Source organism: Jaculus jaculus, chromosome 15 (assembly GCF_020740685.1).
Source record: "Jaculus jaculus isolate mJacJac1 chromosome 15, mJacJac1.mat.Y.cur, whole genome shotgun sequence".
NCBI classification, from domain to species: Eukaryota; Metazoa; Chordata; class Mammalia; order Rodentia; family Dipodidae; genus Jaculus; species Jaculus jaculus.
Genome location: NC_059116.1, coordinates 74,727,229 through 74,844,287, shown reverse-complemented (window position 1 = coordinate 74,844,287; position 117,059 = coordinate 74,727,229). Strand labels below are relative to the sequence as shown.

At 46.9% G+C, this 117,059-nt stretch overlaps 2 protein-coding genes across 2 annotated transcripts; both read right to left on the bottom strand.

Annotated features, from left to right (window-relative positions):
- Positions 1 to 5,806: 5,806 nt before the first annotated feature.
- Positions 5,807 to 44,174, bottom strand: Il15ra (interleukin 15 receptor subunit alpha). Its single transcript, XM_045134768.1, has 7 exons — positions 44,090 to 44,174; positions 28,693 to 28,887; positions 21,214 to 21,312; positions 17,861 to 18,043; positions 17,326 to 17,358; positions 10,468 to 10,546; positions 5,807 to 6,517 (listed from the first exon to the last, which is right to left on the bottom strand). Exons 1-7 carry the CDS (start codon positions 44,172 to 44,174, stop codon positions 6,406 to 6,408), a joined length of 786 nt encoding a protein of 261 aa, XP_044990703.1. The 3' UTR covers positions 5,807 to 6,405.
- A 14,907-nt stretch (positions 44,175 to 59,081) lies between these two features.
- On the bottom strand, positions 59,082 to 109,815 carry Il2ra (interleukin 2 receptor subunit alpha). The gene is made up of 8 exons (XM_045134767.1): positions 109,709 to 109,815; positions 73,502 to 73,681; positions 71,233 to 71,340; positions 67,132 to 67,368; positions 65,380 to 65,451; positions 64,757 to 64,828; positions 64,307 to 64,373; positions 59,082 to 59,165 (listed from the first exon to the last, which is right to left on the bottom strand). Exons 1-8 carry the CDS (start codon positions 109,776 to 109,778, stop codon positions 59,141 to 59,143), a joined length of 831 nt encoding a protein of 276 aa, XP_044990702.1. The 5' UTR covers positions 109,779 to 109,815; the 3' UTR covers positions 59,082 to 59,140.
- Positions 109,816 to 117,059: the final 7,244 nt, after the last annotated feature.

Below are 117,059 nucleotides of genomic sequence, written 5' to 3'. Positions count from 1 at the left end.
GAAGGACCCCCAGGGCTTGTCGGCTATCTAGACCACACACGTGATGGGCTCTGGTTCAGTCTCAGCAAGGTGAGTGAGTGAGGAAGACACTTGACATTGACATCTGGCCTCCACTTGCACATGCATTCACACATGTGCCCACACATACAAGCTTGCATATACACACCTCAAACATGCAAAAAAAAATGAGCATATGCATAGAAAAGGTGTTTCAGGAAGAGAAAATAGAAAACGGATTAGGAAGTGACTCGGGAGTTTCTTGGTTGGAATGGCTTACCAGGTGCTTGCCGCAGAGTGGTGCAAGCAGACCTCCACGAGCTACTGCCAGACAGGCGCGGAAGCCACTCCACTGTGGAAGCGGGAGAAGGTAACGAAATGCTCAGAGAACCAAAGACAGATCCAGAAGGTCCCAGAAAGAAAAAAATCAGAAGCATCCATAATGAGGATGTCTCCGGATTCTGCAACAGAACTGTAGCGCAGAGCCACAGAATTCTAAGACTACTGAGGTGTCGAGAGAAGGGGCACCCCCCCCCATGCCTACTATGCAGCCTTCCAGACATACCGGAGGGTGTACATAATTTGATGAAGGTAGGAACAAACCAAGAGTGGGCAGGGTGCCCCTCTCCTCCGGGAAACAGACCTGGTCATAGAGGCGCAGGAACCGTTATCCCTTGTGAGGAGAGCTCTAGGTGCAGCCTCTTGAAGAAGATGGACTTTCAGAAGACCGACCAGACATTCCTGAACACAATGATAGAGACTGCAGGAATGTTTAGGCTGGAGTCACTGGCAAGTGTAGAAAAGTGATCAAATGGAAATTGTTTTTCTTTATTTTAAACGTTTATATATTTGCAACCAGAGAAAAAGAGTTAAGAGTTCATGGGCACACCAGGGCCTCCTGCCCCTGCAAACGAACTCCAGGTGCATGCCCCACTTTGTGCATCTGGCTTTTTACATTGGTACTGGGGGATCAAACCCAGGCTGGCAGGATTTGCAAGCAAGTACCTTTAACCACTGAGCATTCTCCCCAGCCCTGGAAATGGTCTTTAAATTGTTTCAGAAAGACCTGGTATCAGTGTATGACAATCAGCCACTCAAGGCAGAAAGTGCCCTGAATCCAAGGAAAGAGGCAAACAGATCCAGCATCACCCACGGGGTAGTTTTTCAGAGGCTTGTTTTGGGCAGCAGCAAGACAGGTGGCCATCTGGTCAGGGCAGAGGTGGATCTATGTGTTAGCACTAGACAAAGGTGGCTGGTGACCAGCTGGAAAGCACCTGGCATTTCTCAAAAATGACTAATGTTCAAGCATAAGCTAAGAAGCACAAGTGTGTGGCTGGGCAGCACACTTGGATCTCTTTACAGCTTGCTTGGTCCTACAGGGTTTGGGATGCATGCCAGGGATACCTGATGGGCAAAACAGTTACAACCAAGAAGGCTGTAGTTAAGCTAGGGCTCTACTGCAATTACTGTTGCTTTGGGAAACAGCAGAACATGCAGGAGAGAAGTGAACATGGTTTACTGCACAGCTCAGCTGCGCATACCAGTATTCCTGTAAGTTTTTCTCTCTCTGTATGTCTGTGTGCATCAGGGACTCATGTAGCCCAGGCTGTCTTTAAACTCTATGTAGCTGAGACTGGCTTTCCAACTCCCGATCCTGCCTCTATGTCCCAAGTGCTAGGATTATAGGTGTGTGCCACCATGCCCAGCAGTGTTTCTGTGGTCCTCATAGTGTCCGCACGTGTCTAAGAGGACTGCCGTGAGCTCATGGCCACCCTGAGACTAGAGAGTGAATTCCAGGTGAGCCTGGGCTAGAGTGGGACCCTACCTCAAACAACCAAAAATTAAGAAAATAAAAATCAAGTAACAAACACACCTGTTGGAAGGGTCTGTGAGGCATTTCCAGCAAAGATGGATGTAGAGGGAAAGCCCTTCCCCCAGAGTGGGCAGCCCTCCAACACAACACTGCCTTTTGCCTGGCTGCCTATACTATTTGCTGGCACATATATCTATCCTGCTGCTACCATCCATCGTGGACATGGGAACCCGGCTTCATCAGCTTCCTAAACACTAAAAACGCGGCCTCCATGCACATTGGGACCGCCTTGTGGACTGAGCAGTACTGGGATCTCAGCTTCTCCAGTATGGAGACAGCTGTTGTTGGGCTGTCAGCCGTACCCTGTAAGATAATGCAGTAAATCTCCTTTGTAATTCATATTCATCCTATCTGTTCTGTTCCTCTAGAGAGTCCTGGCCAGTAGAGGTTAGGACAGGCAGAAACTGGTACCTGATTTTGGGGTAGATAGAAGAAATGGAATCATTAAGTGTGTCTTCCTCGGTAGACATTGTTCAGCCCTCTATTTCCTATACTGGTAAGAAGAGGACAGATGCTCCATTTCACAGGATCTACAGAACTGGGCCTGATCTCCATCTGGTATCTCACAGTCAAGCTTGCATGGATTCTCAAGTTCAATCCGAGGATGGTGGTATTTTCCACTACCACCATGTGAGAAGTTAGGACTTTTTTTTGGGGGGGGGGTGTTGTTGTTTTTCAAGGTAGGGGTTCACTCTAGCCCAGGTTGACCTGGAATTTACTGTGTAGTCTCAGAGTGGCTTTGAACTCATGATGATCCTCCTACCTCTGCCTCCCGAGTGCTGTAATTAAAGGTGTGAACCACCATGCCCGACTAGAATTAGACCTTTTAAAAAGTATATAATTGTCATTTTTAGCAAGCCAAGAGAGGGAGGAGGATGGGCACACGTAGGCCTCTTGACACTGTAAATGAACTCCAGGTGCATGCACCACTCTGTGCATCTGGTTTTTCATGGGTACTGGGAATTGAACCCTGGTTGTCAGCCTTGGCAAGCAAGCCCCTCTAGCTGATAAGCCATCTCCCCAGTCCCAAGAATTAGAGCTTTTTAAAAACAAATCATAGTTAAAGAAGAAGGAAATCACAGATCCCTTTTAGACGCTTCTAGCTGTGGAATTCTTCAAACCAAATTTTATTCCCAGTTGAAAAGTGTAACTTGTGATTATGAAAACCTACAGGTGAGGACTCACTTCTAGGTTCCCTGCCTCTGCGGACCCCAACTGTAACACCGACGAACACCTCCAGCCGGTGTGGCTCAGCTGATCCTGGACCACTCTGTTCTGGAGCACCCTGAGGACCCATCAGGAATTGTGAAGATTACATACTTGTTTTGTAGTTTGTACTTTTGGCTGTTTGCCCAAGGAGTGGAGAAACCATCCTTGAAAGAGAGCCACCTACATTTCACAGCAAAGATGTCTATCAGAGGGAACCGCTGGCCCTGTGGAGCCAGAGGCGGACGGGACCCCGCGGCCCCACTGATGTGCACACTTCCTGCAGAACACCTGGTTTTCCAGGCTGCTTACTCTTTCATTTATGTGATGGTCGAGCAGCCCTCTCAAGACCCTGCTAAAATGGTTTAAGCCTCCCACTCTCCTACCTTCTGACTTCTTGATTTATTTCATTTTATTACTTACTATCACACAGGATCTTCCTTTGTAGCAGGGCCATTACTTTTATTTTTGTTGCTAATCACAATAGGACCTTGCATTACTAATAGATTAGTTGCTTTTGTTAGGGAACGCATTAATACAGTACAGCTTATGGTTTTAAGATCACAGTATATACCGTTAGACTCCACTCACTAACTCAATTGGGATCCAAGATTGGCTCCTCATGGTACAAGGAGAGGGGGAATGAAGGACTCAGGAACGACTGGACACCATGACAGGCTTCAGAGTCCTCAGTAGGCCTAAGTTTCTGTTTCACGGCAAGGTCTAAGTTTTTATCTTCTGGTAAGGGTGGGTTTAACACTTACTGGAAACTGATTACGCCATACATTCCTGTAGTCATAGATAAGTTCAATTCCCTTAGCCCCAGCCCGCCAACTTTTAGCCCGCCGACTTTGCCCGCCAGTATCCTAAGCCAATCAGAAGAGTACAAGTGCAGTTGCTGTTTAAATCAACCAATCATGTACCTGTCCCCTTCTGCTACGTTCAAATCCCTACGAAACCCTTTCCTCCCACTACTCGGGGCTCTTGCATGGATCCACTGCATTGGTGAAGTCAAGAGACCGAGCTTAAGCCCGAAATAAAGCTCCTTGCCCTTGGATACATGTTTGAATCTCCTTGTTAGGCACTGGGGGTGCCGAGAACTGGGTGTAACAATAAGTAGAGCCTTTCACAACTCCTTTATCTTTCTTCCTATCATTTTCTAAGATGCACCAAATTCCTCACTGTTTAAAATTACTTTTCTGGCTGTAATTGTCACATGTGAATTGTGACCTACGGTTTTTGCAATAAACATTTTGTAGTTGTTTTCAATAAAAGCTGACACTCCAAGCAGTTCTGCACGGCTCTCACAGATTCCATACCCTGATGCGCAGCCCCGGTGCATCGGTTCGCTCCCAGGACTTTGTGAGTCAGTGGTAATTCTCGTGCGACACAGGACCGCACTACACAAGCACTGCAGCTGAAGTTCAAGTCCCTGCACTTGCTTAAAGCCTGCAGCAGTCACACACAAGTCTGTGATCCCTGCGTATCTATACAGTGAGAGGCAGAGCCAGGAGAATCTGGAAGCTTGCAGACTGGCCACACCGAAGGCCCTATTTTTGATCCCCAGCTCTGCAATGAAAAAATTAGATAAATAAAAATTAAAGCCAGGCGTGGTGGTACACACCTTTAATCCCAGCACTTGGGAGGCAGAGGTAGGAGGAGCACTGTGAGTTGGAGGCTACCCTGAGACTACAACGTGAATTCCAGTCAGCCTGGGCTAGAGTGAGACCTTCCTTTGAAAAACAACAACAATAAAAAACCATAATAATAAAATAAAATAAAAATAAATAAACTAAAATGAGCTGGGAGAGCCGGTGTGGAGGCACACACCTTTAATCCCAGCATTTGGGAGGCATAGGTGGGAGGATCACTGTGAGTTCGAGGCCACCCTGAGACTCCATAGTTAATTCCAGGTCAGCCTGGGCCAGAGTGAGACCCTACTTCAAAAAACCAAAAACAAAATAAAATGAGGTGGGATTTGGTCTGTGATTTTAGAAAAATAAGTGTTATAAACTGCAGGAGGGCAGAGATGGGGAGAGAAAACGTCAGTGAGCACTGGAGATACATGGGCTCAATCCAACTTGCCATCGTTTGAATTAGGTCATGTTGCTTCTCTGCCTGTGGAAATTCCATAATTCAGGAAATTCACTGGAAATTCCCTGAACTGTGCCTGGTGTAAGGTTTTTTTTTTAAATTTAATTTTATCTGAGAGAGATTGAGAGGGAGGGGGCACATACATCAGACCCTCAAGCCACTATAAACAAACTCCAGATGCATGCACTGCATTTGCATCTGGCTTATATGGGTACTTGGAATTGAACCTGGGTCTTAGGCTTTGCAGGTAAGCACCTTAACCACCAAGCCATCTTTCTAGCCCTAAGCAAGGTTCCCCCCTCCCCACCTGTTCTTTTTAGATAGAAAACCTGAGTTCAGAGCTGGGCATGGTGGCACATGTCTTTAATCCCAGCACTCAGGAGGCAGAGGTAGGAGGATTGCCAAGAGTTCCAGGCCACACTGAGACTACATAGTGAATTCCAGGACAATCTGAGCTAGAGTGAGACCCTACCTTGAAAAGAAAAAAAAAAAAAAAAGAAAGGCTGAGTTCAGTAATTTTACATATTGTGTCCTCACACTTATGTTGTCCCTTTGTCGAGCATTTCTCCTTGGGAATAATTTTAGTGTGTTTTTGGTATTGAAAATATATATTTCATTTTGTTTGTATAAGGCACTTTCAAAATACAAGTCACATACAATACATCGAGATAACAAACAGAGGACTATAAATACAAATGCGCATACACGTACAAGGTCACTGAGTTCAGGGGGTTTGCTGAGTCCTTAAAGCAGAAGGATTCATTGGCTCAATGTTTCTTCTGTTTTTCTCGGCTGTGCTTCCAGACAGACGCCAAGTTTGGAGGAGCTCAAGTGCTGGCGTCTTTCCTGTGGACTTCTTCCAGTCAGGGGGACCCTGAAATTAAGTGGGGGCCCCATGTTACTCTTCTCCATCAACTTCCAGTCAGGATGAGGGCCTGAGCCGGCGGGAAGATAAGCTGTTCTGAGTCAAGTCAGAGGCCTTAGTAGAAGCCATCCGCCTCCCCGAGAGAACGGGAATCTCTTGCACTTTAGCAAGCAAGCCTCTGCACTGGGTTCACCCAGGTAGGTGGTGCCCTCTCTGGGTGCTGGAGAGCTGATGTGCCCACACGGGAGGTTCCCAGGGACCTTTGGTTATCACGGAGGGCATTTCCCCCAGTGCCAAGCTCCTCGTGTCTCTTCCAGGTCCTCTTGAGCTATCCTTCACTCCACAGTTAGCCGGGCTGTTTTCCTGGGTTTCAGAGCTTGCGTGCATAGGTGCCCATGTCTTCCTCTCTGCCGCCTGTCCTTGCAGTCATTGGCATCGCTTCCGCGGCGTCCATCTCCAGGCCTCGTGACCGGGAGGTGCACCTGTGAAGCAGATCGTTCACAGGTTGTGAGAAGAAGGCAGGCTCGCCCTGCGGTCGGCATACTTCTTGTTGCATGCATGTGCCTGGCACTGGGTGAATTCCGTGTCAGACATCAACCCTGCCCCAGGAATCATAAGACAGTCAGCAATGACTGTCGCTCCGAGATTGGGGAAGCCTGGAATTCCCAGCTGTGCAGATGGTATTAAAATCCCATTTCACTATTTTCAATCTCACCATCCACCAAAGATTTACCAATGTTTCTGAAACAATTCATGACACCCCATGCTCAAGTCTCACCTGGCTAACCATCTGTTCAAAAGTGACCCAGATGGGGAAGAGGGGGAACAGAGAGTAACCAGGAGCTTGGCCAGTCCAGATTAGAGCATCATGATGAAAATGGCTGAATACCCACAGAGCTTTAACCACAGTTCTTAGAGCTCAGGGAGTTGGATCAGCAATTAAAGGTGCAGGCTAGCAAAACCAGCTGGCTTGGGTTCATCTCCTTGGCATCTAGCAAAAACAGATGCAAAGTGGGTACCCATCTGTGATCCCAGTGCACCTGTGACAGTGGCAGGTGGAGCCAGAAGAATTCAAAGAAGCTCGACAGACAGAGCCATTTGCAGCAGCAAGAGACCCTGTCTCCAGCTAGGAGAGGCGGCACGGGCCTTCAATCCAGCTCCGGAGGATGAGGTAGGAGGATCGCTGCGAGCTTGAAGCCTGGCTGGGCTACAGAGTGAGTTCCAGGTCAGCCCGGGCTAGAGTGAGACCCTAATGATAGAAGCGAGAGAGAATCCCTGTCTTCAAGAGTGTGGAGCAGGGCTGGAGAGATGGCTTAGCGGTTAAGCGCTGGCCTGTGAAGCCTAAGGACCCCGGTTCAAGGCTCAATTCTCCAGGACCCACGTTAGCCAGATGCACAAGGGGCGCATGTGTCTGGAGTTCGGTTGCACTGGCTGGAAGCCCTGGCATGCCCATTCTCTCTCTCTCTCTCTCTCTCTCTCTCTCTCTCTCCCTCTCCCTCTCCCTCTCCCTCTCCCTCTGTCATTCTCAAATAAATAAATAAAAGTAAACAAAAAAAAAGAGTGTGGAGCACAGACAACTTATGAAGTTCATGGTATGTATTATTACTTAATCTGGTACTAGTAGCTTCTGATGATTTATATGAAGTTTAGACTAATTTCATCTTGGCTTCATAGCAGCATATCATAGAAAGCTCATTTTTTTTTGTTCATTATTTATTTATTTATTTGAGAGCTACAGACACAGAGAGAAAGACAGATAGAGGGAGAGAGAGAATGGGCGCATCAGGGCCTCCAGCCACTGCAAATGAACTCCAGACGCGTGTGCCCCCCTTGTGCATCTGGCTAACGTGGGACCTGGGGAACCGAGCCTCGAACCGGGGTCCTTAGGCTTCACAGGCAAGCGCTTAACCACTAAGCCATTTCTCCAGCCCGAAAGCTCATTTTTTTAAGTGCTGGTGATAGAACTCCGGGCCTTGTGTATTCTTGGCAAGTACTTCCCTAGTGTAAGTCAGATGCTGTGTATATTGATATACTAGTTGATATTTTATGGGAATGAACTCTAAGAACACACTGTGGGAAAGAATGATGAGAAGGAAATATGGGAATGAGGGCTGGAGAATTGCTTAGTGGTTAAGGCATTTGCTTGCAAGGCCAAAGGACTCAGGTTCGATTCTTCAGGACCCATATTAGGCAGATGCACAAGGGGATGCATGAGTCTGGAGTTTGTTTGCAGTGGCTGGAGGCCCTGATGTGCCCATTCTCTCCCTCCCTCTTTCTCTGTCAAATAAATAAATAAATAAATAAATAAATAAATAAATAAATAAAGATAAAAAAGAAATATGGGAATGAACTATGAGAATATTTCTTATGGACCTTGCAAACAACTTTTCTGAGATTATTGCTGTGAGATGCTAACTTCCTTACTTATAACTTGCTCTAAAGTTAATCTTACAACTATGTCATCTAACTGCTTAAAGCAATGTGAGGAGGGAGGAAACTCTGCCTTGGTGTACCTTTGCTCAGAACAGCACAGGTGACAACATTGACAAGCAGTGTTTGGAGATGCTGACTGTCTTAAGCTACGCTCTTTGCCTGTTTCCTCAGTGACCTGACTGGACTCTCCACTCACAGCAAGACGTGCATAAGAAGTGCCGATCATGCTGTAACACCAGCACGCGGGAGGCAGAGGCAGGAGGGTCGCCATGACTTCAAGGCCACCCTGAGACTACAGAGTGAATTCCAGGTCAGCCTGGGCTAGAGTGAGACCCCACCTTGAAAAATAAAAAAAGAAGAAGTGCTGTTCATAGCATTGATGACAAGGTCAATAACTAAGGGCCCATTGATTCTGCTGAAGACTACAGGTGGATTATTAGAGTGTTGGTGTGTCCTGGATCAGCAGAGTCCAGCAGGTCACACCCCTAAATCCCTTCCTTCAACAAATGCTTCAGGATCATCCAGAGTTGAGAGTGCCTTACCCTTTGCTCACACAATGACCTACTTGTTCATGTATTACTGGTTTTTGATTGTTCAATAAAATAAGCCCCTGAGCACCTGTGTAAAAGAGCGGAGGCCACCCCACAGTGGCGTCAGGACAGTGGCGGCGGCAGGGGCTCCCGGGTTAAATGAAACTGCTCTTCAGTCTCCTTTCCCCTCAGGCTGCTGCTAGAGGCAGCCAGCCCACTCCTGGGCTGGGGGCTCAAGAGTTAGCTCGCCCACTTCTCAGGATCTACTCTTAGGAGCAGTTTGCCCACTTCTGCATAGGAAAATATCAAGAGTTAATCTTTTCTAAATTCACGGTTCTGCTCCTCCATCCCCCATACATTGGGCGATATTTTACGATTACTAACTGAAAATTTTGTTTCAAGAAATGTGATACCCATTTATTCAATAATGCTTAGGAGAGATCTAGAGAAACCATATCTATATGGAATTAATAAACATATTAATTGGTTACTAATTTGTAGCAGTACTAAATCCAAGGTAAGACTGGGCATGGTGGTGCATGCCTTTAATCCCAGTACTTGGGAAGCAGAGGTAGAAGGATGGCTGTGAGTTTGAACTCAGCTTGAAACTACATAACGAATTCCAGGTCAGCCTGGGCTAAAGCAAGACCCTGCCTTAAAAAAAAAAAAAAAAAAAGCCCAATTATTTAAAAATGACTACTGTACGCTGGGCATGGTGGGGCACGCTTTTAATTCCAGCACTTGGGAGGCACAGGTAGGAGGATCGCTGTGAGTTCAAGGCCATCCTGAGATTACATAGTGAATTCCAGGCCAGCCTCAGCTAGAGTGAGACCCTACCTCAAAAAACAACAACAAAATGACTGTAAAAATTGAAATGTCAGCAAGTGGGAGGAACTTGTCATAAAGGCTGAAATGCAGAATTTCAATTATTAGCAATACAGAATTGGGGCTAAGGAGATGGTTCAGCAGCTAAGGGCATTTGCTTGCCAAGTCTGCTGGCACAGGTTCAATTGCCCAGCTACCCAAACAGCCAGATAGGCATTTGCTTGCAGCAGCAAAAGACCTAGCTTGCATACAAAGATACAGAGACACATGTGCCCATAAACTAGTAAATTTTTAGCAATGAACTACAGAAGAAAGGCTGATGTGAGTGTGTATAAGACAGTGTATACCCATATGTGGTGAGTCTGCACAAGAGCTCCGCATGCGCAGTGTGGAAGGTGACGGGCTGGGCCCTGCAGGGGGGCCTGGTCTGAGGGGTGTGTGCAGAGTAAAGGCCTCTTGGGGGCTCAGTCTGGCCTGGCTCAGCTCGGCTCCTTCGCTTCTCTCACAGAGCTGCTACAAAAGGGGCCGAGTGTGGGAGCCTATAGCCAGGAAAGGAATCCTCCCTTTGATTCTAGAATCGTGGGATCAAGCCCATTTCTTGTAGGAAGGCAGAATCTAGTCCCGTGATTCTCCCCACCACTCACCTGGACTTCAAGTACCAGGCCAGGAAAGACACAGCACACATTCCACAAAGCACTGCGATGACAGATGTGGAAATGACAACTGGAAAAGAAAAGAATTAAGCTGGAACCCTGCCAACCGGAGACTCCTCCTAAGAAGTGGAGAATTCATGGTCATCCACATTCTTGCAGAGCACAGATACCTTTCTATCCAGCATGCCATTGCTGACATGTCTGGGGCCATGCGACTTGACCTAGTTCACACCTGGGCAGAAAGAATGCCCTCTTTCTGCTGAGAGCATTGGTGCCAGCCCCTCCTGGTGTTCTCACACGACCCACACGTCCTTGTCCTGGCTGAAGAGCCTGGGGTGCCATCTCTCCAGCCCCAAAGTATATTATATTATATTATATTATATTATATTATATTATATTATATTATATTATATTTAAGACAGAGGAAGGGAAAGAGGCAGAAAAAGTGATGGGAGAACGGGTGCACCAGGGCCTCCAGCCACTGCAAATGAACTCCAGATGCACGTACCACCATGTGCATCTGGATTACATGGGACTTGGAGAATTGAACCTGGATCTTTAGGCTTCACAGGCAAGTGTGTTAACCACTAAGCAACTTCTCTAGCCCACCGAAGTATATTCTTAATTAAATAAATAAAGAATAAACACAATAAGAATCATGCAGTGAGCTAGGTGTGATGTGCATCCCTTTAGTCCCAGTACTCCGGAGGTAGAGCTCAGAGAATTCTTGTGAGTTCAAGGCCACCCTAGTACTACAGAGGGAGTTCCAGGTCAGCCTGGGCTGGAGTGAGACCCTACCTCAAAAAAAAAAAAAAAAAAAAAAGGAAAGAAAAAAATGTAAACAACAGGCATTCATTAATGTATAAAGGTATCCATAATTACCTCAAATGATAAAATGTGGGTGAAGCCAGGTGTGATGGCACACTCCTGTAATCCCAGCATTTGGGAAGCTAAGGCAATTGGATAATGAGTTCAAGGCCAGACTGCGCTACATAAGACTGACTCAATAACAAAACAAAACAAAAAACTAACCAAACTAAAAGCTGGCTGAGGTGAGAATGAGTCCAAACTCACAAGTGTATGCACAGAAAAGTCTTGAATTTCATGCATGTTGAGTACAAAGAAAGTACTTGTGGGTCATAATCTTAAATATTTATTTTTGTCATCATATTTATTTATTTATTTATTATTTTTTGGTTTTTTGAGGTAGGGTTTCACTCTAGTCCAGGCTGACCTGAAATTTACTATGTAGTCTCAGGGTGGCCTCAAACTCACGGTGAGCCTCCTACCTCTGCCTCCTGAGTGCTGGTATTAAAGGTGTGTGCCACCACATCCAGCTCATGCCTTCCTTTTTATAACGGCACAGAATAAACAGCAAAATTATAGAAAACAACTTTCTAAAAATTGAAAAAACCCCTTTTTTTATTTAAGAGAGAGAAAGAGGGAGGAGGGACTGAGAGAGAGAATGGGCACGCCAGGTCCTCCAGCCTCTGCAAATGAACTCTAGATGCATGTGCTACCTTGGCATCTGGCTTATGTGGCTTCTGGAGAATTGAACCTGGGTCCTTTGGCTTTGCAGGCATGTGCCTCAATTGGTAAGCCAAGATATCTCCATCTCTCTAGCTTCTGAAAACAACTTTTTAGTAAGTGAAAATAAGCATAGCTAATTGTAGCAAAAGAAATAACAGAAACTAGGCGTGATGGCACATGCCTTTAATCCCAGCACTTGGGAGTTTGAGGCCATCCTGAGAGAGTACAGAGTGAATTCCATGTCAGCTCTGAACTAGAGCAAGACCCTACCTTGGGAAAAAAAAGAAAAAGAAATAATAGAAACCATGAAAAATTAGTTTTATTGTGTAGCAGAGTTCTCCAAATATTCTCTCCTGAACAAGACTGGGGAAACCTGGGATTCCCAGCTGTACACATGGTAAATATTAAAATCCCATTTCAAGCTGGGCGTGGTGGTGCACGCCTTTAATCCCAGCACTGGGGAGGCAGCGGTAGGAGGATCGCCGTGAGTTTGAGGCCATCCTGAGACTCCATAGTGAATTCCAGGTCAGCCTGAGCTAGAGTGAGACCCTACCTCATGAAAAAAAAAAAATCTTTCCTAAAGAGGGGCTCTGATTTAGGACATCAAGTCTTAGAGACCCGAAACTTAGACTCCCATTCTCCAAGATCATGTTAGTTAGAAACTGAATCATTTCTTGAGGGGAGGGCAAGAAGAAAGTTTGGTTTTGGATTAATCTTTCTTTGGTATGTTGTCTTGAACTCAGTTTCCAAAGTGGAGGAATGTGGTAGAAGAAATTGAACAAAGAAACCAGGCCCAGGTGGTACTCTAAAACACAGCTGCTATTTTTATTTTATTTTTTGCTTTTTCATGGTAGGGTCTCACCGTACTCAGGCTGACCTGGAATTCACTGTGCAGTCTCCGGGTGGCGCTGAACTCACAGCGATCCTCCTACCTCGGCCTCCCAAGTGGAGATTAAAAGCGTGCGCCGCCGCAGGGGGCCACAGTTTCTAGCGTACAAGTTTTGCCATGGAGACAGAGCGACCCCAACTCTCCTCCTGACCTATACAGTCGCACGTGTGTGATCTGGTCAGTGCAGTCCTAGACGCAAACACCCTGAACACACAGCTTTCTGTTCCATATTTGCATTTTCTTTTTTTGGTTTTTCCAAGGTAGGGTCTCACTGTAGGCCAGGCTGACCTGGAAGTTTCTATGTAGTCTCAGGGTGGCCTCGAACTCATGGTGATCCTCCTACCTCTGCCACCTGAGTGCTGGGATTAAAGGTGTGTGCCTCCACGCCTGGCAAACATTTGTATTTTCTTCTCACTAATTGGTTGCTAAGGGATTTTCTGTTTGTGTCCCAAAATGATGTGACCTTAGAAACTTGTAACCCACCAGTTATACAATGAGACTTCCTGCTGTACTGTCCACAAACCCAGAGCTGTGGGAGCTCAGGACTCAGGCTCTGGAAGTTACTCCCCAGAGTCCATGTTGCCATGAATAAATTTTCTGATTCTCTCTCTCTGGTGCCATCTCTGTGTGACCCAGTTTCCCGTCATAGTCTGGGCCCTAGCTGAGGTGAAAAGTCGCATGTTTTCATCACCCCAGGGGAAAGATGTTTTGAGTTCGCAGACTTAACACTATGAGTAGAAAAATGAAAGGAAAAATTTTAGCAGAGACATAGGCTATGGTAAGCTATAGGCTAGAAGGTTTGGCTGTGGGTACTGTAAGGAAAAAAATTTGAGGTGAGCTTGAAAGAAAGAAATTGCTAGAAATCTCATCGGCAAAGAGCAGACTTTATTCTAAGCACCGGGCCTGAGAGGCTGACGCTTCAGGTGCCAAAGGCACTATGATCCCGGAAGTAAGAGTGCACACTGGGTGGCCTTTGGCCGGGGTGGGGGGGTGGGGGGGTGTACTAGCTTTGGGATAATGGGGTGGGGACAGAGCGAGGAAGGGAGAAGTGAGGACGTGGGAACCGCCAGCTGTGTGAGCTGCAAGCTGCCTGAACAGTTAGCTTCATTTCCCAGGCTGGCAAGCCAGCACGTGGCTTCTTGTGGCCTACGATAGAAGGTCGGCTGGTTATCTCTGGGCAGACTGCGGCTCAGGTTTGTCTGCAAGTCTGTAACCTCTGGACAAATCCCCGGGCGTTTGTCCAGGGTCTGTTTGCTGGCTCAGCCATGTACTGTTTGTGGAGTGACTTACTGGAAAAGGTAAGCTGGTGTGATTGGCAGTTTTACTTTCACAATGCTGCTTTCTGTTTGGTTTCTTTTTCTGAATGAGAGTAAAGGCTGTAGAATCAAGTTCAGGAAAGGAGACTCCTAGGCCTATAATACAACATCATTTGTATTAGGTGATTTAACCATAGCCTCTTTAAATTAAATCCAAGCAAAGTTGGTCAAGAAATGGAAATCAGGGCTGGAGAGAGGGCCTAGTGGATGAAGCGCTTGCCCGCAAAGCCCCAGGACTCGAGCTCGGTGCCCCAGGACCGGGCGGCACATGTGCACATGGGTCTGGAGGTCCTGGTGTGCCCATATTCTCCCTCCCAATCTCTCTCAAATAAATAAATAATAATATAACATTTTAAGAAATAGAAACTGAAATCAGAATTCCTGAGACAAGGTAGGTAGGTGTGGTGGCCGGCATCTTTAATCCCAGCACCAACGAGGCTGAGACGGGAGGACTGCTGTGAGTTGGAGGCCAGGTTGGGCTACTGAGTGAGTTCCAGGTCAGCTGGGCCAAAGCATGACCCAGCCTAAAAGAAAAAGAAAGAAAGAAAAATAATTCCTGAGACAAGGAATTAAGAGGTCACCTATCAAATTTTTTTTTTTTTGCTTTCTGAAGGGAAAGGAAAGATCCACATTTGGTGGGATAGAGGAGAAGGGGGAGGAGGGAGATGAAATCAACGTTGATGGTGGTGCAGGGGCCACACAGGGCCAGGGACGCCCCCTCCCACTTCAGCCCACCACGTATGCTGGCTCTAAGATCAGGGCCAGCACTTGGGGATTATGAAAACCATGTGAGTGCAGGGCTGTGAGCCTCGGTCAGAGGAAGACAGGCTGAAGGAGGAGAATCCACCCACTGCTCCCAGCCTGAGATGGTTCTCTCTCCTACTGTACCAAGCACACAGTAAGGACGGAGCTCAGGGTGAGGGATGTAGCTCAGTGAGGGAGCAGTTGCCTAGCATATATGAGGTCCTTGGTTCCATCCTTGGCATAAAACTCCAAAACCAATAAGATAAAATAAAAAAATGTTAGAACATTGGTAATATCAATAGGATGGTTAACATCAGTTGATTTACTGAGCAATCACTGTGATGGAGCTGTGTTAATACTGTTTAATACTGTCCTAAGAGATGAGTACAACTGATTGTTTGTTCTTGCAGAAAAAAGCAACTCACATGTGACCAAGGACTCAGTGAGCATCTGCCATGTGGCACACCCATGGCAATTTGGTGGCTGGGATAAATGGTAGGTGACATACTTTGAAGACATTGTACCAAATGCTTTTAGAAAACTAGCATGGTTCTTGTTTCAACTTATGCCTTATTAGCAGATTAGAAAACCAAGATCCTGCTGGGCATGGTGGTGTACACCTTTAATCGAAGGTAGGAAGATAGTTGTGAATTCAAGCCCAGCCAGAGACCACATAGTGAATTCCAGGTCATCTTGGGCTAGAGTGAGACCCTACCTCAAGAAAACGAAACAACAGCAAAATCCAAGATCCCATTTTCATCTCTTTGCAGACAATTTGTCCTTTCTTGTAGTTAGTTGTTCATATGCCTATATTTAAGAAACAGTACTTCATGCATGGAAAGTGTCAAGGGTTTTTTTGGTGTGTGTGTGTGTGTGTGTGTGTGTGTGTGTGTGCACGTGTGCATGTGTGGAGGTCAGAGAACAACTTTGGGTGTGAGTCCCCCAGTTTCCACCTTGTTTGAAGCAGGGTCTCTCATTGTCACTAGTTCATTTGCTGCCCATAACCTTCTGGGATTCTCCAGTCTCAGCCTCCCATCTTGCCACAGGAGGACTGGGATTGTAGATGTGCATGATGGCATCCTGCTTTACGGGGGTTCTGGGGACCCTAACTCCTGTGTGGAGTTATCTACTGAGTCAGATCCTCCGCTCTAAAGTTTCTTTTAAAATCTTTGTATTTCCACAACTCCTTGCACAGATCTTTTTTTTAAATATTTTTTTAAATTATTATTATTTTTAAATATTTTTTGTTCATTTTTTTTATTTAGTTATTTGAGAGTGACAGACTTAGAGAGAAAGACAGATAGAGGGAGAGAGAGAGAATGGGCACGCCAGGGCTTCCAGCCACTGCAAACAAACTCTAGACATGTGCGCCTCCTTGTGCATCTGGCTAATGTGGGTCCTGGGGAATCAAGCCTTGAACCGGGTTCCTTAGGCTTCACAGGCAAGCGCTTAACCGCTAAGCCATCTCTCCAGCCCTGCAAACTCATTTCTATTTTCTTTCTTACATCATTTGCCCATTTTCTTTTTCTTTTTCTAAATTTATTTATTTTAAAAGAGAGAGAGAGAGAGAGAGAGAGAGAGAGAGAGAGAGAGAGAGAGGGAGGGAGAGAATGGGCATGCCAGGGCCTCTAGCCACTGCAAGTGAACTCCAGATGCATGTGTCCCCTTATGCATCTGGCTTACATGGGAATCTAACCTGAGTCCTTTGGCTTTTCAGACACCTTAACCACTAAGCCATCTCTCCAGCCCTGCTTGGCCATTTTCTTTCTTTCTCTTTTAACCTTAATAGTAACATATCTTTTCTATGTAGAAAGAGGCTTTTTGAATGGAGAAGTGTGGCCATCTGTCTGTCTGTCATGATGCCTATGAGAGGTCCCTGTGGAAGTGGCAGCAGCAGCTCCTGTGGAGCGTGACCTGCCCGGGAGTGGAGTCTTGTGCAGAACTGTGACCAGCAGAACCACAAATCCCTTTCTAGGGTGTATCAACCTACTGCGAGACTTAGCAGCTCCTGCTATTAAAATAAGTAGTTAGCCGGGAGTGGGGGTGCACACCTTTAATCCCAGCACTTGGGAGGCAGAAGTAGGAGTATTGCCGTGAGTTCAAGGCCACCCTGAGACTACATAGTGAATTCCAGGTCAGCCTGGGCTAGAGCGAGACTACATTGAAAAACAAAGCAAACATACAAACAAAAAAGTAGTCATGCCAAATGAAGAATGCCACAAATGAGGCATTTCATTTCTCTAGGTATGTGCTGGGGACATTTCTGAGAGGGAAAGGTTGCTACTGGTGATCATGCTAGAGTGGCCAGGCCAGGGCCACATGCTCTGTCTGCAGTCACCCTGGTCATAAAAAGCAAAGGGCAGCACTTACCAGTGGTCCTTCCGGAGCCGTGTGGATGAGCACCTGCCGAGGAGAGAGGACAGCTGATTCAGGCTGGCACCATAAGGATGCTCACCAGCTTCTCACAAACCTAGATAACGAACAGCTTGGCACCCATCTTAGAATCATAGAAGAGGCACAGCTGGCATAACCAAACTGGTCTTGGCAAACAGCAGGCATGGTTAAGTCGCTGAGGTGCTGGGCCACCGCTAAGAATCCACCACACCTCACAGAAGGTCCAGATTGCCCGTCGCGTCCCCACCCCGCAGAACATGACTCTACGGTGCCCAGAACTGCCACCACCCTCCCGTAGTGGGAGGGCACAGACCGTAGTCAGTCCTGGCCAAGCTGTTTTACATGGGAGAGGTGGGGTTGCCCTCCCAGCCAGCCCTGCTGGGGTGAGGCAGCTGGCACAAGGAGCACAGGGGTGATGCAGGGCCAGCTCGCAAGCCCCCCTTGAGACCGAGCGGCAGAGCTGGGTGGGGTCGCGCTGGACCTCAGCCGGCTCTCAGGAGCTCCAGCTAACCTGGCGCCTTGAGGGCCGGGGAGGCCGTGAGCTCCGGGCTCCGTGCTCTCGTCCGCGTTGGGGAGGACGGGTGACTGTTTACTCCTGTGACGGGTGACGGGGACGGTGTCAGCCGGGAGTCTGGTACAACAGCAGTCTCTGTGGCCACTGTGGGGTCTGGCCTGGGAGGTAACACTGCTGGCCCTGTAGGAACCCCAAAACGCAGACATGGAGACTCGTACCAGGGCATGGACACAGGGCCTGCGCTAGTGCGCTTGCGCTAGCCATCCTGCGCTTAGCAAACTGGCCCTTCTGTGGGTGGCACATGCCAACCACTGGACCATAGGACTTGGGAGAACATTAAAGAATATGGCTAGGGCTGGAGAGATGGCTTAGCGGTTAAGCGCTTCCTGTGAAGCCTAAGGACCCCGGTTCGAGGCTCGGTTCCCCAGGTCCCACGTTAGCCAGATGCACAAGGGGGCGCACGCGTCTGGAGCTCGTTTGCAGAGGCTGGAAGCCCTGGGGCGCCCATTCTCTCTCTCTCTCTCCCTCTATCTTTCTCTCTGTGTCTGTCGCTCTCAAATAAATAAATAAATAAATAATAAATAAATAAATAAATAAAAAGAATATGGCTAGTCATTGTACCGCATATGAAGAAAAACTGCGGCGGATCCAGCTGCTTTCCAACAACTTGGTTCCAAAATACGAGTGGGACTATCTGTGAAAGGCAGCTGGGCTGCGAGATTTCCTTTTCACGTTGTGTGTGTGTGTGTGTGTGTGTGTGTATTCATGCCTGGGCAGGTACATGTGAGAAAGTGTGAGCGTATGGACCCTGGGTGTGGTTCCTCAGGCACCATCCACCTTTTTTCGGAGACAGGGTTTCTCACTAGCCTGGAACTCACCAAGGAGGCTGGACTGGCTGGCCAGCCAACCCCAAGGATACCCCTGTCTCTCTGGCCCTAGTGCTGGGATTACAAGTATATGCCACCATGCCAGGGTTTTAAAAAATTTTTTTTGTTTATTTTTAAAAATTTATTTATTTGAGAGAGACAAAGGCAGATAGAGAGAGAATGGGCATGCCAGGACCTCCAGCCACTGCAAACAAACTCCAGACGTGTGCACCCCCTTGTGCATCTAACTAACGTGGGTCCTGGGGAATCGAGCCTCGAACCGGGTCCTTAGGCTTCACAGGCAAGTGCTTATCCGCTAAGCCATCTCTCCAGCCCCACTTTTTTGGAGAGGATTTCTCACTGTGCTTCTCAGGCCAGTTGTCGTTCTTTAGCGATTTCACTGTACACTGAGGTTGAGAACCAGCGTGGGAAGGCATGAGTGACTGAGCCAATCAGAGTGAGTGAAAATACAGCTGCCTCCCCTGGGGTAGAAGGAGGAGAGGAGGGACAAAGGGACAGAGGGAACCACAGACTGTGCTGTGGCACTGAAAAGCCAAGACTTAAATGTAGAATAAGTGTCATAGGATGGAGGCCACATTATCTCAAGGCATTAGGCATTTAAGATTTAAAATGTTCTATTTTGGTGTCTTGGGGCAGGGTCTCACTCTAGCCCAGGCTGACCTGGAACTCACTCTGTATTCTCAGGGTGGCCTCGAACTCACGGTGATCCTCCTACCTCTGCCTCCTGAGTGCTGGGATTAAAGGCATGCGCCACCACGCCCGGCAGATCCTAAAATGTTCTTAACACTGAAAATGTGCTGAAGACTTTGAGCTTGAAGATTACTTACCTTTTCATTGAAATGCAGAACTGAGCTGGGTGTGGTGGCACATGCTTAAAATCCCAGCACTCTGGAGGCTGAGGCAGGACAGCTTTAAGCTCAAGGCTAGCATGTGTTACATTGTGAGACCCAGTCTCAAAAAAGGAGTGAAGGGAGGGAGGAAGGGATGGAGGGAGCGAGGAAGAGCCGTGAATACTTCTGTACTATGGCATCAGTGTTAACTTGCCAGTGAGGAGGACTGAAGGAGACATCTCTGCCTGGGTCCCTCACATCGCTTCACATCTCACCGAGGACACGTGTACAGCTAGTGGCTTGGCACACAGAAAGCACTTCCCTCTGGAGCAAAGGGCAGGCATGTTTGCTGCCCACTACAGACCATGCACGTCTCCTGAGCGCCGTGAAGCCTGCGCGTGTGGCCAGGCTCATCCTGGTGCTCCGTGCGCCTGCGAGACCAGTGGTTCATGCAAGCATTCTCCTGCTGCGGTGCACCGTGTACAGCCAGCCCTCTGTCACCCTATCTCCCCCCCCCCCCCGAGTGTCACCACCCATGACACTGAGGGAGGACAACAAGCAACTGCCGTTAAATCTCAGACCCTTCCAGTTCTTGACAAGGAGAAGTATCTACAACTAAATATGGTCGGATAGAGTAATAGTGGATTCTAAACCATGTGCACATATGAAACCTGGACATCGAATAACTTTAACTTGAAAAATTAGGTCACTATACATTTAGTTTAATATATTCATTTATTTATTTGCAAGGAGAGAGAGAGAGAGAGAGAGAGAGAGAGAGAGAGAGAGAAAGGGCACGGGCACGCTAGAGCCTCTAATCTCTGCAAACAAACTCCAGATGCATGAGCCACTTTGTGCATCTGGGTTTATGTGGGGACTGGAGAAGAGAACTTCGGTTGTTAGGCTTTGCAGGCAAGCACCTTAACCACTGAGCCATCTCTCCAGCCCTACATTTACATTTAATATTTATTGGCATGTGTATGCACATCATGCATATTCATGTGGGGCACACATGTATGTATGTGTGTCTTCTTCACCAGCTCCCCACCTTATTTTTTCCACCTTGTTTCTTTCAGACAGGATCTCACTGAGCCTAGAGATCACAAATTCAACAAGCCTAAGGATCCACTTGTCTCTGCCTGCCATCGTTGGGATCGCAGGAGCACAGCACATGCCCAGTGTTTTATGTGCATGCTGGATACCAGAACTCTGCTTCTCATGCCTGCGTGGTGGCCATCACTTTTCTCACTGAGCCAGCTCCCAGCCCCCACTGCAAACTCTATCTTCACATTAATAAAAAGTTTTATTGGGCTGGAGAGATGGCTTAGCGGTTAAGCACTTGCCTGTGAAGCCTAAGGACCCTGGTTCAAGGCTCCATTCCCCAGGACCCACGTTAGCCAGATGCACAAGGGGGCGCACGCGTCTGGAGTTCATTTGCAGTGGCTGGAGACCCTGGTGCGCCCATTCTCTCTCTGTCTGCCTCTTTCTCCCTCTGTCTGTTGCTCTCAAATAAATAAATAAAAATAAACAAAATAAAAAAAATAAGTTTTATCACCACGGGTTGCAGTGCAGAAGATCATATGGGGGAAGGAGTCCTAAATGGTGGTCTTTAAAATTTTTCCAATATTCCTACCTTTTCCAGGAGGGGAGGAGCTCTGGGTCTGCGGGGTCACTCTTGTTGTCAGCCCTGTCAAAGGCGGCAGTGGTCTTTGATGAGCCAGAGAGGGGTCTCCTAGAGATAGGATAATCACATAACATTTATGATTCTGAGGGTGGACTCTGGGATGTTTTCAGAACCAGCTACAACTAAAAGCCATTAATACATATTTTTAAAACTTTTTTATTGACAACTTCCATAATTATAGACAATAAACCATCATAATTCCATTCTCCACTTTCCCCTTCACAAAACCACTATCCATCAAATCCCCTCCCCCTCTCAATTAGTCTCTGTTTTATTTTGATGTCATCATCTTTTTCTCATATTATGAGGGTCCTGTGTAGGTAGTACAAGGCATTGTAAGGTCTTGGATATCTAGGCCATTTTCTGTCTGGAAGAGTTGGAAGAGTGCATTGTAAACAGTCCTACCCTGCCTTTGGCTCTTACATCCTTTCTGCTATCTCTTCCACAATGGACCCTGAGCCTTGGAGGGTATAATAGAGGTGTTTCAGTGCAGAACACTCCTCTGCCACTTCTTGTCAACACCATGGTGCCTTTCGAGTCATCCCAGCGGTCACCACATCTGAAAACAGAAGCTTCTCTAACCAAAAGTGAGAGTGGCATTAATATATAGCTATGAACATTAAGAGAAGTGCTTACTGGGCAGTTTGGTGAGTGTAATCTATGCATTTAGCCAGACAGCAGCTGGCGCTACCCCCCTGGGGCTCATGACTCCCCTGTCATGGGTTTTCAGTATCAGGGATGCATTCTCTCCCGTGGAGCGGGCCTCCAGTCCAAGTAGAGGATGGATGGTTTCTCCCATAGCAGACATGCCACTATGGCACCTCTGGCTCATTTGGCCAGGCTGGCCAGGGGCTTGCAGTGCCCACTGTTTATCTCCACTGATGACTTCTGTCTCCCATAGAACGGCATGCAGTGTAGCTTCTTTCAGATTTCTGTCAGCTGTTCTACATGGAGGAGGCTTTCAGCTCAGCTCCAGCTTGAGTTCTCAATGACCTCGCAGCCCAAACATGTGAAGTCTTCAGCAATAGGGCCTTACCATCTATGCCTGCTTAACAATGGCCTGTAATGTTTTGTGGGCATCAGGGACCTCCATGGCCAAGAACTCACTGGAAGGTATCCCATCCCTGGCACTGAAATTTGTCTAGTAACTATGACTTCTGGGTGCGCCATTATCCAAAAATGTAGGTTTCCATATAGCTTATTCATACCATCTTAAATTTGATTAACCCTCCCCCATCCTTCTTTTGCTCACTCTCCTCTCCTGATTTCACTTAGGCTATTCCACCCCCAGTAATATGTTTATCTATTTACATATATACAATACCAGCATTTATTAGTCATTTATTTTCTTGATGATAGCCATTTTCACAGGAGTGAGATGGAATCTCAAAGCAGTTTTAACTTGCATTTCCCTGATGGCTAAGAATGTAGAACACTTTTTTTAGCCATGTATAGGCCATCTGCATTTCTTCCTTTGAGAACTCTCTGTTTAGTTCCATAGCCCATTTTTAAATTGGGTCATTCAATTTATTATTTAGCTTTTTGAGTTCTTTGTATATTCTGGATATTAATCCTCTGTCAGATGTATAGCCGGCAAAGATTTTTTTCTCCCATTTGGTAGGTTATCTCTTTGTTCTATTCACAGTGTCCTTTGCTGTACAAAAGCTTTAAAATTTCATGAGGTCCCAGTGGTTGATTAGTGGTTTTGTTTCCTTAGCAACTGGGGTTTTATTCAGAAAGTTGTTGCCTAGGCCAGTGTGTTGGAGTATTTCCCTTACTTTTGCCTCTAGCAGTTTCAGAGTTTCAGGTATGATATTAAGGTCTTTCACCCATTTGGATTTAATTTTTGTTCATGGAGACAGATAGGGATCTATTTTTATTTTTATTTTTATTTTTTTCTTGGTTTTTCAAGGTAGGGTTGCACTCTAGGTCAGGCTGACCTGGAATTCATTATGTAGTCTCAGGGTGGCCTGGAACTCATGGGGATCCTCCTACCTCTGCCTCCCGAGTGCTGGGATTAAAGCTGTGTGCCACCATGCCTGGCCCAGGGATCTATTTTCATCTATCTACATATAAATATCCAGCTTTCCCAGCACCATTTTTTAAAGAGGCCTTCTTTCCTCCAGTGAATAATTTTGGCCGTTTTTTGGCCACAAATCTGATGGCTGTAGCTTCCCAGACTTATATCTGGGTCCTCTAGTCTGTTTCATTGGTCCACAAGTCTGTTTATGTGCCCATACCATGCTGTTTTTGTTACTGTGGTTCTGTACTATATCTAAAAATCAAGTATGTTAATGCTACCAGCCTTATTTTTGTTGCTCAATATTGTTTTGGATTTTTTTTTTTTTGCTTCCAAATGAATTTTAGGATTGTTTTTCCATTTCTCTGATGAATGCCATTGGAATTTTGCTGGGGGTTGCATTAAATGTGTAGATTGCTTTTGGTAAGATTGACATTTTCACAATATTGGTTCTTCCGATCCAAGAACATGGGATGTCTTTCTATTTCATAGTGTCTTCTGAGTGTTTTAAAGTTTTCATTGTAGAGATCCATCATGTCCATGGGTAGGTTTTTTTTTTTTTTTCCAAAATACTTTATTTTACTTTTGAGGCATTTGTGACTGGGAGTGTTTTCCTGATTTCATCCTTGGCATGTTCATTGTTAATATATAGGAAGGCTACTGATTTCTGTGTGTTTATTATGTGTCCTGCAACATTGCTAAAAGTGTTTATCAGCTCTAATAGTTTGCTGGTAGAGTCTTTAGGGTACTTTATGTATAGAATCATATCATCTGCAAATAATGATAATTTGATCTTTTTCTTTCCAATTTCTATTCCTTTTATGTGTTTCTCTTGCCTTATTGCTACATCTAAGACTTCCAGTACTATATTAAGTAAAAGTGGGGACAGTGGAACCCTTGTCTTGTTCCTGATTTTAGTGAAAAAGCTTCAAGTTTTTCCCATTTAGCATTATGTTTGCTGTAGGCTTATCATAAAAAGCCTTTGTTATGTTGACATGTTCCTTCTTTTCCCAGTTTCTTTAGGACTTTTACCATGAAGGGATGTTAGGTTTTTGTCAAATGCCTATCTATTGAGATAATCATGTGATTTTTGTCCTCCAGTCCACTTAAATAGTGTATTACATTTGTCTATTTGCCTATGTTGAACCATCCCTGCATTTCAGGGATGAAGTGTACTTGGTTGGGGTGAATTGTCTTTTTGATATATTCTTGTATTTTGTTTGCCAATATTTTGTTCAGAATTTTTGCATCTATGTTCATGAGGGAGATTGGTCTGTAATTTTCTTTTTTGTCCTGTCTTTGTCTGGTTTTCGTATTGGGATGATGCTGGCTTTATAAAAGGAGTTTTGTAGAATTCCTTCCTTTTCTATCTTATGGAAAAGTTTGAGAAGCATTGGTGTTAATTTTTCTATGGAAGTCTGACAAACTTCACCAGTGAATCCATCTGGGCCTGGACTTTTTTAGTTGGGAGATTTTTTAAAAATATATTTTTTGTTTATTTATTTATTTGAGAGAGAGAGAGAGAGAGAGAGAGAGAGAGAGAGAGAGAGAGAGAGAGAGAGAGGATGAATATGGGCATGCTAGGGCCTCCAACCACTGCAAATGAACTTCAGATGCATGCACCACCTTGTGCATCTGGCTTACATGGGTCCTGGGGAATTGAGCCTCAAACCAGGGTCCTTAGGCTTCACAGGCAAGCGCTTAACCACTAAGCCATCTCTCCAGCCCTTTTTTAAAAATATATTTTTTTGTTTATTTTTATTTATTTATTTGAGAGAGAATTTTTTTATAACTACTTTGATCTCCATGTTTGTTATAGGTTTATTTAAGTGGTTTATCTCATCTTGATTTAATTTTGGTAGCTCATCTAAATCTAGGAAATCATCCATTTCTTTCAGGTTTTCATACTTAGTTGAGTATATATTCTTAAAGTATGTCCTTATGATTTTCTGAATTTCCTTGTGCTCTGTTGTAATGGTGCCATTTTCATCTCTAATCTTATTAATTTCTGTCATTTTTATGTTTCTTTTGGTCATATTTATAAGAGTTTATCCATCTTATTTATTCTTTCAAAGAACCAACTGTCTCATTGATTCTTTGTATTTTTTTGTTTCTATTTCATTAATTTCTGCCCTAATCTTTATTATTCCTTCCTATCTACTGATTTTTGGTTTGCCTTGTTCTTTTTCCAAGGCCTTCAGGTGAAACATTAAACTGATTACTTGTGACCTTTCTAATTTCTTTTTTTTTTTTTTTTTTTGAGGTAGGGTCTCACTCTGGCTCAGGCTGACCTGGAATTCACTATGTAGTCTCAGGGTGGCCTCGAACTCACGGCGATCCTCCTACCTCTGCCTCCCGAGTGCTGGGATTAAAGGTGTGTGCCACCACGCCCGGCTCTCTAATTTCTTAATATAGGCACTTAAAGCTATAAATTTCCCTCTTAGGAATGCCTTCATTGTGTCCCAAAGGTTTTGGTATGTTGTGTTCTCTTTACCATCTGCTTCTATGGATTTTTTTGATTTCCTGTTTGATTTCTTCAATGACCCATTTATCATTCAGTAGTGTACTGTTTAGTCTCCATGACTTTGTGTATGCTCTGTAAATTTTCTTATTACTGATTTGTAGTTGATCCCATTATGGTCAGTTAGAGTACAAGGAATTATTTCAATTTTTTGTAATTGTTAAGATTTTCTTTGTGTCCTAATATATGGTCTATTTTAGATAATTTCCCTGTGCTGCTGAGAAAAATGTGTATTCTGCAGAACAGAATGAATGTTCTGTTGAAAATTGTTTGGTCTATTTGTTCTATGACCTCATTTAATCCAGATGTCACTCCATTTATTTTTTGTAAGGATGACATCAATTGATGAGAGTGGGGTATTGAATCCACACACTACAAGTGTGCTTGTTATCTGTGACCTTAAGTCTAATAGTGCTTGCTTGATGAAATTGGTAGCCCTCATGTTAGGTGCATATATTTTTAGGATTGTAATGTCCTCCTGTTGGAGGGTTCCTTTAATCAGTATAAAATGACTTTCTTTATCTTTCTTAACTAATGTTGGTTTGAAGTCTACCCTGTCAGATATTAGGATAGTGACACCTGCTTATTTTCTAGGCCTATTTGCTTCAAATACTGTTATCCATCCTTTCACACTAAGATCGTGTTCATCTTTTATGGAATGTTGTGTTTCTTGGAGTCAACAAAGAGAAGGATCATGTTTCTGTGTCTTTTGGTTGGGGCATGGGGCTGATGATATTAAGAGTTATTATTGAAAGGTGTGTATTTGTTTTTGCTATTCTTGTTTTGTAGTTCTTCCTGTTTTTCCTTTACCCTTTTGTATTAACTATCATTTGAGTACAGTTTATTTATTTATTTTTTCTGTTTACTTATATGTGTGCTTTTCTTTCTCTTCAGCATGGAGGATCCTTTCAAGTATTTTCTGTAAAGCTGGTTTAGTTGCCATACATTCCTTTAGCCTGCTGCTGTTGTGGAATGTTCTTATTTCTCTGTCAATTAGGATGGATAGCTTTGCTGGATAAAGTCATCTTGGCTGGGCGGAGGGGGGGGTGTTTACATGAACATGGGCGAGGTGGGGGGGGGTTCTTAGCGGCCACATCAGGAGGAAAATGAGCCTCTCACAATTTTTTTTTCTCCTGGAATGACATCTATGATATCAACTCAATTTTATTATATAGGTTTTTCATGGGGAAAAAAGGTATCTCTCGATAACAGTTCATTTGTTTGGGGATAAAAATCAATGCACAAGCGGCTGGGAAAAACCATAAAGGGAGTTATTAGTGGTCAAATGGTCAGGGCCTGATTAAACGTAAAGGTTCCTCTGGTGTGTGGGCTCTGACATTCTGAGGCCAGATTCTTTCTTTCTGGTCCTTTTCCGAGAGCTGCTTTCTCTGTGGGTCCTGTGGAGTTGTGAGGACACGTTGCGGTCCGGGGTCCCAGCGGACTACCCCCTGCAGCGCGTTGGGAATGCTTGTCCCCCAGCTTGTGGCCTGCGTCCAGCCTGCAGCCTCGTGACGCAGGCGAAAGGAAGGCCGCAGTAGGTGCAGCGCCTGACTCCGCTTGCCCTCTGCGTCTGGGCACCCCTTGTGACACCGTGCACTGCGCTGCCCCGCCCCGCGCCGCCCTGCCCCGCTCGGCACTGCCCTGCCCTGCCCCCGCGCTGCCCTGCCCTGCCCCGCGCTGCCCTGCCCCGCGCTGCCCTGCCCTGCCCCGCGCTGCCCTGCCCCGCCCCGCGCTGCCCTGCCTGGCGCTGCCCTGCCCCGCCCCGCGCTGCCCTGCCCCGCCCCGCGCTGCCCTGCCCCGCCCCACGCTGCCCTGCCCCGCGCTGCCCCGCGCTGCCCTGCCCTGCCCTGCCCTGCCCCGCGCTGCCCCGCGCTGCCCCGCCCTGCGCTGCCCTGCCCTGCCCTGCCCCGCGCTGCCCCGCGCTGCCCCGCGCTGCCCTGCCCTGCGCTGTCCTGCCCTGCCCCGCTCAGCGCTGCCCTGCCCCGCCCCGCCCCGCCCAGGACGGACTGCGGCCCTCTGAACCCAGAAACCCAAATAAAGCTTGCCCCCCTTGTTTGCTGACAGTGAGGCAGGCGGTGGTGGAGTTTCCCAGGGGTGGAGAAGCCCCTCCCTCCCACCGCTGCCCACGCCGCCCGTGACCGGCGCTGGTCCCGCCCCGCGGGCTGCCGGCTCCCCTCCCCGCCTCTGCGCGGTTTCATCTCGAGGGTCAGGACGCGGCCCGGTGGGCGGAGCGGCGAATGCGGGGTGCGCGGGCGAGGTCCCCCCGCCGCCGGCCACGCCCGCGCCCGCGCGGTTCCAGGGCGCGCTCGCAGCTAGCGGAGGGCGGCCCCGCCCCGCCTTTGACCGGCGTCGGTGGCTTCTCGAACGGTGGCTCCTGTAGTCTCCACCTTCGCTCTCGAGCGGCGGGTGGCTGCTGACCCGCGGCTGAGACAGGGGTGCTGGGTTCCAGCAAGCAGAGCGGAGTTCCTTTGTTTCCCCGCGGCCCAGCCTGGCTCCTTTGAGAAATCCAAAATGCTCTGCGGCCAGTCCTCTTGCTGTTGTCACCCCAAAAGAAGCGTCACTGCTCTTAACAGTTGGCATTTACCAGAGTCCATTTAATCCTCCTACACCCGCAGTGTGGACGTCAGGCTCGTGACCAGCCAGAGCTCCCAGAGGCTTAGGGCTTCCAAGGCCCCAACACCAGCAAGTGGAGTAGGTAAGTGCAGCCAGGATTTGAACTGAGATTGTACGACGCCAGTGGCCAAGGCATTCCCGCCGCTCCGCGAGCTGCTGATGCCCCCCTGGCGCGTGACCCTCAACAGGAGTCCTGGGCTCGCCCAGCTCCCCTGCAGCTCTGCCCCGCTGGGCCTTCGAAGCCGGGTGGAGGGAGAGCGGGACCACTACTTACTGATGCACTTGAGATTGGGCGTCGTCCAGTGGGCCGTGTTCGTGGTCTTGTTAAGGACACACTGAGTCAGGCTGGATGTGCCGGCTTTCCTCTTGAAACCCAAATTACAAACATACCTCTCTCTGGAGTTCTCCTCGTAACTCTTGACCTGGATGTCTGCATAGTCAACAGATATGGGGGGTGGGCAAGTGGTACCTACAAAGTGAGTAACAGGAAAAAGGTGAGAACACGGGCATGTAAGATGACTTCCCAGGGAACTGGGGGGAAGGAGGACACAGCTTTACAGCCAGGGCCCAGCTTGTCTCAGTGATCACATGGGACCAACCTCAGGTTCCAAGCAGGTAGACAGTATTCAGGAAGGGAAGCCATCATCTCCAAGTCTTTCGGGAGCTTCCTTTCAAAGCCAGCCAGCCAGACACCTGGGAGTCACCCATTTTCCCAGCCCTTTTCACGCCAGACCAGGATGGTTTGGGAGTGCCACGCTGCTATTACCGACCCAAAACAGTAGTTCCCAGGTGGTTGTCCTGTGTGTCCCCTCCAACATGAACCTTTGATCTACTTCCACAAGGCCACCTGCATAATCATTAGACATGAATATTTGATAACTTCATGCTTGGATAAAAAACTGAAATTCCTAGGAAGTCTTCCAAGGTCCGAGAGACCCGTCCTGCCTGTCCCTCTAGCTCTCTTCCCTGACGACAAGGGACGTGGGTTTCCACCACCACGCAGGAGCCAGTCCTCCTCCCCCCCCCCTTGGCTTTTTACCTCTCACCAATCTGTTTTTTTTTTTTTTTGAGTTTTTGATTGTTTACTTAAGCCTTATCTAAATGTAACATAAAAATCAGAGCCAGACATGGTGGCACACACCTTTAATCCCAGCACTCAGGAGGCAGAGGGAGGAGGATTGCTGTGAGTTCGAGGCCACCCTGAGATTACATAGTGAATTCCAGGTCAGCCTGGACTAGAGTGAGACCCTACCACAAAAAACCAAAAAACAAATAAAATAAAATAAAATAAATAAAATCAGAAATATGAAATTAATATAACTGACCTTCTAAATATTAAAAGAAAAACGAGGGGCACTTAGGGGGACTGCTGACCCAGGGAAATGAGAAGACAGAAAATCAGAATCCAGACAGTTTATTTACAATTAACTGTAGGACAAAACAACCTGCAAAAACAGAACTTAACCCCCCCACCCAAAAACAAACCCCAAAAACCTTAGCTCTTGATTTCTGTGATCACTTGGGAACTTCCAGCTGTGGGTGAGTTTTTCCCTTGGCTGGCCTGGGTTGGCTTGGCCCAGGCTCAGGCTCAGGCCCAGGCCCAGGCCCAGCCGGGAGGGGCCCCTAACTGTTAGTCTCTACATGGGTTCTTTTTCATATATATATGTGTGTGTGTGTGTATGTGTGTGTATTTTAATTGACAACTTCTATACTTAAAGACAATAAACAATGATATTTCCCTCCCCTCCCTCACTTTCCCTTCATAACTCTGCTCTCCATCATATCCCCTCCCTCTCTCCATTAGTCTCTCTTCTAATTTCATGTTTGGTTGTTTTTGTTTTTGTTTTTCTTAGTAGGGCTTCATTCTAACCCAGGCTGACCTGGAATTCACTATGTAGTCTCAGGCTGGCCTCGAACTCACGGCAATCCTCCTGCCGCTGCCTCCTGAGTGCTGGGATTAAAGGTGTGTGTCACCACGCCTGGCTTTAAAAAAAATCTTATTTATTTGTTAATTTATTTTGCGTATATAGAGAGGGTAAGTATGATGCTCCAGGGCCTTCTGCCTCTGCATACGAACTCCAGGCACATGCGCCACTTTGTGCATCTAGCTTTACATGGGTCCTGGGGAATTAAGCCCAGGCCATCAGGCTTTGCAAGCAAATACTTTTTTTAGTTAGTTAGTTAGCAAAAAAATATTACATTTTATTTTTGCTATGGACATACAGTACATGAATTAAGAAATAAAATCAAGCTGGGTGTGGTGGTACACGCCTTTAATCCCAGCACTCCGGAGGCAGAGGTAGGAGGATTGCCGTGAGTTCGAGGCCAGCCTGAGACTACATAGTGAATTCCAGGTCAGCCTGGGTTAGAATGAAACCCTACTAAGAAAAACAAAAACAAAAACAAAACAAAACAACCAGAAATAAAATCATTTCGGGGCTTTGAAGTATTAATCACTTATGACCTACCATACCAGAATTAGTATATTCCTTGCAAAGCAGCCATGTTAGCAGTTCAGATTTGGTCTTTGCAAGCAAGCACTTTTAACCACTGAGTCATCTCCAGTCCATCCTTCTTTTTGCTAATCTATAGGAGCTAAGTGTTATTGATGCATAAAATAAACAACGTCCAGATTCTTCATTGCTGGACGCCCCATGGTGCTGAAATAGGATTAGAGATGTCTGATGTAATTACAACATGTGTGTGTGTGTGTGTGTGTGTATCTATACAGACATACCTCTTGTATGCGTGTGTTAGATACCTTTATTTTCTCTATAACGAAATATCATGACAAAAACAACTTAAGGAAGGAGTTGTTTTGGCTCGTGGTTTCAGAGGGCCTGGCTCGGGGCACTGAGCTCTGTTCTGGGCTCACGATGAGGCAGAGCATCATGCTGGAGAATGTGTGCAGAAGAGGGGGCTGTTTGCCTCAAGGCCAACAGAAAGCAGAGGGCAGCTCAAAGAGGAAGGGCTCCTGTAGTAGACAGATCCAACATTGCTGGAATGAACATCCAAACCAGACACAGTTTACTGGAGGAACAGGAGTTACTTCAAGTTTACAGATCCAGGGGAAGTCTCATCAGTGGCTGAAAAGGCTGCTTCCATTCTGCCAAGTAGAGAGAAAACCCACCAGCAGCCAGAAACACCCGACAGCAGCAAGCAGGACCCGGTCTGAACTCAAACCTCTACACACCTCTGGGCTGCAATGTAAATCCGCCCCCAGTGACTTCCGCCTGCTAGTGTCCTGGGGAATCTTTTCACCTGGGGTGACACAAACACGTCTTCTCCCCAGACAGGGCACAGACGATAGATCAAGTGATGATTGCATCAAAACCAGTTTGGAGAACCCATGAGTTTGCTGGGGTTACTTATAGCGCAGGGTGAGGGGTTGCTTTCAGAAGCACTAGGTGACTCAAAGACAACCACAGCACGAGAAGGCCCGTCCCGTCCCAGACGATGACCTGGCAGCTGCTTCCTCTCCAGGGCAGCTGCGGCACAGAAAACCCTCTCGGCACAGTGACGCCCGGAGGCTGCATCTCTGGAGCACACGGCAGCTCGTCCTACAGTCTCCGCTCTGAGCAGTTGTTTCCCCTTTATATAGCCTTAGGGCCGGGTCTTGCAACCCTTTCCCAGACTTGTGGACTTCTGAGTCTCTGGAATTTCTTTCCTCACCCTCCTCACCCCCAGGAAGGGATTTTTCAATTTCTAGCTAAGGTAACTTTGGGGAGTGGTTGTGTGACCTTTAAATGTCAGATCTCTCAGACTTGGCTCCCTAAACCCCAGAGCCTCCTTTGTCCTCCGTTGGGAGGAATGTGCTACACAGCACTCCACCCTCATCAACAGCCCCCCTCGGCTGTGGGCCCCGTGTGACACAGTACCAACATGCCAGGCAAGATGCGCCTGCTATTGCAATAGTGGTACAACTGTTGTGCGTACAGCCAACAACTTAAAAAATAATTTGATGATTTATTTGTTTACAAGAGAGAGAGAGGGACAGAGAGAGAGAGAAAGAGAGGGTGGGCACTCCAGGGCCTCCAGCCACTGCAAACGAACTCCAGACATATGTACCACCTTGTGCCTCTGGCTTTACATGGGTATCGGGGAATCAAACCCTAGTCCTTAGGCTTTGCAAGCAAGTACCTTGACCACTGATCCATCTCTCCGACAACTTTAAAAAAATTTTATTAACATTTTCTATGATTATAAAAAAATATCCCATGGTAATTCCCTCCCTCCCTCCCCACTTTCCCCTTTGAAATTCCATTCTCCATCATATTACCTCCCCATCTCAATCATTGTACTTACATATATACAATATCAACCTATTCCAACAACTTTTTGATTGGACTTAAGGCTCACTCCATAGGATGGAATTCATGTCTGGTACCATAAACCTGGTCAACAGCATGTAGCTGAGCAGATCATAGGCCTGAGTGGGGAGGCCGCTGCTTTTGTTTTGTTAGCTGGATGTGGTGGTCCTGTTGAACTGTTTGCTGAACATCGACGCTTGCACCCATAGACTCTTGCTACTGTTACTGATGCTGTCTGCCTTGGCCACGGAGGAGGATTTCTTACAGTTCACACTGGTTGCTGATGGAAAGACTCAACTGGACAAGTTCCTGAGATTGTCTGGTCGTGTGACACAGCGGCCCAGTGCTTTGACCTAGACGCACAATAGACACATCAGTCCCTCCAAGGCTCAAGGAGCATGCAGAAGAGAGGGCGGGAGGAACGTAAGAGCCGCAGGAAGGGTGGGGTGTGGTGCAGAAGACGCCTCTGGGTTGAAAGGGGTAGACAACCATTGCCAACCTTATCAAAAGCAGCTGGGCCAACTCACAAGAGAAGGCGTGGGGCGGGTCATCAGAGCCCACCGGAGAGTCAGGTGCCCCCTGTGCCAGCTGCATACAGTAAAGCACAGGGTCTTGAGGCCTCGGGGGAGATAGGGCATATAGAGAGTAAAAGATCTGGGAACAAAGAGCTCCACTGAGGTGGTGTCTCTGGAGTCGCCATGCTGTGAGAGTAAGCCCTCACCCCGCGGCTGAGAGAGCAGCGTCCCCGGGGCTAATCCTGATCTAGTGAGCCCCACTGGAGGGCTGCTTTGGGGTCTTATGCTCTGTAAGTAAGTTCTCAGCCGGAGCCTAAGGGAGGAGCATCCGCAGGGGTAATTCTGATGTAGTGACCCCCACTAAAGGGCTGCTCTGTGGTCTCACACTCCTGGACAGGGACAAGGAGCTTCTAGAGGTGGCCACAGGGAAGTGAGACTTTCCTGTGGTGTGGCTGCTCAGGGGTCCCCGTGATCTGTCAGTAAGTATGAAGGACTCAGGAACCACAGGGACGCCATGACAGGCTTCAGAGTCACCAGTAGGCCTAAGTTTCTGTTTCCCAGCAAGGTTTAAATAAGAATTTAACAGTTACTGAAAAAAGATCACAAATTGCTTATGCCATCCATTTCTATAGTCATAAGACAAATTGCTTAAGTTCCTCAAACACACATAGCCAATCACAATAAAGGTTACCTAATCTGCTTGAAATTCCCCTAGCCCCCTGCCCACCAGCTCTGCCCCCCAGCATCCTAAGCCTATCAGAAAAATACAAGTGCAGATACTACTTAAATCTACCAATCATGTGACCATTCCCCTACTTCTTTGTTCAAATCCCTATAAAAAACCTGCGCCCCGTGCTGCTCAGGGATCTTGTAGGGATCCACTGTGCTGGTGAAGTCAAGAGTCCCAAAATAAAGCTCCTTGCCTTTGCACACGTGTTTGGTTCTCCTTGGTGGTCACTGGGGATGCCAAGAACTGGACATAACAAAGTCCTCATCCCGAAGCTGAGGGAGGAGCATCAAGGAGTGATCTTGACACAGGACTCTCCATCAAAGTAGCCGCTTTGGGGGACCCACGTTCCTATAAGTAACCCCTCCTTAGGCTCTGTAAGTGACTCCCAGTAAACTTGTATTGGTTCACTGAACTGGTATTGGTGTAGTCGTTCTTTGGTCTGCCATCTGAGCCCTATTTGGGGTGAAGACGTGTGTTTGCGTCTCTTTCCCGTGACAAGCTGCAAACTCAATTTTCATAGACCGCCTAAGTTTATGGGGCCATACATTCAAACCGCCACAGCTCCCCAGGCCGTAACCCTGGTGACCTCCAACTCGGCTCCTCCTTCCTTCTACAGTGTCACCACCTCCTCTGGTGCTGCCGTGGGAACCGAGTCAGTGTGACCTAGGACTGTGGGGAAGACAGCTCATAGTCGGACATGCAGTCCATGTGAGGCAACCCTTTCTCCCTCGAGCTGCGGGTTTCAGAGCTCTTGTCCTCCTGTCCTGCCACCTCTTTCAGCTCCGTCCCTGGTGGCCAGGGCCCAGCGACAGCGACTCTACCTGCTCTGTGTTTGGCGCTGGCTGCAGCTCTGCTCTCCGGGCAGACACACCCTTGCCAAGCGGAGTCGCAGCTGGCCTGCCGCCTCTGTCGTCTCTGTCAGCACGTCTCAGTGTCAATACCAGCGAGGCGGGCTTGCCGGCCCGTCCCCAGCATCTGAACTGGCGGGTCTGAGGCACAGCCTGAGAATCAGCATTTCCAACTTCCAGATAATACTGACGCTGCACATCCTGGAGCTGCATTTTGAGATGCTGCCCCTTGGTGTCTGTAAACGCATCGCAGCAAGTGACTTTTCAGCATGCATTGATTCTATCAGTGAAGATTTCTTTTACATCCCTCTTGCTATACTCTTCTGAACCTCTAATGCTTTAAGTGGATCAAATTCACCTTCAATCTCTAAAAATAATCTACATCCTCAAGAGGGAGAGAGAGAAAGTGGGGGGAATGTTGTGTTGGGCAGTGGCAAGGGTTGAGCTTGATGCCACCAACATCTTCAGTCCACACCTGTGATACTTTCTTGTGTGTCACATAGCTGGGAGAACTCGTTGGGCTGGGGCAGGAGGAAAGGTCGCAGAACATCAAATCAAGTCAATGGAGAGCTCATAAAAACCTACTGGTCCATGACCACATGTTCCCTCCTTCTGGTGGCGCACACGTTTAGTCCTAGCATTTGGGAGGCAGAGGTAAAAGGACCACCGTGAGTTCGAGGCCACCCAGAGACTACAGAGTGAGAACTCACATATCTTAATTCCATCTCTGTAGATTGCACAGGATTTTCTGTGGAGATGATCATGTACTGAATTGAGTACATTTTTTTTTTTTTTTGAAGTAGGATCTAGGTTGACTTGGAACTCACTCTGTGGCCCTAGAAAGTCTCAAACTCATGATTTTCAGGCTCTTGAGTGTTGGGATTAATGACGTGAGCCACCATTCCCAGCAAACAGAGTAAATTCTTAAAAAATGTTACTCATTTATTTATTTGCAAGGAGAGGTGGGGGGATGGGCACACAGGCCTCTAGCTACTGCAAACAACTCCAGGTGCGTATGCCACTTCGTGCATCTGGCTTTATGTGGGTACTGGGGAATTGAGTTGGGTCATTAGGTTTTGCAGGCAAACACTTTGACTGCTGAGCCATCTCTCCAGCCCCCAAATGAGTAATTTATTTTTGTTTTCAATTTTTTTTATTAACAACTTCCATGATTACAAAAAATATCCCATGGTAATGCCCTCCTACTTTCCCCTTTGAAACTGAGTAAATTTTATGATTCCATTTTATCTCCTTAATTGCCTTATAAACTAAAATTTTATTTGTTTATTTATTTACTTACTAATTTATTTATGGGATCTAACTCTGAAGCCCAGGTTGGTCTGGAACTCACTGCAACCCTTCTGCTTCAGATTCCTAAGTGCTGGGATTATAGACATGAGCTACCATACCCAGATTTGTTACTGTATTTTTTAGAGGTTACTTTAGGGTCTATAGTTTATGGCTTTACCTTATTATAATTTATGTGAAAAGTAAAATTATAATGCCTCTTACACAGTTGATTATCTTATCAAGCATAGATTTAAAAAAATTTGAGGCCAAGTGTGGTGGTACATGCCTTTAATCCCAGTACTTGGGAGGCAAAGTGGGATTGCCATGAGTTTGAGGCCAGCCTGGGACTACAGGATGAGTTTCAGATTGGTTTGGGCTAAAGTAAGACCCTACCTCAAAAAAAAAAATAAAAATTCGGTTATCATATCATCATTTCTGGGTGAGAGGGTTTTCTATAATCTACTCTGTATTTTTTTGTTGAACAAGGACATCTAATTAGGGTCCTTCTGTAGCAAAAAATCCTCAAAGATAAACCTAGAAGTGGCTGATATTTGAGTACATGAGGATATCACAACACTGCAGCCGAGTCAAGCAAGCAGGTGGTGGGCAGCCATTTAATTTACAGCTAGCTGGTCTCCTGCTCACGCTGGAGGTGACACACTGAGCTGTCATGCAACTCTCCGTTTCCACAAGCCATGTAAGGCTCATGAAGATGGTAGCTCCATATATCATATTTTCTAAAGTTAGTAGTTTACGTATACATATAATAGTGTGGGTGCAGTCACAAACTGGAGCTAACAACAGCTATATTTTCTTTTTTTGTTGTTGTTTGTTTTTTGAGGCAGTGTCTCACTCTAGCCCAGGCTGACCTGGAACTCACTCTGCAGCCCAAACAGGCCTGGAGCTAATGGTGGCTCTCCTCCCTCAGCCTCCTGAGTGCTGGGATTCCAGTTATGCCATTTTCTAAACTGTTATACAGCAAGTCCTCAGGATGATTTTCATGGACTGTAAGGCCACACCTCCACCTCATTCCCAGAGCTGTGGATCAGGCTTCCTTATCAAGTTTGTTTACAGAGTTTAAGAAGGGAAAGGAGCCCTGGCCTATTCTCCCATCCAGAGTTCCTCCTACTCTTTAGGCAGAGTCAGAATCCATTTCAGCATTTTCTTTTCCTTGCTCATCCACCTGACTGCCATGATAGGTTGTGAGACACAAAGAAAAGATATGGTTCCTGCAGTCTATGGGTCAGACACGCCCAGAGAACCTGGGTCTCTGGGTTTCTAGTATTTTATTTTGCTTCCTTCTTTCCTAATTGAAATGCTAGCCAAACACAATACACTTCCTTCTGGTGCTTAAGTACAGACTGTTCTCCGCTCATTGCTCAAACTTGCCCCCTCTTTTCTTCCTCAAGCTCATTAACAAGGCTTCCTAACTCACTGTGTGGTTATGAGGGCTTTGGGAGGTTCACTGCCTACAAGTTGCAGAGCAAATGAAAGGAAAAGAGTGAAGTCTTTTGCACACTGTTTGAACTCAAGAGGACACCTGCTCACTCCAGTCTCCCACAGAGATAGCTTTGCTTAAGGTTTCCTCACCACTCACTGAGCTATTGTGAAACCTCAGCCTCACATGTGGCCTTCGGCTCTCTTGACTGCAGTTTTTCTCCTCACACTCTTAGTGAGACCAGCCATTTCTCCACGAAGTTCCTTTAATGTGCCCCTGCCCAGGAACCCTCAGGGGTGCCCTTGCCATTGCCCAGAAGGGTTAAGTCCCTTCCAAAAAGAACATATTACAATCACACTAATCCTTCATAATGAATGACACCGACATCATTAGAATATATGCCAAGGAATCATACAATTGTTCATTTAGCTCCTAACTATTTACCAAAGTCCGCCTAGAAGACAGCATGTAAGGACCAGGAAGGTAGTGCTGGGGAGGAGGAGCAAAGAGGAGCCCAGGGGCTCACCGTCGACAGGCCGAGTCTCACGGGTGAGCTCTGGGCAGTGAGAGACACTGCTTCACAGGAAGTGGACAGCATCCATGAGATCAACATCCAAGGTTTGTGTGGACATGGGCTCACAGGCACACTGTGCACGTACATGCATGCACACATGCCTGCTTACAAGCATGCATGTGCATGCAAACGAAAGTGAGATGGCCCAAAACAAATTAATCGAAATGATTATTTCATTAAAAAAAAAAAAAGAGTATTCAGGCTGGGTGTGGAGGCACGCAGAGGTAGAAGAATCATCATGAGTTTGAGGCCACCTTGAGACTACCTAGTAAATCCCAGGTCAGCCTGGACTAGAGTGAGACACTACCTCAAAAACCAAAAACAAACAAACAAACAAATAAGTATTCAGAATTAACCACTGAGACATTTCTCTACTCTTTAAGAGTATTCAGATTAACCAGGCTCGGATTGCACATCTGTAGTCCTAGCCCTCAGGAGGCTGACATAGGAGGAACTGTGAGTTTGAGACCAGACTGGGGCTATCGAGGGCTTTTCACGTCAACCTGGGCTAGAGTGGGAGCCTACCTAAAAGACAATAAGAAAGAAAGAGTATTCTGAGCTGGGTGTGGTGGCACACACCTTAGGTCCCAGAACTTGGGAGACTGATGTAGGAGGATCACTATGAGTTTGAGGCCAGCCTGGGCTACAGAGTGAGTTTCAGGTCAGGCTGGGCTAGAGTGATAATCTGACTTGAAAACACAAAGCAAAACAAGACAAAAAGAGATTTCCCAGCATGTTAGTTCTTAGATAGCGAGAGTTTTTCTAGACTTTGCTCCGTATAGCTCATTTTCATTCAATTATTCCTATTCTTTGCTGTTTTAGAACATCAAACATGCTGAGACAACCCAACTATCTTCTTTCTCCCTGTCTCTTTCTCACTCAAATAAATAAATAAAATATCTTTTAAAATATTGAAAACAGGGCTGGTAAAGTGGCTTAGTGGTTAAGGCATTTGCCTGTGAAGCCTAAGAACCCCAGTTTGATTCCCCAAGACCCACATAAGCCAGATGCACGAGGGGGTGCATGCATCTGGAGTTCGTTTGCAGTGGCTAAAGGCCCAGCACACCCATTCTCTCTTTCTCTCTATCTGCCTCCCTCTCAAATAAATAAATAAATAAATAAATAAATAAAATATTTTAAAAAGTCTCAAAAAATTGAAAACAATAAGATTGAGGAAGGTAAAGAGTTCAAAGCAAACCTATGGGTAACATATAGGGGTCCTGTTTCAAGAAAAACAAAGCAAAAACAACACAAAATTACTTAAACAATGATAAAAGATTATAAAATGTAGGCATAGTGTGCAAAAATGCTATATGTAAGGACTTTAAAAACCTTATATTGAACAATTTTCATATTTTTTAATTCATGACACCTGGATCTCCAGTAGAATTCCAGTCACATACCATTCCCTGTTTGAAAACAACTGCACTTTGGCAGTGTAATTGTCCAGTGTGGAGTGCTCACAGTGTGTTTTGTACATTTTTAAAAATCTGATTATTCTGCTGGGCATGGTGTCACATGCCTTTAATCCCAGCACTCGGGAGGCAGAGGGAAGAGTAGTGTCGTGAGTTCGAGGCCACCCTGAGAATACCTAGAGAGTTCCAGGTCAGCCTGGGCTAGAGTGAGACCCTACCTTGAAAAACCAAAAAAAAAAAAAAAAAAAAAAAATCAGATAAGCATAAAGGAAATAATAACTGGATAAAATTGGTTTGAAATTTAAAAAAAATGAAAGGTTTGGGTAAAGACTTCTGAAAAGATGGCTTAAAAGATCCTTAAAGTCACTTAACAAGTTGTGGAAACACCTACAAGTAAACTGAAGCCAAACTAAAACTGGTGATCAACCAGTGAAGATACCCAACAGTGGACACTGCAAGCCTTAGATTTGGCCAGCCAGGCCAAATGCCAATGGGTGCAATAGAGGCACGTCTGTTATGAGGGAAACCAACCACCCTCTAATTGGACTGGAGGCCTGCTCCATGGGAGGGAATACATCCCTGATAGTGAAAACCTACCACAGGGGTAGTCATGAGCCCTAGGGGCGTAACATCTGCTGCTGTCTGGGTAAATGTATATACTATGCACTGCCCAGTAAGCACTTCTGTTAATGTTCATACCTTTATATTAATGTGACTCTCACTTTTGGTAGAGAACCTTCTCTTTTCAGATGGCAGTGACCTTGGGATGACTCAGAAGGCACCATGGTGCTGAGAAGAAGTGACAGAGGAGTGCTCAGCACTGAAATATCTCTATCACACCTCCCATGGCTCAGGGTCCATTGCAGGAGAGGTGGCAGAAAGAACGTAAGAGCTTAAGCTGGGTGTGGTGGCACACGCCTTTAATCCCAGCACTTGGGAGGCAGAGGTAGGAGGATTGCCTGAATTCAAGGCCACTCTGAGACTCCATAGTGAATTCCAGGTCAGTCTGGGCTAGAGTGAGACCCTACTTCGAAAAATCAAGAAAAAAAAAAAAAAGAATGTAAGAGCCAAAGGAAGGGTAGGACTCTTTACAACGTGCTCCTCCAGACACAAAATGGCCTGGATATCCATGACCTCACAGTGCCTGACACTACCTACACAAGACCACCATAATAGGAGGAAAAGATCATGACATCAAAATAAAAGAGAGACTGATTGAGAGGGGGAGGGGATATAATGGAAAGTGGAGTTTCAAAGGGGAAAGTGAGGGGAGGGAGGGAATTTCCATGGGATATTGTTTACAATTATGGAAGTTGTCAACAATAAAAAAACCCTGGTGATCAAAGATTTTCATATTCATACAAATCATGATCTTCTCCAATAGCTTTTGACCAAGTACCGTGCAGTCTTACCGACTGTAACCACCTTCCAGAGGGCGTGGCTCCCAGGGCAGCGCTGCCATGCGGGGCTTTGGGCAATGACCGCATCATGAGCACTCTGACCTGGTCCCTGGAGTCCACTGATGCATCCAGTCTGCTGGCATTATTGCGAGGTGGTCGGCAGTAGGAAGTGAGGCTCACTTGGAGGGAGTAAGTCACTGGAGGGTGTGTCCTTGAGGGGGATAACCTCCCACACGCACTCTGCCTCTCGCCTGCGCGATGGGTGGCACCATTCTGCCAGGCTCTTCCGCTGTGATGGGCTAACTCATCGCAGGCTCAGACACACAGAGCCAGGTGACCGAGGACTGAGAGCTCCGAAACGATGAGCCAAAATAAACCTTTCCTCCTTGATTTACTCAGGTCTTTTGGTCATGGTGACAAAAAGTAACTAACATATTAGTAGGGAAATGAAAATTAAAACTTGAAGGACTATTACATAGTGTTGGAATGATTAAAATTAATTAAAAAGACAGTTTCATCATACCAAGGGCCAGTAGGATGTGGTGGAACTGGAGCCTTCCTCGAAGGCTGGTGGTATGTAAAACACGACCACCACTTTGGGCTAGGGTTTGGGGACTTATGTCCACACAAACCCGTGTGAATGTTCTTAGCAGCTTTACATCTAAAAGCTAAAACATGGAAACAACACACATGTCCTTTAACAGGTGACTATAAAAATGGCAGGCTAGCCACCAAACGAGGTGCTAGTCAACAGTGGGATGGAGTAACCTTTGCAACTTCTGTCCTCGCTGGCCTTAAACTCGAGCTCCTCCCGTCTACATCTAGTGAGTGCTGGGCTTACAGGTATGTGCCCCATACGGGTGGGAATGAGCTACGGACACAAGTTACAGTGTGGAGGAGTTCTCAGAATGACTTCCGAGTCACGGGAGGCGAACAAGAAGGGGCATGTACTGTGGTTCCAGGCACATGAAGGATTAGGAAGTGCAGGAGCTCATTTGTTGTGGCAGGTAAGTGGCTGTCATATTGTCTGTCAATAATGTTGTCAGTGGGATGTTTGTCTCCTGATGGTGAAAAAGACACCTTGGCAAGGTCCAAGAGCAAGGCTGGTGCGTGCCCGCAGGTGCTCTGCTTGGCAGTGCTCCCCTGGGACTTCCCAGTGGACACCCCCTCTCTTGAAAGCTCCCTTTCACCCTCACTTTATGTAACAGAGGTGCCCAGCTCCTGCCCGTTCTGGCGTCTCAGGAGCCATTTCTGGCTAGCCAGTTGGGAGGAACTTCCCAGGTTATTAACAAAATTCAGCTTCGTAGAGGTGGGAAGAAATCCAAAGACCCCAATCTCAGGAAAACCCTTTAAAAGTGGGGGCTCAGTCTCAACTGTCAGATGACTGTGAGGACTCCCAGTGAGATTGACAGGTCAGTCATGGGGGGTCTTGCTTTAAAACACAGGGCGGGGGGTAGACTGGAGCGATGGCTTAGTGGTTAAGGTGCACTTGCCTGCAAAGCCAAAGGACCAGGTTGGATTCCCCAGGACCCACGTAAACCTAATGCACAAGGTGACACGTGCATCTGGAGGTCCTGGCGGGCGTATTCTTTCTCTCTCTCTCTATCTGCCTCTCTCTCTTTTTTTTTCTCTTTTAGTTTTTTCTTTTTTTATTTTTATTTATTTTTATTTTTATTAACATTTTCCATGATTATAAAATATATCCCATGGTAATGCCTCTCTCTCTTAAATAAGTAAATAAACATTTTATTTTTTTTTAATTTTATTTATTTATTTATTTGAGAGTGACAGACACAGAGAGAAAGACAGATAGAGGAAGAGAGAGAGAATGGGCGCGCCAGGGCTTCCAGCCTCTGCAAACGAACTCCAGACGCGTGCACCCCCTTGTGCATCTGGCTAACGTGGGACCTGGGGAACCGAGCCTGGAACCGGGGTCCTTAGGCTTCACAGGCAAGCGCTTAACCGCTAAGCCATCTCTCCAGCCCCAAACATTTTAAAACACACAAGGGACTGATGCATTGGTTCAATGGGAAAAGGGCTTGCCATACAAGCATGAGGATCTGAGTTTGGACCCCTGGCACCTTGTTTGTTTGTTTTTTTTTCTCAATTTTTATTAACATTTTCCATGATTATAAAAAATACCCCATGGCAATACCCTCCTGGCACCCTTGTTAAAGCTGGGAGGGGCAGCATGCCTGTAATCCCAACTCGAGGAAGGAGTCAGGAACATGCTGGGGTTGCTGGCTAGCGAGTGTCACCAAGGATGAGCCCCTGGTCCGGGTTGCTCGTGCAAACGCAACGAGGCAACATCCACATGCACGCGCAAACACCTCGCGCACACGCTCCCACAAGCCCGCAGGGATAAGGGCTAACACACATGGATGGCCATGGAAGACCCCCGGCGGACCTGGACCCCCAAAGCACATGCACTTTTTGTAAGTATGTGCTTTCCCGCCCTTTTCTGGGCGAAGAGTATGGCGAACGCGCAGCTCATGCAGTACATACAGGCAAAGGACTGCCTGATTATCAAGACAGACCCGCCTGGTGTGAGGGCACGAGCCTTCAATGCCAGCAGAGCTCGGAGGTTCGCTGAGTTCGAGCTCAGCAGGGGCTAGAGTGAGACCCTACCTCAAAACACACAAAACCCCAACTAAGTAAGTAAATACATATGGAGAGGCACCGAAGAACTTTGCCAGACACGTGTATCCCACCCAGTTCAGATGAAATCGGCGCGCCCGGGTTCTTGGACATACCCCAGGACGCAGCGGCGCCGGCTCCGGCCGCTCAGCGCCTGGACTCGGGGTCCCCTTCCCGCCCAGTTGCCGCCCGGGGCTCAGGTGGGCAGCTGGCTGCCCACGGCTTTCCGGGCCCCGGCGCGCGGTCCTCGCCGCGTGCTCCCAGCTGCCCAGCCCGCTACCTTCCTGTCTCCCGAGAACCCGCGGGGCCTCGTGGACAGCCGCCCGGCCCTCACCGGCCGCCGCGGTCAGCTCCCGAGGACCGCTCCCGTCCCCGGGGCTGCGAGGTCCCCGCGGGTCGCAGTCGCGCGCGGGGCCCGGGAGGCAGTCGGTGCGGCACCGCGGCCGCCCTCCGCCCTCCCCGCGCCGCGGGCACGCGTCCCCGCCACCCGGTGCCGCCCCCTGCCCGGCCCTACCGGACGTCCCCCGCGGCAGCAGCGGCGAAAGCAGCAGCGCGAGGAGCGCGCGGACGCGGCAGCCCGGGAGCCGCCCCGGGGCCATGGCCACGTGTCCCGCGGACCCCGCCCGGGCCAGCCCGCGCGCCCCGCTCCCGGGAGATGGCGAGCGCGGCTCGGGGACCGACGGGCCGCCAGGCTTGTCGCCTTCGCTTTCGCTTTTGCTTTAGCCCCGGAGGGCTGCGGAGCGGTGCGAAACCGGGACAGATCCGTGACTCAGCGTCCCCACCCCGGCCGGCACGGGCGCGGCGACCCCCCGCCGCGGCGCCCGGGCGGTGAGCTTGAGCTCCGGGGACGCCCCGCGACGGCCCCGCGGACGCTCCCAACACGCCAGAAACGTCAAGTGTTTGAAGGTCACAGGCACGCTGTTCTTTCTCTCTCACTCTCTGAATTTTAAGCCTCAGGTTAATGTAGAACAGGATCTGCATTGGATAACCTCTGAATGCACAGAAATTGCCCAGATGCTTTTTTGGTGGTGGTCGTGGTTGTTTGATTTTTGAGGTAGGGTCTCGCTGTAGCTCAGGCTGACCTGGAATTCACTATGGAGTCTCAGGGTGGCCTTGAACTCACGGCGATCCTCCTACCTCTGACTCCCGAGTGCTGGGATTAAAGGCGTGCGCCACCACACCCGGCTTCCAGATGTTTTTGAATTTTTATTTCAGACCTTTCCCTACCCCTTAAAATATTTTACACCTTGCATTGTACTTATAAGGAAATTATGTTCAATTTCATTGACATTCAGTGGAGACTTCTTTCCTGAGTCATACTTTGTGTTTTAAAGCCTATTTTTAAGCATTTAGTGAAAACTTCCATAGACAGTATGCTATGATCATAATCCCCTCCTGGATCCCTTCTCCACTTGATCCCTTCTTCCCTCTTGTTATGACGTCATCACTTCCCTCCTCTCTTGCAGGTCTTCAGGTAGCATCAGCCACCGAGAGTCATGAACGCCAAGGCCACTTTGTGTCTCGAAGACCGTATTGTAAAGCCCTCCTCTCTTGCATTTGACTCTTACATCCTTTCTGTCATTTCCTACTCAATGGTGCCTGAAAAAAAACTTTGTATTTTGAGATGTAGAAGTAGTTGTAAGCAGTTAAGGCGTTTGCCTGTGAAGCCTAAGGACCCACATTCCGCTCTCCAGATGCCAAGTAAGCCAGATGCACAAAGGTGAGGCAAGCGCAAGGTCGCACATGCCCACTAGGTGGCGCAGTCGTCTGGCGTTCCGTTTCAGTGGCTGAGGCCCTGCCAATTTTATCTCTCTCTGACTCTATCTCTAAAAAAATAATAATAATAATTCAGGAGGGCTGAAGAGATTGCTTATTGGTCAAAATGCTTGCCTACAAAGCCTAAGGACCCAGGTTTGATTTCCTAATATCCACATAAGCCAGATGCACAAGGTAGAGTATGTGTCTGCAGTTCATTTGCAGTGGCTAGAGGCCCTGGTGCACCCATTTTCCCTATCTGCCTCTTCCCCCACTTAAATAAATAAATAAAAATATGAGAGAGAGAGAGGGGGGAGGGGAGGGAAAGAGGGGGGCATGTCAGGCATTCCAGCTGCTGCAAACAAACTCCAGATGTATGTGCCACTCTGTGTATCTGGCTTATGTGGGTTCTGGGGAATCGAACCTGGGTCCTTTGGCTTTGCATGCAAGTGCCTTAACTGCTGAGCCATCTCTCTAGCCACACCTTGTTTTGTTTTGTGTGAGGTAGGGTCTCACTCTAGCCCAGGCTGACCTGGAGTTCACTCTGTAGTCCCAGGCTGGCCTTGAACCCAGCAATCCTCCTACCTCTGCCTCCCAAGTGCTAGAATTAAAGATACCATGCCCAGCTACCTTCCACCTTCTGTTTAAGACCAGGTCTCTCTTGTTGCTCTGCCTCTGTAGGTAAGTGTAGCTGGCCCATGAGCTTCCCAGCTGGGATCACAGACACATGTGCCACTTTACATCTGGATTCACATGGCTGCTGAGAACTGAGCTTGGGCCTCAGCCTCATTAGCAAAGCCTTTAACCATCTCTCCAGCCACTCATGTGGTACACTGTAAAGACTCACCCATGTTTTTAAGGTCAAAATACAATTCCACGAAATAGTCTGTGATTTGTTTAATAATTCATCAGCTGATGACCCATTTCTTTCACTTCTGTGGGAAATGGTTCTTTGCCCTTTCTTGGGGTTGTGTCAGGACCCATCACCCAGGAGAGACAGGGAGAGGACTCTGCTCTACCAAAGTGGTCATTGTCTGACCTGCCTGCCTCGTTTGCTGGTCTCAAGAAATGCACCTTCACTCCTGTTGCAGTCCAGTTCGCATTGCTGGTAGAAATCACCCAACAAGGAGCAGCTTCTGGGAAAAAGAGATTTATTTTGGCTCACAGGCTCGAGGGGAAGCTCCACGATGGCAGGGGAAATCGATGGCATGAGCCATCACCCCCTGGCCAACATAAGGTGGACCACAGCAACAGGAGGGTGTGCTAAACACGGGCATGGGGAAACTGGCTATAAAGCCCATAAGCCCGCCCCCAACAATACACGCCCTTCAGGAGGCATTAATTCCCAAATATCCATCAGCTGGGAACCTAGCATTCAGAACACCTAAGTTTATGGGGGACACCTGAATCAAACCACCACAATTCCCTTCTAGGCAGCCCACCTCCCTTCAAGCATTTCTAATGATCTCTAACCTCACAGAAAACGCCAGAGACTGTCTCATTACCCCAGTTTCCTCCAAGAAACTATTATTCCACTTGGAATAATTTCTCCAGCACCCTGCAATCCTCTCTGATAAACAAATTGACATGAAATAATTTCTGAAGTGCCTCCTTGGAGCAAGATAGTGTCAGAGTCCAGAACAGAAAAGGCTGACTTGGGAAAAGCACCCTTACATTTTCCCAGGATGACTCTTGGTAGCAACAATTCTCAAGAGACCAAGTTTTTTTCTTTTCTTTTTTTTTCTCTTTTGCAGCAGGGCAGCAGGTTGAAGGGAATGACAAAGTCTTGCTATGTAGCCCTAGCTGGCTTGGAACGCTGCGTGTAGACCAGGCTGGTCTCAAACTTGCTGCGATCCTCTGGCCTGAGCTCTCGAGAGTTGGAAGTACAGGCAAGTACCACCACAGCAGCCCAAGTCCACAGGTGAACCTGGAGCTTTAGAACCATAATGCAATTATATTTAATTGAAAAATTAAGCACATTTATACAATGGAGTTCTACTCAGTGGTAAAGAAAAATGAAGTTACGAAATTTGCAGAAAAATGAATGGATCTGGAAAGGATTATACTAAGTGAGGTAACCCAGGCCCAGAAAGCCAAGCGCCACATGTTCTCTCTCATATGTGGATCCTAGCTACAGATGATTGGGCTTCTGTGTGAGAATGAAAATACTTAGTAGCAGAGGCCAGTAAGTTAAAAAAGAGACATAAAGGGAAGAGAAAGGAAGGGAGGAGGGTACTTAATAGGTTGGTACTGTATATATGTAAGTACAATGTTTGAGATGGGGAGGTAATATGATAGAGAATGGAATTTCAAAGGGGAAAGTGTGTGGGGGAGGGAGAGTATCACCATGGGATTTTTTTTATAATCATGAAAAATGTTAATAAAAATTAAATTAAAAAAATTCTTTTGGTGAAAAAAAAAAAAAAAAGAAAAATTAAGCTATGAAGCCAGATGCACTAGGGGCACATGTGTCTGGAGTTCGTATGCAGTGGCTAGAGGCCCTGGCATGCCCATTTCCTCTTTCTGTTTATCTCTTTCTCTCTCACAAATCGATAAATAAAATATTTTTAATTTTTTTAAATTTAAAAAGGAAAAATTAAGCTATGAAAGGATTATGAAGTTTAAATATTTTAAAAAATTTTTTATTTATTTATTTGAGAGCGACAGACACAGAGAGAAAGACAGATAGAGGGAGAGAGAGAGAATGGGCGCGCCAGAGCTTCCAGCCTCTGCAAACGAACTCCAGACACGTGCGCCCCCTTGTGCATCTGGCTAACATGGGACCTGGGGAACCGAGCCTCGAACTGGGGTCCTTAGGCTTCACAGGCAAGGGCTTAACCGCTAAGCCATCTCTCCAGCCCGAATTTTAAATATTTAAATATGTCACAGTGAGTGTTGTGATCAGCTTTACATTGCTGGCAGAAACCACCTGACCAAGAACAGCTGTGGAAGAAAAGGGCTTATTTTAGCTTACAGACTCATGGGGAAGCTCCACGATGGCAGGGGAAAATGATGGCATGAGCAGAGGGTGGACATCACCCCCTGGCCCACATCAGATGGACAATAGCAACAGGAGAGTGTTTCAAACACTGGCAAGGGGAAGCTGGCTATAACACCCATAAGCCTGCCCCCAAACAACACATCTCTTCTAGCAGGATCCAATTACCAAATTGCCACCAACTGGCGACCTAGCATCTAGAACCCATAAATTTATGGGGGATATCTGAAATAAACTATCACAGTGAGATTAGCAACTCCTTATAGTTTGTTTATTTACTTGAGAGATAGAGAGAGAATGGGCATGTCAGAGCCTCCAGCCATTGCAAACAAACTCCAGATGTATGCACCACTTTGTGCATCTGGCTTATGTGTGTCCTGAGTCCTTTGGCTTTGCAGGCAAGTGCCTTAACTGGTAAGCCATCTCTCCAGACCTATAGTTTGTTTTTTGAGCTCAATGTTTTCCTTTTGTTACCCTCACTTATTTATTTACTTTTTTTATTGACAACTTCCATAATTGTAAACAATATCCCATGGTAATTTCCTCACTCCTCCCACTTTCCCCTTTGAAACGCCACTCTCCGTCATATTGTTTTCCTTTTTAGTTGATTTGAGAGTGCGTTGATCTCCAGTTTTTGCTGAAGTCTCTTCCCAGCACTTGTGATGTGAGAGGATGTTAATCATCACATTGCAGATGTGCAGCATTGCATAATTCTCCAGCCTCTCTGGAGTCTTTAACAACTAGTACCCAGTTGTCAGAAGCCCTTTGAGGCACTTGTTATAACTTTTCTTTCTTTTTTCTTTGGTGTGTGTGTACACACATGTATGCATGTGCATGCCATGATGTATGTGTGGAAGTCAGAGGACACCTTGAATGTCAGGCCTCATCTTTCACCTTGTTTGAAGCAGTTTCTTGTTGTTCATGCCATGAATACCAGATTAGCTGGCCTGTGAGCTTCTGGATGATTCTCCTGTCACTGGCTCTCAGCTTGCTGTAGACGTGCTGGTTTGTACAGATGCAGCATATTCGCCACCAGGCCCAGCTCCACATGGGCTCTGCGGCTCTCAACTCAGATATTCAGACTTGCGTGACAAACACTTTCTTCACTGAACCATTTCTCTAGCCACACTTGTTATTTCCAAAATGTTTTGCTCCTGCCATGCAGGAGTCTGGTAAATATCTGCTTATGAGCATGAAATACTGTGGGAAAGAGTTAGGAGAGAGGAAGCTTTTCATATTTATGTATTGTCTGCATATGCAGTTGGCCCCTCATGTCCATTCCCCATCATGGATTCACCCAAGCAGTCAGAAAATAACTGCATCTGCATGGAAGGCGTGCCTCTTTGCTCTTGTACACACACACACACATTTTGTTTGTTTGTTTGTTTTTGAGGTAGGGTTTCACTTTGGCCCAGGCTGACGTGTAATTAACTGTTAAGCCGTCTCTCCAGCCCAGCTCTTAGATTTTTTTTTTCCGAGGTAGTGTCTCTCTCACTCCGGCCAGCTCTTACATTCTTTATGCACTCTCTTCTGCAATGTTCCTGAACCTGGAAGGGCATGTTGTGAGTCTCCTTTAGTGTTGAGCTCTCGGCAGCCTCTAATTTTCTGCTTTGATAAGGCTTGAGTCTCCTTGGCGTCTACCGCCATCTCCGTGGAGGAGAAGGGTCTCAGGCTGGCAGTGAGAGCGCCACTCATATTTAATCCACCACTTCCCCTGCCCTGTCTCCCGGGCCCTGGCAGATGTGAGAGATGACTCGTCTCATGCTCGGCAGTCACCTTCTTTTCCTGTCATCCTGATGGCTCTTGGGTCTCCACGGGATTTTTTGCCATCTGTTAAAAACTGATTCTCACAGGCTGGAGAGATGGCTTGGCAGTTAAGGCACATGCCTGCGAAATCTAAGGACCCAGCTTTGATTCTCCAGGTCCCACATAAGCCAGATGCTCATGGTGGTGCTTATGTCTGGAGTTTGTTTGCAGTGGCTACAGGCTCTGGTATGCCCATTCTCTCTCTCTGTCCCCCACCCACCGTCTCTAATAAATAAATAAAATACAACAAAAAATAAATCCTAAGAAAGACAGATTCTCTAGTGAAGAATGAGAGCAGCATGGATCAAAGGGGCTAAACGTAGACATTTAGAAGACTGTTGGTAGGCATAACCTTTCTTTTTAGCCAAACGACAGTGGAAACTTCCCCCTAGAATCTATGACCTTCCAAGCCATAGGGTTCTGACTTGGATCTCAGTACCAGGCATGAATCTCTCACTGTGAGCAGGCCTCATAGCCAATCAAGGAGGAGTTGGTTGGATAGTTGCTCGTAACCTACGTACAACTACTGCACCAGTGTGTACATCTTGCCTGGCTCGTTGGTTTTTGAGGCTAGCAGTTTCCATTGCCTGATCGTGCTGTTGGTGACATGGAAGACATACAAATGGCTGTTACTTACTTATAGAGATGCTCAACATCTTTAGTCATCAGAGAAATGCAAATCAAAACACTTCTGAGATTCCATTTCATCCCAGTGAGGATGGCATTCATCCAAAAATATCGAATGAGCCAGGCATAATGGGGCACACCTTTAATCCCAGCACTTGGGAGGCAGAGGTGGGAGGATCATCCTGAGTTCAAGGCCACCCTGAGACTACATAGTGAATTCCAGGTCAGCTTGGACTAGAGTGTGACCCTGCCTGGAAAAACCAAATAAACCAAACAAAACAGAAAAACATCGAATGACAACAAATGCTGGAGAGGCTACGTGGAAAGGGGACCCTTACCCACTGCTGGTGGGAGTGCAAGCCGGCAAAACACTACGGAAACCAGTATGGAGAATACCGACAAGGATGAAGGTAGTTACCTCTGATCACCCTGACGAAGGCGTAGGGCTTCTGAAGAGAGACCTGGAGGAATTCTGCACACTTCATCAGTAGGCTGTAGGTTGGCACTCTTCCCTGGCAGCTTTCTATGGTTTTTCTTTGTTCTGACATTTTAACTATAATGTGACATGAGGTTTTACTTTTTTTTTTTTTTTTTTTTTGGTCATCTCTGGAGCTGTAAATACCTCCTGAATTGAAACCACTTTACTTTGCTGGTCTGGGGAATTTTCTACGTTAGCCTGCCTTTTTGTCATAATGACAAGATTTATTTCGGTTCACAGCTTCAGAGGTTTCAGCTCACGCTCAGCTCCATGGCCTGGGGCGTGTGTGTGTGTGTGTGTGTGTGTGTGTGTGTGTGTGTGCGTGCACAGGACACTGTGTTGTAGAAGTGCGTGGAGAGGACGTCCATCACCCATGGGAGACCCGAAGCAGAGAGGGGTTTGCAGAGGGGCAGGGCAAGATGGGCCCAACCACGTCTGCACGTCCAGAGTCTTTCAGCCCCAAGGCCCTGCGCCCTCCAGGAGCGTGGCCGGGGCAGTTTACGCTCATTTCGCCGGGTTCATTTCGCTTGCGGTCTCAGGGGAACCCGAGAAGCAGGGAGAGAGCAGACCCCGGACGGTGCCCCAGCACCAGAACGAGCAAGGGGGCGAGCTGCCTGGGGCGGGGCTGCCAGTGACTGAGGGGCTGGAGGGATGGCTTAGCGGGTAAGGCATTTGCCTGCAAAGCCAAAGGACCTAGGCTCGATTCCCCAGGATGCACATTAGCCAGAGGCACAAGGTGGCACATGCATCTGGAGTTCGTTTGCAGTGGCTGGAGGCCCTGGTGCACCCATTCTCTCTCTCTATCCCCCTCTTTCTCTGTCAAATAAATAAATAAATAAAAATAAAAATATTTAAAAAATACCCTTTATTCAGCCAGGCATGGTGGCACATGCCTTTAATCCCAGCACTTGGGAGGCAGAGGTAGGAGGAGCACTGGGAGTTGGAGGCCACCCTGAGACTATATAGAAAATTCCAGGTCAGCCTGAGCTAAAGTGAGACCCTATGTCGAAAAACCAAAAACAACAGCAAAAACAACAAGAATCCTTTTGTTAAAGTGACTGAGCCCAAGGCATCTCGGGGGAGAGCAAGTATTGAAGAGGACATGGAAAGACTATGAATTCCAAACATGTCCTTTGTGGAGCAAAACTGCCTTGTGATTCTTCCAAGGAAAGTAACCGGATAGGTTTCAAGCCGCAGGGTGAGAGACAGCCCATGACAGTCTCTGCTTCTAAGCCCTGGTCTGCGAGATGTCTTCACTTGAACTTACCTACCCCAGGTTTTCTCCTTTGTCCACTTCAGTACCAAGGCCAATTATTAACGCAATTAGAATTTGGCTTTGGAATTTACCTCCGTGTTCTATCCTGTTCTTCTTTGGGTACCTACCCTTGCCCCGCAGCCGTCCAGCGCTCCCGGAGGGACATGCTGTAGCTCCTCACACAGCGCAGACAGGGGTCTCCTTTCCTTTCTGCCCTGGGTGTGTGTGTGCCCAAGGAGCAGCCCGCTGGTCTGTAGGCCTGCGCCTAGCTTCTGACATGGGTGTCCGTCAGAGCCACTTCCTGGGAGTCTGCGTCAGGGGCTCAAGCTCCTTCCTTACTGACTCCCTCCGAGATGTCCTTTGCTAAGCATTCCTCAGCCACGGGGCACAGTGGGAGCATTGGCACCTTTTGTCAGGCCACACTTTCCAGAGGGACATTCAGAGAGCTCCCTCCCTCTCCCTCTCTCTCTCTCTCTCTCTCTCTCTCTTTCTCTCTCTCTCTTTCTCTTTCTCACTCCCAGTCTGTAAACCATGTACTCACAGTGGCAGCTTTCACAAAAACAGCCGCACCCCCCCAATTACTTGGGTATCTAATTTTATAGGAAACTGTGCGTCAAAATCGACTTTTCCTCCACAAATCACAAAGCTGGCCGGCTGAAGCTTTGACTGAATTCACTTCCCTCTGTCCCTTGCCTGCTTGCCACCTGGTCCTCAGCCTCTGCGGCCTCACACACTGCTCTTCAACCATCAGAGCAATGGCGAGGGCTTTTGTTTCCATAAACCCATGTGTGGGTGGTGGCCGGGGAAGAGAACCATTTGGCGTCTCAATTTCTTGCTTGTTTGAAGGGCTGTACTTTGCAGGGCGCCCTGTCAACCAGCCAAGGGTGGGGCTTTCTGTTTGCAGGCCTCCCCAGGGCACGGTGTTAGATATCTGTAACGCGATTGCACTAAGAATCTGGAATTTAGATGTCCAGCAATGCTTCCACACACACCGCACTGCAATTGAGCCACAAGCCCCCTCGCTCCATTTACTACTGGGCTCAGGGTCTGCTGAACCTCTGGACCCTAGCTGCACTTTTTGGAGGAGAGGACAATGGGGAACTGTAGAGGATATTCCGGATATTCTGCCTCAGAGTTCCTCCCATGGGTCTGGCCCCTTGGCCACACTCAATGCCTCACAGGAAGAAAAACTGGAAGCAAAAGCTGGGGGTGCAGGCTTCGTGAGGCTCGGTTGGTCTCTGGATCAATCTAACATCGCTGGGTGGTTCATCCTGTTGTTGTTAGAGACAGGGGTTCACTATGTAGCCCAGGCTGGCCCTGAACTTGCCATCCTGCCTTAGCTTCCTGAGTGCTGAGATTGCAGGCAGGCACCACCGTGCCTAGGGTTACACTGGGTGTTTGATAACATCGATGAGCCATGGAGGGAACCATCCACGGGTACAGGTAATGTGAAACAGCTGGGCTGGGTTTTCTGTTGCTGCCGGCTTAGAGTGCCAAGTGTTACACATGTGGATATGGAGCTCGGTGATTCTCCTACCCTGATCACTGATCTACTGACCACACTTCTGCTAACACAGTGGCCAATGATTCTCATATCGTATCCACTGATCACAGATTGCCTTCCATCCCAACACTCACATCAGTGGGATAACTCCCAAGGAATGATCTTTAATACTGCAAATGAAGAGGAAATGGTATTTTTACCTAGAAAGGAAGGATGCAGTGTGGTGGTTTGAATGGATGTCCCTCAATTGATTCAGGAATTTTATTAAAGCTTGTAACTTGGTGTCACTGTGGGCAGGTTTTAGGGTCCAGCCCTCAGGTGTTTGGGGTGGATCTGGAATTTCCAGGGAAGATATGCAAAGTGCCAGAGTTCAGCCTGGAGTGTGTGGAGTGTGCCGGCCTGTGCTGCTGCTGGCCACTCTGCGGGCCTGGGACGGGGCCAGCTTCACCGCCATCGCGGAACTTCCCTGCAATTTGTAAGCTTCGATAAATCCCTTCCTCCACAACTGTGCCTGGCTTAGACATTCATTCCAGCGGCCCAAAGCTGCCTGGCACATGCAGCTTTTATGTTTTCTGTAGAATACAGAATTGGAGACTTCAGTGAGGTTTAATAATATGTCAGTTTTTGGTTTTGAGTACAAAAATTCCAGCTGGGCATGGTGGTGCACGCCTTTAATTGCAGCATGCGGGAGGCAGAGGTAGGAGGAGCGCCATGAGTTCAAGGCCACCCTGAGACTATAGAGTGAATTCCAGGTCAGCCTGAGATACAGCAAGACCCTACCTCAAAAAAAAAAAGCAAGCAAAAATTCCATGTTTCCTTACATTGGCTAATTCATCTAATAGAAGCATGACAGTAAGTCACCACGGATCACTCAGCAGGACCCTCTGGGCATCTATTGCGCTATTGCAGCTGTGGACCTCAGGGACGCGTCCAGCAGTGTTATTTGGGTCTCAGGGATTCTTTTTTTTTAAATTTTATTTATTTATTGGAGAAAGAAAGGGCAGATAGAATGAGAATGAGAGAAAATGGGTATGCCAGGGCTTCCAGCTGCTGCAAACAAACTCTAGATGCATGCACCATCATGTGCATGTGGCTTATGTGGGTCCTGTGGAATTGAACCTGGGTCCTTTGGCTTTGCCAGCAAACGCCTTAACAGCTAAGCCATCTCTCCAGCCCCTCTTTTTATTCTTTAATGGAGACAGAATTCATATAGATAAAATTAACTCATACAAAGTATACACAACTCACAGACTTTTAACATATTTACAGTGTGGTTTAACAACTTCCTCCTCTTAAAGAAAAAACAAACCTTCTTTTTGTTTGTTTTTTTGAGGTAGGGTCTCACTCTAGCCCAGGCTGACCTGGAATTCACTATATAATCTCAGGCTGGCCTTGAACTCACAGCGATCCTCCCACCTCTGCCTCCTTAGAGCTGGGATTAAAGGTGTGCACCACCACACCTGGCAAAAAAAAAAAAAAAAAAAAATCCTTAAAAAAACCACACTAGAGGGCTGGAGAGATGGCGTAGCGGTTAAGCGCTTGCCTGTGAAGCCTAAGGACCCCGGTTCGAGGCTCGGTTCCCCAGGTCCCACGTTAGCCAGATGCACAAGGGGGCGCACGCGTCTGGAGTTCCTTTGCAGAGGCTGGAAGCCCTGGCGCGCCCATTCTCTCTCTCTCCCTCTATCTGTCTTTCTCTCTGTGTCTGTCGCTCTCAAATAAATAAATAAAATTAAAAAAAAAAACACACTAGAAAAGCACTTTCTACACATTAAGCAGTCACAACCCTTGGTGACCACTCCTCTGCTTTCTGGCCTTTTTGTCCTTATGCAGTTGCCACTGTGGACATCTCACATAAAAGGAATCAAGCAGTATGTAACTTTTTTTGTTGTTGTTTTGGTTCTTTGCTTTTTCGAGGTAGGGTCTCACTTTAGCCCAGGCTGACCTGGAATTCACTATGTAGTCTCAGGATGGCCTCGAACTCATGGCAATCCTCTGTCTCCCAAGTGCTGGGATTAAAGGAGTGTGCCACCACATCTGGCCCGGTATGTAGCTTTTGTAAAGTCTGGCTGCTTTCACTTAGCGGGATGTTCTTGAGTACACGCTGAACATACACAATCATTTCACTCCTTCCTACGGCTGAGCACTCACTGTTCCGTTGCATGGATACACCACAAGCGCTTGTTCCTTCGTGGAGGGGGAGTTGAGCGCCTACCTCTTGATGGTTACGAATAAGGCTTGCTTTGATGGGCAGTTGTGCACAAGTTCCCATTTGGACATGTCTTTCTTGGGCACACGTCTGCGAACAAAATCGCTGGGTCCTATGATAATTCTATGTCTATTTTTTTTTTTTTGAGGAATCACCAATCTGATTTCCACAGTGCTGTGCCACTTTACCTGTGCATCAGCCCTGTGTAGTTCTCCTTTTCCTTGCTTTGCATCGCCTTAGTAATGAACTGGTATCTCAGTACAGTGCTAATTTTCAGTCTGAAGTGCTTAGTGATATTAGGGTGCTTACTAAACACTTGTCAGCCTCTCTTTCTGTTATGAAAAATTACTAAGACCATTAAAAACTACTACAGATCCCAAAGGGTCTTTGCTTTATATAAACATATCTAACAATATCATGAATATCATCAAGTTAAAATAGTATTTATTAACATTTATAAAAACAGGAATAAATTCAATATATGTTAACACCAGAGTAACAATATTAATGTATATTATGTAGCTTCTAGAAAATTCCACCATATACTTGTGAGAGGAAAGTAGGTAAAGTACATCTTAGTATTATCAAGAAAAATTCAAAATCATAGTTGGGCATTGTGGCACATGCCTTTAATTCCAGCACTTGGAAGGCAGAGGTAGCAGGATCACCGTGAGTTCCAGGCCACCCTGAGACTACATAGTGAATTCCAGGACAGCCTGAGCTAGAGTGAAATCCTACCTCGAAAAAAAAAATTCAAAATCATAACTTCCTCTCAGCCATAATTAGTAATAATAGCAAGTTCAATTATATTCATCTAAGAATTTTTAATTTTTTAGGGTATGGGTTGAGACAGGATCTTGTTGAGCAGCCCAAGCTGGCCTCAAATTCACTCTGATCCTCCTGCCTCCACGCTCCTGAAAGCTGGGCTTCTGGGTGTGTGCCACCGTGCCTGGCTCCTCAGTATTTAATATTTTAAAAGTGTGAGCTAAGGATCCTCTCAACCTTCATTTGCCTAGAAAGCCCATATTTGGGGCAGAGGAGAGCATAGATGGGAAGTTTGTTTTAGACTTGCTTGGTCACATGAACGACAGAAAATGACTCTGGTCCATGTTTTTCATATTCTGCCTCTGCAGAAATGAAAATGGGCTGATAGTTAAAATGTTTTGCTAATCCTTTATGTATGTCACCTGACATTGTTAAATTTGGCCATCTGTGCCGACTGGTTTCAGAGGAAACAGCTTACTCAAGAGACGGAACGCGGCCATTTGCTGGGCTTTCGCTTGGTGTTGATGCTTGCTTAGCAGGTGGCACTTGAAAAGCTCACAGGGCTAGGCCTGGGGTTTACAAAGTATGGTCCCCGAGCAGTGTCGTTAGCACCACTTGGGACCTTGTTAGGAAGGTAAGCCCTCATCTACTGACCCAGAGACTGAGACGGCCTTGGTGCCTGTCTTCACAAAGCCTCCGGGTGACCTGCGGCATTGCTCGGAACCTTTGAGGATCGCCGACTAAAACAGTTCCACAGTTCATCAGTCTCGCCTTTCCTTCACCCCTTCTTTCCTACCTTCCATGAGCAATGGAAACACAGACCCCTCTGCAGTGTCCTCCTGACTCGTGGTGGGAGTGTACACATCTGCATCCAGTGTGTGCTCACCTGCAAACGTCGAATTAGTGCAGACCCAACTTAGAGCAGACTTGATAGCAGTCCCAGAGAAACCGGCTCACAAAGGGGCCTATTAAGGGCTGGAGACGATGGCTTAGCAGTTAAGGCGCTCACCTGCAAAGCCAAAGGACCCTGGTTCAACTCCTCAGGACCCAGGTCAGCCAGATGCACAAGGGGCGTATGCATCTGGAGTTCGTTTGCAGTGGCTGGAGGCCCTGGCGTGCCCATTCTCTCTCACTCTCTCTCTACCTCTTTCTCTCTCAAGTAAATAAATAAACAAAATATATTTATATAGAAAAGAGGCCTTGGATATCCATGACCTCACAGTGGCTGACACTACCTACACAAGACCATCATAAGAGGAGGAAAAGATCATGACATCAAAATAAAAGAGAGACTGATTGAGATGGGGAGGGGATATGATGGAGAATGGAGTTTCAAAGGGGAAAGTGGGGGGAGAGAGGGTATTACCATGGGATTTTTTTTTTTATAATCATGGAAGTTGTTAATAAAAATTTGAAAAGAAAAAAAAGAGGTAAGTGGGGGGGAGGGAATTACCATGGGATATTGTTTATAATTATGAAAGTTGTCAATAAAAATTATTTTAAAAGAGGCCTATTAATAACGTATGCGTGAGATATTGTGATTAGTATCTTTCATGTCCTGGGACCTCGTTTAACCTTCGGCTCCTGACAGCGACCCCAGCGCCGCGCTTCTTTGCAAGGTTGCAGCTGATTAACCCCGCGGACTTGGCTGCCCTGCTTTGCTGTTACTCCGAAATGACTCTGTCTTTAGTTTCGGTTTTGATTTGTTTTTCAGAAATTTGAAACTGAAGCCTCAACGGAAGGAGGTTCTCTTGCAGACTTGCGGTGAGGGTCCGCATGAGGCCAGCTACCGCCCGAAGGGTTCGCACGCCGCTCAGTAAGTGCCAGCGACGCGCCGACGTGAGCACGGATCCCAGGCCGAGATCCGAGGTCCGAGGTCGAGATCGCGAGGAGAGATCCGAGGTCCGAGATCCGAGATCGCGAGGAGAGGCCGAGCTCTCGGGGGCCGGGGGCTGAGGTCGGCCTGGGAGCCGCGGTCCAGCGCTCACCGGCACGCGCGGGCAGGCGCACGGCGCGTTGGCAGCCCCGCGGCGCGGGCGCGGGCGCGGGCACAGCCTGGCTCAGGGACAGGGTGGCAGGAGCCAGCGCCGGCGGTGGCCCTTTCATGTCTCGGCTTCAGGCCGCCCCACGACGGCTCTGGGCTGCTGTCGCCGTCCAGCCCGCTTCCTGCCCTAGGTGGGTCTTCTCCTCTTCGCCCTGCAAGTCACGAACTGCGTTATAGCGCAGGGACGTGAGCCCCGAGGGAAATGCCCCTCACAGGCCAAAGTGGCAGAGCCGGCGCCGCACCCGAGGCCCGCCTGGCTTCGAACCTTCCACGCCAGGACCTTGTCCCCCCCTCCCCCCCACGTGGTGAAGCCCAGCCTGAAGGCGTCCCCCCTCCTCCAGGGGCCTCTGCTCTGTCCTTAGAGCACCGTCCCTCGGCTCAGGGCTCTGTGACGGGGTCGGGAACAGGGCCTGAGGAGGTCCTCCCCCGTCCCAGGTAACTCCAGGTCGGACAGGGAAGGCTGAGTAGGTCTGAGGACCGAGTGTCCTGATGAGCTGCGCTTTGCCGCTATGCCCAAGGAGCATGCTGCTTGGGACCCTCACTTTATAGTGCCTTGTAGGATCTGGTGGCAATTGGGTCTCCCTGCTACACACAGTGAAACCTGGGGCCTTCGAGGATTCGCTTCCATCAGCCTACAATTGCTGCTAATTTGGTCAACTTTGTTTTTGTTGTCGTTGTTTTTTGGAGGTAGGATTTCACTGTAACCCAGGCCGACCTGGAATTCAACATGTAGTTTGGGTGGCCTTGAACTCATGGCGATCCTCACCTCTGCCTCCCCAGTGCTGGGATTAAAGGCGTGTGCCACCACACTCGACACTTAATTTGGCCAATTATTTTTCTGTACTCTTTGATTCGTTTTCTCCTGGTCAACCTCTAACCACTGGCCATTCAAGCTTTCATCATCTTCCATGGGTATTTATTGCACAATAATGCGATCAAATGCCCACTGTACAGTCCCCAGTGAGCCTGGCAACTCTGGGGCAGTGAGATTGCTTAGAAGCGCATTGTTACGGCTGGCCTCCTGAACCATGTGGTCTGGGATACTGCCGTCAACAGGATGAAGTCCAGGCTCCTCAACCCCGGCCCTTCCCTGACCCAGCTCTGTCCATGGTGCCCCATGGATCTGCTTGTGCGTGTGTTGGGGGAGGGGACTCGTGGAGGCCAGAGGTTTTCTTTGTGTCAGTCACTCTAGGACTGGGACAGGTCCCCCAGATGAACCCAGAGCTCACTGATGCATCTAGTCTAGGACTGGGACAGGTCCCCCAGATGAACCCAGAGCTCACTGATGCATCTCGTCTAGGACTGGGACAGGTCCCCCAGATGAACCCAGGGCTCACTGATGCATCTAGTCTAGCCAGCTGAGTTGCAGGTAGACAACCATGTCCGCCCAGCACGATAGGGATGCTTGGGAGATGAAGGTGGTCCCCGCGCTGCTGGGGCAAGCACTCTATTTGTTCAGCTGTCTCCTCTCCCCAGACTTTGACTTGAACAAATAGTCCTTCCTTCCTCCTCCCCCCACCTTTGCTTTTCCTTTTGCAGGACTGGTGACTGAACCTGGGCTTCCTGAACGCCAGGCAAGTACCCTGCCACTGAGCTTCCATCTCCATCCCTCCAAATGCTTTCTCAAGTCAGTGTTTTTGTTTGTTTTTTGTTTTGTTTTTACACTTCCAGTCCCCATTAGCCTATAAGCTCCTAAGACCAGGATGTGTGTGTTCATCTTTGGTCCCTGGCACAGTGCCTGACATTTAGAACATTTTCTATGCTGTTTTACCCACGTGGAACCATAACTGCTGAAAAGGAATGACACTGCGATTAAATGTCCCAAGTGATTTCTACGAGTTCAAACTCTAATTTCTAGAAAGACAGAGTTGTCTTGTGGAACCTTCTTACAGTGCTGGACTTGACTGTGTGTGTGTGTCCAACAAGAAGACCTGAAACGTGCCTAAGACAGCTGGGGAACTGAAGTTTTCGTGGGATTTAACTGACTGCATTTTAAGATCCACAGGTGGCCGGCAGCAGCCATAGCTGACAGCATGGTTTTCTCCTCTTCTCCTCTTCCTCCGTTCCTAAGACTATGCGGCTCCTTCCTCCCTTGCCCAGAGCAGGAGTGCTTCGCAGCCAGCTCTACGAAGACAGTGGCCTGTCTTCACTGTGTGAGTACTGCCCCGCACCCTCTCTCTGTCTAGCCATCAGCGAGGCAGCAGCGAGCGGGCAGCTCGGAAGTCACTCACAGCCGTGCGCCATCAGCTGGCCCGTACTGTCCCGTATACAGCCTTGTGTGATACAAGTAGATAACCATGAGAACCAAGATAACAACAGTTTGTCCCACAGCTAGAAAGTGACTGGGTTTGAGTAGTTATTGCCTTTACTTAAAAACAGTTGTTTGTGTGCATGTAGAATGTAGCGTGTGTGGGATGCACATGTATGTGCAGTGTGGTGTGACCTCTCTTCTTCCTGCTCATGTTTTGAGCCAGAGACTCTTTTTTCTTTCTTTCTCTCTCTCTCTTTTCTTCCTTCCTTCCTTACTCTCTCTCTCTCTTTCTTTCCTGTCTTTTTCCTGTTTCTGGAGGTGGCAGGGCTCTATAGATTCTCAGGTCTCTGCGTCCCTGTGGCACTGGAATTATAGGTACGTATGGCCATGCTCAGCCAGCTGTTTCCATGGGATCTGGAGAATTGAACTCGGGCAGTCTCAGGTCCTCTCAGGCCTTCATGCTTGAATAAGAAGTCCACTTAACCGCTGAGCCATCTCTCCACCCTGCCTTACTGTTTATATAATTTATTTGTTAGTTTACGTGCTTTAAGTTTTTTTTGAGACAAGGTATTGCTATGTAGCCTGGGCTGGCTTTGAACTCATCACATAATCCAGGCTGTACTTGAACGTGAGATCCTTGTATCTTACTGGGGGTTATAGGTGTATGCCATCTGCCTGGCTCTGTTTTATTTTCTAAATGATGGCTGTTCTTAAAAACCAGTTTACAGGGGTGGATGTGAGGGTGCACACCCTTAATTGCAGTACTCACTAGGCTGAGGCCAGGGCTGGAGGGGTGGTTTAGCGGTTAAGGCGTTTGCCTGCAAAGCTGAAGGAACCAGGTTCGATTCCCCAGGACCCACGTTAGCCAGATGCACAAGGGGGTGCATGCATCTGGAGTTCATTTGCAGTGGCTGGAGGCCCTGGTGGGCCCATTCTCTCTCTCTCTCTTTCTCTGTCAAATAAATAAATAAATAAAATAAAAAAAAAAAAAGAAAATTCAAGGCCAACCTGGGGCACACAGGCCATTCAAGGAAAGCCTGAGATATGCAGAAAAAACATGTCCTAAAACAACAATGACAACGAAAACCCCAAACAAGCAGAAAAACCCACTCAACTAGTCCCCAGGACTGGGGTAGAGCTGAGCAGAGTGAGCGCCTGCCACACTCAAGCCCCGGATTCGATCCCAGAACCAAGAAACCCAAAACAACCCACCCACTATATTCCAGAAAACTTAATCTGCGTGAGTGTGCTGTTGGATACCCCAACGTCCCAGCACTTGCTCCAAAACAAGCACAAAACCAACATACCTCCAGCAGAGATCAGTTTTCAGTACTTCCGATGTAGGACTTCTGATTGGCCACAAGAGGGCACCATCAGGTGAATTTAAATTGTAGAAAGGAGCCTTTTTATTTTCAATTTTTTGAGGCAGGGCCTCACTAGTTCTGACCGACGTGAAACTCACCCTGTAGCCCAGGCTGGCCTCAAAACTCAAAGCAAACCTCCTACCTCTGGCTCCGGAATGGTTGGATTAAAGGCACACACCACCAAAACGTAGACTTTTTAATCAGGAGTTTTTGTTTGTTTTTGTTTTTGCTTTTGTTGGAGACAGAGTCTTGCTCTGTAGTCCAGGCTGACCTAGAACTGGAGGTCCGCCTGGCCCTGCCTCCCTCCCTCTGTGCTGGAGTTACAAACATGCCTTATTGCTTCTGGCTTATCTTGGATTTGGGGATCCCTGCTCAGTTCGTTACTCTTGGGCTTGTGACAAGTACTTGACCCACAGAGCCACCTCCCTAGCCCTTGGTTTTAAAAAGTTGGGCTGGAGAGATGGCTCAGCAGTTAAGGTGCTTGCCTGAGAGGCTGAAGGACCCAGGTTCAGTTCTCCAGTGCCCACGTAAAGGCAGATTACAAGGTGACACATGCGTCTGGAGTTTATTTGCAATGGCTAGAGGCCCTGCCGATCCCAACCCTCCTCTCTCATAAACAAATAAATGAATAGAGTAATTTCTAGGAGGATCACAGTGAGTTTGAGGCCAGCCTGGAACTGCAGAATTAGTTCCAAGTCACCCTGGGCTAGAATGAGACCATTCCTTCAAAAAACTCAAAAAGGAGCTGGGCGTGGCGGCACATGCCTTTCATCCCAGCACTCAGGAGGCAGAGGTAGGAGGATTGCTGCACATTTGAGGCTATCCTGGGACTGCATAGTGAATTCCAGGTCAGCCTGAGCTACAGTGAGACTCTACCTCAGAAAAACCAACCAACCAACCAACCAATCAACCAACCAACCAAACAAACAAAACAAAAACAAAAACTGGGAGCTGGAGAGACGGCTCAGCAGTTAAGGTGCTGGTCTGTAAAGCTTAATGACCCACGTTCAATTTCCTAGTAACCACTTAAAGTCAGATGCACAAAATGGCTCATGCGTCTGGAGTTCATTTGCAGCAGCTGGAGGCCCTAGTGGGCCCATTCTCTCTCTCATTTCTCTCTTATATCTGGTGTGGTGGTGCACAGTTTTAATCCCAACTCTCAGAAGGCAGAGGTAGGAGGATCACTGTGAGTTCAAGGCGAGCCTGGTACTACATAGTGAATTCCAAGTCAGTCTGGGATAGAGTGAGATCCTGCCTCAAAATGAACCAAATAATAAATAAATAAATAAATGTAGTTCATTTGACTTTTTTGAGGCAGGGTTTCATGTAACCCAGGATGACCTTGGACCTCTAACGTCTTGCCTCTACCTGCGTGCCAGATTACAGGTGTGAGCCCCAGCACTCAGTTTAGGCTGCGCTCAGAGCCAAATGCAGGGCATCGTGGGCAAGCCAAGCAGGCACTCTCAACAGAGCTCCGGCCCCTCGGGTATGGTTGGGTCGGGTTTGGTTAGGCTTGGTTGGGTGGGGTTGGGTTTGGTTGGCTTTGGTTGGGATGGGTTGGCATGGGTTTGGTTGGGATGGGTTGGGTTTGGGTGGTTTGGTTGGTTTGTTGGGTGGGTGGGTTTTCTGAGGCGCACTGGCTGCTTTGCTCTTGATGGGCCCTGACTGCTGCACTCACCTCCGCCACTGCCAGGTCAGCCCGCTCAGGAGGAGGATGCCGATCAGCAGGAACACACAGCCGGCCACTGTCACGAGAGAGTGCGCTCAGGGAGGGCTATGCATGGGCCTTGGGCACAGCAGGAACAGAGTCCAGAAGGCAAGTGACAAAGCTTCCCGGGCGAGCAGAGGTCTCCCGAGCAGATGCACCTGCATTTCTGCGCTCCCTTCTCCGAGTGAAGGTCCCTCCCGGAAGGTTGCTAAGTCGTGACCCAGTCCTCCCCAGGCAGCTCCAAAGCCCGCTTTTCCCTCCTGCCCGGAGCAAGTGCGGCCTTCGTGGACCGCCTTCTCTCTCCCTGGTTGAACTGCTCCCTTCTCTGCGGCCTCCTCCCTCGGGCCGAGGTGGGAAGCGTGGTCCCTGAGGATGCCCTCGGGTGTCCCCCTTGTCCGCGGAGGAAACAGTCCCACCCACCTGCTACCTGATGCTCCACGGCTAGTAGGAACGTCTGCGCGGGGCTGGCTGCTTCTGTGCGCGGCTGGGGGTCTGCGGGGGGGAGAGGGCCTCTCAGGGGTCGGGGAGGCACCCGCGGGACCACCCAGCTCCAGCCCGTGATCCCTCTCTCCCTCGCTTCCTTCGGGTCACATGTGTGTGTGTGTGCACGCGCACTGGTACATGTGTATGCAAGTGCAGGCGCATGTGCACGTGTGCGTGTGCAGGGGAGTGGAGGCCAGAGGGCAGTGAGCTGTGGTCCTCGCCCTGTCCTCGTTTCTGAGACATCGGCCTCACTTTGGCGATAGGCGCACTGGCCGGCCAGTCTGGGGACTCCTGCGGCCGCGCCTCCTGCGTGGATTCGAGGGGATCCGGACGGGTCCTGACGCTTGCGTGACAGTGACAGATGGCCTTGCCACCGAGCTACCCCCCCCACGTGGTGGTTTCTGGTGCTACGCCGCGCGCTGCCCTGCAGGGAGGCGCCGGGTGGGCACCCCTGCGCCCTGCCCGTCTGCCGCAGAGGCTTGCGTGGGCCTCGCTGCCCTCGCTCAGGCGTGGCCTCCGGGAGCCAAGTCTCGGCTCCGAAACCTCTCGGGTACCGGTACCTGTGGTGGTGACAGCCCGAGGAGTCGCACTCTCCGCGGGAGGATCTGGGCTCGCTGCAGCTTCTTCTTCGCCTGGGGGAGAGGGTTAGCAAAGCTTCGAGAACGCCCTGGCCTCCACTCTTGGCTTGGAAATGAGTCAACATAAGACCCCCACCATACACACTCACACTCACACACGCACTTGCACACAGGCGCGCGCGCACACACGCACACACGCCATCACAGGGGGAATGCGCGAAGAGGTGGCCTTCTTGCTTGGCCTGTCTCTCTGTCCCTCCGCGCTGTGATTAGAGGCCCTGGACCTGCCACTTGCACTCTAAGGCAGAGCGACTGGTGTGTCCCGGCGGTCAGGCGCTCAGCGAAGGCAGTGAGGAGAGAAGCAGCGTCCAGAGGGCCTTGGGGGAGGTGCCCGGAAACAGTGATGAGCAGGGAGACCAGGAAACCTCATGCTTGGCTCTCATGATCTTTTTTGTTTTTGTTTTTGTTTTTCTAAGTAGGGTCTCACTCTAGCTCAGGCTGAGCTGGAATTCACTATGTAGTCTCAGGGTGGTCTCGAACTCATGGCTATCCTCCTACCTCTGCCTCCCGAGTGCTGGGACTAAAGGCGTGCGCCACCATACGCTACAGGCTTGTCAGGGTCTTTTGCCGCTACAAGCAAATGCCCAGCAGGCTGTACATGGGTGGCTGGGGAGCTGCACTCAGGCTGGCAGGCTTTGCAAGCAAGTGCTTTTTAAATTTTTGAATATCTTTAAAAATATTTGTTTGACAGAGAAAGAGGGAGAGAGAGAGAGAGAGAGAGAGAGAGAGAGAGAATGGGCACACCAGGGCCTCCAGCTACTGCAAACGAACTCCAGATGTGAGCAGCCCCTTGCGCATCTTGCTAACGTGGGTCCTGGGGAGTCGAACCTGGGTCCTTTGGCTTTGCAGGCAAATGCCTTAACCACTAAGCTGTCCCTCCAGCCCAAGCAAGTGCTTTTAACCACTGAGTCATCTTGCCAGCCCTGTGAGTAACTTTTGATTGTGAAAGTAGTAAGTTTTCTGAGGGCTGTAAAGTGCTTGTTAAGCATGATGACGTGAGTTCGGACCTGCAGAAGTCAAGAGACAGGCAGCGTGGTAGCCTGCACCTGTAACCCAGCACTGGGAAGGCAGACAAAAGACCCCTGACACTTGCTGGCCAGCAAGTCCAGCAAAATCAGTGAGCTCCAGGTTCAGTGAGAGAACACGTCTCAAAAGAAAATAAGAAAAGGTGAAGCTGGGTGTGGTGTCACACGCCTTTAATCCCAGCACTTGGGAGGCAGAGGTAGGAGGATTGCCATGAGTTCGAGGCCACCCTGACACTACATAGTGAATTCCAGGTCAGCCTGAGCTAGAGTGAAGTGAAACCCTACCTCGAAAACAAAACAAAACAAAACAAAACAAAACAAAACAAAAACAAAAACAAAACAAGGTGGAGAGCCATTGAGGAAGACACCAGAAATCAACTTCTAGCCTTCAAAGGCAGCCACACGCACACGTATGCATGCACACCCACACACATGCCCACTACGCATGCATACATGTGTGAGCAATAGATTTCAGAATGAAGGTGGCAGAAGATCTCAGGCAGGTTGTACATATGCAGAAGTGTAAACCTGCACTTACGCCCTAGAACAAGGTCCTCCCCACACTTGTACCTCCCCCCAAGTCCTAGTGGGGCCGTGCGCAGGGAAAGAGTGTGGTGACCACAGGATGACGCAGGAGGGAGCTGCCTACCTGGAGGCCCAGGGTGCCTCCGCTCGTCGGTGCACCTGAGCTGCGGCTGAGTCCACGTGGTCGACCCTCGGATCATCTTGCAGAGGCTTGTGGCCGGGCCTCTCCGCAGGGCCCTGTACCCTGGCAAGCATTGGTAGTGCACCGTCTGTCCCAGCACGAAGTGGTAGGTTCTCTCGCTCCCTTCATGGTCCCATGGCGGGGGCTCCCTGCACTGACCTGGAAGAGGAGAGGAGAGTTCTGAGGGCAAAGCCAGAGAAAACACAGTGAGTGAATCTGGGTGGCTTCTTGCTAGAGACTGGACCTCGGTTCTTATTCTTTTGTTTGTTTGTTTCTTTCATTCAGCCAACTTACGTTAAGAATATTCCAGGCCAGGCATGGTGGCGCACACCTTTAATTCCAGCACTCAGGAGGCAGAGGTAGGATGATCACCATGATTTGAGGCCACCCTGAGACTACATAGTGAATTCCAGGTCAGCCTGGACTAGAGTGAAATCCTACCTCAAAAAAATTTTTTTTAAATATGTGTGTGTGTGTGTTTCGAGAATTACCATGGGTTATTGTTTACAATTACGGAAGTTGTCAATAAAAAATAAATCAAAAACAAATTAAATTAAAAAAAGAATATTCATGCCAAGCGTGGTAGTGCATGCCTTTAATCCCAGCACTTGGAAGGCAGAGGTAGAAGGAGTGCTGTGAGTTCAAGACCAGCCTGAGACTACATAGTAAATTCTAGGTCAGCCTGACCTAGAATGAGACCCTACCTTGAAAAAAACCAAAAAAGAGCTGGGCGTGGTGGTGCACACCTATAATCTCAGCACTGGGGAGGCAGAGGTAGGAGGATTGCCATGAGCTTGAGGCCAGCCTGAGACTATATCGTGAATTCCAGGTCAGCCTGGGCTAAAAAAAATACCCCCCTCCCCCCAAAAAGGAATATTCCCATGTCAGGAATGTAGAAGGAACAGAGTCATAGACGCCCGCAGGGGCTGGGGAGTCACTTAGGTGACGAAGGCATGAAGTGGGATGAACGTGTTTAAAGAGTGGATTCTTGCTAGGGACCCTAGGGAGCATGTGTGTCGTCCATTCTGCCTGATGCCTCTTCAGAGGTGGAAGCACCTGAAAGATCCTGAAGTTTCTGAGCAGTAGATGGGAGTGGGAAGGGCAGTGTGATGGTCACTCTCAACTGTCAACGAGATCTAGACCCGCACAGGAGACAAAGACGTGGTCCTGTCTGTGAGAGATTTTCTAGAGTAGGTTCCTTCAAGTGGGAAGACCTGCCCTGAATGTGGGTGGCACTGAGATGAAAACTGAGGTACAGAGTTTAGAAGTCCCTGCCCCAAAGTTATGTCCAGTACTGAATAGACTTTTGAACGGGGCGTGTCCCGCACCGTCCGGTCTTCTGTGCTGGTCATGTCCAACACTGTAGCTCTTGTATCGCTTCAAGGCCACGATCTGTGCTGCAGCTCCGTCCCACACTGCAAATCACCTCGTGCTTCTTTTTAATCTCCATAGCACAGCTGCAGGCATCTGTCAGCTAACTGACCGTCTGTTTCTGGTCAACTTGCCTTTCTTATTCTCAAGGTCTCTGGCACCAGGCCAGGGCCCTGGGCTCCGAGAGCTAACCATAATGAGAGTGGTCCAAGATAAGGCGCATGAGCTCTGAGCCACCAGGAATGAGGCTTTGGAAGAGATTCCCCTGGGCCCACGCAGGCGAGAAAATAAACTTTCATCCGGAGTCCCTGCTCAGTCTGTGGTGCTGGTTCTGTGAGCCTCAGTTTCCTGTAACAGCACCATGTCATGGGCGAGGTCTTTTATTGAACAAGAAGGAAGAAGACGAGCTGAACGCGGGCATCCGGCACTCCGCCTCCTGACTGCGGACGCGATGTGGCCAGCTGCCTCAAGGCCTGCTGCGGTGCTCTTCTTGTCACGAGGGGTGCACCCTCAAACTGGGGGCGCCAGTAATTCTTCCCTTAAGTGGTTTGTGCTCAGTGTTTGCCGTAGCATTGACAAAAGTGACTAGTACGGTGGGGCTCTGTTTAGGGACAAGCGCAGGCTCATGGCAATGTGAAGACCACTTTGGATTCCTGCCGGCTAAGTGAGGACACACAGCCGTGAGTGGCAGCTGGTGGGCATCCTGAGGGAAGGCCCAAGGATAAGGGCCACGCCCAGAGAGGGAGAGTACGGGCTCACGATTCTTGTTCAAGTCATGCTTGGACGTTGACCCGTGCGAGCCCTGTCAAGTCTTCTAAAGACCCCGTGTGTCCTGAAATGTACCCAGGCCTAGCTGGCCTGTGGCCTGAGAGATACGTCTGGTTCTCACTTAATTTTTTTTTCAAGGTAGGGTCTCACTCTATCCCAGGCTGACCTGGAATTCACTATGTAGCCTCACAACAAGTGAGAGTCGATGACATATGCATACGTGACGTGCAAGAGTGTCCTTTGCACACATGTGCACATGCAAATACATAGCTATAAACGAACAAACCAACAATCAAGCCAAAGTAGTTAGAAATTAGTCTCAATGGAAAGATCCCTCATCTAGCCAGGCATGGTGGTGCACACCTTTAATCCCAACCCTCGGGAGGCAGAGGTAGGAGGATCACCTTGAATTTGAGGCCACCCTGAGACTACATAGTGAATTCCAGGTCAGCCTGGGCTAGAGTCACACCCTACCTTGAAAAACAAAAACAAAAACCAACCCCCCCCCAAAAAAAAAAGAAAAAGAAAGGAAGGAAGGAAGAATGAAAGAAAGAGAGTCCTTATCTAATCCAGCAAACCTGTGGCTTCATTCCCATCCTATTATGTGAGCATAGCCAAAGTACTGGACTTCTCTGTCTCGCTTTCTTTAGTAATTAAATTAATGCACTTGCTGCTCCCTCCGTCACTGGGCCGTGAGTCACGAGTTCTCATGACCCGATGAAGTTCTTTGCAGGGCTATGACATTAGCCTGGGCCTGTAGGGATTGTATCTGGCTAACCAGAGCTCCCAAATCTCAGGTTTTCCACCACACTCTGTTTCTTCCTGGCACCACGATGGAAGCACTGTTCATTTGGAAAGCTGTAACTGGGCACAATGCTCTCTCACCCGCACTTCATTAACGAGCAGATGCATGTTATTGGAGCTTCCAATCTCGTTTTATTGGAGTTTTCATAACTCTGTCCTGGAAGGCACACCTTACTACAGATGGTTTTGCTTGTGATTTATTGTCTTGCACTTAAGAGAACGTAGGAGAACATTCCTTGAGGATAGGAACTGATGTCCTACATACGTTTGTCCTTTGAGACGTGCCCGACAGTGTGTGCACGTGGCTTTGGTGCGTGTGTGCTATGTCTGTGTGGTGTACGCGTGTGCGTCTGTGCTGAGGCAGCCAGCCTGCGCACACAAGGGCAGAGGCAGCGGATGTTAGGTGACCTCCTCTACCATTCTCCTCACTTATTTCCCGGGGACAGAGTGTCTGCTGCACCCGGCGCTCTCCGTGCTTTGATTAGACTGGCTGCCCAGCGAGCCCCAGCAAAGCTCATGTCAGCGCTGCCTTTCTACATGGGTGCTGGGGACTGAACTCAGGAACTCACTGAGCCATCTCCACAGTCCCTCCTAACACGTGCTTTATTCCTTTCTTTAAAAAAATATTTTATTTTTATTTATTTGAGAGAGAGAAATAGAGAGAGAGAGAGAGAGAGATTGAGAGAGAAAATGGGTACGCCAGGACCTCCAGCCACTGCAAAGGAACTCCAGACACGTGCATCTGGCTAACGTGGGGTCCTGAGGAATCGAACCTGGGTCCTTTTGGGTTTGAGGCAAACGCCTTAACCGTTAAGCCATCCATCCAGCCCTTATTTTATTTCTTGACAGCGTTTATCCATGTATAGAGTGTATTTTGGTTATAAGCCCCTCCCACCACCTTTTCTCATCCCCTCTCCATCCGGCTGCACGTGCTTTTCCTTCCAACTGGCCCCTGTCATTTTGCTGAGCGGGTTTGCAGCACTCGCTTTTGAATGGAGTCAGTCAATGAGCTGCACTCCATCCTCGGGCTCCCAAACCACAGCCCAGGCGAGCGGCTGAGAGAGGGGTGCGCGGGGTGCTGGCCAAGGCCGCGGCTCTTACCCGGCGGGGGCGCGCGCGCCTCGGGCGGGGCTGCCTTCTGCGCCGCTGCCGGTTCCCTGTGCGGGTCTTCGCGAGCCGCTGAGACTTGTCTTCCCGTGCTGGCCTTGGCTAGAGGACATGGAGGAGGAAGAGAACAATTTCACTTGGGCTCGGACGGAAAACGCCGCGCCTGCCTTCATTCTCTGCGGGGCCCGCGACGGCCCGGAAGGTCAGGGCCGGGACCGCGCAGGGCAGGGAGGCGCGAGCTCGCCCTGGCCCTCGCCCTGGCCCTCGCCCTGGCCCTCGCCCTGGCCCTCGCCCTGGCCCTCGCCCTCGCCCTGGCCCTCGCCCTGGGGCACATTAGCCCTGCTCTGCTCTATATCCATATGCGCAGTGACAATGGAAATAGCATTTCTGGAAGAAGTGGAAAATCTTCCAGTGGAAAATCCTTTGTACCCATGCACGCCAAACCATCATGGTTCCTTTTTTGGCCTCGAATGCGCTGCACAGCAATGACGGATGGTCTAACCCCTCAACACAAATGACTCCTTTACTCCCTTGAGCCGTGCAAAGCTCTTAAAGATGCAGCAATGTGGGGTCTTAAGACAATTGGAAGGAACACTCCAGATGTGAAGAGCACACCATTGAGGTGGGGATTCGAACTTAAGCTTAGGATAAGGGTGGGACCTGCTGGGAAATGAGGCGCTGGTGTGTCTCAACAGAGCAGCCTTCCCAGCCTATCCCATCCTCAGGATTAAGAAATAGAGACGAGGGCCTGGAAAGAGGCTCAGTGGTTAAGGCGCTTGCCTGCAAAACCCAATGATTCAAGTTTGATTTCCCATCTGGCATAAAGCCAGATGTACAAAGTGGTGCATGCATCTGGAGTTCGTCTACAGTGGCTAGAGGCCCTAGAGCACCCATTCTCTCCCTCTTTCTCTCTCTCTCTCAACTTACAAACAAATAAATAAAAATATTTTTCAAAAGAAAAATAAAGATCAATAACACAACAGCTACATTATAGAGCCAAAATATGTTTTCAACAGCAGAGGAATGGATAAAAATAATGTGCTATATGCACAACAAAATTTTTTTTTTAACCAGAAAGAAGAATGATGTTGGAAAGTTATGCTTTTTGCTGGAAAATGAATGCAACTGGAGTTCATCATATTAAGTGCATTAGGCCAGTCTCAGAAAGACAAATATAGATTTTTTTCTCTCATTTATGGTGCTAAGATTTTATTATTTTTTTTTTAAGGCAGGTTCTCATGCTAGCCCAGGGCTGATCAGGAACTCACTGTAGTACCAGGCTGGTCTCAAACTCATAGCAATCCTCCTACCTCTGCCTCCCAAGTGCTAGGATCAAAAGGGTGTGCCACTAAAAAGAATTAAAAAAAAAAAAAAAGGCTGGAAAAATGGTTTAGCAGTTAAGGCGCATGCCTGTGAAGCCTAAGGACTAAGGACCCAGGTTTTATTCTCCAGGTCCAATGAAAGCCAGATGCACATACATCTGGAGTTCATTTGCAGTGGCTAGAAGCCCTGGCATGCCCATTCTCATTCTCTCTCTCTCTCCTCTCTCTCTCTCGCTCTGTTTCTAATAAATAAAAATAATTTAAAAAAAAGAAAAAAGAAAGGGTGTGCCACCATGCTCAACTGGATTTTATATAGATACAAAATCAAAGCTTGGCATGGTGGTACATGCCTTCAGTTCCAGCACTGGGGAGGCTAAAGTAGGAGGATTGTTGCGAGTTTGAGGCCAGTCTGGGGCCGCAGAGTGAATTCCAGGTCAGTCTGGGGTACAGTAAGACCCACGTAAGACAACAAGCCTAGACTCCACACATAAAATCGTGAAATCGTGATATCGTGGATGGAAGTGGAAGCATACTGTGTTGGGGAGCACAGGAGACAGACAAGGAGGGAGGAAATGTGGGGGGTAGGACAGGGAATATTCTCTTTCTCTGTCTCTCATATATAGGAGGTGAACGAAGCCACGTCATGCACCTCAGGGTGGATAGGAAACCGAGCACAGGCACTGTGTATTGGCAAGCCTTGAAGAAGAGACGTCAACAAAATCATGGTGTCAGATCAGCACAGGCTTAGCAAGCCTGGAACAGCTCCAGAAATGCGCAGAGGCTCATTATTTCAGGAGTGGTTATTCCAGAAGCCGCTGAAAGCAGGTAGTGGGTAACGGGCCCACCGTGATCTTGACCCTCAGGCTGAGGAACGGAAGCGACACGGTCTCACACTACCCCGTAGTTCTCCCCCCGACCCGGCCTTGGCAAAGGCCACTTACAGAGGCTGACGCAGCGGCACTCGTCGTTCCAGGATGAGTTTCCCAAGCAGGTCATGTAGGAGAGCCTGTTCACTCTGCGGAAACCCGTCTTGCAGTCACAGTTTAGCATGGTGCCATTCTTGTACTCAAGGGCTTTGAATGTGGCATAGCGGACCTCAGGAGGATTATACAGACACATCTCTGCAACGAGAAAACAATCCCATGTCGGTTCAGGAGGCTCACCTCACATGTTCATGTGCTTGGTCATGGAGTGTCTGAATCACATATGTCTTCACCTTACTTAAAGGTCCTTTTCTAGAAAAGAACCAGGACTGTCACCGCCTTGTCCTTGAGAAAGCCTTGTGTCCCAGTGATATTCACCCAGGTTCTCTCCAGTATAAATGTCCTTGCAGGGTGGGAGGCACGGCTCCGCGGCTAAGGCACTGCCCGCGAAGCCTAAGGACTCAGCCTCGATTCCCCAGGACCCACGTGAAACCAGAGACACAAAGTGGTGCACACATCTGGAGTCCATTTGCAGCAGCTGGAGGCCCTGGTGTGCAGAGGCAGCAGCTCCCCCCTCCCCTCCCCTCCCTTCTCCTCTCTTCCTCTCCCTTCCTCCACCCCTTCTCTCCCCTCCCACCCCTCCCCTCCCCTCCCTTCCTCCCTCCCTCCTGGTTCAAGGCCCAGGCTGGCCTTGAACTTGCAATTCTCCAAAAGAACCAAGTGAAAATTCTAGAACTATAAGATACAGTATCTGACATGAGCTTGAGCAAAATAATCAGGATTAGCCGGGCCTGGTGGCACATGCCTTTAATTCCAGCACTTGGGAGGCAGAGGTAGGAGAATCGCCATGAGTTCAAGGCCACCCTGAGACTACAGAGTTAATTCCAGGTCAGCCTGGACCAGAGTGAGACCCTACCTTGAAAAACAAAACAAAACAAAAAAAACAAAACAAAACAAAAAAAATCAGGATTAATAAGTACAAAGAAAAACTTGGAAAACAATGAATAGGACTTTAGTTGCCTGTGAAACATTATCAAATTTTCATCTACATTTAACGAAAGTCCTAAGGGGATAGAAATGAAAGAATGAAGCATAAAAAATAATTTAGGGGCTGGAGAGATGGCTTAGCGGTTAAGCGCTTGCCTGTGAAGCTTAAGGACCCCGGTTTGAGGCTGTTAGCCAGATGCACAAGGGGGCGCACGCGTCTGGAGTTTGTTTGCAGTGGCTGGAGGCCCTGGTGCGCCCATTATCTCTCTCTCTCACTCTCCCTCTTTCTCTCTCTGTCTGTCACACTCAAATAAATAAATAAAGTAAAATATAAAAAAATAATAATAATTTAGACATGATGGCTACCATTTCTGAAATTTGATGACAAAAATTATAGATTTAATATGTTCACTACACTAAAAAAAGAGTATGTAAAGAAAAGTATATTTATGTGTATCTTTCCCAAACTGCTAAAAACTGAATATAACAGGAAAAATTTAAAAGTAGCTAGAAGCCAGATGTGGCAGTGCACCCTTTTAATCTCAGCACTCCGGAGGCTGAGGTAGGGGATCACCATGAGTTCAAGGCCAGCCTGGGGTAGAGTGAGACGTTGCTTTGAAAAATACAAAAAAAAAAAAAAACCCCATAAAAAAACAGGGCTGGAGATATTGCTTAGTGGTTAAGGCACTTGCCTGTGAAGTCTAAGGACCCAGGTTCAATTCTCCAGTACCCATGTAAGCCAGATGCACATGGTGGTACATGCATCTGGAGTTTGTTTGCAGTTATTAGAGGCCCTGGCACACCCATTTTTTCTCTCTCTCTCTCTATCTTGCTCTTCTAATAAATAAAATAAAATAATAAAGAAAATTAAATAAAGGCCAGCCTGGGTCTGCAGAATAAACTCGAGGATATTCTGAACTAAAGTGAGATCCTGCCTTGAACAACAAACGAGTAACCGGGTGTGGTGGCGCACGCCTTTAATCCCAGCACTCGGGAGACAGAGGTAGAAGGATCGCTGGGAGTTCGAGGCCACCCTGAGACTCATGTGATTTCCAGGTCAGCCTGAGGTAGAGTGAGACTACCACAAAAAAGCAAAACAAACAAAAAAAAAATGAGGATGAAATTAAAAGATTATCAGGTGATAGAGAGCTTGGATAATTTATTACCAGCATACCTGGAATCATGTATCAAGCATGACACATTATATAACATTTGTGTGTAACGAGTGATGACCCTTGATTATATCTTCTATATGAGCCCTTTTCCCCTACAGGAATCTGAATATTCTACATTATATATTAAGAAGAAAAAACTGGCCTGGAGAGATGGCTTAGTGGTTAAGGCACTTGTCTATAAAGCCAAAGGACCCAGGTTTGATTCCCCACAACCCATGTCAGCCAGATGCACAAGGTGGTGTGTGTATCTGGAGTTTGTTTGCAGTGGCTGAAGGCCCTAGAGCACCCATTCTCTCCCTCCCTCTCTCTTGCTAACAAAAAAAAAAAAAAAAAAAAAAGGTTTAAAAAGAAGAAAAAAAGCTAAACACAACTTTTCAAGCTGTCACACTAGTCAGAATAACAGGCAACAGTGAAAAACAGGGTAGATATTTACGTACATGAAAATATCGGGCAGTGGAGAGGGCTCAGCAGTTAAAGGCATTTACATGCAAAACCTGCTCTGGGTTCAGTGCCCCAGTACCCACGTAAAGCCAAATGCACAAAGTGGCACATGTGTCTGGCATTGGTTTGTAGTGGCAGGGAGCCCTGACATGCCCATACACTCTCTTTCTCTCTCAAATAAATAAATAATTTTTTATATTTATTTATTTGTTTGCAGGCAGAGAGAGAGAGAGACAGACAGACAGACACAGAGAGAGACAGAGACAATGGGCACATCGGGGCAGTGTCACTACAAATGAACTCCAGATGCATGTGCCACCTTGTGCCTCTGGCTGCATGTGGGTGTTGAGGAATCAAACTGGAGACAATAGGGTTTTCAGGCAAGCATCTTAACTGCTGAGCCATCTCCCCAGCCCAAATAAAGTATGTTTAAAAAGAAAATACCAGGGCTGGAGAGACGGCTAGGCAGTTAAGACACTTGCCTGTAAAGCCTAACTACCTGAGTCTGATTCCCCAACACTCACATAAAGCCAGAGGCACAAAGTGGCACATACATCTGGAGTTTGTTTGCAGTGGCTGCAAGCCCCAGTGTGGTTTCTCTCTCTCCCTCTCTCTCTCTCCCCCCCCCCCTCTCTCTTTCTCTCTCTCTCTCTCTCTCTCTCTCTCTCTCTCTCTCTCTCTCTCTCTCTCTCCTGGGCATGGTGGTGCACACCTTTAATCCCAGCACTTGGGAAACAGAGGTAGGAGGATTGCTGTGAGTTTGAGGCCAGCCTAAAACAACATAGTGAATTCCAGGTCAGCCTTGGATGCGGGGGGGGGGGGGGAGAGGAAGAAGAAAACACCACCCTTGTCTTTAAACAAGAACAGTGACACCATGTGCGGGTCTTGTTGCCTGTCAGGGTGAAACATGAGATTATAGAAAAGGCTGGGTGAAGGGATCTTCAGTCTTTAGGGCTTCCTGGCTTGCCTGAAACGGCGCAGTATTAACCAAGTAGATCACAGCAAGTTACGGAAGCATAGCGGGTGCTGTAGAGAAGCCACCAAATAAGGAAGAGTAAGGAGAATGTCTCTGAAAAGCTAACAGAAGAAATTAGATCACTTCAATAAAGAGCAAAGCCATGTCAGTAATTGCATCAACTACAAATGGGCAAACATTGAAAGATGGCTTTTAGACTTGACAAACAGCCGGGTGACCTTGATGCTGCCTGGAAAAGAATACACTTTAAATACAAAGACGATGGTAAGTGGAGAGTAAAAGAATAGAAAAGTATACATTATGCAAAGATAAGCATAAGAACGCTTGTATGGCTATGTTAATTTCAGAAAGATTTCAAAATAAGGGTATTATTCATAGATAAAATGCCTGCTTACATAAAATTACTAAGAAAGTTATAAAATAATTTTTAGAACTCAGCAATCTCTATATACAAGACCCAAATGCACTTAGTTCTGTGTACTGAAAGGAATCAATTAGAATATAGCAAAGTTAAAATCAATTCTATTTACAATCACATAAAAACCTGGGGATAGTGATGGAAAGATGGCATAGTGGTTAAGATGCTTGTCTGAGAAGCCTAAGGACACAGGTTTGATTCCCTAGTACCCATGCAAGCCAGACCCACAAGATGGTGCATGTCTCTGGAGTTCTTTTGCAGTGGCTGGAGGCCCCGATGTGCCCATTCTTTCCCTATCTGCCTCTCTTTCTTGCTCTCTCTTTCTCCCACATAAATAAATAAATAAATATATTTGTTTTTTTTTTTTTTTTAAACCTGGGGATGCGACGTGCTGGGTTCCATGTGGCGTGAGAGCTGTGAGTCTTTTGAGCTCCCGAATGATGCTGGCACTGTCTAGGGACCATCCTTAGAATGACCTAGAAGAAGGCTGCTCTGCCTTCTCCCCAGGGACCGGCCCTCAGTGCTTTGGTGCTGGGCTGTGTTGTGAATCTGTTTGTCACAGTACTGGACTCAGGATGTGACGGAGGCCCAGAGAAGGGGTGGGCCCGTGAGAGACCTCTGTGGGCTGCCTCATGCTCTTGTTGCTTTGTCTCTCGCATTCAGTCTGACCCTGTTCATCTGGCCCCTGTGGCCTGGCCGAGTGACATTAAAAGTACAAAAAAGGGGGCTGGAGAGATGGCTTAGCGGTTAAGCGCTTGCCTGTGAAGCCTAAGGGCCCCGGTTCGAGGCTCGGTTCCCCAGGACCCACGTTAGCCAGATGCACAAGGGGGCGCACGCGTCTGGAGTTCGTTTGCAGAGGCTGGAAGTCCTGGCGCGCCCATTCTCTTTCTCTCCCTCTATCTGTCTTTCTCTCTGTGTCTGTCGCTCTCAAATAAATAAATAAAAAAAATTAAAAAAAAAAAAGTACAAAAAGGGAAGTGGCTCCCAAGGGATGTAGATCAGACCTGAGATGAGATTCTTTGTTTTGTGGGTGAGTCGGTGTCAAGCTGTATGGCCTAAAGCCCAGCCTGCACTGAGAAATGGCCTTATCATTGTGCCTCTCCTCTGCATAATGAGTGAGTGCCAGGAATGAATATGGACACATATTCAAGTAAATAACTAAAACAGTTAAAATCTGGAATACTTTGGGGCTGGAGAGATGGCTCAGCTGTTAGGGCACTTGCCTTGCAAAGCCTAACGATGCCGGTTCAATTCCCCAGTGCCCGCATAAAGCCAGATGCACAAAGTGGAGCATGTGTCTGTTTGTAGTGGCTAGAGGCCCTGTGTGCCCATTCTCCCAGCTCTCTGTCTTTCTGTCTCTCTCTCTCTCTCTCTGTTTGCAAATGAATAAAATTTTGAAGAAAGATTGCTGTATACAGTATATAAATGACAGACTTATGAGTTAGTTGAAATGTTGTAAGCAAAATAGAACTCTGTAAAACACTCTATAATTTTTTCTGTATTTTTCATGAGAGAGAGGAATAGAGGAATAGAGGGAGAGAGGGAGAGAGGGAGAGGGAGAGGGAGAGAATTGGTGCACAAGGGCTTCTACCCACCGCACTTGAACTCCAGATGTGTGTGCCATCTCATGCACATGTGTAACCTTGTACGTTTGTGTCACCTTGTGCGTCTGGCTTAAGTGGGACTTGGAGTCTTTAGGCTTCTCAGGCAAGTGCCTTAACCCCTAAGCCGCTTCTCCAGCCCCCTTCACAAACCTTAAGTGCTAAGTGGGGTTGCTTTTCAAGCAGTGTTCTTTTTAGGACTAAGTGACAAAGTTTGTAAAGTCACTTTGCCAAGTGGAAAAAATGTTAAAAATGTCAGTTACTTAAAGCCTGATTACGTCAGAATCAGGAAGTAGATTTTCTTTGAATTCATATTCTAAGAACTCTTTTCGAAAACCCTGAAGCAGTTTCCTCCCTCGCACCTACATTCTGAAGAGATAATGACATGACCGTGGTTAGTTTGAATTGTTCTACTTGTTTTTCAGTTATGAGGTGCTTATATCACCCATTATTTGCCTATATATTATTTTTCTTCTAAATATTTACTGTTTTATTTTATTTTCATCATTTATTTATTTAAATGTTTTATATACAATGTATATGATGTGTATTGTAAATATTCTATTTTTGAGGGGTTTTGAGGTTGGGTCACACTCTAGCTCAGGCTGACCTGGAATTCACTATGTAGTCTCAGGGTGGCCTTGAACTCATGGCAATCTTCACACCTCTGCCTCCTGAGTACTGGGATTGAAGGCATGCACCACCATTCCCGACTAATATTATATTTTTTAATATTTTTATTTATTTACAAATAAATATAAGTAAATAAAGGGGCAGAGAGAGACAGAAAGAGGTAGATAGGGAGACAGAGAGAAAGAGAGAGAAAATGGGTATGCCAGGGTCTCCTGTCATTGCAAAAGAACTCCAAATGCATGCACCACCGTGTGCATCTAGCTAACGTGAGTCCTGGGGAATCAAACCTGGGTCCTTTGGCTTTTCAGACAAATGCCTTAATTGCTAAGCCGTCTCTACAGTCCTTGGCTCTTTTGTTAATCCTTCTTTTTAAACATCCTCAAAGATCTAGGGATAACTGAGTTTTCCTCAGTCTAGTGGTCCTTAAAGTTGTACTGAATGCGTCACATTTTACATCACGGATGGTTATCAGTTTGTGGAGGCCAGGGGCGGATTGTGGTGGTTTGATTCAGGTGTCCTTCATAAACTTATGCATTCTGAATGCTTAGGTCTCCAGCTGGTGACAATTTGGGAAGTGGCCATCTACTCTTAATGGTTCTAATACCATAAGTATCTTAGGTTTCTAAGCACATAATTAAATTACTTACATAGGATGGTTATTTTGTCTTTCTTTTCCCAACAGTTATCCGTTTTTTAAAATCTCTGTGCCAATTTTATAGGTCATCAATAATGTAGATACTTTTAAAACATCTCCATAGTTTTTATCAGTCCCAATGATGTTCAAACATCAAAGTCAAAGGTCTTTTAATGAGCTATAATGCCAAAAACCAAAAAGAAAACCCATAATGGCACAGAATAAATATTCACAGTGCAAAAGATGGCATTGGGCACAGCAAAGAAATAGTCAAACAATACAAGATTTAAAACAAACAGGGTAAACACCAAACTCTGTAGCTCCAAGTCAGAAACTCTAACCAGTGACATGTCTCCAAGTCCAATAACTCTAACCAGTGAAGTCTCCGAAGTTCCAATTCTGCCTCTCAAGATAGGCTACTCACAGTCCTGGAAAACTTCATTTGGTGCTGGCAGCTCTTCTTAGCAGCCATCCATAATCCTAGCATCTCCTTGGGTCTATACTGCAACCTATGGATCATCCTTATGGCTCCATTGGGTCTCCATGCAGGGATCTAACAAGCCTGCTTGACATTACCCATGAACATTTCCAAAATACAAAACCATGTTGCACATTCAGTAACCCTCTCTTTCCTGCATTCCTTATACTCCATAATACCAGATAGAGTGCCAATTTGTTAATCCAGGAGAGAATAGAGCAGACTTTGAAGAACAGGACACTCCTTCAGCATGCAGACCCCTTCAAAAGAGTCTACATTCTTTCTGTTGTCCCAATGCAGGTCAGGTGGCCCAATTTCAAAGGTTGTAATCTCTCAAACAATCAGAGCTGAATGGGCAACAATTTTGGTCCAAAGATGTCATTTCTTTCTGTGTCATATCCCTCTGCTCACGCCGGTCTATTTCCACGCGAAGCACCACTGCGCAAGTTCTCAGGACGCGGCAGGCAGGGCGCAGCAAGCCTCTCATGCACCTGCTGCTTGCCCAGTCCCTACAAAGCTCTTCCTCACCCTCATAAGCCAAACCTCACAGCCCATACTTCTTACTGCATTCAGGTCTTTTCATTCTGGCCGGAATGGTCCATCAAGCTGTCCTTACAGCCCTGCAAGGCGTCTTGTAGGCCAAGGTTTCAAATCCTTTTGCTATCCTTCTGCAAATCAGTCCCAGGTGACCAAAGCCGCCCAGCTGGGTTTCTAGCATCAGTGACCGTACTCCTGTGGTACCTGTTTTAATGTTGCCGTCAGGGTCGCATTGCTGGCAGAAAGCACTCGATCAAGAGCAGCTTGTGGGAGGAAAGGGCTTATTTTGGCTTACAGACTTGAGAGGAAGCTCCACGATGGCAGGGGAAAATGATAGCATGAGAAAAGGGTGGACATCATTTCCTACCTAATGTGAGGTGGACGATAGCAGCAGGAGGGTGTGCCAAACACCGGCCTGGGAAAGCGGGCGGTACCACCTGTAAGCCCACCCCAGCAACTCACCGCCTCCACGAGGCTCCAATTCCAAAATTTCCACCAGCTGGGGACCCAGCACTCAGAACATATAAGTTTATGGGGGGACACCTCAATCAAACCACCACAGGGTTGGACCCCCAGATCCACCCCCAGTGACACCTCCTCCAGTCAGGTAGCTGGAAATCCAAGTTACTAACTTAATTTTAAAAAAATATTTATTTGTTTAAGAGAGCGAGCGAGAGAGAATGGGCACATCAGGGCTGTCAGCCACTGCAAAGCAATTCCAGAAGCATGCAGCACCTTGTACATCTGGCTTACATGGGTCCTGGGGAGTAGAACCTGGATTCTTTGGCTTTGCAGGCAAGTGCCTCAACTGCTAAGTCCTCCTGCCAGACTGACTAGCTTAATTTTAATAAAACACCTAAGTCTCTGGGGCCATATGTTCAAATGATAGTATTCAAACTATCACAAGATATTATAATAATCTTGTACCTGTTTACCTTGGTTCATTTTCTGTTGCTAATAAGATACCCGAAACCAAGAAATTTATGAAGAATGGAAGTAGATTTGGCCCACAGTTCTGGAGGTGGGACAGGCCAAGAGCTCAGCACCATCATTTGCTGGACTAGTGAGAGCCTAGTTACCACGTCACAAAAAGATAGACTCAGGAGGTAGAGATAGGAGGATCGCTGTGAGTTTGAAGTCACCCTGAGAATACTGAGTGAATTCCAGGTCAGCCGGAGTTAGAGTGGGACCCTACCTTGAAAAACAAAACAAACAAACAAACAAACAAAAAGATAAAGGCAATCACATGTCAAGACAGAAACAGAGTGATAGTCTGGCTATCTCTTCTTTTCGTAAAGTGACTCCTGCTATTACGGACCTCCTTCCCATGACCTCCTATGTATTCGCCTCCCAAAGGCCTCAGTTCCAAATGTCATTAGCAGAGAGGGGGCGGGTGGTGGATGAGAGATGTCAGCGCTTCCCTGCATCTCCAGGACACTGGAAACAAGCAATAGGTGCATGGCTGCGTGTGGTAGAAAGACTCCAGAGGGCGACAGCAGACCACAAGAAAGTGAAGCCCAAAAGCACTGGAAAAACAGAGAGCCTTAACACCACAGTCTCAGTAGTATGGGAAGAAAAGAAGATCTCTCTAGGTGGGAAGTAGGCCAAAAAGAAAATGAAAATGTCAGGGAGCTTCTCAAAGGCAGACCCAGTGCTTAAGTTAGCAGCTCTGTGACGTGGGCAGCAGCGTGTGGCACTGGACAGGTCTCCTGCATCTCATGGTGCCTAATCACAGAAGCCCAACAGAGCCATCTTAACAGGAGTCTTGCCACCTGCCCTTACTGCCAGGGAGGACTGTAAATTTTTACATAATCAAGTCCTGCTCTCTTTGTTGGCTCCGTGACTAGCCACCCGGAAACCAGAGTGAACCCAGGATGGTGGTTTTGACTTGGTACAACTTTACAGATAAAAGTCCACATAGTGGCAAGCAGGGTCTAAACTGTAGAGGGAAGCAGAAGGCATTTGCATTTAGAATCACTGGTCTGGGGGCTAGAGAAATAGCTTAGTGGTTAAGGCACTTGCCTGCAAAGCCAAAAGACCCAGGTTTGGTTCCCCAGGACCCACATAAGCCAGGTGCATAAGGAGACACATGCGTCTGGAGTTTGTTCACAGTGGCTGATGGCTCTAATGTGCCAATTCTCTCTCTCTGCCTCTATCCCTTTCTCAAATAAATAAATAATTAACTTAAATAAATAGAATCACTGGTCTGGGCCGGGGAGTTAGGTCAGCTCTTAAAGACTTGCTGACCTGAGTGCAATCCCCTGAACACAAATAAGGCCTGATGCAAAGTGGCACATGTATCTGTAACTCCAGTTGTGAGCCAGAGCCAGGAGAGGCCCGAAGCTTGCAGACTGGCTAGACTGGCTTTCCCAGTGGCAAAGATCAGAGACCCAATCTCAAAAACAAGGTGGAAGGATGACAACCCAAACCCAGGGCTGTTCTCTGACCTCCGCACAAGGCATGGTGTTATACATGCCATACACATATACACAAATACATCCATCCATACACACACACACACACACACACACACACACACACACACACTTTTTAAAAGCAGGAGAGTGACACCAGCTGTGTGGGACTGGAAGGGGTGAGGAACAAAAGGACAGAGGAAGGGGGTCGAGGAAAGGTGAGGGAGAGTAGGAGGTAGGGATGGGCAGACACTCTAAGTACGTCATACGCACGTATGAAGTTGTCAAAGTGAAACTCATTACTCTAATGTAGAATTCTTTGACATGGCCTGTAGGGATGGCTTAGCAGTTAAGGCGCTTGCTCACAAAGCCAAAGGACCCAGATTTGATTCCTCAGGACCCACGTAAGCCAGATGCACAAGGTGGGGCACACGTCTGGAGTTCGCTTGCGGTGGCTGGAGGCCCTGGCACGGCCATTCTCAGCTCTTTCACTGCATCTCTGTGACTCTGTCTCTCTCAAGTAAATAAATATAAAACTAATATTTAGAGCTGGGCGTGGTGGTACCTGCCTTTAATCCCAGCACTCAGGAGGCAGAGGTAGGAGGATCACCATGAGTTTGAGGTCACCCTGAGACTAAATAGTGAATTCCATGTCAGCCTTGGCTAGAGTGAGACCCTACCTAGAAAAGCCAAAAAAAAAAAAAAATTAAAAATCCTTTACATGTGAATGACAGAACTATACCAACATGAATTTGGCATTGAGGGCACTTAAACAGTAGTAAGGTATGTATTTCTTAAAGTTGGGAAAATTAGGAAGAGAAATTAATAACTTAGATTAGGACATATTAACCCACTTAAAAAAGTAATCAATCGGGCTGGAGAGTTGGCTTAGCGGTTAAGCGCTTGCCTGTGAAACCTAAGGACCCCGTTCAAGGCTCGATTCCCCAGGACCCACGTTAGCCAGATGCACAAGGGGGCGCACGCATCTGAAGTTCGTTTGCAGTGGCTGGAAGCCCTGGCGAGAACATTCTCTCTCTTCCTCTCTGCCTCTCTCTCTCTCTCTGTTGCTCTCAAATAAATAAATAAAAATAAACAAAAAATTTAAAAATAGTAATCAATAGATTAAGCTGAACTTATTGTCAGTTAGCAAGCTTGACCTAAAGGATATTTGTCTACCTGTGTGTTCAATATACAGAAAATTACATTCTTGGGCTGGAGAGATGGCTTAGTGGTTAAGTGCTTGCCTGTGAAGACTAAGGGACCCTGGTTCAAAGCTCAATTCCCCAGGACCCATGTTAGCCAGATGCACAAGGGGGCGCATGTTTCTGCAGTTTGCTTGCAGTGGCTGGAGGCCCTGGCATGCCCATTCTCTCTCTCTTTTTCTCTTTCTGTTGCTCTCAAATAAATAAATAAACATAGGCAAAAAAAATTAAGAAAGAAAATTACATTGTCTTCAAATACACATGGAATCCTTACAAAAAACTGTGCTTTTACTCAATAACAAAAGCAGTCTCTGCCAGTATCAATGACTATAACAGATTTCTTTCCCTTTTTCAGTTTTTTAAATTAAAACAGTTTTCAGATTTATTTTCTAACCTCAGTGTGATGAAATTAGAAATTAAGTACACAAAGCAAAACCACAAACAACAATAAAACTGTATACATTAGAGAGGAAGTCTATGGCTGGGTGTGCTGGTACACGCCTCTAATCCCAGCTCTTGGGAGGCTGAGGTAGGAGGATTGCGGAGTTCTAAGATAGCCTGAGGCTAATTCCAGGTCAGTTTGGGCTAGAGCTAGACCCTACCTCTCAAGAAAAAAAAACAAACAAAAAAGTAAGAAAGAAAGAAAAAAAGCAAGCAAGCAAATAAGTAAGTCTGGGGTTGGATAGATGGCTTAGTGGTTAAGGCACTTGCCTGCAAAGTCTAAGGACCCAGGTTTGATTCCCCAGTACCCAGATAAAGCCAGAGTCACAAAATGGCACATGTGTCTCAAGTTTCTTTGTGGTGACTGGAGGCCCTGGTGCACCCACTGTCTCGGCCTGTCTGCCTTAGCCACTAAGCCATCTCTCCAGCCCAGTAGAATATTTTTTATAAAAAGAAAGGCAGTCTGAAGTTCCAAAGAAACCTGTGGATGGAGGAAGTACTCATAATGAGAACTGCAAGATATCCTGAGCTGAATGGCAACAATGAGTTTTGTTTTATTTTGCTTTTTTGAGGCATGGTATCACTCTAGCCAAGGCTTATCTGGAATGCACTCTGTAGTCCCAGGCTGGTCTTGAGCTCACAGTGATTCTCCTACTTCTGACTCCCAAGTGCTGGAATCAGGTGTGTGCCATCATGCCTGGCCTAAATGGCAATCAAAGCAATAACTAATTAAAACAAAATACTTGTGAGGGGGGTGTGCTGGTATTTTAATCCCAGCACTCAAATTGGCATGAGTTCAAGGCCAGCCTGGGGCTACAGAGTAATTTCCAGGTCATCCTGAACTAGAGTGAGGCTCTGCCTTGAAAAACAAACAAAAAATAGGGAGATGGCTTAGTGGTTAAGGTGTTTTCTCGCAAAGCCTAAAGACCCAGGTTCAATTCTCCAGTACCTCTGCTTGCAAAGAAATAAATAAAAAATATTTAAAAAGAGATGGGGTCTGGAGAGATGGTTAAGGCCTAAGGACTCATATTTAACTCTCCAGGTCCCATGTAAGCCAGACACACAGTGACGTAAGTGCACAGTGTCACACATGTCTGGAGTTCAACTGCAGTACAGCCGGAGGCCCTGGCACATTAATTCTCTCTCTCTCTCAAACACACACACACATTTAAAAAAAAAAAGGCCAGTCTGTTGTTGGCTTGCCTCCCCCACCCAAAACAAAGAGACCAGTTGGGACAGAGCAAGCCCGACAGAGCAGTCAGGTGAAGAGCAGGAAGCCCTAGCTATTGATTAAAAATTTCAAAGAAGCTGACAGAAAGCTGGAAGAAGCCATTCTACATGTAGTTCAATGGGAGAAAGATACACCACCAGTGAAGATACTCAACAGTGGACACTGCAAGCCTTATAATTGGCCAGCCAGCCCAAATGAGCCATTGGGTGCAATGGTGGTACATCTGTCATGGTGGAAACCAACTGCCCTCTAATTGGACTGGAGGCCCACTCCATGGGGGAAACACATCCCTGATACTGAAAACTTAAAAAAGGGTTAGTCATGAGCCCTAGGGGTATAACATCTGCTGATGTCTGGAAAAATGTATATAGTATGCTTAGCAAACTACCCAGTAAGCACTTCTCTTAATGTTCATACCCTTATATTAATGCTACTCTCACTTTGGGTAGTGAATCTTCTCTTTTCAGATAGAAGTGACTTTGGGATGACTCAGAAGGTATCATAGTACTGGAAAGAAGTGACTGGAGTACTGAGTAACATCTCGATCACAACTTCCCAGGCTCAGGTCCTAATGCAGAAGAAGTGGCGGAAAGAATGTAAGAGCCAAAGGAAGGGTAGGACTCCATACAATGTGCTCCCTCCAGACATAAAATGGCCTGGAAATCCATGACCTCACAGTACCTGACACCACCTACACAAGACCATCATAATAGGAGGAAAAGATCATGACATCAAAATAAAAGAGACTGATTGAGAGGGTGAGGGGATATGATGGAGAATGGAATTTCAAAGGGGAAAGTAGGGTAGGGTGGGTATTACCATGGGATATTTTTTATAATCATGGAAAATGTTAATAAAAATTGAGAAAAAAAATAAAAACAAAAAAAATTTTTGAAGAAAATAAGAGACCACTGTGGAAAAATTTTAACTGTAAACTGGAAATGGATGAAATAGGCAACTAAAAATTTATAGTTGGACAAGTAAATAGATTCAAGATGAAATTGATTTGAAAAAGCTGGATGTGGGGGTGCACACCATAATCCCAGTGCTGGAGAGGCTGAGACAGTAGAATTTCTGCACTTTTACAGGCCAGCCTGAGCTATATGATGAATGCTAGGCCAGCCAGGTCTTCATAACAAGAAGATGTGCCTCAAAAATAAAGAGGGGTCTGGAGAGATGGCTTAGTGGTTAAGGCACTTACCTGCAAAGCCAAAAGACCCAGGTTCAATTCCCCAGGACCCACGTAAGCCAGATGCACAAGGTGGCACATGCCTCTGGAGTTTGTTTGCAGCTGCTGAAGGCCCTGGTGGCCCATACTCTCTTTCTCTATCTGCCTCTTTCTCTCTCTCAAATAGGTAAAAAACTAAAATATTTTTCAAAAGTTCAAATGTGGGCTGGAGAGATGGCTTAGTAGTTAAGGCACATGCCTGAAAAGCCTAAGGACCCAGGTTCTATTCTCCAGGTCCCACATAAGCCAGATGCACATGGTGGCACATGCATCTGGAGTTCCTTTGCAGTGGCCTAAGGCCCTGGCACGCCATTCTCCCTCTGTCTCTCTCTCCCTCTCTCTGTCTCTAGTAAATAAATAAATAAATCTTTAAGATGGGTGTGGTGGCACAAGCCTTTAATCCCAGCATTTGGGAGGCACAAGTAGGAGTGTTGCTGTGAGTTCGAGGCCACCCTGAGACACCTTGGAAATCCCCCCCACCAAAAAAGATGGCTTAGCAGTTAAGACACTTGCCTGCAAAACCTAAGGACTCAGGTTTGATTCCCCAGAACCTACGTAAGCCAGATGCACATGGTGGTGCGTGTGGACCCCTTTGCAGTGGCTGGCTATAGAACCTGTCATGTCCATTCTCTGTCTCTCTCTAATAAATGAATTAAAAATAAAATAAATAAAAAGAAAGAGAAGGAAGGAATTGATTTAAGATAAAGTAGAATTGTAGCTAATCAGGAAATTACATCAATAATTAAAAAAACCCATTAATAGATATGAAATAAGTATCATCTGTTTTATAAACTGTTTCAAGGATTAAAAGAAGAGATGTCTCCCCAATTTCTTTCATAGGACTAGTCTTCCTACTAAACCTGGAATGGACTCTGGAGAAAAGAGAGATGGGAGGACTAGGAAAATTTCACTATGAGGACTTCCAGGTAAGACGGTGGCACAGTAGCCATGTCAAAACAGCCTGAGGAGGGAAATAAGCAGAAAAACAGCAAAATACACTCTTCTACCAAAAAGTGAAGGTATATAAGCCATTATCAACCACAGCAGAGAAGCAGGAGAGACTCAGATCTTCTAAAAAGGGGGAAAGCAGCCAGAATCTTGCCGAGGCTCCTGTGGCCTGAAGCAGAGGCTGCCTGCCGGCTAGTGCCCAGCTGCGGAGCAGAAGCTGCGGCGGGCACCCCCCCCCCCCTCCGCGCAGCCGCCTGCTCGCCAGGTCAGCGGACGGAGGGGAAGACCGCGGGCAGCCGAGCAGCTGCGGCAGGAGCGGGAGCAGCCCAGCAGCTGCAGGACCACTCACCCCCCGCCCCCGCATCCAGCACAGCCGAGCAGAATACCAGATCCACAGCACAACGGAAAGGTAACAGGTCCTACTTACAGAAACACAGATACATAGGCCTGCACTGGAAGAGCTAATCTCTCCTTCCATGACAGGGCAGGTTATGGGTTACATATTCTTGATCAGTTTTACCATTCTCAAATAAGCTGTATTTTGGTGTTGACTATTGTTGCTTTGACATTTCCTGATTTTTAGGGCCTTTGTCTTTTTTTTTTTTTTTCCCTTCTTCTTCTTCTTTTTTTAAAGGTAGGGTCTAACTGTGGCCCAGGCTGACTTGGAATTCACTATGTAGTCTCAGGATGGCCTCAAACTCATGGAGATCCTCCTACCTCTGCCTCCCAAGTGCTGGGATTAAAGGCATGCACCATCACACCCGGTCTTTTTCTTCTGTCATTATTGGGGACAGGATTTAACTGGCCCCATGCTGACCTGGAACCCATTTCAAACCAGCAATCTCAACCTCTCAGTTGACAGGATTAAGTGTGAGGCAACATGCAAAGGAATTAAAGATGAAAACGAACTCCTGAAGGAGAACACAGGAAACAAACTTAATGAAATGAGATCAATACAAGACATGAGTAAATGAATAGAAATAATGAAAAAATATGAATCAAAAATACTAGAAATGAGCAACAGAATAAGTCAAATAGAAAATTCTGTAGAAAGTCTCACCAGTAGAATGCATCAAGGAGAGAACAGAATATCTAAGCTAGAAGACCAGCTGGCAGATCTAATACAGGCCAACAAAGAGAAAGACAAGCTAACAGGAAGGCATGAGTGGGAATTGCAAGACATTCAGGACACCATGAAGAGATCAAACATAAGAATTCAGGGCATAGTAGAAGGAGAATAATTTCACTCCAAAGGCATAATAGGTGTTTTCAACAAACTCACAGAAGAAAACTTTCCCCAAATAGGGAGAGTATGCCAATACAAGTTCAGGAAGCCTATAGAATGCCAAACAGACAAAATCAGGAAAGAACCTCTCACCATCATATTATAATTAAACTGTAAACCACACAAACCCAAGAAGATAAAGGGAAAGCAGTTTGAGAATAAAATCAAGTCACATGCAAAGGCAAGCCCATCAGAATAACAGCAGTTTACTCAACATAAACTTTAAAAGCTAGAAGGGCTTGGAATGATGTGTTCCAACTTCTAAAAGTTAACAACAACTGTCAACCAAGATTATTTTATCCAGCAAAGCTATCCATCCAAACTGATGGATAAATAAGGACATTCCACAACAAAATTAGTCTAAAGGAACACATGACCATTAAACCAGCTCTACAAAAAATACTTGAAAGGATCCTCCATGCTAAAGAGAAAGAAAACACACACATAAGGAAACAGGAAAAAAATAAACCATACTCAAATAATAGTCAGTACAAGAGAGTAAACAAAAAACTGGAAGAACTACAAAACAAGAATGGCAAGAATAAACACACACACTGAGTAAAATTAAATCAAGATGACACAACCATTTAAACAGGTCTATAACAAATACGGAGGCCAAAACAGTTATAAAAAAATTCCCAACTAAAAAAAGTCCAGTGCCAGATGTGGTGGCTCACGCCTTTAATCTCAGCTCAGGAGGCAGAGGTAGGAAGATCACTGAGAGCTCAAGGCCACCCTGAGACTCCATGGTGAATTCTAGGTCAGCCTGAGCTAGAGTGAGACACTATCTTGAAAAACCAAAAACAAAAAAAATAAGTCCAGGCCCAGATGGATTCACCAGTGAAGTTTTCCAGACCTTCATGGAAGAACTAACACCATTGCTTCTCAAACTTTTCCATAAAATAGAAAAGAAAGGAATCCTACCAAACTCCTTCTATGTAGCCAGTATCATCCTGATACAAAATCCAGACAAAGATAGGACAAAAAAAGAAAATTACAGACCAATCTCCCTCATGAACATAGATGCAAAAATTCACAACAAATTATTGCCAAATAGAATATAAGAATATATCGGAAAGATCATTCACCCCGACTAAGTAGGCTTTATCACAGAAATGCAGGGATGGTACACATATGCAAATTTATAACTGTAATACACTATATAAATGGACTGAAGACAAAAATCACATGATCATCTCAATAGATGCAGAAAAGACATTTGAAAAAAATCCAACATCCCTGCATGGCAAAAGTCCTACAGAAGCTAGAAATAGAAGGAAAATATTTCAACATAATAAAGGCTATATATGAAAAACCTATAGCCAACATAATACTACATGGGAAAAACCTTGAAACTTTTCCACTAATATCAAGAACAAGACAAGGGTGTCCACTGTCCCCACTTTTATTTAATATGGTACCGGAAGTCTTAGCCATAGCAGTAAGACCAGAGATGCACATAAAAGGGAGACAAGTATGTGAGTTGGAATAAAACTCGTTAGCAGAGGCCAGTAAGCTAGAGAAGAACCATAAGGGAGGGAGAAGAGGGGCAGACTTACTGTATATTTGTAAGTAGAAGAACAGATTACTTGAGGTGGAGAGGGCTAAGTGGGGTCAGGGGAAGAGATTGAGTAAAGGAAAGGTGGAGGGAGGGCTAATCAAAATCTAAGAGGATATAAATAAATCATATGGAAACCTACTTTTTTGGACAATGGAACACACAGGAGCCATAGATTGTTACTAGAAAATTTTCAGTGCCAGGAATGGGATACCTTCCAGTGATTGTTGGTCAGGGAGGTCCCTGATGCCCCCAAAGCATTACAGGCCACTGCCGAGGCTCTTGGTTTTCACCAGGAATGAATGGTAAGACCCTTTGCTGAAGACTCCACACACTTGGGCTGCAAGGCCACTGAGAAGTCTTTTTTTAAAAATTATTCTTTTATTTATTTGAGGGAACGAGAGAGGGAAAGAGGCACACACACACACACACACACAGAGAGAGAGAGAGAGAGAGAGAGAGAGAGAGGGAGAGGGAGAGAGAGAGACAGAGAGAGAGAGAGAGAGAGAGAGAGAGAGAGAGAGAGAGAATGGGCATCCCAGGGCCTCCAGCCACTTCAAATGAACTCCACACGCTTGCACCACCTTGTGCATCTGGTTTATGTGGGTATGTGGGTCCTGGGGAATTGAACCAAGTTCCTTTGGCTTTGCAGGCAAACACCATTACCGCTAACCCATCCCTCCAGCCCCCACTAAGAAATCTTGCTGCAGTTAACCTTAACCCTAACCTCCTCCATGTAGAACAGCTGACAGAAAGCTGGAAAAAGCTACACCACATGCAGCTGCATGGGAGAGAGAAGTCGTCAGTGGAGATAAACAACAATGAACACTGCAAGCCTTAAGTTGGCCAGCCAGGCAAACGAGCCAATGGGTGCAATCGTGGCATGTCTGTTATGGAGAAACCAACTGCCCTCTAATTGGAGTGGAGGCCTGCTCCCCGGGAGGGAATACATCCCTGATACTGAAAAACCTGTGACGGGGAGGTCATGAGCCCTAGGGTGTAATGCCTCCTGGTATCTGGCTAAATGTATATATTATGTTCACCAAACTGCCCGGCAAGCACTTCTCTTAATGTTCATACCCATATATTAATACTACATGCTCTCATTTTTGGTTAGACAAGCTTCTCTTTTCAGATGGCGGTGATCTCTGGGATGACTCAAAGAGCACCATAGTGCCGAGAAAAAGTGACAGAGGAGTGCTCAGCACTGAAGTATCTCTATCACACCTTCCAAGGCTCAGGGTCCATTGTGGAAGAGGTGGCGGAAAGAATGTAAGAGCCAAAGGAAGGGTAGGCCTCCTTACAACATGCTCCTCCAGACACAAAATGGCTTGGATATCCATAACCTCACAGTGCCTGACACTACCTACACAAGACCATCATAAGAGGAGGAAAAGATATAACACAAAAATAAAAGACAGACTGATTGAGAGGGGAGGGGATATGATGGAGAGTGGAGTTTCAAAGGAAAGTGGGGGGGGGGAATTACCATGGTTTATTGTCTATAATTATAGAAGCTGTTAAAAAAAAAGTTTCACTATGAAAACAGACACCATGCCTGGGATTTATGGGTACTGGGGACCAAACTGAGTCCTTCATGCTTACAAGGCAAGCACTTTGCCAACCAAGCCTCCCTCCCCAGCTCCTCACTCTCCTTTAAGGGGACATTAGGGACATTGCTGGCATCGGAGAAAAGGCCTCTGGCATCCTATGAGCAAAGGAGGCTACGTGCTTTGGGTGGAAGGTTTAAAGGTAGTTTGGGAGAATGTTTTGTTAATAAGGAGCCTGGTTCATCTGTGAGTCATTAATGTTTCCTGACCCACGGTTTCTGAGACGTTGGCTGCCCCAGACTCTGCCAAATGCTCGAAGTTTCCATAAGGCAAGAATGGGTGACTCACTGGTAAGACATTTTTGGAGAAAAACTTGTGTCTTCATCAGTATTGTTATTCACATAAACAGTGGGCTAGAGGATCTATCTATTTTCTCTTTACTTTGAAAGGCAGGCAGGCGCCTGGTGTGGTGGCACACATCTTTAGTCCCAGGACTCAGGAGGCAGAAGTAGGAGGATTGCTGTGAATTCAAGGCCAGCCTGAGAGTAGTAGTGAATTTCAGGTCAGCCTGAGCAAGAGCGAGAGCGAGATCCTAAGTCAACAACAACAAACAAACAAACCAAAAAAAAAAGGAGGGTTTAGCAGTTAAGGCATTTGCCTGTGAAGCCAAAGGATTCAGGTTTGATTCCCCAAGACTCATGTAAGCCAGATGCACAAGGAGCGCATGTGTCTGGAGTTTGTTTGCAGTGGCTACAAGCCCTGGCATGCCCATTTTCTCTCTGTCTCTCTTCTCTTTCTTTCTCTCTCTCTTTCTCTTTGCTTGCAAATAAATTAGAAATCTTCAAAAGAAAAGAAAGGCAAAAGAAAAGATAGCCGGGTGTGGTGGTACACCCTTTTAATCCCAGCACTCGGGAAGCAGAGGTAGGAGGATCGCCGTGAGTTTGAGGCCACCCTGAGACTACATAGTGAATTCCAGGTCAGCCTGGGCTAGAGAGAGACCCTACCTAAAAAAACCAAACAACAACAACAAAGAAAAGCCAGTAAGGAAGAAGGATAGAAAGAAAGAAAGAAAGAAAGAAAGAAAGAAAGAAAGAAAGAAGGAAGGAAGGAAGGAAGGAAGGAAGGAAGGAAGGAAGGAAGGAAGGAAGGAAGGAAGGAAGGAAGGAAGGGAAGGAAGGAAGGAAGGAAGAAGGAAGAAAGAGATAGAGAGAAAGAGAAGGAAGCAGGGATCCCAAAGTCTCTCTCCACCACATACAGCTGTCTCTAAATTGCTGCACTTGGGAATCTTGAATGCTTTAGCCAATGAGCAGCTGGGCTGGTTGTGTTCTGACAACAGCCCTGTCGCACCCACCTCAGTCTCCTCGTTGATAATGAGCTTCAGGACATGAAAGCGTGAAACCACAGACTTACTACAGAATGTCAGCCCGATTAAAACTAAAGTGTTGTCAGATAACAAAACAAAACAAAACAAGACAGGGTAGAGATAATCTCCCCTTCTTTCTCTGAAATCTGAAGGTTGTTTTCCCTCAAATCTATGAAACCAATTTCTTGGGACAGAGTCTTATTTCTAGTAGAGACACTAAATTGGCAAATCCCACCCATGGTCCCTCCAGTCTTCTGGAGAGATAGAATCTTCTGAGAAATGTAAACTGTGTTACAGGGGAGATGTTCAAATGGATTCCAATGGAAGTTCCCCTGCACTTAACAAAAATGAACCCCGACATGGTGGTGCACGCCTGTGATCCCAGTACTCCGGAGGCCATGGTAGAAGAATCACTGGGTTTCAAGGCCAGTTTGGTCTACATACAAAATGTAAGGTCATCCATATATAATGAGATCTTGTTTAAAAACACAAAACAGCCAGGTATGGTGACACATGCTTTTAATCTCAACACTTGGGAGTCAGAGGTAGGAGGATCACTGTGAGTTCAAAGTCAGCCTGGGACTACAGAGTGAGTTCTAGGTCAGCCTGGGGTAGGATGAGACCCTACCATGAAACAGGCAGAGAAAGATAGAAAGAGAGAGAGAGAATGGGCATGCCAGGGCCTGTAGCTACTGCAAATAAACTCCAGATTCATGTGCCACCTTGTGCATCTGGCTTACATGGGTCCTGGGGAATTGAACCGAGGTTCTTTGGCTTTGCAGGCAAGTGCTTTAATTGCTAAGCCATCTTTCCAGCCCTTTAAAAAACAATTTATACATTGTTTTTGCTTTTGTTTTTATTTATTTATTTGAGAGAGAGATGGAAAGAGAGAGAGAGAGAGAAAATGGGCACACCAGAATTTCCAGCCACTGCAAACAAATTCCAGGTGCATGTGCCACCTTGTGCATCTGGCTTATGTGGATCCTGGGGAGTTGAACCTGGGTCCTTGGCTTTGCAAGCAAACGCCTTAAGTGCTAAGCCATCTCTCCAGCCTGCTTTCCACTGACTGAGGACACCTTGCCGGCCTGGCGGGCCTCCTGTCTTTCTCTGGGTCTTGTTTCTCCAGGAAGCCCCCGCCCCTTTTCCCAGCCGTGGCTTTCTGGTGTCCCCCTGGGTCACCAAACTCACCTGCCTCTGTAGAAAGACACGAAGCTCACCAAACCGCCCCCATAACCTCGAGAGCGCCTGCATGCAGCGGCAGGGCTTTTCTTAAAGGAAAGTCGAATTCGGTAAGTTCAAGGTAAGATTCAAATTCAAGCCTCTTAGATTCCCAAGTTCATGCATGAATCCTTTCTACTCTTCCAAGATGCTTCTTGGGTGGGAGAGATTACAGCAGGCAGACGCGTTGTGGAATGGACATGGTGCTCATAAAGGCCATACTTTTTTTTGGTGGGGGTAGGTGTTGGTTTTCCAAGGTGGGGCCTCGCTTTAATCCAGAATTCATTAGGTAGTCTCAGGTTGGCCTGGAACTCACAGCGACCCTCCTGCCTCTGCCTTCTGAGCGTTAGGATTAAAGACATGCACCACCTTGCCTGGCAAAGGGCTAGGAAGATGGCTCAGTGGATGACGTGCTTGCTGTGGAAGGGTGAGGATGGAACTGGATCCCCAGCTCCTGCACAAATGCCAGATGGGCATGGTAGTTGCCTACCCAGGAGGCAGACAGAGACTGGGGATTGTTGGGCCAGCTGGCTAGCTAGACTGGCTGAATCAGAGAACTGGGGGCTCAGGTGAGGGACCCTGTCTCAATAAGTAAAGTGCCCAGTGACCAAAAAAGACACTCAACATTAACCTCTGGCCTCCACACGCACATGCACACACATGCACTCACACATGAACATGCGTACACACATTCATGCCATGCACATGGCCCACAAGTGAGGACGTTTCTTTTGAAGAACAGGTGACCACAGGCTGGGCTGTACTACGTGCAGAGGGCCAGAACATCAGGGTGGAGAGATGGGAATGTGTCCGGGAGGCAAGGGGAATGGCTGGAGCTCTTTGAACAGGGATGCGTCATTGCTTTCAGAGAAGATCAACTTAGGACCAGTCACAGGGTGGCTTAAAATGAGACCGAAGGCTTGCCTAGAAGCCTGTGACAGGCCAGTGACACCTGTTGACGGCTGTCTCCTGTGTCCAGGGAGCGCTGGTGGATTCTGGTCGGCGAGAGCAGCTCCCTGCTCTCCCAGACATTCAATTACGCTCCACAGCCTCGGCTTCCCTATGTGAAAGATGAGGCTGCTGGTCGTGGCCCCTGGCTGCTGTGGTGGGGTCACGGAGCTCAGATCCGGGTGGCCCGTGGGAGTGTTTAATGGCTGCAGTTAGATGTTGGCGAGATGGCTCAGCAGGGAAGAGTGCTTGCTGTGCCGACCTCAGGACCCCAGTTTGAATCCTAGTACCCGTGGGAAAATCTGAGCATGGCTAGACATCCCTGTCACCCCAGTGCTGGGGGAGGGAACCGTGAGGACGGTTGCTGGTGTGCACTTTAACACTGGGGAGCTCTGGATTCAGCAAGAGACCCTGGCTCAGGGAGATCAGGCAGAAGACACCCCACCTTGTCCTCTGGCTCTGGCGGCAGTGAGAGAGGGAAAGGGAAAGTGAAGGCAGTGAAAGCCAGACGCAAGCATGAGCACTGTGAGCCCGGGCTGGCCCCGCCTGCCCTCACGGGTGTTAGCAGGATGTCTGATGAAATCATCCTTTGACTCTAAAAAGACTTGAAAAAAAAAGGTGTTTGTTTTGCTTTCCTTAAAATAAGGAGTTTTCTCTTGACAAAGGTTCTTTTTGTTCTAAATCGGGCTTTGACTACAGGTGCCACTACCACAGGAGCGGAAGCAGATACCACGCTGACGCTCAGCCGAGCTTTCAGCAGCAGGGAAGCCGTCAGGGCTGCCCACAGCCAGCACGAGGCACACACGCAACCTGATGTCAAGTCACCAGCCCCAAAACTCCTGGGAAACTCTCAGGGTGCTGGGGCAGGAAGAGGGTGACGTCAACCTCGACTTCAGGGGAACGCAGACAAACTTATAGAATTGATCTCTTTGCCTAGAAACATGGCAATCTGATCTTTCTCTGCAGAGATGGGCCAATTTGCTCAATATAACTAAAAGTCATGTGTGTGTGTGTAATTTTATTTTATTTTTGGTTTCTCAAGGTAGGGTCTCACTCTAGTCCAGACTACTGACCTGGAACTTACTCTGTAGTCCCAGGCTGGCCTTGAATTCACAGCGATCCTCCTACCTCTGCCTCCTGAGTGCTGAAATTAAAGGCATGTGCCACTTCCTTGAACTCATGGCAATTATAGGCGCGCACCACCACACCTGGCTTTCTCTCTTAAATAAATAAATTAATAAAATATTTTTTGAAATTGCTGGGAGTGGTGGTGCATGCCTTTAATTCCAGCACTTAGGAGGCAGAGGTAGAAGGATCTCAGTGAGTTCGAGGCCACCCTGAGACTACAGAGTGAATTCCAGGTCAGCCTGGGCTAGAGTGAGATCCTACTTCCAATAACAAAAGAAGAAAGAAAGAAAGAGAAAAGGAGAGGGAGAGAGAGAAGAAGAGGAAGGGAGGGAGGGAGGGAGGAAGGAAGACTAGAAGGAAAGAATGAACAAAAGAACAAAGGAATGAGAGATGGGAAAACAAAACAAACATTGATAATAATGGAAACTGGATTAGTGAGGTTCCTTCCTCTCTTCCTTGAAGAGGTCGGAGTGCTAAGGATTGGAGAGTGACTCACACACTTGAACATGTGGCAGGTGGTTAATAAATAATGCTTCTAAGACTCATGGGGCTGTGGGAATAACCTGCTGTTAAAGGAATTTATTATTATTTTTTGAATAAAACAAAGCTTCAAGGCTGAGGATGCGGCTCAGCTGGCAGAGCACTTGCCCAGCGCGTTCAGCCCTTGGGGTCCGTCTCCAGCAGCAAATCACGCAGGTGCGGTATCACAGCTGCCGCTCACGTGAGCCACAGACCAGAGTGTTCAGGGCCAGCCTCGGCTACCGAGCAACAACAGAAAAGCTGCATATCTGCTGCCCGTACAACTCTCAATTCACAATTAGAGGTCTTTTACTCTAGTAACTTCAGTGACTAATGATGACAAAACTGTTCACTGTCCCCCCTGCGTTCCGAAGGTTAGTGTAAATTAGAGGCAGTTACTGGCTTAAGATGCACTAGTCTTGCAGGAGTAATGTGTGTTTCACCAACTCTCTTTCTTTTTTTCAAAGAATATTTTATTTATTTATTTAGTTATTTGAGAGAGAGTGAGAAGGAGCAAGAGAGAGAGAAAGAGAGAGAATGGGCATGCCAGGGCCTCCAGCCACTGCAAACGAACTCTAAATGCCTGCGCCCCCTTGTTTGTGCATCTGGCTCTAAGTGGGTCCTGGGGAATTGAACTCCAGTCATTAGGCTTTGCAGGCAAGCGCTTTAAGTGCTGAGTCATCTTCCCAGCCTCAATCAACTCGTTTTTGCACTTAGCTTAGGTCACCATAGTGCATGTGGATTTCTCTCCTGGTAGAGAGGGAGCCATTGGAGGCCAAGAGTTGGGTCTCACCCACCTCTATGTCTCTAGCCTTGTGGCCAACACACAGCAGTTGCTCAGTAATGATGAACGAATGAACAAAGGGATGGGTATAGGAAGAATCCAGAAATCTGTCACGGCACGAGGTTCTCCCCCCTCACCCTATGGCATTCCTCTTCTGCTGTCTGCTACACCTACGAGCAGTGGCTTTTCCTTCTGCACTCGAGGCCTATGTCTATCCTTGCCTTTGTTTTTTATTATTACCAAGAGCACAAAAAGCATCTGGCTTCTGAAGGAGGTATCTATTTTGGTCCCAAACAGAAAAGTGTGGGTGCTTCTGTGGGTGGAGATGGCAATTCCTGAGCAAGTGTAGTGAGTCATGAGCGGAGGTGCTCAGAATTTCCTGCTCTGGGAGCGACCAGGGCAGGCTCGGGGCTGATGCTGTCTTGAAAACAACCAGGTGCTGTTTGGAAAGACCCAGCCTGCTCTTTGAGGGCTACAGGGAAACAGAAGAGTCCAGAAGACAGACTCCAAGGACCAGATGGTGTCTGCAAGCTCCTATGAGAGCCTGGCGTGATGGCCCACACCTGTAATTCTACAACCTGGGAGCAGAAGATCAGAAGCTGCTTGTCAATTTTACCTACATAGCAAGTTCAAAGAATCCCGGGCTACATGAACCCCTTAGGGCTGGAGAGATGGCTTAGCGGTTAAGGTGCTTGTCTGCAAAGCTTAAGGACTCAGGTTCAATTCTCCAGGACCCACATAAAGCCAGATGCACAATGTGGCACATGAAATTGGAATTCCTTTGCAGTGGCTAGAGGCTCTGGCATTCTTTCTCTCTCCTTGCAAATAAATAAATAAATAAGTAATATTTTTTTGAAAAAAGTGGTGGTGGGGGCTGGAGAGATGGCTCAGGGGGTAAAGGCACTTGCTGTGCAAGTGTGATGACCCGAGTTCAGATCCACACAATCCACATAAAGTAGCTTCTGTAATCCTGGCCCACATACAGTGAGATGCTGGACAGACAAACGGATCTTCCAGATGCTCATGGAGTTATAAGCATCGGTGAACAGAGCCCCTACTTCAAACAAGGCGGGAGGCAAGGAGAGACATCTGGGGTTGTCCCTTGACCTCTACAGGCATGCGTGGACTCTTTGCCTGCACACACCCATACATACATGTGTGTGCACGGATGAGTATGTGTGAGCAGACACAAAGACCAACAGAACAAAACAAAGTAGTCTGGGGATGCAGCTCCGTTTACATAGTTCTTGTCTCTCCTGCACAAGGTCCTGAGCTTGATCCCTGGCATCACATAAACTGGACATGGCACATGCCTGTAATCCCAGCACTAAGGAAGTGGAGGCAAGAAGATAAGAAGTTCAATGTCATCCTAGGCTACACAGTGAGTTGGAGGTCAGCCTGGGTTACATGAGCGCCTATTTCAAAAACCAAAACCAGGTCCTAGAGAGATGGCTTGGCAGTTAAAGGCACTTGCTTGCAAGGTCTGCCAGCTGGGGTTCAATTCCCACCCACCCACATAAAGCCAGATGCAAAAAGCGACACAAGCATCTGGCATCCATTTGCAGTGGGAAGAGACCCTGGCAAGTCCTCTTCTCCCTCCCCATGTTGAATAAAACAGAGATAAAACAACAACAACGAAGTGTGGTGTGATGCAGGTGTCCCCCATAAACTTGGGGTTCTGAATGCCGGGCTCCCAGCTGATGGAGGTCTGGGAATTGACGCCCCTGGAGGCAGTGTATTGTTGGGGGCGGGCCTATGGGAGTTACAGCCAGTGTCGCCTTGCCAGTGTTTGGTACACTGTTGCTGTTGTCCACCTGATGTTGTCCAGGCAGTGACGTCCACCCTCTGCCCATTCCATCATTTCCCTCTGTCGTTGTGGAGCTTCCCCTCAAGCCTGTAAGCCAAAATAAATCCTTTTTCCCCCCACAGGCTGCTCTTGGTCAGGTGGTTTCTGCCAGCAATGCAAACCTGACTGCAACACAAAGCAAGCAAACAAACAAAGAAAAGAAAGAAAGACAGACAGACAGACAAAAAGACAAGCCATGCACAAGCAGCAGCCACTCTGTACACTGGAGATGTACGGTGACAGAAGCAGACCCCTAGGCAGAGTCATGGATGAGCAGTGGGACGTGTTTCGTAGCTTACTTATGCCAACTTCTTAAAACTACAGCGAATTTCTTTGTTAACATGGCACATGTAGCTTTGACCTTTGTCAGCAATGTAGAATAGTAATTTAAAAGGGGGGGACTGGCGAAATGGCTTAGCGGTTAAGGTGCTTGCCTGCAAAGCCTGCAAAGCCAAAGAACCCAGGTTCGATTCCCCAGGACTCACATAAGCCAGATGCATAAGATGGCGCACATGTCTGGAGCTCCTTTGCAGTGGCTGGAGGCCCTGGTGTGCCCGTTCTCTGTGCCTCCTTCTCTCCCTTGCTCTCTGTCTTTCACTAATGAATAAATACATCTTTTTAAAGGAGGGGCTGGGGAGATGGTTCAGTGGATAAAGCGCTTGCAGCTCAAACCTGAGTGCTCAGATTCAATCCTCAGACCACACCTAAAATAGCTAGACGCTATGGAAGGCATCTGTAATCCCAGCATTGTGACATGATGGGAGACAGAGTCAGGAGAATATTCCAGAAGCTCTCAGTGCATGTACACTCCAAAACAAACAAACGAACAGAAAACCAATAACAGCAGAGTGAGATCAAGAATAGGCCTCTGTCAAACGAGGTAGAATAGCAATTATGGACCCAAAAGTTGTCCTCTGACCAACACACGCACACCATGATACACACACACACACACACCATGACACATGCACATCTGCATTCACACACATGAACACATATTCTCATGTATAAATAATAAAAGATAAGCTCTAGAATGACTCAAATCTCAGCATCTTCCTAGTTGTGACATATCAGCAATTTATTGAGCCTGTTTAAGCCTCAGGGATTTCCTGTCTCCATCCCCCAAGTACTGGAATTACAGGAAGCAGCCACGCCTATCCCGCAGTTACTGGGGATCTGAACTCGGGTCCTAACACTTGTTTAACAAGCTCTTTACCCACTCAGCAATCTCCCCAGTTCCTCTTAAAATTTCTTAAGGAATGTAAAACAATGTCACTAGTACGTCTGGATTTCCTTCCCAGAGAGCCTGACTCCATTGATCTTAATCGGTCCCAGACATCCTTTTCAAAAGCATCCCAGACACACATTCTAATATAACCAAAAATGTTATTCCAAACACATTTCTCTTATTGATGGGGGAAACTTCCAGGATAGCCATAAAATCAGTCAAATAGACAAAAACTCTCTTGGCCCTATTAGAGTGGAAGATGTGTGAACTTTCTAGAGAGTCTTGTAGTGTTGTTTTCCCTGCAAAGGGTGGTTGACTTGAAAACGTGGTGGGGAATTGGTGATGGGCTGCTGGCTCGTGTTGTTGGCTGACCTTGGCCATCTTCAGCACTGGGACTGCTTGGCAGACATTCCATCCTCACTGTTAAGCCACAACAGTTTAAGGACAAGGACTGTTCCTCCCTCCATCCCTGTAAGCTGAACGCACGCATGGACAGGTGAAAGCTTATCGCTGAGACTTGGGATAAGGACGCGCTTGATCGATACCCAGGGCTAGATTTTAACGGACCAGGACATTCTACCCAACCTGTATCGGAAACACATTCAGGGATGAAGGATTGATAACTACCTGAAGCTACCCATTGAGTAAAGGTCCTCTTTTCTTTTCTCACAGTGACTAGCTAGGTATAAAGAGAAGAGACAGGTCCATGCCTAAAAAGCCTCTTTTGTGAGCAATAAGAACATTGTTTGAGGGCTGGAAAGATGACTTAGCGGTTATGGCGCTTGCCTGTAAAACCTAAGGACTCAGGTTCAATTCCCCAGTACCCATGTAAGCCAGAGGCACATGGTGGCATATGTATCTGGAGTTCGTTTGCAGTGGCTAGAGGGCCTGGCATGCCCATTCTCTTTCTCTCTCTCTCTCTCTCTCTCAAATAAAGAAATAAAAAATTTTATTTCTTTATTTGAGAGAGAGAGAGAGAGAAAGAGGCAGAGAGAGGGAGAGAGAGAATGGGTGCTCCAGGGCCTCCAGCCACTGCAAAGGAAGTCCAGACGCGTGCGCCCCCTTGTGTGGGATTAAAGGCGTGCACCACCATGCCAGGCTAAAATATTTTTTGAAAGAACATTGCTTGAGGGAAGGCATTCCTTTCACAAGCAAACAGCAGAAGACCTCAACCAAAGACAGTGGTGTTTTTGCCCTGACAGCTGTAACTACAGCAACACGGAAGCAGTAATTTTGCTGCAGTGTGGGGTAATGCCTTCTGAGGATTGGAAAGCACCTGCAGTGAGATGTCGTGCTTTGGTCTGTCGCTACTCAGTGGCCTTTCTTTCTTTCTTTTTTATGAGAGAGAGAGTGAGCGACAGAAAGAGAGAGAGAATTGGCACAACACGGCCTTAGCCCCTGCAAATGAACTCCACATGCACATGCCACCTTATGCACACGTGCCACCTGTGCGCATGGGTCGCCCTGTGCATCTGGCTTATGTGGGCTCTGGGGAGTCAAACCTGGGTCCTTGGGCTTCGCAGGCAAGTGTCTTAACTGCTAAGCCATCTCTCCAACCCCACTCAGTGATCTTTTGACCCTGGCATAGATGGTCTTCTGTGGGGAAATATTTGCATTTCCAAGAGCACCCTAGCTTGAAAAGATATTTTAAAGCAAAGCTTCTTTTTTTGATTTCCAGAAATCTTGACATAGAGTGTTGTTACTGGGAGAGGGTTTTAAGAGCTCTAAATCAACCTTCTCCCTTCACAGAGATAAATGTGTCAAAACATGACCTGCCCATGTCTTTCCTTTGGTCCTGCAATAATACCATCAGGAGGGGTTTCCCTCCACATTCCACTTCCTTTGAAGTTCATTTTCCTCCTAATTCTATTCCTCACTGACCTCGGGTATGTGTATGATTTCCTAAAGGAACTCTTTATTTACTTGTAAAAATCCTGCTCACCGCTGGGCGCAGTGGCGCATGCCTCTAATCCCAGGAAGATCATGGTGAGTTCGAGGTCACCCTGAGACTCCACAGTGAATTCCAGGTCAGCCAGAGCTAGAGTAAGACCCTAACTCAAAAAACAAACTAACAAAAAAAATTCTGCTCACCACTGAGTGATGAAAAGAACAGAAAATTACCCTGAATGGCCATGGTGTGGAGGCCTCTCCTGCCCTGCCCTAAGGGTTTCCCTGGCTACCATAGGAATGGCTTCAGCCAGAAATTATGCACCGCTATCCAGAATGCCCAAGGTTGGTTTCTTTGATCAGTGTGTGTGCGCGCACACATGCGTTTCTGTGTGCACGTGTATGCATGTGCATGCATACAGAGGCCACAGAACATCTGCGGTATGGCTCCTCAGGTGCTGACCACCTTTTTTGAGACATGGTCCCTCACTGGCCTGGAACTCACCAAGTAGACTTGCTTGGTGGCAGTGAACCCCAGGAATGTTCTGTCTCCACCTCCAGCTCTGGGCCCCACCATGCCTGGCTTTTTCTATATGGTTCCTGGGGATAAAACTCAGAACCTCATGCTTATACAGGTAAACATTTGACTGGCTGAGACATCTGTGCAGTCTTCCCCAAGTTTACTTTTAATATTTTAGTTATTTATTTGAGACAGAGAAGGAGAGCAAGAGAGAGAGAGAAAGAGAGAGGGAGGGAGGGAGAGAATGGGCACGCCAGGGCCTCTAGCCACTACAAACAAACAGCAGACATATGTGCCACCTTGTGTATCTGGCTTTATGTGAGTACTGGGGAATTAAACCCAGGTCCTTAGGCTCTGCCTTAACTGCTAAGTCACCTCTCCAGCCCTTCCCAAAGGTTTTAACAACAAAAAATTTCTAGAATACAAACTGGGTGGCTCACTCCTTTAATCCCAGCACTTGGGAGGTAGAGGTAGGAGGATCGCCATGAGTTCAAGGCCACCCTGAGATTGCATAGTGAATTCCAGGTCAGCCTGGGCTGGAGAGATTGCTTAGTGGTTAAGCACTTGCCTGTGAAGCCTAAGGACCCCGGTTTAAGGCTCGATTCCCCAGGACCCACGTTAGCCAGATGCCACAAGGGGGCGCACGCGTCTGGAGTTCGTTTGCAATGGCTGGAGGCCCTGGTGTGCCCATTCTCTCTCTGTTTCGCTCTGCCTCTTTCTCTCTCTGTCTGTCGTTCTCAAATAAATAAATAAAAACAAACAAAAAAACTTCTAGAATGCTAAAAATAGAGTTCTTCTCAGTACTTGGGAGACTGAGTCAGAAGGATTGCCATGAGTTCAAGGCTTGCTTGGGTTCGATAGGGAGTTCAAGGCTACTGAACAAGGCCCTTTCTCAAGCAAACAAACAAAAGCAAGGGTACAGTGGGCCTTTTGACCACATCTGAAGTAAAAACCTTCTTTTCATAGACTTAAATATTATAGTGTGAGTTATAAAACAATGCTATGCAATTTATACATTGTAAAATCAAATTTAAATATGAAACCAAACTTTCTAAAATTACAAGTCATATTAGTGTCCAGTCTAGAGGGATGACCAAATTTTACTAATTTCAGTTGTCACCAAATATTATTTGAATGGTTTAGCTGTCCCTTTTTGATGTTCAAAATAACTGTAGTATGTCTCATATTTCTGTAATTAATTTCTAGCCTTAGTAGGAAAACCCTACTTACTCAAGATGAAGTCTTATTGTCCAGTCATGATATCCTTGTTTCAAATTCTTTAGTTATGTTTTTGTTTTGTTTTTGGTTTTTCGAGGTAGGGTCTCGCTGTAGTCCAGGCTGACCTGGAATTCACTCTGTAGTCTCAGGGTGGCTTTGAACTACCTACCTCTGCTAGGATTAAAGGTGTGTACCACTATGCCTGGCTCAAATTCTTTAGTTCTGAGTGCAATGTCATAAAGAACATTTTCCTCTTTTGATAATGTAGTCTATGATTTCATATTCTGCTATCAAATACTCTTAGTTCACTATTTGACAATATAAGCATTTTACCTGCACTTCCCATTGAACCTTGAAGTATTTAAGTTATTAGAAAGGAAAGATGAAGGTGAAGGGTCCTTTGGGATATTGTGTTTAAAAACCTATAGAATGCCGGGTGTGGTGGTGCAGGTCTTTAATCCTAGAATTTGGGAGGCAGAGGTAGGAAGATCGCCATGAGTTCAAGGCCACCTTGAGTGAATTCCAAGTCAGCATGAGTGAGAGTGAGACCCTACCTCAAAAATAAAATAAAATAAAATAAATAAAAAGCTACAGATAGCTGGGCATGGTGGCACATGCCTTTGATCATAACACTCGGGAGGCAGAGGTAGGAGGATAGCTGAGAGTTCGGGGCCACCCTGAAACTACATAGTGAATTCCAGGCCAGCCTGGCCTACAGTGAGACCCTACCTCAAAAAAGCAAAAGAAGCTACAGATAAAATTAATGATAATAAATTGTGCCTTCCTAAACATGCTTCTTTTTTTTAAACAATTATTTTATTTTGTTTGGTGGTGGTGGGTTTTTCATGATGGAAATGAAACTGAGGGCCATTGATCTACATTTCTAGAACTTACATGCCATTTTTGAGAGCATTCTGACAGCAGTTTATAAATATATAGATTCAGAATCTGATTCTTTATATTTTATTTATTTTAATATTTTTATTTTACTTATTTGCAAATTTGCAAGCAGAGAGAGATAGACAGAGAGACAGACAAGACAGAGAGAATGGGCATGTCGGAACCTCCAGCCTCTATAAATGAGCTCCAGGCATGGGTGCCACTTTGTGTGTCTGGTTTTACATGGAAACTGGGGAATCAAACTCTGGTCGTTAGGCTTTGTAGGCAAGTGTCTTAACCTCTAAGCCATCTTCCCAGCCCTATTTTTATTTATTTGAGAAAGAGAGAGACAGATAGAGAGAGAATGGGCGCCCCAGTACCTCCAGCCACTGCAAACGAATGCCAGATGTATCACTACCTTCTGCATCTGGCTTATGTGGGTCCTAGGGAATCAAACCTGGGTCCTTTGGCTTTGCAGGCAAGTACCTTAACCACTGAGCAATCTCTCCAAGGTCTGTCTTGAAGATGAACAAACTGAAAATACTGCTCTGGGATCCAGAGGAACGGAAGGGTTAAATGTGAAGGGTTAGGAATGAAGTATTTCTATGACAGAGCTGGAGCTAGGAAATTCTAGCGTGGGAGGTAACATTTACAAGAAGGGACAGTTAGACACGCATGTCACATTAATGGGTTTCCATACCTTTTGTCTTTTGAATTTAGGGGATGACTATTTGATCACAGAATTCCTAGAATGATCAAGGGATGTGTAAGCTCTCAGAAGTTCCACAATTCTTAGAATGGTGTCTTCAGTAATGTGCTGTGTTGGCGACATCAGGAGAACTCTCTTTTCAACCACATCCCATGACCCAGTAATACAGAGACTAAAAACAACAAAGTTGACTAATACAACCCTTTTACCCCAGCATAATTTTAATTGATGGCTCTGGAAATTTTCAGAATGAAAACCTGCCTTATGAATCAGCTAGAAAAATTGATGGTCTGTTTGATTTTGTTAAAGAGCTCTCAGCCCTGAAGAAGAGACTTGTTTAATTTAAGCCTGGGTTCTTCCTGGAGGAAAACAACTGAAATGAAATTATTTCTTGCACCGGAGTCATTTCCAAGTCACCTCTTAATTTCAGCAACACAATCTATTCCATTCTCTTTGACTATAGGGAGCACATTTGCCTGCTGGCTGGGCTGCTTTAAGATCCTCATGACCCCACTGCCTGTGGCTCATCTCCTTCCTCTCTGTCCAGTCGCCTCTGACTCCGGCTGCTGTGGGAAGGAGGACTAGCTGGGTGCTAGCCTGGGCAACTCTCACGGCCTGAGACACTCTTACGTTTGGCTTTTCTTCTTCTGTTGGCTCATGGCCTCGGCGCTGCGAAGAGGCTCTAGCTATTAAGATAGGATTTCTGGGCTAGAGCATGCCATGCAGCCCTGTGGGTAGAGTGCTTGCCTAGCATGCACAGAGCCCTGGGTTAAACCCCTAGGACCTCCGAAGCCAGGTTCGGTGGCCTGTGCCTGAAATCCTAGCACTTGGGAGGTGGGGCCAAGAGTTCAGGGTCTTCCTCAACTACATAGTGAGTTGAGGACAGCCTGAGGTACTCGAGACCCTGCCTGGGAAAAAGATTTCTAAGTCTGGTCCATAGAAAGTACTCTATAAAATGGCACCATATAAGATTTTCAGGTAGTTGTCTACCAGGTAAAATTAAAACCCTTTAACCTGAGGGTTGAGGTGCACTTTAGAGGTAGGGAATTTGCCCGCCATGTACAAAGCCTGGGTGTCTGTTCCCAGCAGTACAGGAAAACAAAGTTTAAACTTGCTGACCAAGACTTCAGTTTATTCCTTTGGCCCCATTTCTGACTTTATTTTTTTTTCTTTTTAGAGAAAGAGCAAGAGAGAGTGAGACAGCGCACCCACAAGAGAGAATTGGTCACACCAGAGCCTCAGCCACTGCAATCGAAGTCCCGAAGCTTGCACCACCTACCTTGCCCTTGCCTCACCTTTGTGCATCTGGCTTGCTTAGGATCTGGAGAGAGACTGACCATGGATCCTTGGGCTTTGCGGGCAAGCACCTTAATCCCCCTCAGCCAACTCTCGAGCCCTGCCTTTCCATTTTAATGTCCACTATGCTGATAGCCTGTCTGTGGACGGAAATACAGCCAACTACCTGCTGTTCCCCAACACACTGCTATGTCTTGGCTCATATGTCTTCTCTATCTGCAGCGAGCTTCCCTGGGTCTCGTTTCTGGGCGTGTGGCGCAGGCCTTTAATCCTGGCTCTCAGGAGGTGGAGGTAGGAGGATTGCTGTGAGTTCAAGGCCAGCCTGAGAGTGAATTCCAGATCAGCCGGGGCTAGAGTGAGACCCTACCTTGAGAAACCAAAACAAGCAAACAAACAAAAAAAGCAAAGTCTACATCCTTTGAAGTGCAACGTTTTTGACATTTTAAATCATACCAGCACCCGTATATGATGGGGGCAGATTTAGAGTTCTAGAACTACCTGGAATTATCTTACAGTTGTGGTTGGGGATGCGGTGGAAAAGTAAATTCATCTGAGAAGAAAAGAAAACTTCATAGCCGGGCATGGTGGCACATGCCTGTAATCCCAGTACCTGGGAGATAGAGGCAAAGTTAGCAAGAGTTCAAGGTCCTCTTTGTTTATAAACAAGCTTGGGGCCAGCCTGGGCTACACGAGATCCTGTCTGGAGACATAAAATAGTAAAAATAACCATAAGTAACAAACTACCTCACAGCATTCCAGAGTCTGTATAAACAGGGGCCAATAAGGATTAAACGAGGCCCCAAAGTGCCACAGACAGGAGGTAGAGCCCTAGATTCAGTGCCCTTTTTGGAACTTTCTTCCTCGGTGTCCCTTCTGGATCTCGGACTGCGGGGCAGTCTTGTCCCTGAGTCGTCCCAAGATGCGCAGGCAGCCCCAGGCCCTTACCTGTCCCCCGGGCAGGTGCGGGCGCCCAGGTGGCCGCGAGCAGTCCCAGCACCAGCCAGCGCCGCTCCATCCCCCGGCCCTGGGCTCACCCCGGGCAGGGAGCAAGTGGGTTCCGACTGCGTTGGGGCGCCGTCACCCTCTGGCCTGCACCACGCCAGGAAGATGCCGCCGAAGGGCTCAGTGCGCCGGAGCTGTCATCTTTGCTGGTCCACGCGGTGTTGATGACGCTCAGCGACGGTTCTCTTTAAAAATTAGGCTGTGGCGAGCGCAGCCAGGAAATCGTGCCCACCGGGCTCTCTGATCTTGAATATAGGAAGCGTTGTGGTTTCTTGATGACTCTATAGCTTGCGGCAATTTTTCAGACCAGTATTTTTCCCCCTTCTTCAAGCTCAGCTGCCGGGAGGTGCGGGCTGGGCTTGGCGGAAGGAGCAGGCTTCACTGTCGGGCGCTTTCCTGGACTTCGCCCGGGAGAGCAGAGGGAGACCCCTGGCTGGGGTGGGGGGCGAGCAGGCGCTTCTTAGCGGGGAGCTGCCTTCCCCCCGCTTTGCGGCCCCCAGGACCCCAAGAAGAACGGCGAGAGGGGGAGCGTGCAAGGACAGCTTTGGCCACGGATGGACACGTCCTGCGAGTGGCCAGGTCCCGGGCTCCTGAGTCCAGGGTTCAGGACCCGCCTCCCACATTCAGACTGCCACGAAGCAGCAGACACTCAGAACTCATGAGTAATTTCCAAAGAGTCTAGTCAGGGCCGGCCGTAAGCACTTCCCCGTGGTGGCCGGTTCCCGAAAGCGCGCTGTCCTTTCCGAAGATACGTTTCCCTCCAGGTTTCTTTCTCTTAATGGATCCTACTAAGGGTGGGCTTTGGTTCCAAGCCTCAGATTTTTTTTTTTTAAAGAATTGTTGTTAAATTCAATCTTGCTTATTGTTTTATCAGAATTCTCTTCTGGGTTTCATGAAATGATTGACTATGCTTGGTGACCTGGAAATTCATTTCTATACAACTATGGTAAAATATAATTTTTACCATATTAGAAAGCAAACAAAGCCATTGACAAAAGGAAGGTTATTGGAAAGTAATGTTTGATTCCCAAGATCAATAATCTATGTCCTAACATTATCTCAAAATGCAGTACTGGGCGGGGAGATGGCTCAGTGTTAATGGAACTTGCTGGCAAAGTGGATTATTACCAAAGACTATCATTTATTTTAGTGCTCAAGCAGTGCTTCTGTTTGTCCTTGAGTAGCCAGTTCAAATTGGGTTCTTTGTCCTTTGCCATGTCACCATCCTTTTTTTTCCCAAATTTTTATTAACAACTTCCATGATTATAAAAAATATCCCATGGTAATACCCTCCTTCCTCCCACTTTCCCCTTTGAAATTCCATTCTCCATCATATCCTCTCCCTATCTCAATCAGTCTCTCTTTTATTTTGATGTCATGATCTTTTCCTCCTATTATGATGATCTTATGTAGGTAGTGTCAGGCACTGTGAGGTCATGAATATCCAGGCCATTTTGTGTCTGGAGGAACACGTTGTAAGGAGTCCTACCCTTCCTTTGGCTCTTACGTTCTTTCCACCACCTCTTCTGCATTAGACCCTGAGCCTTGGAAGGTGTGATAGAGATATTACAGTACTGAGCACTCCGGTCACTTCTTTCCAGTACCATAATACCTTCTGAGCCATCCCAAGGTCACTGCCATCTGAAAAGAGAAGATTCTCTACCAAAAGTGAGAGTAACATTAATATAAGGGTATGAAAATTAAGAGAAGTGCTTACTGTGCAGTTTGATAAGCACAGTATATATATTTAGCCAGACAGCAGCAGATGTTATACCCCTAGGGCTCATGAATACCCCTTAAGTTTTCAGTGTCAGGGATGTATGTATTCCCTCCCATGGAGCAGGCCTCCAGTCCAATTAGAGGGCAGTTGGTTTCCACCATGACAAACATGCCACAATTGCACTGGTTGGCTCATTTGGCCTGCCTGACCAAATATAAGGCTTGCAGTGTCCACTGTTGAGTATCTTCAGTGGTGATTTCTCTTTCTCCCATTGAACTGCATGCAGAATGGCTTCTTCCAGCTTTCTGTGTGCTGGTCTACTTGGAGGAGGTTATCAGCTCAGTTCCAGCAGGATTTCTCAGTGGCCTTGCAGCCCAAGTATGTGGAGTCTTCAGCAATAGGGTCTTACCATCTACTCCTGGTGGGCCATCCTTTTTATGAGCACCTTCTTGCTTTGGGGAAATAAAATTTGTTGGGGGCTCATCTTATGCTTTTTCGGCCCCATCCCTGTGAATCAACCATTTGTTAAAGTATCCAGGTTCCCTTAATGGAAAAATTCTTTTGAAACCACATTCTGGGTACTAGATATGCTCACTATAGTGGGAGGGTACTACTCCTTGGTTCTCAATGGACAAAATTAGGAATCTACTGGGATTGGTGGCACATGCCTTTAGTCCCAGCACTTGGGAGGCAGAGGTAGCTGGATCACTGTGAGCTTGAGGCCACTCTGAGACTACATAGTGAATTCCACTCATTGGGCTAGAGCAAAACACTACCTCAAACTACCCCCCCCCAAAAAAACCAACTAGGAATCTGTGCATGTGCAACCTCACACACATACATTCACTTTTATCTTTTTGCTGAATTCATCTATACATACTGAAGACTATGAATTCCTAGTATATCACAACACCTCAGTTTACATTTAATACCACAAGGTAGAACTTGTAGAATCTTTCTTTTCTTTTCTTTTTCCTTTCCTGAATGTCTAACTCCATTCCCTGACAGTGAGAAATTTGGTCTTTCTTCATGTGATTACTTATTTGCTTATTGCTTGGCTTCTTGTCCAGGATTTCAACTCTGACATTTTTATTTCTATTACCTTCTTTCCTCTTCTCTCTCTTGAGGTTCTGGCTCCCTGTTTGTGTGTGTGTGTGTGCATGCACACCATGGGATGTGTATGGAGGCAAGAAGACATCTCGATGTGTCTGTCCTCTTTCTTCTACTACCCTACATGAGACCGCCTTCCTTGCTGTGTTGCTGCTGTGAACGCCAGACTGTCCCATGAGCTTCAGGATTCTCCCGACTCCACATGCCATTGTCACAGGAGCACTGTGGTTTCAGAGGTATGCACTACTTGTATGTGGCTTTTATGTGGGCTCATTTAAAAATGTTCATGAGGACCAAAACTATATTAATCCCTGACTTATAAGACATACTTGAATTAAAGTAGATGACAAAATTTAACTTCACAGACTAATTCATTACTGAATAAAACAGTCAAAATTTGAATGATGATTTTTTTTCCCCAACAGAACCTTCCTAAGTCACTCCTCATAACATTTTATTTTACTAGTAACAAAATAATAAATGTTATCAAACTAGACTAAGCATCTTTTTTGTTGTTGTTTGTTTTTTCCAGGTAGGGTTTCATTCTAGGCCAAGCTGACCTGGAATTCACTATGTAGTCTCAGTGTGGTCTCAAATTTGTGATGATCCTCTGACCTCTTCCTCCTGAGTGCTGGGGGAGTAAAGGTGTGCGCCACCATACTTGGCTTGTTTTACATGTTTATTAACTAACATTACATCCAGTCGCTGGGTGTGGTGGCACAGGTCTGTAATCCCAGTCCTTGGGAGATGGAGGATCAGGACTCCAAAGCCAATCTCAGCTACAGAGCAAGGTTAAGACCAGCCTGGGTTACATGGGACACTCTCAAATGCCAAGGGAAAAAAAACACACAAACTGTTAAAGTGGAGATAGTAATTGTAAGGGTCTTTTAAATCAAAGAACTATTTTTGAGGAGAACTTTGCCGAGGAGAGCTTCATATCAGAGGTCACACTAGATAGCCTTTGCCTTCCGCCTTACACGTGCGTACGTGCCCAGAGGTTATGCACTCCTCCACAAAGTTATCAGATTCAATTTGAAATGTCGACGTCTCAACTTTTAAGAAGTTTCAAGTTTATTCATCTTCACTTTGACATAGTAGGATTTGTTGCTTAATTAAGAATCATGTAAAATGTAAAGGTCAAGTATGATTTCATGGTATAAAATATGTTTTAGGGCTGGAGAGATGGCTCCGTAGTTAAGGTGCTTACCTGCAAAGCCTAACAACCCAGATTCAAGTACCCAGTACACATGTAAAGCCAGATACACAGAGTGATGCATGCATCTGGAGTTCGTTTGCAATGGCTAAAGGCTCCAGCATGCCCATTCTCTGTTTCTCTTCTCCCTTTCTCTCTCTGTCTATCTCTGCTTGCAGATAAAGAAATAAATAAATATTTTTAAAAATATACTTTAAGGACTATAGAGATGGCTTAGCAGTGAAGGTGCTTACTTGCAAAGCCCAAGGACCCAGATTCAATTCTCCAATACCCATGTAAGCCAGATGTACAACATGAGATGGTGCAGGTGATTGGTGTTTATTTTCAGTGTCAGAAGACCCTGGCATACCCATTGTCTCTCTCTCTCTCTCTTTCTCTCTTTCTCTCTCTGTGCCTCTTCCCTCCCCTGTCTCTCAAATAAATAAATAAATAAAATATTAAAAAATATATGTTTTAAAAGCTGCCACAAGGGCTGGAGAAATTGCTCACCAGATAAGGCACTTGCCTGCAAAGCCTAATGACCCAGGTTCGATTCCCCAGTACCCATGTATAGCCATATGCACAAAGTGGCACATTCATCTGGAGTTTGCATGCACTGGCTGAAGGCCCTGATGGGCCCATTCTCTCTGTGTCTCTGTCTTTGTCTCTTTGAGGCAAGCCCAACATTTTATGCGAGGGAGAGCAAGAAAGAGAGAGAAAGAATTGTCACACCAGGGTCTCTAGCCACTGCAAGCAAACTCCAGATGTGTGCGCCCTTGTGCACATGTGCAACATTGCACGCTTGCATCACTGTGCATCTGGCTTACATGGGACGTAGAGAGTTGAACACATGTCCTTAGGCTTTGCAGGCTAAGCACCTTAACCACTAAGCAATCTCTCCGGCCTCTCTCTTTTTTTTTAATCTCTCTCTCTCCTTGCAAATAATAAATAAATAAGTTGCACATGCAACCTATCATGATGGAGTCCACAATACCCTTGCTAGCATCCCACAGCTAAATGGGCTCATGTAATGGAATTCTTACCAAGAAACGCTAGAAGGACTAACATTTAGCACCTCTGCTTAATTGACCAGAAAATCCTGGCCTTCCTTCTTTTCTGCTTGTTGGATTGGCTATGACCAGAGGAATTTAGAAACTGAGATGAGGTGTTGGAATTGATTGCACTATGCTCAACTTGGCTTCTGAATGCTAGGAGCAGTTACCTCATAACACACATACCTAACTTGGCAATAAAGCCATACACTTATTTTGTATGTTAAGCTATATTATTGTTGTGTCTTTTGTGTGATACATTAGTCTATCCTGCTTAATATAGTTGGTCTCAAGAGTCCTTATAGCAATTAGTAATGTGGACAGCAATGGAGGAAGACACCCAACATCAATCTCTGGAATGCAGACACACACACAGACACACTAAAACACTCCTGTGCACAGACATTCAGACACAAGTGTGCCTACACAACTTGAACATATATATATACACACATGCCCACTAACACATGTGCTAGTAAATAAGTAAGTAGAAAGATTGAAATCACAAAGGGGACTGGAGAGATGGCTTGGTGGTTAAACATGTGTGCACCATAAGCCTGATGACCAGAGCTTAAATCCTTAGCTCCCAAATATGGCTGGACGCAAAGTGACTCACTCATGTGTGATGGTAATGGCAGGTGGACTCGGGAGAATCCCAGAATTCACAGGGTCAGCTAGACTGGCCTTCCTAGCAGCAGAAAAGCAAGAGAGATGCTGTCTCGCAAGAAAAGGTAGAAGAACCAGCACCCCGAGATGTCCTTTGACTTGTACACGCACCTCTCCTGCACACACACACAAATGTTTCAAAACCTCACAAAGCTCCCACACATTTTCTGGAAAAAAATAACAACATCCTGTTGCTGAGATGGACCAATATTATACCAAATAACCTAGTTGGCACTTAGAGCTTGCACTCCAGCTGACCTTGAGTTTCCTATTTAAGCTTCATTGCATTATGCAGAGACATAAGAAGGAAGAGACTAGAAGAAAGTTAATCCATGAACTGTCATCTCATGCCGAGGCCACAGAGAGTGATTCCTCAGTGCCCGTGGGGGATTGGCACCAGGACCCTCACGTGGATAACGAAATCTGAGATGCTTAAGTCCTTTGTATCAAATGGTGTCGTGTTTACATACTTTAAATCCCTATGTATCATCTATACCTAATGCAATGTGGATTATGTTTAAATGGTATTATGTTGCTTCAATTGTATTGTTTAAATTTATGTGTTTAATTATGTTGTTTTAAAATATTGTATTGGGGCTAGAGAGGTGGCTTAGCAGTTAAGGTGCTTGCCTGCAAAGCCAAAGGACCAAGGTTCGATTCCCCAGAACCCACGTAAACTAGATGCACAAAGTGGCTTATGTGTCTGAAGTTCCTTTCCAGTGGCTGGAGGCCCTGGCATGCACATTCTCCCTCTCTCTCTCTCTCTTTTTCTTTCTCAAATAAATAAATGAAAGTAACTTCAGACAATTTTTTGTGAGCCTATGTCAAAGTTTTGTTTCAAACCTTCTGAAAGGAGGTAATTTCCACTAAGTCCACTTCAAAAACTTCTTTCCCTCAGAGACTTTTAAGGAAGAAAGGGTATCTAGATCATACCAATAGAAAGAAAAATTTGACTAAAGGAGACTAAATTCCTTAAAGGGTATGTGGTCAGCTGGATAAGTTGAGTCTCAGGGTATCAGGAAATTGCTCAACTCTATTACGAGAAACGTGTGGTGCTTCTCAGAACAAACGGCTCGTCACATCAGACGCTAACTTTTTGACCCAGATTACCTTATCTCAGACTAGAGATGAGGGTTTCTTCCTAACACTAGGCACTAATTACAATAAAGACAAGCAAGAGAAATCCAGGAAGGGAACAATTATGGGCTGGATATGAGCAGGAAGGACCTGCGGGTTGTGCCTTGAAGGGTGGTTCTCAGATCCTGGAGTAGCAAGCCAAGGGCAAGTGCAAGCTGAACGCGTGGACGGTGGAAGGCGAGTGGAAATACCTGCTGGTTTAAGGGTGAAGAAGACCGTAGAGGATAAAAAAAGATACTAGGATTTGAGCCACTAAACACGTCTAAATAAGAGTGGGAGATGGGCTGGAGAGATGATCTGGCAGTAAAGTGCTGGCCCACAAAGCCTATTAACCTGGGTTCTATGTCCTAGTACCCACGTTAGCCAGATGCACAGGGTGGCCCACACATCTGGAGTTCATTTACAGTAGCTGGTGGC

Bases quoted from the DNA above. Each gene is read 5' to 3' on its own strand.
- Il15ra (XM_045134768.1), bottom strand. From the start codon at position 44,174: ATGGCCCCGGGGCGGCTCCCGGGCTGCCGCGTCCGCGCGCTCCTCGCG. The intron at 21,313-28,692 runs GTAAGTAGTGGT...TCCTATCTCTAG, and splicing joins GCCCAATCTCAAGTGCATCA to GAGACCCCTCTCTGGCTCAT. The intron at 17,359-17,860 runs GTTAGCTGGAGC...TCTCCTCGGCAG, and splicing joins CCCGGCCCTCAAGGCGCCAG to GTGCTCATCCACACGGCTCC.
- Il2ra (XM_045134767.1), bottom strand. From the start codon at position 109,778: ATGGAGCGGCGCTGGCTGGTGCTGGGACTGCTCGCGGCCACCTGGGCG. The intron at 65,452-67,131 runs GTAGGCAGCTCC...CCTCTCCCCCAG, and splicing joins GAGGCACCCTGGGCCTCCAG to GCGAAGAAGAAGCTGCAGCG. The intron at 64,829-65,379 runs GTACCGGTACCC...TCCCCCCCGCAG, and splicing joins TCGGGCTGTCACCACCACAG to ACCCCCAGCCGCGCACAGAA.